Source organism: Lagopus muta, chromosome 4, assembly GCF_023343835.1.
Source record: "Lagopus muta isolate bLagMut1 chromosome 4, bLagMut1 primary, whole genome shotgun sequence".
NCBI classification, from domain to species: Eukaryota; Metazoa; Chordata; class Aves; order Galliformes; family Phasianidae; genus Lagopus; species Lagopus muta.
The window spans coordinates 37,941,829-38,086,007 of NC_064436.1; the positions used below are offsets into that span (position 1 = coordinate 37,941,829).

Below are 144,179 nucleotides of genomic sequence, written 5' to 3' on the forward strand. Positions count from 1 at the left end.
CAGGAGCCAGCAGCAGGGGCTGAGCCCACCCTCAGTAAGCCTGGTTGATTCAACACAACTCCTACATGGTCACAGCAGTCCCCATGCATGCTATTGCTGACAGAACCCCAATCCTACAGCACCAGCAACATGGCCAACAAACAAATCAGCGTGGGGCATGGCAGAAAATGCCACCTGAGCCAAAAAAACCATTTCAGGCCTCTAAAGGACTCACCCTTTTTAATGATTATGATTGAGAGTTTCTTATGTGGGGTAACAGCCATGAGGAGCAAGATGTAAACGCTGGTCTCTACTCTAAATTGACTCTGTCACCTTTCTGTGGTTTTTACTTGTTTTATAACTGGTCACTTGATCCTACCAAAAATAAACTAGCACGATCAATGGAATAGGTATTGCATGGGAGCAATGAATATCCACGATTAAGGGTTTTCAGGCTTAGGTCCTAAATAACCATAATTGCCACTCAATTATCCATAGAGTTAGAGAACAGAGAAAGGTGAAGAAAGAAGTTGTTACCGAGAAGTTATGATAAAAAAGCTGTCTTTACAGAGGAACAACTGTAAAGATATTCACTTTTTCGGATAGCAATCATTACATTCCAATAATTGAATTTAAACAACAAAACATTGTAGAACACTTTGAAAAAAAAAAAAGCAAACAAGGAATATTTTTCATCCAAAATTTGCATTGCAAAATCATTCATCAAAATGGGTGGTTTTTGCCCAGATTCTGGACCTGAATTGGCTCCTCCAAAGAGAGCTGAAACAAACAAACTTCGCTCAGGTTTGCTCTCCATTAGTAGCAGAAAGGCGTCAGGAACAACATATGACAGGAAGGCTAAGTTTTTGTGTTTTACTTGTGGTAGGATGCTGTTGGCTCCTGATTTGTAGTTGTGCAGGGACAAGATAATGTGGGATCATAAAATCACAGAATGGCTTAGTTTGGAAGGGACCTTAAAGACCATCTAGTTGCAACCTCAAAGGTAAAAGGAAGGGAAAAGGAAAGAAAAAACGCATCTTGAAGGAGTACTAATCCAACATTTTTTACAGAAGTTGAGTCAGTGTGCCAAGGATACACTCAGAATAATTCCTTTCTAGTAGCAGAAACAAAGACAAAAAAAGGGTAGATTTAGTAATATTTTCATTAATATTTGCACAATCCTTGCAGATAAAAACACGGCAGCAAAACCATCAGAAAATCACGTAGCTCTTGCAAGTGACTTTGGTGACATAAGCAAACTCTGTGACACATTAAGGGCTATAAACCATCACAAACAGGAAGTCCCTTAAAGTATCAGCTGGTGTTGAAATGGAGCAGTGTGTTTGTACGGAATATGGTCACTTTCATCCATCCAGCAGCTGTCTGCTGGTTTTCAACACTGACAGTGCATGTGCTGGATACAATGACAGCCTGCTCTGTGATACCTGTGCTCCAGAATATTTGGAGAAGGACCAGCTGCTCTCTACAGTACTCAAGTCATTTGGAGTCAGCTCACTTCTGTTACAAATCCCACTCTCTCTGGAAGTTATTTGATCTGATTAGCACACAGGTGCAAGGAGGCCATGACAGCAATACTTCAGCCATTACTGGGAACATTTAGGAAAATCTTTCAGAAGAAACCAGGTACATAAGGACACTAAGAGAAAGAGGAGAGTGCTTTTGTTACGGCAGAGAACCAGGTAGAGAAGACAAACTATCATTTAAATGAGGGTTTATGAACACTTTATAGATAAATATATTTAATGAAAAAATATTGAAATTCTGTGTAATATTGCCATAAATATTATAAACATACTATAATAATAAATAAAATAAATAAGTAAATAAATAATAATAATGAATAAGTAAATAAATAAATATAGAATTGTGTCTTTATTCCAGTTCTTATGGTTCTCCTAGAATCATGATTCCTAGGAGAATCACAGGAGACATAAACCATAGAATTATCCAAATATAAGGTAAAGGAATAAAGAGATGACCATCTCCATCATCCAAAAAGCCAATGTAAGAACAGTATCTATCTATTCACTAATAGATTTCTGCATACTAATGTGCAGACTTGGTCAAGGGATATGTGAGGCAGTGGATGTGCCATGATGATGACATGTTCTGTGCAAGAACTGTGGAGCCTCTGCTGGCGGAAAGGAGAGGGCCTGTAACACATTGCTTCACATTTCCTCCCCCTAATTTTTTCCCAGTAATTTATTTCCCCAGGCAGTGATTTCATTACTAACATGGAATATATTAATTAGCTCCTTATGGTCTGGAGTTCAATTAAGAAAATGAAGAAAATCAGAGGCAGCAGCTGCTAGAAGTCAAGATCCTTTTTCTTAATACAAAAAGAGCAGCCTGGACCCATAGCACCGTCTCCTACAGTTACAGCACACTTGGAGAGCACCAGAGTTCAAAAGCATTCTGGAAGGTCCTGATGTTAGGGTGAGGATATTTGAGTCCTTGACTCCAGTCCTTATCCTTTTACAGGACCAAGGATTTCAAATATAAGCTTCAAATAACAAGTAAAAATAGCAACTAAAAGCATTCTTTAGGTATTTCATGTTGTCCTTGTTCTTTGTCTGTTACACACCTGCCATGGAAAATGTAGGATATGAAAAGTGCAGCAAGTTTTGACAAATGATTTCTTGTTTAATTAGAGGTATGTATGGTTGACATACAATACAAGATGGAAACCAACAGATTGCTCATGGGACATCCTCAGTGCCTATAATGGGCTTGAGTTCATAGTCCTGTTTTCCAGGTTCTTGTCTGATAATTCTCAGCTAATGCTATCAGAAAAATACCTAAATTTCAAACGCAGATACATGCTCCTCTTTCACAAAGACACAACTATCCTCACTGAATTGCAACACAAATCTTTTTTGTTCCAAAGAGCCAACAGCTTCAGACAAAATTCATTTTTAAAGCTGCATAGCAGATGCTAGATGAATTTCCTTTCCACAGAAAAATGTCATTATATTTGACATGCATTTTATATCTGCATTTAAAGAACAGAATCCAGCCCCACTCTTTTTGTGTACATATACATTATACATATATATATATATATATATATACATATATATATTACAAATATATTTATATATATAAAATGATTTTCTGGTCCATACACTCCTCAAAAAGTAATATGGGGAGGGATGCTGGTCTCTTAGCGCTTCTGCATTATGATCTACTGACCCTGAAAATAGGGTCAGAAGGAGGTCTCACTGCTAACTGGAAAACTAATCAATATAATTCTACCAAAGGTCTGGTACACACCAAGTAATATAGTCCCCTCCCCCACAGTGAAAGTGTGCCTCATTGTAGGGAATATAAACATTGTGTTTTGATACTCAAAAAAAGAAAAAATATCAACCAAACAAAAATCTCTATGCATTATGTGGCTGGGGAAATCACCATGCCATATCATGGATTTCAGATTTTAATTCTGAGCAAGCAGTTTGACTGGTTATCTTTTACAGCTTGGGCTTTCATTCTTCAGTAGGAAATCGTGCCTTTTTTTTTTTTTTTCCTACAGTTAAAATCAACAACCAATGATGGAAAAATTATTTTCTTCCTCTTTTCCCCTCTCCCTCCCTTTCTCCCCTCTGCCTCCCCAATATTACAGTTACACAATGAGAAAAATAAGATGGTTGGATGCTATACTAAGCATCTTACTCACAGTGATTGCAAGTAGCCCGGTGCTGCCTGGAGGAATGCCATCATAAACCAGTGCTGCATTTGATTCTGATCAGGTACTTTTACTGAGAAAGAGAGCAAGACAAAGGGTAAAAGGTCACTGGTGACTAATTTTCTGAAAACCAGCAGCTTGTGTAAGTAATAGAACATTTATTGTATTTCTCTGTCATCCCAGCAATGAGCTAGAAAATCCATAAGAATTCCCAGCACTAGCCTTTATTAAAGTATAGCCCTGGATTAGTTTAATGTCCAATTTAAAGTCACTGCCTGCACCTACTTTGCTTACTTTTCTGAAAGAGAGCCATTTTCCCCTAGTTACTTCCCAATTTAAGTTGCCTAGTATATCTCCTCCCTTGATATAAAGTAGGGTTCATTTCAAACATATACATATGCATAATACATATACATAAATGCTGAGACAAGAGCACTTGAGTTCTGCATTCCTACATTAGAGAGCCGATGTATTCAAGCATAACGAGAGCTGGGCAAACACTCAAAATCCAACAGCTCTTTAGAAAGCAGTAGTGCAAAAGTCACAAACTCCCTTTGCAATGTTTGCTTCATTTCCTCTTGCTGTAAGCATTTATGTGCCCTCAAAATATTATTTCTTTGAATTCATAGCACTGGACTCAGTCATGGGCAAGGGAGAAAATATTAACCAAAGGAGTTCCTGAGGTCCAAACTGAAGCCACAGATATAAGGCTTTGGAAAGAAGGAAAAAATGCCACTTTCCTAACAGGAAGACACCAAGTGCTTGTGATTATTATGTGCATTGTCTTTAATGATTTGAGTGGAGACCCCAACAGGCTTGGTAACACTGGAGATAGCAATCAGCGCTTTCAGTCAATACACTTGACAGCTATAAACACTGTTATTGGACCTTCAATGAGATCCCTGATACATGTTAACCCCACCAAATGTAATTACCCTGTAGACTAGACTAGAACAACCGAATATAAACACTGTTTTGTGTCAAGTGAGCTCTCCCTTCGAGAGGATTTCATTAGAGAAATTGTGTTTTGTTGGCTCATATTTCACTACATCCACATGTAGATTAGGTTTCTGGGGCAGTGCAGCTTTGAATCACCTGAATCATATATACTCTCCAGCATATATTCACTCTTCTGAGCTGCTTGGCAAAAGACAGGGCAGTGAGTAAAGCTTCCACCATCCAAAATGCACTAAGAATTTGGAAATGTCTCTCTTTTCACTTGCCTGTAAAGCCATCTTTATGACCTTGCACGCTGTCATTCTCTTTTCTCTGTGAATACCTTGGGTACCTTTTCTTCTGGACAGATGCTCTCAGAAGTAGAAGGTTTTCCATACCACCTGGTCTTCCACATCAGACATTTCTAGGCTCAGCTCTCTTTCCCTTGTCACATCTTCAAGTTTTTCAACCTGATGGGAATCATGAGAATGGTCACTACTGAAGGAAACGTTGAGTATAGGCAATATCTCAGCGCCGATGATCCTATGCCCTAGAGTGGATTTCAAAGGAAAGAACAGTTGCAGAAAGAGTGGAGGTAAGGAGATAACATGAGGTAAAGTCATACATTTTCTGAAGTACATTTTCCAAAGTACTGAACATCACAGCTCTAATTCATGTAAAAAAATAGAATATCTGCTTAACACTTTTATAAATAAGAAGCTGCTTAGCAGTTTTTAGAAATTGACACCATTAATGCTAGATTATACAAGCTGCCTAAAAATAGGCCCCAATTAACTTAGTAAACTTGTGGCCAAGTGTTCTGTAGGTAGGATTTAGTAGTGCCTTTTGAATCTCTGCATGAAAACTTTACTGGTTTTCACCAGAGGAGATCCTGTCAGAGAACACACTGTAAAAAAGACAACTTGTTCTCCAAACATCAATAGAAATCTATCATTCATTTGTGACAAAACTCAAGAAAACTGAACTTGCCAACACAGTGACTTCAGAAAAGAGGAAATTCCTTTTTTAAAAAAAAAAAAATTATTCAGGTTTGTGCTTGATATTATATATGAATAACAAATGCAATTACTTTGCATTAAATTTTGAACCTGACTGTTCCCAAGCCAAAAGACAGCAAAGTACAGTAGTTACTTTCCCACCCTGCTCCTTCAAATCTCCCTTGTGCACAGCACTGCAATCCAAGGAGTGGGTAAGGCAGAGAATGTGTCCAGGTGCTAAATGGAAGTAAAATTTACTGAGACAGGAACCCCAAGAGAAATCACCATCAGTTGGTTACAATTATTGAGGTTCAAAACCCAAGTTAAAGGAAGTAAGATGGTAGATGGAACTGAGCAGGAGGCAACGATAAACCAATATGGATTTGAAAGGAGACAGAAACCTAAGTAGAAATGGGAGTTTTCAAGTACTGGATATAATCTGGGCCATATTAAGTGGAAGAAATAAATCAAGCAATAGCTTTGAGCACATGGTATAGAGCTGTGTTTTCCTTTGTAATTTGTGAAATGATAGCAATTTTTGACAGAGTTTTTAAGAATCAGTTGGACACAGACTGGAGACAAAGAGGTAAATCTGCAAAGCCACACCACTGACAATCTGGAAAATGTGACTCAAGTTACAACAACATAAGGCTTGAGTTCAAGCATCTTTAGGCTAGCACAGTGAGTCCAGAGATTACCAAAGCATTAAGTATGACAATTTCATTTAAATGTTAGCTACAAGAAAACAGTACATTTTCACAGAAAATTCATCAGGGAAAAATGACAAATAATGATAAAAATAATAAAAAGAGAGGAAAATACTGTAAACAAAAAGATGATGTTTTAAACATGACAGAATTTGAATGGTATATGGAGTAGCAGTTAAGTATATGTGAAATCAGATTGAAAAAAAGAAAAAATCAATTACAGCTAACATGAGAACATGTGTAATACACCAAGTAAGTGTCATACACTGAGGTGGAAGACCATTGCTCTAGCCTTGGAGCCTATTCTTCATGTTTAGGTCTCTGAAAGCAACTCACAAGAGATAGGTCTTGTACAATAAAACTAAAATCCTAAACCTATTAAACAAAATTTTCAGAGATGACTTCTGATGGAGGTGAAGAGAAAAAAGGCACATTTTTCAAATCAACAGCTTTTTTTTTTTTTAATTAGAAAAAGTAAAAACCTGTTTTATTATGTAAAAAACACCTTGAGATTAAATTTTTGGTCAAAACCTGTAGGAAGAACTGTCAATAATCCAAGAGCTGGAGTGTATATATTGATGGATTGGATGGTTTTAACCCTTATTTCTCTCTAGTGGAGATCAACTTCATATACGCATTATTTGACCAGAAGAAAATGAACTGATCATGTAATCAGAATTTTTTCTACTTATCTAGAGTGGGACAAAGGCAAAAAAAACTTGGTCCTAGATTCCATACAACCTATAGATCTGCAATGAGTGCTTTAGACATGAAATTACTGATTTTACTTAATTAACCTGCATACATTGAATTAACCTGCATATATTGAATTAACCTCCTGCACACATTCGTTTGCTCTCTTAAATTCCTGCCATCATATTCGCAGTCATTTCTTTTTTCAAGTTCTCAGTTTTTTTTTTTCTAAGAAAAATATAAAAGTAGTCAGTTTGCTTCTCCAAAACATAAAAAGTTGTACATAAAAGTATAAACAGTACAAGACTAGCCATGAGTTAATAAGCATGGATTTTTTTCCCAAGTATTTTAGAAGCAAGAGGTCACCAAGAAGATCATGAGGCCCCTTATGGCTGATGACAAGACTAATTTGTTGACAGAAGATTTAGCATTACTTAAGAATTATATGAATTCTTTTTATCAAAGGGAAGAATGGCTGATAGATACCAGAAACAGATTTATTTCCCTAAGGAGGAAGAAGAAATACTGAAGGAAATCAATATCAGGTCAGAACAGGTGATTGAGAAATCTGAATGTTCTATTTGCAGGGGGTGGGGGGAAGGGAAGAAGTTTCCTATGGCATTTTTTTTTTCTCAAAAAGACTACAGTTGTGGTCTTAGCATTCTTCAAATTTGAAAAATGTAAAATTAAGGCTAGAGAAATTCAGAAAGATGCAAAATAATTGGCTTACATCAGGATAATCTCCAGATAAATGATATTTCAAAGCAATTTGTTAAGATAAACTCAAAGGGAGATTATATTTTTCACTTCTTTATTCACTTCCTCTTCATCCAAAGAAAACTAATCAGGGTGTGAAGGTGGGAAAACTTCATAACAAGAGAGTTGTTAATGATCTACCAAGAAACAGACATGATTAACTCAGGAGGAAGCAGACACAGTCCTCTCTGGAGAGTAAGCTGGAGGTAGCAGAAGCCTTGTCCTCAGATCTGTTTTGTGTTTCTTGCTGTTTGTTTGTTTAGAAACCAAGATTCTACATCATTCTCTTATGTGTTTTCCTACTTGATTTATATCACCTCTCCTCCAACCTTCTCGCTCAAAATAATCGCAGGCTTTGAGTACACAGAAAAGAGAGGAGGGTGACATTACTGCAGGAAATAGAAAAGGAAAAAAAATAAGTTCCTTCTTAAATAAACTTCTGAAGCAACTAGTAAGAATAGGATTTGGTCCTATCAAAAACAGAACATGACTGATAGTGTCTGATTACAGCTTGACTGTTCTGCCCAAAACAGAATCAAACTCCAAACCACCATTTTACATGCTTCCATGTATTCCAAACACTTGATCACAGTTTTTGTGCCTTCCCTAAGATAACTAACTTTCAGAGCTCAAGACCACTGAGATGTAAGAGGTGGCTATCAGGAACTGAGACCTTCACAAATAAACACCCGTTTTTGTCATGGATGACATGGAAGCTTTCCTTACAACTAATTTAGGAAATATCCATAGACTTTAGTGAAGAGGCAGCAGAAAAGCCTCTTGTGTAGGTGTTGCTTTTGCTACCTACACTGAGAGATCAGCTGGAGCATGATGTGGCTCTCATTCCTGCCCATTTGCCTGGTTTTCTTCCCATAGAAACAGGGAAGGGAAAAGCCACACTTCGCTTCTGAGCCTTGTCCAAACAGGGAGCCGAAGACTGGTCAAGGGGCACATCTGGAACAGCATGGCCTTTGGAGGTCCCAGGGTACATCGAGACTGTGTCAGAGAGGAAATGTCAGTGCACATCGATCAGACAAAGTACAGTTTTATTTCCCCCCTACATGCTGCTTTGTAGATTTATAACTTCACAAACAATCCTAATAGAAACAGGAACTGCTTCCACACTATCTTTCTCCTCAGCATGAATAAGACAACTGGAATCAAGCTAAGTTATCCAATACCAGCTGATATTTCTTCCAGCATTTGAGGAAAACTGAAGAAGAAATACATGAGCTTCAAGTAGAACTATGACAATATACGGTCTCACTATAATGAGGTGTCTCAGAAAGACAGAGAGAATAAAATGAACTTCAAGCATTTCAGATAAATTTGGCTGTACTGAGCAATGAGCCCTACCGTGAAATCAACTAAATGAGCTAAGGAGTAATAATTGTAGAAAATTATAGAAATAGTATTTTGCTGAGAGAGTAATATATAGATAAAGATTTTGTCATTTGGAATTTTCTGCAGAGACAATAGAAGAGATGAAGTGACTGTCAGTAGATCTAAACTGAGGTTGCAAAATACTGTGGGCATTTTCACTTTGAGCTCAAAAGAGTTCAAAGGCAGTGAGATACATCAAGCAATGCACTGCATCAGGAACATCCCTGAGACAAAGGTTTGGGTGTTAAAAAGCATCTCTGCTTCTCTGGCTTCAGGGGAGATGTTCTCAGGACAGCCACTCTTCCTCTGCTACTCAATGGCCTTTCATAGAATCATAAAATCATAGAATCACAAGGTTGGAAACAATCTTCAAGATCATCTAGTCCAACTGTCCTCCCATTACCACTGCTACCACAAGCACTAACCCGTGTCTCGAAGCTCCTCATCCAGGCGCCTCTTGAACGCTGCCAGGGATGGTGACTCAACCACCTCCCTGGGCAGCCATTCCAGTGTCTGGCCACTCTCTGAAAGAAAAAGTTCTTCCTCATGTCTAACCTAAACCTCCTCTGCTACAACTTGCGACCATTTCCTTGAGTCCTGTTTGTTGCCTGTGAGAAGAGGCCAAACCCCTCCTCATCGCAACCTCCCTTCAGCAAGTTGTAGAGAGCAATGAGGATTCCTCTGAGCCTCCTCTTCTCCGGACTAAACAATCCCAGCTCCCTCAGCTGCTCCTCATAAGACTTGTGCTCCAGACCCCTCACCAGTTTCGTTGCCCTTCTCTGGACCGTCAGGCAGATCGACACTTCCAGCCAATTTGGTGTCATCTGCAAACTTACTGTGAGTACACTCAATCCCCTCATCTAGGTCATCAATAAAGATATTAAACAAGATGAGCCCCATTACCGACCCCTGGGGGACACCACTTGAAACGGGTCGCCAGCTGGTCTTAACTCCATTCACCACTACCCGATGGGCATGGCTCTCTAGCCAGTTCCTTACCCAAAGAAGGGTATGCCTGTCCAGGCCACAGGCAGCCAGTTTCCCCAGAAGAATGCTGTGAGAGACCATGTCAAAGGCTGTGCTGAAGTTCAGGTAGACTACATCAATAGCCTTTCACTCGTCTACCAGGCTGGTCACCCAGTTGTAGAAGGAGATGAGGTTGGTCAAGCACAACCTGCCTTTCATGAACCCATGCTGGCTGGGCCTGATCCCCTGGATGCCATGCACATGCCACGTGATTTCACCCAAGATGATTTGCTCCATAACTTTCCCTGGTACCAAGGTCAGGCTGACAGGCCTGTAGTTCCCAAACTGGGCAAATTGTTCAAGGCATCAGACAAAGCCTAGAAGATGTTTCACCAGGCCTACGTATATGTATTGAGCACCTGTATCTAGACTACTTTTTAAAAAGAAAACTCCCTGTGACTTCAACTAATTTGAAATGATACATTTCTCTGTACTTTTCACTCAATAACTAAACGACAATCACACACAGACATAAATCCCAGGTAAGAACAGTCTTTCACATCACACTTGATTTCTTAAACAACAATCACAGCTGTGAGATTTTCCTTAGCTCATGATTCATCTGTTCTCCAAGGCAAGATGACATCTTACTGAATTAGAATAAGAGTAATTTTAGCCTTCAGCTGTTTTAATCAGGGAATTTTTTGAAAGAGGTCACAAGAAAATGATCAGCACTTCACACTTATCTAGTTCTTACTCTCTTCAAGTTCAGTGGTAGTCAAAATGAAATTACTCTAGGTTTCTTTGCAAATAAATAAATAAATAGGGAAAATGAAACTTCTGGGAAAATCCTGCTAGTGGAATAAAATGTCAAGCATTTAAGAACACCTGAATGTTTGAGAGTAGCTTAAATGAGAGTATCAGAATAGGACAGATGCTGCAATTGTTGCTGGGTCTGCTACAATTCTCTATTTTGCATTAAGTTATGAAGAAAGCCTGTGAGCCTATGCAATGAAAAAGAAGGCCTCTCTTCTCATCTTTTGGAAGCTTCTAGTACACTGTAGTACTTTGTCAGGTTTCTCCCCATAAGGACTCATGCTGACTGAAAGTACATAATCATTGTAGATGAGAGTATGAGGATGTTTCTGCTTTTTTAATCCATGCAAGACACAAATGATCTTGCTCTTGAATTTTGTGATGAACACTATTGAACTTCCTGGTTTGTGTTGGAAGGAATCCTTATCATCTGTGCTAGTAAACACAAAAATGAGGCAAGAGTGCCAAGATACGAAAATTGTTTAAAGTCTACTTTGTTTCTTGCTTTATTTGTTTTAAGAGCAATACAGCTTATAACTTGCATTACTGTTGCTCCATTATAACCCCATCACAAGATTGTATTTTCCTCCAGTGTATTGCCATGAACAGCATTAAGAACTAAGAAGCATCTCAGATCATTTAGTTTCAGTTTTGATCCTAATCCAAAGGATTATACTGGCTGTAGCTGGAAATTCATGTATCACTGGCAATGTCAAATTTTCTAACTAAAAAGCCATTAGCTATACTATAATCTGTATTACTTCTTGTCAAAACTGCATGTAGATTATATCCTGTCAGAGCTCAGCTGTAAATATTGAATTTGTAAAAAGTCATCAGTAAATTGTTGCTAAGAATCTAGGATGTGGATGGGTCATGCCTTACTCTTGGTCTTTAGATCATTTTCCATACTTTCTGTTTTTAATAAAACATTTCAGTACTGTAGCCACTCTTTTCACATCATGATCTCAATGCTATAACCCCAGCATCTTGTTTCGTATGACACCTCCACACTTGGTTTTCACAGGCAGCTCCCTGAAGATCACTAGTAACCATTGCTAGCACATCAAAGTTGGGGAAATGGACACAGGACAAGAGCGCTGCCAGCAGCAGGAGGGGATCCACGTCCCGCCCTCTCTTTGTTGTGTGACTGCTGCTGTATTTGCTATGTCTCACTTCTAAAAGTGAGCTGATAGCTTTAACTATGGTTAATTCTTTTTTTTTAAATCAACCAAAAAAACACTTAAGCATGAGGATAGTTATCTATTCAATATGCTTAAGAGGACTATAACTCTCATCTGGTTTTGCTTCCAGACTTTTGTTTTAAACCTGAGTCTTAGCCTGAGTGAATAAAAAACTTTGTTCTCTCTACTGCTAGACAGAGCTGGCCCCCTACCTCCGTGTGAGTCCACAGTACAGGGTGCAGACACTCCTGACAACACTTTCCAGCAGGACACCTTTAGAGGCTCCAGATGCTGGGGAGTGTTTCCCAAAGACCTGTAAGGGGCCAGCTCGAGGTTTACAGAACTGCCAACCACCAAGCCTGTGGAAGGGTTCCTCTCAGCAGGATTGTATTTTCCCCCTGAAGTAAGGGAGGGCTGAAAGACAAGTTTCACACAAACACAGCAGTTCCTTGTAAGCAGCCCCAATCCAATAATGTCATCTTTCACCTTCAATATGTTGCCCGCTCAGTTGTCCAAAGTGATAAGTAGATGAGTGGGGCTGTGGATAAAATATTCACACCCAGTTTTCTCCACTTTCTGGCACCACCAGGAAACACATGGGATCGCTTTTGCTGGTTAATTCCTTTTGGCGACACTCACTTCTTCAAAGCGCCCCTCAGCCACTAACATCATATACAGTTACATCTTGTGCTAAGCAAGCTTTTTGGTTTTCAGTGTCCCACACATACCATAGGAGAAATCACTGCAAAGTAGGTACTTAACCAAGATTTCGTCTTGTAACAGCTTGCAGAAAATACAGTACTAAATTCACACCTCAGCACGTATTGCTATGCTTGCATGATCTCAGGCAAAAGAGGCTTCTCCATAGAACAGGAAGGCTGACATTCTCTTGGGGTGACCAAGGTTGATCTTCCTGCTCCTTTTCAGACTTTTTTATATAGCATGAAAAGTGGGGAGATATTTTCATGTAAGTGCAGTGCTGGAGATGCAGGGGAAGGAGAAAGGTTTGTTGTGCCTCCTTCCACCTCTCCCCATTGCCAACAGAAACAAAAAAAAAGCAGAAGGGCAGAAAGAGTTTGCACACACTTGGTTTTGGAAACTAGCCACTCCTTTCCCTTTCAGATTCTATCCTTCTGGCCAATCCCTCCTGGCTAAGCACAACAAAGTGTCCTGTGACACACAGGGTGTGATCCCCATATAGCTCTGCTACCTTGGCCCAGGAGATACCTCAGTCAGTGCATTGTAAGAGATTCTGTCATTCAGGCTGGCTCCCTGAAGTGAGAGCAAACACCTGCTCCTCACATGCCTGACATCAAACACTGACTCCTCAGCCCCTCTTTCATCTAACAAACGATGCATCCAAGCATTCTGTTTCTTATAAAGACATAAAGTGGTAGTGCAAAGTGGAAGATGCAATAAGCCACGGAAAGGTTGCAGGCCTGCCATGCCCCACTGCATTTGTTAGGATGTGGAGCTAAGATTTCTTGCTCATCTCCTGTTTTACTGGTGGTATTTTGCACAGCATAAAAAGCTGGGAAGCACTATGAAGGACTGTTTTAATTATCCTTTCCTAACGTTATCACTCTGTTTACTTTTTGTTGTAGTAGAGATGCTTTGTTTTATATACGTTTTTCTTGTGGGCAGGAAGGATATCTCTGCTGAACACATCCTTCTCCATGCACAGTTGCTAGAGATCAGTAGCAGCATTCTTGCTATCTGTTTCTGCAGTTTGGCTGAAGGATGCTATGAAGAGAGGACTTTATCCGATGCAAGACAGTGGTGCTGGAGAAACTTCCAGTCCCAAATCGACATGAGGGGAGGGTGCAAACAGCACTGCGCAGCTGACTCATTTTGCTGGTCTCAAGTGGGATCCAGAAGACTGGAATTTGTCTTCTGTTTGTGCTAGCCACAGCCACCAACTACCTCTGCTCCCAGCAGCTTGATCTGCAGAGTGTTTTGATTGGGAGCAACACATGGGCTTGGTACAGGAGGAAAATTAAAGCTCCTGTTACTTTCTGGAGGTAAAAAGGTCACAAGGAAATGTTTCATAATCTCATGTATCTTTCAGATTTGGTTCAGCTCCTGAGGTAGGGGAAGATTCGTGGGGTTCCCTTTTGAAGGAAATCTTTATCCCTGATTGTAATGCATGAATTACTTAATGGGTTCAAAACCCTCACGGGTGTGTGTCACAGTCATATAATGTTTCCATGGGCTTCTCAGATTCACAATAGCTGATAGATGTGTAAAATCCCAAGTAGGCAGAAATTCCCTTGTGAATCCAAACGTGTAGATGCCACAAAGCAAAAAATTATCTCTGCTAATGTTGCCATTAACTTATATACAAAATATTCCCCTGAATACTTTTTTTTTTTTTTTTCCTCACTGCCTCTCATATCATGGAGATTACACCTACCTCTAATTAAATCAGATCTGCTTTGATAACTTCTCACATGAACGTGGAGGATGAGAAGTGTCATGCCTTCTGTAAAACTGAACCAGATTGGTGCGTTCTTAATCCAAATCCTCTGAAAGAGAAAAAACAAAAATGTAAGTGATCTGTGGGCTTCGTTCAAGGAAATGGCCTACTGTACATTTGATTTATTTTTCAACAAAAATATTTGAAATTTAAATGGATATTTATGCAGAATTACTCTTTGAATAAACTACTCTGAAATAATGATAATGCTGTCAATCTATGTCAGCTGGCAAAGCAAAACTGGCATGGCTGAACTTCAGCCATTAGAATGGAAAGACCTACCACACTGGTCACATCCTGATTGACTATGCTCAGTGTGTGAGCCTCTGGAGACACAGATCTGTGAAACTCCTTTCTTTTAGAGAAGGAAATTCTTTACACTGAGGGTGGTGAGGCACTGGAAAGGTGTGGCCAGAGAAGCTGTGGATGCCCTATTTCTGGAAACGATGTAATGCTTCTGTGGATAAAGATGAGTCTTTCAAAATCAGATCTTTAAAACAGCTTTTTGGTAGCTGTCAGTCACATAGACCATCTTCCCTATTCCAAGTCCTTCTTGTGCCATTCCTTGGTGTTGCAGTCACACAGTGGCAGTGCTGTGAACTCCTGACCACAGGAACAAAACCAATTACTTGAGGACTCTTCATGGTCTGTTTGCACAGCATGGAACCTATTTCACACCACCTCTCTTATTCAGGTTTGCAGGGAGGTTTCCCTCCCCCTGGGCCTGAGTAGCACTACTGTGACACTGGCTTCAATAAGTAACTTTTTATTGTGTCTAATCATGTGCAAATGTGTTAAAATTGGTAGTTTTTAGCAAACAGTTATGGAACATATTACCGTGAGGCATTTGTTCATGGCGTGACAATGATTGGCTCCATGCCACTTAAATGTTTTATTTAATAATGTGGGAATTTCAGCGTGTTTTCCTTTCATTATTTTTAACTTGAAAACAGAAACAGAAAGCCCCCTCTTTAAAGTTAAAACTTTACCGCCTAGAGTCTGTCAAAAGCAATATAAGCATCTGGATTTTAAAAAGGGAGCTTTTGCAGGATGTTAATTTAATATTCTGGCATATTTCATGCATACTTTTTGTATTTTGTATGCTTGAAGCTATCTCTGCAGTGACCACCCAGGAACAACAGACTTTTCAAAATTCAGAACTTACAAGTAAAAGGTGATGTTTGTGTAACGTTGGGAATTTCAGGTAATGTATGTCAATCTTGGAAACCTCCATTGGAAAATGCGTAATGTTTCATCTGTTCTTCACAATTCATTTGTATAAGCTACCAGGTAAAATAAAAAGGTTTACTTTGCAAACTATTTCACTTTTAGCTCCTGGAGGATTACACATCCAAAACAATTCCACTTTTAATAAGGTATACTATGAATAGAAACACTATCAATCTTACCTTAGTAAAAACTTACTAAAGTAACACACCTCAGACTCACTCTTTCCTGGTCAATATGCAACATTAAAACACTGCAATATACATTATGTGAAAGTAATTAATGACCAAGCATGGATAACTATTTTAAACTTATTTACTAGAATAAGTTAAAAAAATCTTTCTTCAGCTTCATAAAAAACGTCTGTTGAGATCTTTTGCAATAACATTTCAATTGGATCTGGTCATGATTTGAAGGAAGATCTTGTCAATTAATACGAATGTTTATAAGAATTTCAGGAACAAACACATTTCCTTAGAAAGACAGTATGAAAATACAATTCATCCTACACAAAAACAGTTCTGTTTTGCAAGTAATTTGTTCATACATTTTCAAAAGTCATGTTTGGAAGCAGAAAAGAATTTAAAAAAATGAAAAGAAAAACAAACAAACAAATGAACACCACCAAAATATATTTCACTTTCAGTTGATCTATCTGATTTCAGAACTCAATTTATTTTTTATATTTTGCCTGTCTACAGGCTGTGGGCTTCCCTTGTGTTACTACATTGAAATTCTCATTTCATACAATCTGGACAGCAAACCCATCTCATCATTCCTCAGTTCACCTTCCCATAAGAAAGAGTTGGAAAGAAAAATTAGACAGTGTTGATAAACAAATGTTTCTAAGTGTGATTGACCCAGGTTTTAAAGTTATACATTACTGTATATTAAACAGTCCCAATAATCAAATTACAGAATAAAATAAAGAGAATAAAAAGGGGATATTTAGCAGGTACAGACTGATCTAGAATGAAATCACCATAGCTAAATACCTTACTTAATCTTTGACATAGATCTTTGGTAAATCTACTTTTTGTTGCTATTCTAATGGCCTAACTATTACCTGTTGTTGTCTGGACATTCAGATGCTCCTGTTACTAAATTGGATTCTATGGTGTTTGGCTTTTTTTGGCCTCTTGCTTTTGTTTTTCTTCTACCGTCATTCTAATCATTCTCCTCCAAAAACAAAAACAACCTGAAAAAACACCACCACCACCACTAGCACCAGCACCACAAACAGTTGTATTGGAAAAGCGCTAATCTTTGAAGAACAAAGGAACTTGCTGCCCATTCTAAAGGTTTTTCAACCCTTCTACCTGGCAGCTAGAATCTATGCCAGCTTGACCACATCACTTTCTGGGGTGAAATAAACTCGCTTTCAAGGAACTTTCAGTTTCAGCCACAGAAGCGTTAGCCAAAGATCTGGAGAACCTACAAACCTGTGGAAGCTGGAGAATCAGGGTATTGAGGGATCACTTGATTTTTATATTTTTATTTTATGTTCTAAACCCAACTTGACCTCATCCTGCTTGAAATAACACAGTTGAATTAATTGCACTTACTCAGAGTCACTGCTGATGCTGATGGCCACAATTTAAGCAATACAATGACTGCAATGGACAGATTACCAGAAGTTGGACCACTCACTGTTTGAGCCAGAATGACTCCTTGGCCCTTTGTGGAGTACCTGAAGGGCTCTGGATTTTTTCTGCTCAGTTACCCAGTAACAGAGGATAAACAAAAATATTTTAAGTTAATCGTAGTCACCATCAATACATTAAAAGATCTGATCAAATTAGAGGAAGAAAAAACACTGCACTTATTGAACTTTTTAAAAGACTTGACTGTAGGACACTGGAGAAAATTATTTAATATACATATTGTTTTCTAAAAAAACAATTATGTTATAAAATAAATATTGGCAACAAAACACTAAACCAGAGGCATCCAAACTCTCTCTAAGCAAAGGCTACATTAATAAGCTGCCAGGAGCCTGACAGCTGCATCTAATTTTCATAAAATAGAGCAGATTGCTTCAGCTGCTCCATATGAAGGTGAGACCTATGGTGCATCTTTACAGGCAGTACCACTGCTGCCCAGACCATCCCATGCAGGGCAAGGTATAGCAACATGCGCCATGTCCTGCTGTCTACTAAGCCCCTCTCGCATAGAATAATAACTAGGCATTTTCCTCTTTCTATTCCACTAGTGCTAACAGAAATCAGGGGACTGAAATGTTTTCATAATGTATCCATACTCAATGGATACATTCTGATGGAAAATAATTTTTGACCGCTGCCAGCACTTCTTATCCCCTCAGAATCAGAACACCTTCCGTAGATGTTAATGAGTCTGGTAGATATCAGCTTCAAAAGTTCTTGCAACCTCGTGTTAAGAGGGCAAAAGTTTAGGCAAGTGTAACCTCAGTGCATTTCTTTCAGAGGATTTATTTTTCATCCAAGTCTACAGAGTATTACTTATGATTCCATGACTGCTACCAGTTGCTAATGATGTCACATTTGGCTTTTTACATCTTTTCTGCCACCTCAGTTTCAACTTCAAGAAATCCTACACTGCAGTGAAAGGCAGGAAGATGTCAAAAAGCATGTGCTATGACTTATCATGCCCCAAACATGCTGAGTACACAGATGCTATGTAATGCCTGATAGAGTGCTTTCGCATCAGGATATCAGCAGCTTTTCTTTTGTCAGTAGTGCTAAATGAATTGGAAGATTGCTGCACCACAGCTTCTCAGTCAGAAGAGCTGTCAGCAGCTTTGTGATAGCCATCTGGGGAAAACAAACGCTTGGCCCAAAGCAAGATGACGTAACAGGCAAGGAGTACTGCCAGGGACATGGTGGGTTATATTAAAAACCTCTCTTATTTGTTAGCTAGTTGCAGATGACAGCATTGGAGTGCACAATAAAATGTTTTTATGATGCTCTCAAAATCCCTTGGGTTCACCACACTTATGTACATCTTGAGTTCATGTATTGGCCAGGAATGAAACAGAAGTCAGTTATTTTTCAGCCAAGATTAAAATTGTTGCTTACGGATAACTCAATAGCTTCTGTATAGTGCGGAAGTTTTTGAACTGTTTTGAACTGGCTTGCACATTTTCAAATCATTTTCTTGTACACTTGTTTGATAAGAATTCATAAAGACTTTTCTTACTGTGCTATGGAAAACAAATGCTGTGAGTTAATATGCAATGTATATTACTTTTATTCTATACAATACAGAGAAAACCCTCAGGAATAATTGACAAATGCCAAAGCTCAAGTTTACACTAACCCAGTTTTATGAAGAACAAGGTTCTTTCTACTTACAAGATTGATTCACATTAATAGCAAATAAATCTCATTCTAGGATTTGATGCTTAATAATTCCTACAAAATTATAATTCCTACAAAATAATAATGAGAATGCAGTAAATCAACAGGCCAAAGTGACGACATCTGTTCTAATACGACCTGTTCTAAATCTACCTGTTCTAATACTGAGAAGTTTGCATAGTTGTGGCTCAACCAGAGCTCAACTAAACTCAAAAACCACCCCACAGAGCTGCAATAGGCAAAAGAGACAATCTTCTCTGTTAAGAGAACTCTGGAGTAAACAAGCAATCCAGAGAGTATTTACCACACTCAATGACAGCTCACCCTCTGGGATGCAATAGTCTGTACTGAAGAACTTCAGCTAAGAGCATTTCATCCTAGCAGTTTGCAGTACGTGTGCCACCTTAGGAATAAAAGCTGAAAAGTAGCCAGAAATGAGAGGTGCAGAAATCCAGTGTGGGATTTATTTAGAAATAGATGTTTGCATTGAAGTCTGCATTAGCAATCAAGCTTACATTCACTCAGAAAAAGAGGAAAGAAGTAACCTGAATGGATTTCAGAGGATCACCTTTGTCAACCTGGACTTCAGCAGAGACCCACATTTAATTTATAGCTTTCTCAGTGGAAAGTGAACAGTATGGTATGTTCTGAAAATCAAATTTCAATCTTGTTTCTGTGCAACTAATAAACCTAAATTGTTTTCTAGGTAAATCTCAGCATGATTCACTGAAAAAATTATATTGAAAAAAAAAAAACCAAAAAAACATATAAACCATATTTGCATAGCTTTGTTTGTTTCTGCAATTGCCACAGTTTTCAAACACTGTCCTTTAAGGAATACAAAAATTCCTTAAAGGAACAAAAATTCTGTAAGGAACAAAAATGGTTAGGAGCTGTATAAAATAAAGTACAAAGCATAGCTAGTGGGAAAGAAAAAAATAAAAAAAGACAATTCTGTACTCTGATTTACAGTGGAAACCCTAATTCTGAGAGATTATGTATTAAGACCTGATCCTGAACTTTTGTACAAGTTCCTGAAATTAAAAGTGTGCGGAGGTTTTTTTGTTGTTTGGTTTGGTTTTCCATAAGGAGAAGAGAAAATAAAGATTAGTTGCAACATCACAGGACAAAGATAATATATGTAGCTAGAACAGCCAAGGTCACGGAGACAAAGATCAACTTTCCTCTACTTACAGAGCAGTTGAACAGCACAGGCAGAAATGTCCCTATCCAAATCTCAGATTAACTTCTATAAAATAAAAAGAACGAACCAAGCAAAATAAAGAATAAACTCAATGTGCTGATTCTCAAACAGTATTTAAAAGACCAAAGAGATTTGATTTCAAAAAATGATGTTATTCCTTAGATACTCAGTTATATAAAAGACCTCTGATGGTATACATACATAGAATTTCATGTGTGTTCTCTATTCAGAAATTCATAAAAGAAATACAGAAACTTTGCATTTCACGTGAAAATTTTAAGTCATATTTGACAAATGGACTTACAGGTTCCCATTTGAATGTTCAGATAATAAATTCACCTGGACATGATCCTTTGCTCTAGGGGACCTTGCTTGAGCAGGATGTTGGAGTAGGTGATCTCCAGAGATCCCTTTCAATCTAATTCTAACCCAATCTCAGTCACAACCACTTGGTGTGATTCTGTGTGAAAAGATAGTTGAAAATGCAGAAAGATTTTTTTTAACACAGTAATTTGCGATTACACAAGTGTCACTTAAAATGCAGGCATTTTACCTTGATTTTAGAGAAAGCAGAAAAGTTTAATGGTCTAGTCTGGAACCCTGGTGAGTGGAGATCTGCTAGTGATTGCGAACTCTGACCTTAAGACAGGCATTTCTTCCTCTCCCTTTATGTACCCGTTTGTTTTGCTTTGCTTGCAACATCTTGACCATTTATGGTTCTTTCTACATCCATTTAGCAGCTGTCAGTTTGCCCACATTCCTTCTCTCCCATCACTGGGATGGTTTGAGGTTTTCTTCCTAATCACACCTAATTGGCTATTTAAAATGCATAATCTTCTTTAGAAGATTACTGTAGCAGAGGTTTTCAGGAAACGCCTGCTCTTGTACTATCTAAGACCTTTGGTGTAAAAGGCTTGTGGCTTTCCAGCTGGTCCCCCTTGCCACATCATTACAGACATTTGTAGGAATGCACAAACGACTTGCAGAAGTCCTCTACAACGCTGTGTTTCTTTCCACAAACATAAAACTGCCAAAGGGGACATATACATTTGGGCTCGTGCTTTGGAGTAGGTGATGTAGCATAACAACAGCTTGGGTTAGTTAATAGGCATGTTTCTTAATGAACAATATTCTAAGAAGCTCGCAGCACACAGAGTTTAAATAATTTATCAAAAATAGAAATAAAATCTATATTTACAAGAAAACATCATCTACAATCAGCATCTTTTTCCTATGCAAAGGCTGAGAGAGATGATACTACAATCTGCTGAAGTCCTTAATCAATCATGAGGAACAAAAAAGGTGAGGAGAAAAGAAGGCAGGAGAATTACAGAAGAATTAAGATTCCTAACCTGCTAAAGATACAATAACCACTGTTGGAAAAGGCATATCTTCTATTATAACTACATTTATTATGCATTGCTAGAAAAACCCTGACAGGTTTATAAAGTCATTATACAGAAACCCTACTGCCAGTGCGTGCTCACATACTGAAAGCTCACAATCTAAAATTACATGTTTGGGCATTCATTGGATAAGGATATACTGGGTGGGGGGGAGGGGAGATGGGTGAAAAAAGAGAAGAGAGAAAATGAAAGAATCTCCTAATAACATGAGAGGAGTCAGACATATCTATAATTCTTACCAATTATGTTTTTTTAACAATTATCTCAATTTTATCCTGTAAGCCCCCTGAAAATATCTTGGAAGAAAGGATACCTCAGAATCCATTGATCATACAAAGCTATGAGCTTTTACTGTTTAAACCGTCATCCTCTGTGCTCTCTCTCTTAGATCATAACAGACTTGAAATCCACAAGGCAGATGCCAAACATAGTATGGAACACAGCATCTTTAGGCACTAATAGGTTAAAAAATACACAATAATACTGCAAGTTTTCAAACGCACTTCCAAGGAACTGGATTCTGCAGTATGCCAGAAATAAAATGATTTGAAAGTGAGGCTGGTTTTTTGGAGGAAAGGTTATGATGACACTTAAGAGTGAAATTGGGTTTACCTAGGAATAAGTGCCAATAAATACGTTAAGATGGAGAATATACCATAGGCCTCAGCAATCACAGTGGAGACATGTGAAATTTATCATAGGCCTTCCTGTTATTTACCTCACCAGAAGAAGCACAGTGCTAAACAGAAAGAACAAACAAACAAACAAACAGAACCCACCATTTCTGGAGTCTGTCAAACAAACCAAAGAGGAGTATGAAAGCACTGAGACCTTGTTTGGCATTACAGCAGAATCCCCACAGTAGGCAAGGCAGTCCTGACACACAGTCCCAATTTTACATTGCCAAGTCAGCAGGGACCTTGGAAGATTAGCATCTTCCAATGCTCATTTATTTGAGTTACACCAGAGAAATAGAGAACAAAGGCAAAGCAAATCAGGGCTCACTCAGTTTATTAATAAAGTGTAGATGAACGCCATTTCCAAATCTCAGAATTCAACCTAGAAAGTCCATAATTAATTTCCTTGATAAGCTCACCCAAAGCCTTTCGTAGTATTGTGCTCACTGTCAGCAACCTGCCCTGCAGCTACAAGTTAAAAACCACACTGGCATGTTCTAAATATGAAATCCTAACCAAGAACTGGAAAAAATTGAACTGCAGCAGAATCAACTGTACAAATCTAAGCAATGTCAGAAGCAGGGAGCTTTCTTTTTCATGCTGGCTCTACTTCAAGTGAAAAGAAAAGTTTGTAGTACAGTTCAAAGTTGGACATGGCATCATCTTTACTTTTTACATAAAAAGAAATAGAAATCCTAAAAAATGTCAAATACCAAGTTTGCTTAAAGATTTGAGAAGCAAAGCTTAGGATATCTGAAACTTAGAATTTACACAGAAGCATTTGGAAACACCAGAATTGGACGTGACTGGAGCAGACAAGACAAAACAGGACTGCACACACAGCACAATCTCAGAGCACTCACTGGATAAGATCTTTTGATCAAATTTCAGACTTTTCCAAAAAGGAGCAGCTGAAAATGGAGATATCCATCTTGTCATTCAACTTCCAACTGTTTTGTTTCAAAAATGTTGAACTTTTTAGTGAAGTGTGTCTGTTTTAATTTTCTAGTGTTAGGACTAACCAATAGCTTAAGAAGTTGCTGTTCACTTCCTTGGACTATCCCTTTTGAACTAGGAAGGCCAGAGAGATCTTCAAAGTGTCCATCCTTAAAGCATTACCCTAAAGAAATCTGTAAATGTGGAAATAGAAAAATAAAACATTCTGAAGTTAAAAAAAAAAAAAGAAAGAAAACGCTGTTTGTCAGGACAGACTTTTTCAACTGCATTGACCCGGGTCAAAACTAATCTACAAAGGGGGCTAAGACATTGAGCCCTGATAGATGGACAAAATACCTTTAATGAAGCAGCTGTTGTTGGCACTACCAAAGTTTACATATCAATTTATGACAGTGTGAGGTTTCAGTATAGTATTGCTTAGCATTAATTAGATATATTTGGAGTGATTACATATTCAGTTACTCACAGAGGCTCATGTATTAGAAGCCATTCAAAGTTCATTTGCAGATTCCTGCTTTGAAAAGTCTTTGAATATTACACATACTTCTTGAAACTCAAAATCCAGGGAAAAGAAATGATGCTAGTGATACTTACATTACAAAATAAAGACGATGTCAGACATCCTAGAATGAATGAGATAAGGCCAAGCTATTAAAAAACAAATGAGCTAAATATCAATGCTGCTAGCCACTTACTGAAGAGGAATCAGTTTCATTCACATCCATGACACTGGTGCAGCGCCATCTCAGAAGTGTTTCTGAGATATCTGCAGGGAGCAGACAAATGTGGTCATCTTTCTCTTCCCATGCTCTGGCTCCCACCATCCCAATATCTCCACAGTCTGTGGAAAGGAAAACCATATGCTCTTGTAGCTAAAGCTGTGTGTGCAGACAGAACAAAATTCTGTGCTTGCAGCAACTACATGGATGCAGTGGAGTGTACACTAGTGCAGTGGATCTTGGCCATCGCTCCCAATAGTATCCTAGTCAAAACCCTTTGACACAACAGTAACAGCATTACAGTAAAGTTGCACACCAAGGTTGTTGCTGTACACCAAAGTTGCACATTTTCCTGCTGAGAGCTCTAAATCCTAGGTATTACCTAGTTCTCCAAGACACAAAGTATTTTAAATGTTCTATTCATAATCCTTAAGTATCTATTTCTCAGATGAAAATGTTAAAGAGAAAAGTAAATATGAACTGTGTAAATCTTAACATTTCAGAGATCATAAGATACAGGATGTAGATGCGCATTTTTGTGAAGCTGTATCAGGTTCTTGATTGGAGTCCCTTCCCATAGTTAAATAAGGTATGAATTAATAAGATTAAAATGGTGCTCTGGTAGTAAACCCTTGCATACCACTCATGGATAGTTTACAGCATATGATGTATTTCAGTCCTCCACATGCTAATTCCAGGTCACAGCTTAATTAGCCCATGAATAATATATTTGAGGGATCTCTATCTGTGATGTGATCGCTTTTGTGTTGAGGGTTTAATACAAGAATTGCTTCCCATATCTCTATTTTTGGCTGAGGAAGACAGTTCTGATGCCAGGAAAGGCACTGTAGCCTGCAGAAATCCTGGGCCAGTGATGAGAGGCAGCAGTACCACAATCCTCTGTATTAAACAACCATTACCCCAAAGCACACTGTGAAGAGTTTCTGACAGTCTGTGTTGCCTATGAGTAGATAGTGGTTCTTGGTGATTTTATCTGCTTCTTTCCCAACATGCAAGCCCAAATTGTCCCCAACACAAATGGCTGTCTTTGTACCACAGCTGAAATGTGGCTGACTGTTCTCCCATGAAAATTAGATCTTGTCTTATATGGAGAGATGAAGCTTTAAAATACTTAAAATATTTTCAGGAAGCAGCCCATAAGGTCCTCTGAAAGAGTAACAAAAAGTTCATAGATGTCTTCCTCCTTTAATTTGTATCTTTTGCCTTGTGTAGAGTCATGTTCTTCTGATAATTAGTAATAAAACGTGAAAATATTCAGATCACTATTCCTTGGCTTTAAAAATTGCTTACAGTCACAAAATATGAATTAATCACTCTTAAATATATATGGAATACTGAAGTTTATGCCAAATATTTCTCATATTCAAGTTAATTGACTAATTTAAAGTCACCTCTAAACAGTAGCAAAAAGCTATGTTAAGTGGAGTCAAACACACAAATGACCATGGAAACAAGAATATAAGGAGTTTGAGGATATGCTGTCAAAAAGAGAAGTACATCCTGCTATCAAAAAGACAGGTATATCCATATAATTATCCAATACCAATGATCTAATGAATAAAAGCACTAAGGGTTTCAAGTAATTTGGCTAGCACATGCAAATCACTTTGCTACCTTAATTACGTGCTCAGCCTAATTGCTCACCTGATTCTAAAACAAACATTGCAGCTTAAAACGTTAAGCAGAGGGCTAAGACCCTAATGCTGAGGGTGATCATATACAATTATGTGTTCACTGTATTTTAGCTACGATTGTTTTAAACACTGCTCTCTCAGTTACAGCAATCCAAGTGTCAGACTTGGCTTGCTTATCATGGAGACACTGGCATTTTGTACAGTTTGCACTGGCAGCACACTGACAGAGTAGCTGGGACAGAAAGAAGCAGAACAGTTAATCAATGTGATTCATACATAACCCAGTTTCACTTCAGTTCTTTAATAGCAATTTTTAAGCTAGTCCCCATAACTTTTATGAATTTCCAGGGTCCCTAATGGGAAATTTTTCTCAGACAACATTGTCCTTTACGTAACCAGTGCCTCAAAAATGTCTGCAGGAAAAGACACAATCCACCTTGATTTCTGTGGGTGCTTTGTCTGTCCTCACAATAACAAGTTTAATCTGAGCTTACACTTTAATTCACATATCTGCAATAAGAAACCTTATCTATGCTTCACTGTTCTGAGATTCTTCTGTACCATATTTGTTACAAATGAGTGCCACCTGTTTCCAATAGTGAAATACATTATTAGTCAATTGCTATCAATTAACCTTCAGCAACCACACACTGCATTACAAAAGGATTATGAATGTAGATCAGATCACAGTCCATCACAGGGAGGGAATTAGATGTGTACTTAATCAAAGTCCATTACACAATATACTCTCTGTAAATTACCGCAGCAGGGCAGCATTGGTGTTTTCGCTGTATCTGAAAAACCCAAGGTGCATACTAATATTTGTTGGAGCATCTCACAAGAAGAAGGGATTTAGTAGTAGTCAGCAGTCTGATTAAGACCTACAGTTCTACAATTTAAGAGAACTTTATTCTCCTGTCTTTCATTCATGTCATGTCAGACACACTATTCATTTCTTATCCTAAATAGAAATACTCTTTCCCCAAGAAAAACAGAAACAAAAAAAAAACCACAAAAAGCAACCTACTGCTTTCTTATCCATATTGACAATTATTAATGTAAGGAATTATTAATTTGAGTTTACAAAAGGATTTATCTCACTATAGAAAATAATTTGATGTTTTATTACAAATTGTGTGGGAATAATTCCCAGGTATCTCATTAATTCCCTTGTTTTCTTTTTGATATTTAGATGTTCCATTTTCTTTCCTTCTGCTTGTGGGTCTGGTAGATCAATAAATATGACTAAATTTGTCATCCTAATTCCAGTTCCAGTAGCAACAGTGTCACAGCTACTAATTAAACATATAATAACTTACTGTTGAGAACTGTGTTGAGAACTTACTGTTGAGAACAAGTGATGCACTCAGCAATACGACACTCCTTCACTTCCAGAAGACTGCCTTGGCTCTTAAGCTGTGTGATCCCTGTTAACACCAGTACAGATTAGAAAGCTGAACTCAGATGCAGTGACTGCAAGCCCTTAGAGATCATAGCCCTGTTATGAGATACCAGCCTGAATGGAGTGTAGGAAAAAGTGAGAGCAAAAACATCATTAACTATTCCCAGAATTCGCTTTTTTTTTGTGATACAGCTTCACCCCAATATTCTGTCTCTCTTTTCCTCATTTACTGCTCAGGTAGGATTGGGAAAGCAGACATGCAGGAAGCAATCTACCTTTCATCTCTTCCCAAACATGTCCAGCGTGCACTCAGGAACATAAAAGTTGGGCACATTTCTTCCACAGTTAGCTCTACCATCTGATATAAAAAGACACTAGGCTGTATGGCAGTGGGATTTTTATAGTTTCTTTTTTCTTTCTGTTTTTTTTTTTTTTTTTTTTTTTTTTTTTTTTTGCTTGCTTTGATGTTAGTTTGCATTTTCATAAAACACCTAGCAACTGTTGTACTGATATTTTCATTTTGCGTAACAGCCAACAGCTTCCCTAGATTTCTAAAGAAGAAAAGAAAAATCAGTTTATTGTGCACTGTCACAGAAAAAAAAAGAAAACAGAAATCAAAAAGACATACTTTGTAACAGAAAGCACGCCAACACGTCCCCTGGTAGGAAACCTCTCTTCAGCATTCTCCATTACAATTTGGGTATCTTGAAGTGGAAGTCTGCTTACACTGTGACTTGTAGCCGAATCTCTTCACCTTCAAAAACAAAATCACACTGCACCATTGGACCTAACTCTATCAGATTTAGCGCTTATATCTTTTTCCATCCTACCACACACTTGTAGTTTTATTACTCATAACTTCTGTGTAAGCATCCAAGGATATGAAGACAATGAACCATATTATCATACTAATCACACTGACATAACCCCAAATGAGCACAGCACAAGGAAAAAGCCAGAAAAAGAACCCTCTACTTCTTCAGAAAATGCTGCTTCATTCATTTCATTCATTCATTCAACTGATTTCAAGATCAGTTTCGTTTTCTTCTGAAGACGGAAGAAAAACTCTAGTTGGAGGAAGAAGACTAACACATGAATGTGAATTTTATGGCTAAACAGAGATAGTGAAACATTCTGTGCTTAATCCTACTCCTGCCTGTCTTCCTGATATAAAGCAAATGAAAAACTGAAACTTTGTTAGAATACACACAAATTTCATTAAGTTGTAGCACTGGTTTATTAATAGCAGAGTTCTATGTTGCTTCATTCTCTGCTTTCTCTTCCAATGTGTCACCCTAACAGGAGCTGAAGAGACAACGCTGGAAAAACAATGAGAAGAAATGCATTGACAGCTCAAGACTGTGAAGTTTGGCTTGCAATTTCAAACAACAAAGAATAGAAAAAAATATATTTTCTACACTTCCTACTGATTTGCAGCATTGCTGCTGTCACTCCTGAACTCGAAGGAAAAATTCTCATCCATTTTGGGGGTGTGGGTTCAAGGCTGGCAATACAGTGTCCAATCTCATTTTCCAACTGCTCAAACTGATTTCCAGACCTGCATTCCTGATTTATGCAATTGTGAGCAAAATAATAGCTAGGTACTCACTTTGCCACTTGGTTGAAAATTGAAGAAAGTGACATCTGAGAAAAAAAACCAATTCAAATAATCAAGAAATGTTGTATATGCAAATCACTAGCGAGGCTTCAGCCTGCAAAGAAAATGGGCAGAAAACAATATTTCTTCCTAAATCTTGACATTACCTTCACATGAGTACCATACAAAAGCGCAGATGACAACAGAACATATACAGGATCTTGCACAGAAATCCTACTAAGAGCTCTGAAGAGAAATCTCACAGATGACGCAATGTTCTAGCTTATCACACAGCTGGATAGCAGTACATTATCACTTTATCCCAGCATTAAAGCTGCTAAGTTACTTTGGATGTAACCCTTTCTGTAACCTGTCCCCATTAAATTATCTAGCTACTACCTTGCTTAAAGCATTCATTTCTCTATTACTCATAATTATTTCAACATGCTCCCTTTTTGCCCTTTTATTTCCACTAAGACAGTTATAATTACAAAGCCGTTTCTTGTCTTAGACATTCTAGCATCTCTAAGAGCAGTAGACCTCCATCAGGCTGTGTCGTTAATCTTCCCCATAATGACAGAACTTGTAATATTCTGGAATAAAATCCATTTTACAGCTCATTTTACAGCTCCAGGGTTAGTTGTAACACTGACAGCTCCTGTGAGATGAGATTAATACATCTTTTACAAAACATGTACAGCATTTGCAATGATAAGGTTTCCTGGTAGTTTTAATATCCTCTACTATTATTTTTTTGATAGCTACAGTATTCTACATAGTGACATCAAAAATATAGATTTTCATGCCAATGCCTAAGAAGACTTCTTCCCATCACACTCTTTTTACTTATCTTTTTTTCCCCCCTCCCCCCCCCTCCCCCCCCCCCCAAAATATTCAAAGACTTAAAAAGTCATTATGAAGGTTTCAGTTTTAATTCTTCTTAAATCTGGTCTACAAGAAGAGATGCCTCATATAGATTTCCTGACAGATTAGTGACCTGGACTTTTAAAATCTTTTTTCTTTATTAGTCATGCTAGAATGGAAACCAACATCAGCGCTGTTTGTAAGGGAGAAATAAAAATAATAATAATAAAAAAAACAACAACACATGTAAATGGGCATCGAACATAAGGAATTTTCTAAGTCTGAATTTAATATGCTTATTTTCAGTGGCAGGCAGCTTTAGGAACCAATTATACATAACTTGAGTACACTGAAATTGCCACTGTGACTTACCTTTATTGTGTGTGAGATGAATAAAAGACCAGCCTGGATTTTGAGCTGATGGGTTCTAGGCAGTGGATCTGAGTCTCTCTTTGAACTTTGGGGAAATTAGATGTGGACTGACATCTGTGGATTTGGTTCATCTCCATAAGATTTCACTAAACCATAATATCAAACCTGGTTTCTGCAGAAATTGGAATTGCTCTGATCTACCTTTGAATTTCATGGAGGATGTAAGTGAATAAGGTTCAACAAGTGGTTTACTGAAGTCCATTGAAGGATCTGAAAATTAAAAACAACATTCCACATGTAAATAAATAAGAATTATGGTCACACAGGTGTGAAAGCCTGTGGTTTAAACAGTACAGAGTTAATGCATACATTACACACAGGTGTGAAAAAGCTGATTTTAGATATTAAGATATATATAGCAAGATATATTATTTATATATACTTTTTATCTAAATCTTTCTGTAAGATAGTTTGTGTACCCCAGTGATGTTTTTGAAAACATCAGTGTTCATGTACTGATGCAAAAAATCCTTTTGACTTTCTCTTAATCAGCATAATATCATAGGCCTGGCTATTATTCATCCAGGCATTATCCTATTGATTTTGCTGAGGTAGGATTAGAGTTTGAACATTTACAGATGCTGGATTATGCTCCTGGCAGCTTCTTATGAATCTTCCATACTCCCCTGGTTTCCACCCTCCACAGAGCTCTCCTCAATAGACCCACGTCCTTTGTAAGGGCTTCACCCAGAAGTCTTCCGCCTACCCATTAGAGCCCATAGGTCCTTTGGGATGTGAGTCAGGCCAAAAGGCAATCAAAGGTTGTTCTAACATCTATTACTGGAAACTGCACCTTGTTATGTTGAAGAGTCAATTATTGGACAGATACACAATTAAATCAACCTATGTTGTGTCTCATTAAATCAGATATGAAGCAAGGAATGTTAGTTGCCATTGTTTAAAAGATGAAGATTATCCTGAGTAGCTTCTATGCATAAAATTTGTCCTGGAGCTATTTAGGATAAGACTACCAAAATGTTACTGTCCTCTGACTCACTGACTTTAATGAAAACTGAATAGTTGAATCCTTAAAAATTGTTTAAAAATTTGGGATCATGTGAAATGAATATCTAAAATCTGTGAAACCATAGTATTGCATGCATTATAATTGTTCTATTGCAACTTACTTATCAAGGCAATGATGAAACAGAAACAAAAAACATAGTCTGTCAAAGGAGTCATGAACAATTCCTACTACAAGTACAGCAAAAGCAATTGAGAGAAGCAGTGAAAGCTGCTCAACCCTCAGCAAATTTGACAAATGATTACCAAGATGGAAACTTACACAGAGTTGGAACTTTTATGAAATTCAAAATTTTCATGAATTTTTCAAGATCAATTTTAGAGGATCCTCAAATTTCACTTTGACAAAAAAAAAACAAACAACCAACCAAACAAAAAAACCCAACAACTGAAATTTCACTGAACATAATTTGTATTTTAAACTTCCTGAATACCATTTATTTAAAATGTTTTTGGATTCCAGTGATTTCAGGTTCCAGCAGGTGTAAAACCTGATAAACAAGCACACACCAAGAAACTGGGAATACCTTCAGAGAAATGTAAAGAAAGAAAATAGTTTCAGTGCACAATAAGAGGGAAAAAAATAGGTTTTTTTTGCTATTTTTCCATCTTAATTTTAATTGAGAAAAAAAATTGAGAAGAAATTTCTCCAGCCTACCAGCCACTTCCAGTGGTTTCTGATTATACACTAAAAAAGCCCCAGGTGACTGATAAGGACTGGAAACAAATAACACAGCTATGGCAAGTGATTTAAAATGGAAAATGTGGCTTGTTTTGTCACTTACTTTTGTGGATATCTGTTTTTTAATCTTTTTCACTACTTCGGTTGTAAAAACACTTACTCTAAAACTGGAAAATCTGCCAGAGTGACTGGCAGGATCCAATTAGTCAGAGAAATCTCAGTGCATTCTTATGTTCCTCAAGGTTTTTTTGTTTGTTTGTTTGTTTGTTTTATTTGTGTCTATTACAGAGTGAAGTTATCTGCAGTGTACACCAATTAATGAAAATCTGCTATATAAGCAACTTCCAGGAAAGCAAGCATAAACCAAAGACAGAGATGTGGAAGCAAGTGAGAACTCAATGAGTATGGCAATGAAGGTTTAAGTACTACATATCCTCTAGCATGGGAGAGAGAACCAGACTCCCAAAGCTCAGAGCCTCCATCTCTCTTCCACACTGCTTCAGGGGCACTGTAATGCCCTAACCCCATGCTCAGTACATTTTAAGCTTGTTATCTAGCCTTCAAAGATTACCTCAGACTAATTTGGATCCTGCTGTCCTCAGCGGGGCACAAGGTTGTTCCTGACATACTGTTCAAATTCCATGAAATGATATTTGTCTCATCCATGCCTCCAAGTTCCTTTGTGGTTTGTGGGATGACTCAGCAATGGATTAGAATTCCCTGATATTGTGCCAAATTGCTGTCTTTCCATAAAAGAACATCAACTGGGCACTCAGCATCATCTCATCCAACAGAAGAGGCAAAAACAGCATGTTTGGAGGACCTCTCCTCTCCTCTCCTCTCCTCTCCTCTCCTCTCCTCTCCTCTCCTCTCCTCTCCTCTCCTCTCCTCTCTTTTTCTCCTGCAAGAATCCTATGAGTTAAACACCCTGTCTCTCTTGCCTGTAAACCGTGGGCAGTGCCTTTGCCGCTGCAGATCAAATAAGCAGCTGCCAATTTACACTGGGGTAAATTGACTGAGCCTCAGACAAGGGTTAAATCTGTACAAATTCCCTCAGCAATCCCCCTCAGCTCCATCCCAAAATGTCTTTCACTTCTGTATATTTCTAGACATCCTTAAATTGAGCAGTTATTTACCTCCCTTACAGAGACAAATTCAATGAGAATGCTCATTCAACTTTAAAATTGAGGATTTAGGCAGATTCACATCAGATATTCAAATGAGTTTAATTCAACTTAGAATGCATTAATTTGGCTAATATATTTCTTCCCCTTTTAATCTCTTTCATATATGATGCCAAGAAGAAATAGAGAAACTCTAGTAATGACCTCAGCCTGTGATATCTGCTAGTACAAAACCTTTCACAAGGAATGTGTGTACTTGTGTATCATTGATAAGTCACCATGTTATTTCCATTTCTTGTATGATTTGGGTATGTAAACCCAAAAATTTTAGTGTTTTTTTTCAGCTATCTCCATCTATATCCATCAGAGCAATCTGCAGATTAAGAGCGAAATGAAAAATCAGGAAACAAATTGTTCCTCATTAGCTAAAAAGTAAGCCTTCTACTGCTAAGACTGTAACTTCTAATTAGGCAAGAAATAAATATATGAGAGTTGGGCAGGCTATAAAACTGTAATTACCTTTTAAAATTACTGCTAACAAGCAAATTAGCCGCAGTGGAGAATGGCAGCAGATCAATAAGAGTAAAACTACAAAGATTTTGCTGATTGCATATTGTCTGTGAATGCAAACTGTAAAAGGAGTCCCCACAGGCTGCATAACAATAACTTACAGAAGAATGAGACACAAAGGGTATTGAGCAAAAAGATGCTTCATTTTCCCTAGGTGGTGAGTGCTTGTCCCATCAAACCACCTATTAATCACAAACTCACGCAACAAAGAACTCTTGGGCTTCTTGAGGTCTCTTGAAAGAGGTAATACCAATGAGAGGCACTAGTTCCTCTTGAAGCAGGTTCCGTTTATTGTTTCTTGATGGCTTCAGCAATTTATGATGGTGATGTTGCCAACACATAATAAATAAGCTTGCAAATTTGCTCTTCAGCAAAGGTCTGGAGGCCCACTGCAAGTCAACACAGAGAATCAAAACAAAAAAGTGGGCAGGAGCATTTAAAATTCACAGTGTTTCTATATGATATATTTCTATAGCATGATAATAGCTTTTTCCAATATATGCAAATAAATAAATAATCTCACTGAAAATACTTCTTAGTTATCCAATGTAGTACCTATGTTTTCAAGAGCTATATCTGTATGTGTATATTTTAGGCTTATACAAACCATAATAGTAAGTCTGCTTTAAAATAAGTAGATACAGTGCAAAGTACCCCCTGGCTTTACATTCACATTTATACTTATATTCATATATAAAATAGTAACTAGGCTTAGGAAATCTTTAAGATAGGAGATTAACAACATTTTACAGTGAATTAGTCATATGGTGCTGTCACGGATTTGACCAGATCAATCTATGTACGTGACAGGGGCGACAGGCCTCTGCCCTCCCCCCCACCCCAGTCCCACAAAAATGGGAAGGAAGGAAGGGAGGAAAAGAGCAGCGGCAACAATCTATGGAGGAAAACTTATTTTACTATAATATCGGAATACAAGATAACACAATAGATACAATTTAATTGAAATTGAGATTAATAAATCAGACAAGATGAGAGAGTTCCCGGGACCGAGTCAAACCTGAAAAGCTTGGAACAGCTAGGAAAGCACCCTCCAGCACCCACTGCCAGGCAGCAAGAGAGCGGCCCCCCCACCCGGAAGGGCCAGATCCCGTGACTGCTGTAATGTACAGGGATAGGTACCTGGGATTGGGGCAGTGACACTTTAATGCCCCGTACACTACATGAGGTTTTGATATGGAATACTGAAACCCCAAAATAAAAAACAAAAACAGAAAAACATAGAACCATGACAGGTGTACTGTCAGAATTGTCGCACATAACACTGTCACTTTAGAGGTAAATGTGTGGTGCAGGGCAATGCTTTACAGTCTTCCTGTACATGAAGCCACCACCTCTGTCAAGCTGAAAGGAAGGAGTAAGGTTGTTCACAGCAATAAGCAATGTTATTTCTAATATTCTAATTAGTCCTTTATAGTCATTCTGATTATTATTATGCTATTAATTCATCAGAGTATGTTTACAATGGCTGTTCTATTTGTTTTTTTTTTAATACAATTTACCATAACAGAAATCAATGTAACTTCAATACAAAGACCAATCAGTATTCAAAAAGCTCCTTTTAATTAGCTTAAGCAGTGCACATTCATGTGCTTGAAGATACTGTTTCTTGGGACACATTAGAAAACCTTAATTCTGGGGTTTGCTACATTTTGAGCACTTGCTTTTGCAAACAAAACATAGAATACACACATTTGCATGCTTTCTGTGCTTTTTAATCACCTAGGATGCTGCAGGACTACTTAACAGCAGTCAGACCTGCTGAAGTCATGAAGTCTGAGTCAGGTCACTGCACTATGGGGACTGGTAGGGATTTCCCAGGCATCAGCAGGCCTCATGGACTGCAGAACAGCCCATAAAGCCTGGTCAAGTATCCCAAAACTCACCTAAATTCACCATGAGGGGAGAGGTGAGTGACAAATGCAAATAATACTGACTTAAATAATATGGACTGCCCCCATCTCAGTGAGGGGGGCAAGTAATAATTGCAGATCAGAGGTTGATATAGACTCCACCACATTATTCAAGGTTTGCTTCATTTCATTTTTAATATAAATATCTGTGTTACGCTGTGTGCCTGTGGTTTCATATTCCCAAGAGAGAGCGGGGAAAAAAATACCTGTAAAGGTGACTGCAAGGCTTAAATTTTAAGTCGCTAAAGCCTGGGAGCTTTAGGTATGGGCTTGAGCCATATGTTTTATTTATTTTAGGAAGGGTCCCCTAGACATATTATTGAACCAGCCTTGGTTACTGTTATTGATATCTGACATAAGGTTATACTTAATCACTAACATTTAGTACCACCACTATGAGGAATCTGAAAAATCCAGTCTGACCAGCCAATCTACCATTATGGGAAATCCTTTCCAGACCCCAACAGACAACTGCATAAATAAAGCACACAGAAAAAAAATATCAATCCACTGAATAAGCTGTCAAACAAACAATCAAAACAAGCTACTAAAAACCACGCTAGCATGTAAAGGAGAGGAAGAGAGATCTCTGCCATCAGAATGAGACATAGAAGCCAGGACACTTTCCTGCAAGGAGTCTGGTGGCACATGAAAAGCTGAGCCAGAGGCTCTGCCTGAAAGCAAGACAACTCTCCTCTATCTGTAAAACTTAAATACTCTGTATTTCATACCGGCCTCATTTTTTTTTTTATTTCTAAGAAGACACAGAGTTAATTTTACAGTGCCGGAGAACAACAGATCCTCATGCTAGGTCAGAACTTGAAAGAGAATAATCTAACATATTTCAGTCACTAAAGAAGTCAAAAGAAGGCTTTGCATCAGTGAAAGACAGCCCACTAAGCTGAGTCTAGCCCTGTATGCACTCAGTCACACCACACTGGTTCCAGATTAGACATTTTCCAGTATCTGAATTGCTATTTCTTCTTCTTCCAGCTTCCAGGTTGCTGAATCTGCATTTCAGGCTGAATCTCCAAAGGCATCATATCCATTTTAGCCTGAGAATCTGAGAGAAGTAAAAATCATGCAGATCATGTACACTACAATTACATTTAAAAAAAAATTAACAGACGAGTAACAGATGCTTTAATCACCATGTTGCATAAAGTGACCATCCCCTTTTCCCACAAATGAAGTCTGTAATTACTATGTACATGTGTGGGGGACATGTATGTTGGATATATGTCTATAATGTCAGTCCCTTGTCATTTTTTTTTTTTGACTGTTAAGGTTGTTGTACTTTTATTTTAAATAGGCACAAGAAACCACACTGTGACTAAAAAAAACACACTGAAGTATTTTCATAGAAATTAGTGGGCAAATCTGTCAATAGAAATTTATTGTGCGCTGCTGGCTGCAGTTTTACAAAATAAGATCTTTAAGAGACTTTGACATTGCTCCTATGTTCTCCACTCTTATTCCTAAAAGCAGCTCACTAATTCTTTTTAAGAGTAAATTTTGCAGGAACAGTTTCTTCTCACACAGAAACATTTGATTTGCGAATTATGGTAGCTTGCTTGATCTGTTGTGATTGATTAGATGATTGAATCTCTACACTGTACTCATTTCAACTGAAATCAGGTATCTGGATAAAGGAGAGAAGAACATGCTATCCCATTTCATTTAATGGCTCCTAACTGATTACTACTTTACCTTATTTCCAGCAGGAGGCAGTGGCAAGAGCATCATGGTGTAGCAGGAAGCCAGAGAGTAGAAGCTGTATCTTTGTAGTGATGTCACCATGTTTTATATCCTTCTTTAATACCAGTATGTCCACCTGGTTACCAAAGGATTGTTAGAAGCCTAAATAAGCTCCAAAAGCACTTTCTGAACATTTCCTTTTCATTCTTGGTTCAAGATCAGGATGTGGAAAGTCAGGGCAAAAGCAGGCTGATGAAATGAGATGTTGATGAATGTTACAGAGACAAGTTTACCAAGGAATGGATAGACGATGTGCAGAAAGGAAATGAAAAGGAAAAAGTGTAGGGAGGATGCCAAATATTGTGAAAACAATAACCCCTTATGCCACTTAGCTGTTTTCCGTTGCTGTTATTTTTGCTATTCCAAAACAGAAATAAAATAGGGATAGCAGTATTTTTTCTACCCTTGTATGGGTCAGTTCCTGTACTTTATGGTAGATTATAGTTATCTCTCTCTATTTAACAATGCCAGTGGGTAGCCACTGGATATTACAAACCCACAAGTAAGCTGAAATCATCATAGAGATGCAGTTTCAGAACTACCATCCAAAATGAAATTTAATTTGATTATTCTGACATTGTTTCTAATATAACAAACTGTTATCTCAATATGGCTAACATAAAGAGATCCCATTTTCTACTTTTTCAGTCACCTCTGATCTTTCATCTTTAAGACAGGTCTTTTTTCTTTAATAACTCTTCTTTACATACAAGGCTCATGCCTGGCTTTCTATGACACCCACTACGAATGCATGCTTCCTCATCCGCTCATAAAATGAAACTCGGGTACCAAACATATCCTTGGTCAAGGCAAATCCAAATTTCACCAACAAATATCCAACCAGATATTCATTGCTGCTGCTGCTAATTTGCTTTGCCAATGGCTGCTTTCTCTGTGAATCTCCTTTTTCTGTGCCAGACATAAGCTATTTTTCTTCACTTCTATAGCACTTGATCATGATCCATGTCTATTAGTTATCAAATGATTGACTTCTACCTTATTTCTTCAGTCTGCTTTCAGTCCCAGTCTCTCTCACTTTCCTGTTAGACACAGAAATTCAAATCTTCATACTTTCTGCCATGCTGCCCATTATAGTTACCAATACATACCTGTGAAATTACTTCCTTAACCTTCTTCGAATCCATCTTTTAAAACCCTCCTTGGAGGTGTGTTCTACTGCTACACAGAGCGCAGGACCTTGCTCCCCAGTTAGCCTTCTTCTGTCTGCACCTATCAGTTTTTTTTTCTGGCATTTGGCTACTAGAAATGGATGTAGTTTTATCTTTTGTTCACCCTTAGTACAGCAAGCAGTTGAGCAGAGTCCAGGCCCTTATCTGGTCTCTGATTCATGATGTTAGTAAAAATAAACAGGGAAAATAAACAGGGAAAAATAAAAGGCTAACAACAACAAGAAACAAGAATAATAACAAGAATGTCAATAAGGGAACCTAAGAAGGCTTTAAATATTTAATACTAAATATGATTCATTGCAATTTTCTGCATTAAAAAAAAAAAAAAAAGTAATGGCAAAGTATGGATGGGGGGAGAAAAAAAAACAAACTGAAATAAAAACCATGTCTTAAGATGATATTTTTTATTTTTTGTTCTAAACTAATCCAGGTCAATAAAAGACACCAAATCCAAAAACCCACAAGCCAAACAAACAAGCAAGAGCTAAATGCAAGGAGGATAAGAAACAGTTGTAGGAAATGAGAGGGAGACATGCAGATGAGACAGAGCATGTCAGACAGAAATAATAATATAAAGTCAGGAAATTGTTGTCCGTTAGTGACTACTTTGGCCCACAGTCATGAATAGCACTGCTTACCCCAACTACCAATATAGTTAAATGTAATACATGCTATAGTAGCTTTTACATTTATATTTATTCCTCTTTATATAAATTCAATTCACAAATCTTAAGGAAAAGCATCTTTCTGCAATTCTTCTCTATGGTAGAGGATGTCTCAGTGCAGAACTAGCTTACTTTTATTGCTTTTCACCTCTTCATCTCTGACATCAATGGGAAATAAACATCTGTGTAACTACTCAAATACATCTGTGAGAAAAAAAATCTAGGCCAGAAAATAATAGCATGCTTCTGACTAACATCCCCTTAAGCAAGGAAGTTGAGTGACGCAGATGCGTCTCTGTCCCTCTTGTCTGTGCCCACACAAGATGGTTGTGTGGCTCATCTGGAGACAGATGAGCTCTTGGTTTTGAATGCCTGCTTCAGCTTTATTGGCACATTTATCTCTGGTTCTTACCTTGGAGCTTGCTGCGTTGGCAACATCTGCTTCTTGGAGGAGATGCTAAAAGATTTCTTGTGACAAAGTCCTGTGAAATTCCATTCTGAATGTGTAAATTTTGACTCTTTCAGGTTTGTTCTTCAGTGTACATGGCTATTACAAAAAAATCAATAAAAAGATGAAAACTAGAAGAAAATCAGGATCAGTAACAGATTTCTGGAAGAATGTATTGCCTTAAAGTTTTAAAGTGAAGGGTCTCACAGTCGCATTAATATGATTAAAAAAAAAGAAATAGAAGCAAACCCAAACAATTCAAGAAGGACATTAATAGTTAATGTACAGACACACACTTAAGAAACAGCAGGAATTTTGAATTAAATAAAAGCCAAAGTAAGGAGAGACAGCTGGGAGAGAAGAAAAAGAAGGCTTGGAAGTTTGTGCCAACAAATGATAAAGTACAGTTTTTACGAGCCTATTTTCTTTATTCTCTATTCAAAAAAAAAAAAAAGGAAAAAAAAAAAGAAAAGCATTTTGCTACTGTTGGTAACATTTGTGCACTGAATAAAGCTAAAAAAAACACACTGTCTCTACGCAGTTTAGCTTTTTATTCAGCCCTGCCTGTGTGAAATGTGTTAAAAAAAATCCAGTGCATTGTGCTTAAACTAAAGAATTTTTTTGTAAAAGACTGATCTGTATCCTTTCCACATGAGTAGCCGCTTCAGGCCAACCATAAGCATCTACAAATTTCAAAGAACTGTACACACGTTCATTTATCAGTGAGAAAATTTGACACATAAAGTTGTGTCCAGCAAATAAGCGTTCACAGGATAGGATCTTATGTTTTTTCTGTCATATTTCACAGAATCACCCGGGTTGGAAGGGACCCCAAGGATCATGTAGTTCCAACCCCCCTGCCTAGCAGGGCCACCAAACATACACATTCAGATCAGGTTGCCCAGGACCCCGTCCAACCTGGCCTTAAACACGTCCAAGGACGGGGCATCCACAACCTCCCTGGGCAGCCCGTTCCAGGGCCTAACCACTCTCCTAGTAAAGAACTTCCCCCTAACATCCAACCTAAATCTTCCCTCCTTCAACTTAAAACCATTTCCCCTAGTCCTGCTGTCGTCAGCCCTTTTGAAGAGTTTACTCCCCTCCTGGGTGTAGGTTCCCTTCAGGTATTGATAGGCTGCAATGAGGTCACCCCGCAGCCTTCTCTTCTCCAGGCTGAACAAGCCCAACTCCCTCAGCCTGTCCTCATAGGGGAGGTGCTCCAGCCCCCTGATCATCTTAGTCGCCCTCCTCTGGACCCTTTCCAAAATCTCAATGTCTTTCTTGTACTGGGGGCTCCACACCTGGACACAGTACTCCAGGTGGGGCAATATTTAAACTGATTTAGAACTAAATACCTCTAGAAGCCTGGAGGAAAGTGTAGTACATGTTCATATGAGTTCAACAGGCTCTAGAAAGACTAGATTAGAAATACAAGAAAGTTGGAAAAATAATTTTGGTGCCTATTTATAAGATTTGTGCTCAATATCTATGTGTTTTACAACTGCCAAATGTTTTTCAACTTCACAATAGACTTTAAAATAAAAGAAATGTTTGTATTGTATGTAAATAGTGGAACATTTCTTCAGAAATTGGTATTATTTCATTATAATCATTAACCAATAGATCAGAACTTAATTACATCACTGTTAGGTAAAGCTAAGTAGGATTAACAAAACTCACACATTTTAAATAGACATTTTTTTTCTGGCCACTGATAATGATAACAATTTTATGTAGAGCATCTCTGTACTCAGGAGTGTATTTCTTTCTTTAGGTCTTCTCATGCCTACAGTTTTTGAGCAGAAATTGAAATCTGTGTGCTGCCCTGACTAAAACTTGATGGCTTTTGGATTACGTACTAGAGAGGGGTCCAAGGGACACACATGGAGCTTTGTCTAAAAGAGCCATCACAGCAGTTCAGAACAATCTCATGCATTCATTTCCATGAGTTATAGCCCTCTTTTGTTGCATTTCCCAATAGTTCAGATCTGTAGAAAACCACTTCTCTTTTGACATACAGAGATACATTTCTTCCTGGCCCAAATATGTACATTTGTAAGTTTTTAGTGCAAGCACTGGGAATCTTGGGAGCTTTTACTGGAAAATTAGAAAAGGTAACTTTGACCAGTGAAAAAAATCACCTTTTCATGAGCCAAAGGAAGAAGCAGTATGCTTTATGATGCTCAGTTGGCAAAAGAACAAGTGGAGATGGATTTTAATGCTAGGCTGTCAACGCAGTAATGAGGAGAACATTCCAATGGTAAATTAAATTATATTGAAGCTGTATTACAAGTGGTATTTTAAAAGCATGGAAGGAAGGAAAAAAATAGTCACTATTGCTGCAAGACAGTAAGGAGCACCAATAATGATATGCATTTCACAAATGGGTCGATGGGTCAATTACTAGCACAGGACGATCTAAATGAACACTAGCAGCTGAACTCAAGTGATACCAGCCAAAGTTTTGGCCCAGCTACTACACAAAAGCAGTAGAGATCAAAAGAACTTTCTCACATTGGGAATGAGAGCTGCTTATCAAACAGCACAGTGATGAGCAGCTACAGGGAGACAGTCCTACAATAATCGATCATCAATCAGTCATAGAAAGTGCTTATTCTGCTATTATACAAAATCTTCATTACTCCATGTGAACAGTTCTCAAGAGAGAAGAGATAAAGCTTTTTTTCCAATGAATAAAGCAATAGTTTATATGCAGTAAAACACATTTGCTTCTAGAAAAACAGCAACAGGAGAAAAATACCAAACAATTTATATTGAGGCATTGGTATTAGCAAAGGATCTCTATACTTCTCTTTCTTACGTCTTCTAAAAAATGCAGAATTATAGCTTCACTGGATTAGGAAAGGTGAAAAGATATTTTATTTGGCAGCAAAACAGTCTTGAGCAGTTTAGAAATCAATATCATTTCAAAGTGACATGGAATACTGCAGTTTACCAAATTTTGACAGTGGAAACTGAGACAGTGAAGCCTGTGCCCTTTCAGAGTACGCAGAGGGCTATTGTAAGCTCCATGACCAAAATATGCTACAAAACTGGAAATAATATTAGTGTAAGATAAAGGTCAAATACCTAAACAAAAGGTGTTCAGTTCTTTAGCATAAATGTAATGTTGAAATTTTAAAAATAGTTTGAATATATTATAATTTATAATTTATAATTGTTCAGATTTATAATTTATAATTGTTGAGATTCACAGATAATAATATTAAGTGCCCTGGGAAAGACAGGAGGAGAGAAAAAAAACTATTTCTGCTATTTATTTTTGAAACATAGGCATTTTCTTTCCTTTAAGTGAGCCTGCAACCACCCTGGCACATATTCTACACCACTAAATAACAACTAGATGCTCACGCTTGGAAAGCTGGGTGAAGGAAGTAATTTAAACTTTATTTTCATAGTGGAAAATAGGTTTTGCCAAAATAGTTTCAGTTTATGAAAGAGGAGAACAGCTGTATTTGGTTTATAATAAATCTTTCACAAATCAGTAAAAGCAAATAGACAGCACAACTGTAACCCATAAAAGTGGAAAATATTAAACAACAGACAGAGAAGTTGTTAAACTTTCCCACAGATGCTGTTGGTAAAAAGCCTCCGCAGAATATGTATATGAAATGTGCATGAAAAGCGAACCTGAAGGCAGGGGGCATTGGAATGAGGCATATCCTATTAAGGTGGCTATTCTGGCTATGGAGGAAGGTGTCTCCAGCAGTTTCCTACTGCCATTACTGAATGTTAGTGCAGAATAATTACTTGCTTGCCAAAAATGACAGGACGTTGACCCTGCAGACTTATTGAATTCATACTACTTGCCTCCAGGCCATGTCGGGGGTTATTCAATTTTGCCTGAGGAGGACAATCTATTATGAGAGATGAGTCAAGGAGGCATCTTCCCTGATTGCTCACCAAAACCATTATCGCAGCGTAGAGGGGCCACGAGCAGCGAGTGGACAGACGAGGCAGCACTGATCCCGATTGCCGAGGGACCAGACGCAATTTGCATTGTGAGCAGCAGCGCAGCTCTGGGCAATCAGCCGGGGATGGGGCCGCCAGCCGTGCGCCCCAGCATTCGCGGCATGAGCACCGTGCTGCTAATTGCTTGTGCTCGGCCTGGCACAGAGGAGGCTGATTGGCTTGATCTGCTGCTGGATGCATATTTTTACATTGAGAAAACCCCACAAGTGATCCCCAAAGGGAAAACCAAATGTTTAAGGTGCAACACACACTTAAACCTCTGACACTGACTCTTGTTACAGCATAATTGTTTGATGTCGACTTTGTTCAGCCAGTTAATGAGACAAGCAAACCACAGCTCCATCCAAAAACAAAACCAGCCCAAATATTTCCATAGAGGAAAAGAAACCAAAAACAGACAAACAAACAAACAAAAAGACGACAACAACAAAAATCCCACAGGCCTGATTTCTGCTAAAAGATAAATGTCTGCAACAAACTTGCCCCAAAGCCTGCCAGTGTCAATGGGTGCCTTTCCAGTGGCTTTCAGTCACTTTAATACAGGCCCTCTAGACTTAACGTCATGTTCTCACCAGTTTTACACAGGTTCTTCACCTCTGAAAAGAGCAATATTGTATTACGTACCTGAATACAGTTACTTAATTTACGGAACTAATTGGACATATAACATAAATCAATGTTTTCCAGCTCTCAGAGGATACGCTATTCCCAACCTTGCTTGGTGCTAGTGGAATTGATTTAAAACCTGACTGAAAGAAAATGAAGCCATTGGAAATGCTATGTGGCTCATTTAAATGTGTTGGGCAATTTTATTTCAACTCTGCTTGTGAGAAACCAAGAACATAGCACAGAAATTCACATTAAAACATGGTTATGAGCACGGAAAAATAAATGTGTTTGCTCAATTGCTGTAACTTGGAAAGTATAGAATCCTCCTCTGCTTGCAACATTTTTTTTCAATATTTTGGCTAGTAAATTTGAAATTGCGACTGGATGCTCTTATCTCAATTAAACCATTTTACAATCCAAATTCTAACATCCAAGAAATATTTTTATGTAGATTTTAAATTTAGCTAAAACTCGAGAATAAAATATTAATTCAAACACATCCTAATAAACATTTAAAAAAAAGCACTTTTTGTTCTTTTCTTGTCCATGTTAAGATAAATTTTCAGTTATAAAGAGAATTTGAGAAAATAGAAAATTCTAATATTATCACCAAAACCAAGAGAGAGGCAAGTTGTATGTAAACTTACAAAAACTCAGTCCAATATATTCTGCCATAGTGACTGTCACTACTTGCTGGGGATTATTTGATGGGCAGAGCAGATTTCTCTTGAAGCCGCAGCCTGGATTACCGTGAGGGCAAACAAAGGAAGATGAAAACATTGTGCCAATCTTGTTTGCAATGTGCAATAGGAGCTCATATATAAAGGCTTGACTTAAAACCTGTAGGTGCACTCAAACTGATAAAGTCAGCCCTTTCCTCATCAAAACTTGATCACATAATTTACTGCTTTCCTTAAAACAAAAATTAAACTGTTCATAGTAACTTTTTCCATTCACTTACTTCTTCTCTGAAGTAGTAGAACAGCAAACATCAGATTAACAATGAAGTCCACAATCACAGATCTTGAAGACATTTTGGTTTTTATCAGGTTGTTGCAGAAAGGCTCTGATCTTCTACTCATTCTGGGTCATCTGCATTAGTCTCACTTTGGTATCTCCAGTAGAATATGTATGATAGATAGAATGATACAAGGTGGTTCTGTTCGGGTGCTTGATGAAATCATACAAAACTATTTTATGGAACTATTACAAAACTATTATAAAATACTAAATCACTGAAAAGCATTCAAACCTTGCACTGAAGGAAACACCCTTAGTTTTCACCCTGGCTTTTCTGGAGTGAGTATTCCTGTAACATCAGATAGCTTCAAATCACTGGGACAACTTCTGCCTGAAGAGAACCATCGTGTCTCTGGCCAAGATCCTCCACATTACACTTTCCCTGCATAACCCAGACCTCAGCATATCCTGTGCACTGAATGGGATAATGTTATTGAACAAAATATTATGAGATAATGAGAATAATAAAATTTTGCATTCTCAATTGGTGTTTATTCATTTGAAAGTTAAATCCCAATTACATGCATGCAAGAGTTATATTAAGGAAGACTACATTTTAATATTTAGTAACTTGTTAGGGACAGCCATCACAGGAAGGTGTGCACATACAGATAAGGTCAAGGATGGGCTGTTTCCTTTTCATACCCTAACATGAGGAGAAAGAGAAGAAGCAGTCATGTGGACAGTGCATTTTGCACATGAATCTTCCTGGTAAGCAGAGTTGAGCAGCAAAAACAAACAAACAAAAAAAAACCTAACCCCCCACCCCCCCCTCACACACACAAAAACAAAACAACACTTTACTGTCTCCCTAATCTTCTTTGTTTGGCTTGTTTTGGTCTTCTGGGAGGGCAGGGTGTGTTATTTGAATAGAGGGATGTTGCTCAAGTGGTTCTACGTTTAGCCAACATAAAGATTACTTTCACAGCATATTTAGTACAATCAGCTGGTATTAAATATTAAATCTCAACTTTTTTGAGTACTGTCTACACAAATGACACCTACCCATCCTTCCTCCAGAGACCACATTAACTCAGATGTCGAGATCATGTCAGGATCCCTCCAATCTCTACAGATACGTGAGGAGTATTCTCCAGGTGAAGTAAATTTTTAATGATTCATTTTCCTTTGCAAGCTTGTCTCTAGAGAGAGGTCAAGATGTGTTAGCAAAATTTGGTTTTAGCACCACTGGAAAATATGACTACTGGTCTTCCAAAGTTCTTCTAAAGAAACACATTTAAATGCAGCTTTTCTTGAAAAAGCTTTACTGTAATGGAACCACAACATTTCTGCTACCACTGTAGCTTCACTGCAGATGTAAATATTTCTGGGGTGAATCCACAATCCATGGTCCCTGAGGAATATACTCTAGCATGACATAGATCTGCACAAAATGTAGAAAAGAAAAAACACAGGATAATCACATATCTTCCAAAGTGCTGTTTATCAGCAATATATAACTGAAATACAAAGTTTTAATGAGTCAGGAACAAGTGCATCTGCTTGCTCAGTTGTTCACATGGGTTTCTTAGGATGCACAAGATACATCTCTTTTCCAGTTTTTTTTTCTTCTGTTTCTCTCCTACAGGTAAATAGCTTTATTAATAGCCACAGCATTGATCTTCCAAGAATTAGTAAAATTTATATTAATTCCAAAGTCAAATTGATCAGAAATGATGTTACAGGGTGCAGAGACATATTGCTTAATGATGCCCTTTACTCACAATTCTCTCACAAAGTCATTGCCAATTTCAGCTGACTTAAGGCAGGAAGAATTGACTGAGGGGGTTATGTTGCTGAGCTCCCATCCACACTCCAGATACCTAGGTATCTACAACCTGCCATGACAGAAAATTGCTCTTTTAGCATTTTATGTAAGAGACAGTTACTCCTCTGAAGAAGCTGGCCCTTCATTTTCAGAAGCAACCTTCCACCTACCTGTGGGAGTGCCTGGAACTCAATCAGTACCTCATCTGGGAAGACTGACTTGAGACATTGATTCTTGAGGTGCTGGATTAAGGCAGCAGGAGTGAGGCAGATTGATTCCATTTGTAGATTTCTTTCTCAGCTTTTATGCTATACAAACCATTTTTACATTTTTCAACCCGTTTTCTGGCTAGCTTTTAAGAGTAAAATCATTTTTCCCTGAGGTCACTTTAATCTCACAGATAGAAAAGTATATTTGTGGCTATTTTAAGGAGCTCCTAAAAGTGCAGGAGAATTTAATAATTCAATTAATTCACTAATACTGTTTAACATTTTGGTTTTATTTTGGTTTTAGTAGTAAGTAAGGATTTTGTTTAAACATATTTTGGAAATGACTTAAAGGTTTCTTAGATGTAAATTGCTGTTTAGACACTTTCGTGCAAGTTGCACATCTATGCAGTGCCACAGAGGCCAAAAGGACTGTTCATCTATGTGATATAAAAAATTAGCAGTACTTACTCTTAAAAGAATGATAATTCTCTAAAAGGAAAAATTATCTCCTAGACTCTAAGTCCCTTACGAACCAATCCACAAGTTATCATGTAACTCAATGAGGCTCAGTAAGTAAAAAATGCCTGTGGGAAATGATGAGCAGCACAGGACCAAGAAAACATCCTTCTTCAATATTTTTCTGCTATGGAGAATTTGGCTAAAATAGAAGAGAGGCTTGCTTCCCAGGATTCCCTGAATGCCAGTGCAATCCTTGGGAGCTGTTGTCAGACATACATTCAATCAAAGCATAAATATTTTAAACCCGCCTCTCTGAAGAGAAGGGTCCTCCGGTGTCATGAATGTTACTTCTGGTCATGGACCATAATTCTGAGCCCAGCAGTGCTCACATATATATCTCCATCTGGGACAGCAGCAGTAAAAACATAAAAGTCTCTGGTTTCCATATGACATTTTCTGGCATAGATGAATTTTGCTCTACATTGGAGGATTAGGATTAGAGTGCAGATGTAATAAAATTTCATGGCTTCTTTCCCAACCTGGGTTCTTCTTATTAGAATCACATGGGGACATAAACTGATCGTAAAAATGGTAAATCTATTATTATTTAAGTTATATATATTATTCGTACATGAGATGTATTGTGAGAATGATAAATTCTATGCATGCACCAGTGAAGTGACATTAGTAAATCAATCATCCACACTAGTTTTCACAAACATAAGAACTACTTAACCAAACAACAGACTTAAAAAAAAAATTAACTTTTGATTGGCTTATACTATTCATACAGTACATCAAAACCTGATGTATAAGGTGAAGGTATTTCTACAGTAGTGCTGTCGAGGTTTGTATGCATAAAAGGTAGGAGCACACAAAGCTAGATGAGGCCATGTAACTGGCAGATGATGAAAATCCCCAAAAGATTTTAATCTGGGGAGGTGAACGAATGAAGGAAAGATCACAACTTGAAACATGGGAAAGAATGCTATCTCCTGGGTTGTGAAATAGTTTGAGTGAGAGGATATAGAGAGAAGCTGGTCAAAGACGAGTGGAATAAGGTTTAAGCAAAGGGTAGATGTGGTACCAAGGGTCATGTCTTAGTGGGCAATATTGATGGTAGGTAGACGCTTGGAATAGATGATCTTAGAAGTCTATTCCAACATTAACAATTCCATGACTCTATGACTGACTGACAGGCTGGAGGATGTCTTGCCTGTAGCAGTTGAAACAGGAGGTAGCGGCAAAAGAAAATAGAAATGGCAAAGAAACTGGCCAAGATCTCAGCATGCATAGAAGAAAGCAGATCTAAGGCAATAATGCAGAGTTGGCAGCTTGCTTAAATACAGCTGTCACTCAGAAGATAGAAATAAAAACTGGAATAAGGTCCTCTACATTCTGCAGTGATAGAATACATGTGAATATGCACTTAAGACTTATTTGCAACCACAAATATTGTAATTGAAAATTAACTCACCAGCTCTAACTTGAAACATATCTGACTTCAATAAACAAGGAGCAAGCCTTTGGAGCTCATTTCTTCAACTCAAATATCTTTTGTGAAGATGATTTCCCTGTGCCCTTCTGCAATTATGTTTTCTCCCAGAACTTTTCTCTGGCTTCTTGCAGCACCACTGAAACACATGAAATAAAAATGTCTAGCCAAATCATAGCATCCTTCCCAGCCTCAGTTCCCTCAGGAAGTATTCATTTCCAGCACAAGTTAGCATTGTGCACTCAGATAACCTCAACTCAGTGGATCTGTGTAGGAGATTATTGACTTCTCTTGCTCAGAGGTGCTGGAGAAAACAAAAAATGCCCTTTTGCATTATTTACTGCCCATAGGAACCTGCAGGACTTCTCTGGACTCCCATGTGATGCAACAGAAGACATGAAATAACCCAGGGATGCAGTCCTGCGTTGCCCCCAGCCAAGACTTACAAGCCTGTAGTGGAGCAAGGCTCCTCCTGGCACTGTATTTGATAGAACAGCTGAAACAGCCAGGCCTAAAAAAAAAATTGTTTTCATCTTTTTTTTTTGCTACAAGCTTTCAATCTCTTACTGCATGGACACTGCCATATATTTTTCAGGTCTTACTAGTTTTTATTTGACTAGACTCAAATAACTGTAGAGCATCCATTGCTGTGCTGTTTCTCTCACCTTTTTCAAGATGCACAAATCTTCACCACACCTCTGGAAACATCCTTCCATTCAATATGGTCATTCCTCAAAGGACCTTTTCAAGGAAAAAATAAAATTAATTTCATTATGTGATTTAGCAGCAATTTTCCTTTTAAATATGGAAGCACCAGTACCACTTCCTCCAAAGCTTTTTCATAATGTTCATTTAAACGTATGGGTGAGAAAGATGGAGTATAAAACATTAGGTTAACATTTGGCATCTGAAACAGTGTTTCAGAAATTAATAGCTCCAGCTTGCAGACAACATTCATATTGACCACTGACCTATTGAACTATTATATTTAGAAAGATCATTTAAAGGAAAATCTCATAGGCTATTGAATTTGAAGCTCCTCCAGATACTCTGCAAGGCTCTTTTTTTTCTCCCTTTCTCTCTCCTGCAGTAGAATTCTCCAAGGCAAATGCAGTAAAATATTTTGCTGCAGGGGATGCTTTACTTTCAAGATTTATTCCTTTGCACCACAAATATATCAAGGAAAAAAATCAAAGACAATACAAAAAATGTTGAAAGAATTGGAAAGTTTATTTTCAGTCTTAGCATGAGTTTGACAGTCATGCAGGAATTGTTTGTTTTATAGTGTAAAGGGGGTTAATTTTCATGTTAGGCATCTATGATCAAACTGAAAAAACTCACATTTTAACATTAGTTGTTTTCCCTTTGATGCCATGTCAAGGGAAGAGATTGCCTTTCCTACTTATTGAAGACATCTCCTACAGAGGAATTGTGTTAATTATCTTGACAGATATAACCTGCAAGCTTGTTTTGATGAGCTGTGATCTATACGATGTAAAATATATCAAAGCATTATGTACACAAGCCTATTTAGCATGCTAGCAGCATGTTTTTAGAGATGCTTGGTCTCTACTTTTCTCCTCCCAATAGTTTGTACACTGAGCTAACTCTTCCTTTCATATTTGGTATGTGAAAGACAGACCATCATGTGCACAGCCTATTATCATCCGCCTTTCTCCTAGGGTAGAAATACGTATAAGATGATTTAATAGTCTATAATATCCAAACCTGAGGGAATATTTTACTGGTCATTTCACCTCATGCATTCTCTGCCATTTATTCCTTTCCTAAAGTACTGTGTGCGACATTTTGCTCTTAACAAACATTGATATTGAAAACAAGTAAATACATGTTATTATTAAAGAGTTTCTCAACAGGAGGTAAAATAAAGATTTGGTCTTACAAGATTCCCTTACATATTCTGCAGACTGTAGATAGTATAGCTTTACATTTATTGAAATTGTCTTTTCCCCCGAGTTCTAAGAAAATGTGCCTAAAGCTATTATTGCATCTATCGACTCTGTGGGGTTTAACGGACGTGGCTCCTGCTCCCATGTGGTTGGAAAATGACCTCTGTGAAGCAAAGTTCAAGCAGAGTGAAAGCTCTGAGACTGAGATTAGAGACCTGTCAGTTGCCGTGTAGGATAAAAGTGTAAAATTATATGTGACGCTTGGTTCAGTCACATCAAACAGCTCAGAAATGTTTACTGAATGAACTACACAGTCGCTAATTACACTTTCCCCTTAAGTATTCACATTATCTTGGGCAACAAATACCCAGAGAATATGGAAAAGGAAAGCTTCTAATAAGTATGCAACTATTACAGCAGGCATGTTTTTGCACCTTAATTTTCTTCCTGCGATTATTTATAGTGAAGAAACAAATTTGGCCTGTCATCACATACTGCATCTCCTTGTTTTTCTTCTGGGTCTTCTGAGAAAAAGAGATTATAAATTTAAAAACAAAACAGCAACAGGAGCATATCTGCTAACACAAAAAGAAATACAGCCTTCCTCATAACATGGTACAAACCATCTCCTTAACCTAGTGACTTTCAGTGACCAATCTTGTCAGTCTGGCCAGATATATGATATCTAATGACTAAAGCAGTAATTAAAAATCTGATGAATCAAAGTGTGTTGGAATTGCTCTTTCTAGAGGAAGAAATTAAACCTTGCATACCTGGGATTATTTTATGCTTGCAATTTACCTACGTTAAAAATCTGCTTTCTCTTGATAAACACTATTTTCCAAATTTTGTAACATAATACAGAAGACTAATAATGAAAGTTCCAAAATCTCTGGCCATGGACATGATTTAGAGAGCAAAAGCAAGATGCAGAGGACTGGGGACTTCTGAACTTCTGAGCTGACTTTGTGGAGCAAATGGGTGAAAAAACTTCAGGCAAGAAGGGAAGGGAAGACCAGGGGAGGTGCTCATGCCGTAGAAGTTCTCCACCCATCTGCTTCCAAGCTCATTTGCCCCAGGCTGAGAGAACAAGATCATTGACAAATGCGCAGAAAAGGAAACCAGAGATGATCCATTTCTGGGAATATATATGTTGCTCAAGCATGCAAAGATAGAAAGAGAGTCAGAACTGCTCAGCCTGGTATCATTTGCCTGCTGTAGGTGAAAAACTTAGGGCTTTTATTTTCTTCCTTTCTCTGAAAATTCCTTCTATATGATTGAAGTCTTATTTTTCCTCAATGATTTCTTGGATTCATACCATATTCTGATTAGAAAAAGAAGAATCAATTTGTTTAATGGTATATGAGATAAAAGCTGATACATTATAAACTCAGTTACACTAAGCTGCCAAGCCACTCTGGAAGAAACTATTGTTTTGCTATCTGAATATTTCTATTGTCTGCTCAAGTAGAGATTAGATAAACTATTTAACATCACCGAGCATAAACAACAAATTATTTCAGTTATGATCAAACAAATATAGGTTTATCTGTCTCTGTGAATTGTATGTATACCTTTAACTTTTTATGCATGCAATTTTTCTTAGATAAGATCGTCTTTTTCTTGATCTTCCTTAATTTCAAATCCTGTAACATCATAAAAATCCTACACAACAAAGGCAGAATCTTAATCTTCTGTAACGTATTAAATAAATTGCTAGTTAAAAATAATACATGTTGGTTTTTTTTTTTGTCTCCACTTTTATATGATCTCTAAAACACATGCTTAATTAAAATTGATCTCTCTTACTTGAAATCTTTACAGAGAGACCTAGAGAAACATGGCCTCAAACACAGTTGTTTGAATTTACATTAGCAAAAGATCTAACCAATAATATCTAATTACTGTTGCATAATGTCATTTACACTCAATGTTACTCTGTCAAGAATTTTAATAACAACAAAGCATGCAGTGTTTCCAGTTGATACTAATTGATTGAAACCACAGGAATATAAAAACAATTGTATCTGACACTGTGGTCATCAAGCAGAACAGATTAGTTAAAATTTTAACTGCTTTTTTTTTTCTTCATTACAAATATTCTGCAGTGGTGGGGGTCTGGTACTGAGGTCTGGGGTTTGGTTCCCCATTATAGGTCATAAAGGGCAAATCTCACAGTATTTTTCCTGCTAGCTGAAGCAGCCATATCATGGAATCTGAAAAACTAACCCAAGATGGTAGCAGTGGGGGGATATGTATAAATGTCACATATGTGTTGTATTCTTTTTAAGGCTGCACATTTTAAGTCTACCTAACCATCCAAAACAAAACAAAACAAAAAAAGAATTGATCCTTTTGATTTCTACCTGCGTCTGACTAAATAGTCTCATGGATTTGCTGCCTTTCCTAATCTCTTTTGAAAGGCCTATTTTATGTTTGGCCAATTACAAAGCTTTATGCACAGGTCTGTTTTCTTACACGTGTTTATTCTACCAGGAAAACCCAAAAATGTGTGCCTGAGAAACTAATGCTGTATCACAGCCATAAGGATTGCAAGGGCATGTTGCTCATGTGGAAACATAATTGTAAAGACATGGAAATTAAAGGAATACCTATTCCATGGTCTTTACCAGAAGGGAACATCCAACAGCACAGCACTATCTTTCTCTAAAGTATTGCCTCAGCTGTCTCCAGGTATTTTGAAGGCAGATGCCTCAAAGGCAGACTGAAATGAGTAGTGTAGCTCAGGTGACTTAGTAAACATCCCAGGGAGCAGAGACAAATCCACCCACTGGAGTGACTGATGGATCAAAAATACCTCAAGTTTCTCTCATGTGTAATCTGTCAATATATTTTAATACTAAACCTGATCAAATTTTTGATGAGGAGTGAGATCTGGATAGGAAAGAAAAACAGTTCTTTTAAATCACGATTTAAAAAAAAGCACACTCATTTAAAATGATGCACAAATTCCATGGCCAGAATTCAAAGACAGTATGGAAACTTTTTGGAGGAGATTTTCTTCAAACTTTGCCATTTGTGGACAATTTACAGACCTATCACTGCTCAGAGTTCATGCAGTCCCAGATCTCCTGAAATTCTCCTATTTTCAAATTGGAAAAGAAAGAAAGAAAGAAAGAAAGAAAGGAAGAAGGGAAGAAAGGAAGAAAGGAAGAGGGGAAGAGGGGAAGAGGGGAAGAGGGGAAGAGGGGAAGAGGGGAATAGAGAAACTTAAAAAAAGACAACATATTCTATAATTTGGAATTTAGAGTACAAATCTTCCTCTCTGCACTCGTCATTTCTCCTTTCCTAGTATTCTGAGGGCATTAGCAGTAGTACGGAAGGACAGAGATTTCAGTGCAAGCCTAGAGTGATGGCAAGTGCTGGAGATAATGAGGGAGCTCAGCAGAGGAGGATGCTTGAATAGGTGTTGACAGAAATACTTGTTAAGTGTAAATTTTCTTTAGTGGGGGTGTTAATCTATCAGATAACATGACTTGAGGCAGATAGTCATGAACTGACTCCCGAAAAATGGAGTTTTTCCTTCTGGAAACGTATCAGACTTTGGTAATTTGTCTTTTTTGCAAATGTCACTGAAAAGGGCACATTTTCTTTCTTTCATCCTTTCTTCCTCTCTCCCTTTCTCTCTTTTTCTCTTTTGTCTCTTTTTCTTTCTCTCTTTCCCTCTTCCTTTCTTCCTTCCTTTTTTTTTTTTTTTTTTTTTTTTTTTAAGATCTATTCAAAAGGTAGAAAGTTCTTTCAGAAGATTTAAGCTTTTGTTTCAATTATTTTCTGTAGAAATGATTTTCAAAAAATAAAGACATGAAGGATATGCCCTAGGCTTGACTTCCTATGGGCTACGAATGGGATAAATCAAATCTTTGCATTGCAAAAAAGTAATCTTTCCTCCCTTGCAATGGTATCAGCATCTGCAGGTCTATATCCACTGGGAACAATTAATTTTTTCCCAAACAAGTTTGCTCGTTAGAGTATCTGACTATGACTATTTATTTCCAGTTGATGGTGCCCTCTTTTTGTAGCAGATGTGGAAACTGAACATAAGTTTCTTGAACATGTGCTATTATGGTTTGAGAATGTCAGGCAGGAACCAGTAAGAAGTCCAAACTCTAACAAGGCTAATAAGGAGCAAGTTTAAACTAGTTAACTGGTGACTAGGAGAGGGATGGAGTGCATCTTCAAAAAATATTTCCCTTATATAAAATGTGAATTATACACTGGATTACGTCACTTGATGACAAGAAGAACAAGTAAAACCCCATCTCCTCCTAAAGCTCAGTCTTAACTCCCTTTCTGACAGCACCACATCCTCTTATCTGTAATGGTCTTCAGGCCCAAGCAGGGACTCACTGTCCAAAGAAAACAGCAGTTTGCAATGCTCTCTCCTACCTACCACATCTCATTTTTCTTTTTCAACAAATCTTTTATGATCTTTTCTCTCCCATTATAAAAAAAAACGTGCAGAAAATTATTTTCCTGTGTAAGTCTCCCTTAATAATTCCCACTGTTACTCCTCCCACACCAGATATTTCTGGAAAGCCAGTGGATTGTTCGTACCATTAGCACTGAGGGCACAGCAACCTCACGGATTCCCTTATCATGATGAAGTTGAGCCAGTCCTCCAGGCAATTTTACAACAGCTTTCCCCCTACAATAGACCACTTTATAGCACTCTTGCCCGATTCAAATTGACCTGCAGGGCATATTTCAATAGCAGCTTAATTCACTTTCTCCCTTCCCTTGAGCTGAAAACAGGAGGGCATTAGCTGCCGTATAATGTGACGTCTATGTCTTTTCTCTGCTATTATCTTGACTAAGTAAATCATAAAAATAGCAGTATAGTTGTGTGCTGATTTAAATGAAGAAATATGGCTCGATGTTAAAATAATTCCTTTAATTTATATATAGCAAAGCCTCCTGCAATGTATTATGTCAGTGACATCCTGAATCAAGATGTGCAATCTTGAGAAGTTATTTGATTAACTTCTGTATTGTAAAATATCTTCTCATGGCAAGTTCTTAAGCCTGTAAGAGCTGCCAAGTTCAAGCCACTGTGACTCATGCTATAAGTCTTTCTGCAGTCCTTTGGGCCACTCTGTAAAAAGAGCTACCACTTCACTGTCGCTGTCACTTCTCACAGTCAGTCTCTAAAGCTCTGTTTGTTGTTTCATTCTGTTCTATGTCTCCCTTAGGAACTTCTTCATTTTAATATAAATAGAGCGCTTCATCATACAGTGCCAAAGACTCGCGAAAGGTACAACTCTCAATATTACTGAAGATGATGCATACAGATGAATTTAGGAGCAGGTTTCAAACAAAGGGCCTTAATGAAAAGGGACAAACTTCCTAATCCAGAAGTATGGGAGTCTGAACATATTACAGGAAAGGGAAAAAAACACTTTTCCATGCTAACCATTGGTTTGGTATTTATTCACAAACATTTCAGATAGATAATTATGGCCATTTGATGTACGTCACAAACACATGACTCAGTAGGAGTTACTTTTAATTTTAATGAGATTTTTCTTTCAACATTTTTAAATTGCCTTTCTGATTACTTTTTTTCAACCTCAAAACATTTCTTAGCAAAAAAAGAAAAACATTTCAGCAAAAATATTCCTTTCATATATATATATATTTATATTTAATATTATTTCTCAGTTTTAGCTCTTTTAGCTCTTTTATATCTGCCCATTTATATGATATGATCACGGATGTGACATAAAAATATTATAACAGGAAGATATACTAGGCTAGATTATGTTATGTTAGGTTATATTAGGATAGGATAGGACAACGATCAAAGATGCCCAGCCAAAGACATGAACTTTAATGTATTAATGATTGTGGAAGCACAAAAGAGAAAGACACTTTCCTACATCTTCACAGTAACAGCAAAGAAAGTGTGCCACAACCACAGGAAGTCACTATACAACGCAGTAACAGTGATGTTTTACATTCTGGTAACCTATTAGGGAGAAAGTGAATTAAGCTGCTATTGAAATATGCCCTGCAGGTCAATTTGAATCGGGCAAGAGTGCTATAAAGTGGTCTAGGATAACTTTTCATACTTTTAGAAGAATATTTCCTGTTTATATGGTAATAAATGTGACACTTGATGTGTTTCATAAAGGATTAACAAAACCAGAGTTTTTTTGAATTCTGCAGTTTTACCTCTCACATATTGGTGTCTAAGTGCAGTACCACTCACAGACTAGATCTCATTCCATTTAGCATCTAGTAACACATAAGGATCAAATAAGATTCTAGTTCTGTACTACCAGCAGTTTCTAATGTCTTATTTACATTTAAACTATTTTGTCCACACTATTTTTCTTTGGTCTCTTATCTGGATAACATAGGTGTTTCTATCATATGTGTATAGAAATGTTTTGAGGATCACACCAGCTCACTCTTGCATATTTAATGTGATCATGCCAGTTTGATAGCTTACTGCATAAGAGTTCTCAGTATTTCAGTTTTCCTTTGTGCCCTCTGCAGCGAATAATCAGGTTGTCTCATATATTTACTATATTTTTTAAGTACTGTGTGTGTATGAATGTCCCAAACTATTTGAAAATCACTAATATCCAGTTACAAATTCACAAGTGGCAAATATGCAACCATGAAATTCAGTAGTTACAAAGCAGAACATTTGTACATTGTAAATTCCTGTACATTTCTTAAGTTGCATGATGGGGAGCAGCAGGTGACTATCCAGTTTCATGTGCACTTTACCTTGCTCAAACACCCCTTTCACTTCCTTCCCTCCTACTGATGCTGCTGAAGTACACTGCTTCGCTCATTCACTTGAATGCTAAAACACATCACGCTGAAAAAATCACTTAAGGAAACTCAATAGGACCAAAGCTGATGCAGACTTTCATCTGAGTATGTATATCTGTACAATTATGTATGTGCTCACATAAACAGATGTGAGGGAGTACAGAGAGAAGATGGGAGTCATATTACACAACTTAATGGGCAAATGGCTCTTACCATTCCTACATGCACAAGGAAGTTGCAGACAAAGCTCAGGCCCTCTGAACCACAAAGCTGTTGGACACAGAGCCCTCTTATTTGGTCAGCTTCCACCCAATGGATGTATCTCTAATGTGGGAGTTTCTGCTGATGCAAAATGTGGCCGGTGATGAACATCATGTGGAAATCTGTGCAGTAGAACAAGTAAAAATTAAATGTATTTTAAAAGTCAATGGAGATTGTGTAAATCTAAATGTGTACAAGGGCTTTTACTATAGAAATAACTTATTTAGTATATTAGCCATAAGTCTTTTTACTTTAGCTGCCAATTCCTACATTTTCAAAACAACAACAAAAAAAGTAAATTTAATCTAAAAAATCTTAGATAGCAGGTTTTACAGGAAAGTAACAGGAAAATATAGTCTTGAAAGATAGACAAGCTCAAAAGGGGAGAATGAGGTTATTAACTATTGCATTTATAGATGTTTCTAATATAGAAATCTGCTCCCAAATTACATTTAAAACACTGTGTTCGTTATATGCTCATTACCTCTCAAATGCTTTTTTGATATCTGTCACACCCTTTCCCAGAGCCAATAAAAGATACAGCAATTTGATTATTCCTCTCAAACATACAGTACTTGACTTGATAAGCAGCTCTGAGTCTCTTCAGCCAATCTGCTCCTAGAGCAAGGCACTATTTAGTGAATAAAGGTGAATAGAGACTGCCTCATTTTTATAAAAGATAGTTTTACACCAAGACATAATCTAGGGTTGGTATTTGGTTGTCTTATCACATGATTGATATCTCCTGATGAAGCAAGCAATGGACACAAGCATGTTTACTCAAAAGGCAAAGACTAGTGGAAAACCTTTGATAATGGTACTCAAATTCTGTTGTGAAACAAACCTCTGCAAATTAATTGGTAGCAGAACTTAATTCCTGAGAACAGCCTTTCTATCTTCACTCTATGCTTGGAAGTTTTGCTTCACCTGTGTTAAAACATCATAATCTTACAGCTGCTAATTGCAGCAGAGTGGCTCCTTGAGTTATTTTTGTGGTCAGCAAGAGACTGTGTGTGACATTATATGCTACAGTGACTCTCAATGAGGTCTTTCTGTCTTGAAGATTTTAATGCAGAAAGAAGAGGCAGTGGAATCTCCAAGCATCACTTTAATTTCTAAGAAATTAAATCATCTAAATTAAGATGATTTGATAATTTATCAGATTTACTACTTTAATACGCATGCACAGTGGTGTAAAGCATTAACCAGATAATCTTTGTATGGCCATTTGTCTTAATGAAGAGCATATTAGTTCAGTTCCAACTATACTAGGATTTTGCCTGAGCAGAAACTGACTGAATGATTGCACAAATTTAACATGATGAGTCATAACCTTCTTATTGAAACCAATCTTTTGTTTACATATTACCCAATATCCTGAAACCCATATTTAGTAACTCACATTGCCATTGGCAAGAATTTTGCTGAGGAAGAAACACGTAGGGCCTCCAGATTTTGGCTTGATTCATCTTTAAATCTTCCTCAAGTACAGAGTGTACAAGCAACCAATTCTTTTCTTAGAAAGAGCATTTTCTAATCTCTCTCAATTTTTTTTTTATCAGCCTATGAACAAGCACATATTCTTTCAGACAAGAATGTGTATCAGATTTCCTGGAAACCATCCCACTAGGGCACGACTATTGCTCTAACATAAGCAGTGAAGCACTTAAAAATGGGCTAATTAGCTATTTGCTGTACTTGACAGATAAAAGATGTATGTAAGCACAGAGAAAAGACTGCAAATATAGATATCCCTGATTATGTTATTGTCCAACATTTTAATTAATTTCTTAGGCCATCTTTGTGTAATATAAAAAGGTTTTAAAAGATGTGATAGTAACAAAACTGTGATGTCTCTTTAACTAATCACCATCACTGCAGGGTGCTGGAAATTTTAAAGCACGTCTTATATGCTCAGTTCATTGAAGAATTACTTTTAGTTCCACTGGTCTTAATTTTCATTTCTTTGCAGAATAGCAGTGAGAAAGGTGTGATTTGATTCCAACAGAGTACTGCCCAGAAGTCATGGCAGATGCCATTCTGACATGTAACTCATCCCCAGAGGAGACATACTGGCTGGTATCTACCAATAGGGCAGATGATAAAACCCTTCAGCTCTGTCTGCAGCTCTGCAACTCATTCACTGTGTGAGGAAATAATACAGCTTCTCACTGACTCAATTTACCTACTTATAAAACTGGGGAATCATATTTATCCATGGTGTGTGAGTGCTGCATGACTTTACACTCTGCTCCCTCCCAGTTTTCTGAGAGTCTATGATGAAATATGCTAACATATTTTTGCCCCTAATTTTAGTCATAACAAACTTGTGTACAGTGTGAGTTTGACCAAGTAAATACATTCAGTGTACCTTCTGAAACAAAACCATACTAGAGCAGGATTTGGGTTCCAGCAGAAATTAACCATTCTTCCTGACTTACCAATACATGTTCGCAGGTTCACAGTGACACACATTCACCTTGGTCATAAATCATTTTGGCAAGCTTCCATCAATGATGCAAGAAGGAAGGATTTGGTCCAAAATAATGAGGCATATGGATAAGTAGGCAGATACCAACAAAGGAAAAAAAAAAAACAGCAGCATTTTAAGCTTTGTTAATAGTGAAGGTACATTAAAGTAGCCGACAATTTGTTTGATAAGCAATTGGTACTTGACAGGCCAGTGACAGCCTTGCTGTCAGGAGATCACTGTTGCAGTCTCAGTATGTGACTTTAAAAACTTCACTAGGGGAAAAATTACAGTCAGGCAAGCGGCTGCAAGGCATAGCCTAAGGCGCTATCTGCCAATAACTAAGTCCTAGGGAAAACTGATTTGTGGCTTCTGATCACATGAACCTATAGCCTTCACTATTGACTAATTGTGGTTCATCTGGATGTAGATCTATCTTGGCTAACAAGAAAGCACTAGAGGTCTTCATTTAGCCATTGAGCTGAGTCTCTGGAGACATGTGTGCAGCTGTCTTTACCTTCTTACCAATCAACACATCAAAAGCGGCAGAATATATTTCCACTTTCAGAAATGCAAACTGCAAGTCAGATAAAGTTGCCAAACTAGACTTGAAAAAGAAAGTGAATGATTATGATTCCAAATACAAAAGATAAATCACATATGATTGTACAGAACTTTGCTATATATATAAATTTAGAATAGATACAATGGAGTAAATTTATCTGCTGGACATCATTTTAATGTAACTAAAAGATTAAAGCAATTTTAGTGTGTTGGGTTTTTTTGTTTGTTTATTTTTTGGCCTGTAAAGCAACAAACAGGAGAGAGGTCAAGCAGAAAGGAGAAGGCATATTCCCTTGCACAAAGTGCTTATTGAGTGATGCTGTTTTCCTTTGTTTTATTTCTATGAAGTTAGAAAAGTAAAAAATAATGTACTTGATGCCTTGGAAATACATTCTTAAGTACTATGCAAAGCATCCTGTCTACTTCAAACACTATGCTAAAATTGAAAATAAATAAATAAATGAACCACTGCTATGGAATTATTTGAAGATAAAGCTGCAGGAGAGACAAGGCCAGCAGAATTGACTTAAACATGTTCTGCTCTTCTGGTCAGGTTAGAGATTCATTCAAATAGAGGTATTATTGGCAAGATACAGAATGCTGCTAATGAAAGAGCAGAGCTCCCTCATACTCCATCAGTGCTATCAGAGTTTAAAAGTCCACAGCAATTTTAGGGCTCAATTATACTTTGACTGGAAGTTCAGATTTAGGCACACTGGAATTAACAAACAAATAATTTGTTTATCTCCCAAATGAGAAAGAATTTAGCGATGTCCATTAATCAGCCAAAGATGGATCTGACTGTCAGCCTCATAATATGAGACATATCCAGGCCATTACAATCTTTTCTTTATTGTACTGGTTCAGTAAGTTGGGACAGAAGTCTTTTTTGTGAGACTTCTCTTTCTTCCTAGTCCAGATGAAAGAGAGCACATAAAAACACACAGTCCTTGCAGCATTTCAACATCTCTGCATGTCAGCTTGGCTGCAGCAGGAAAATAGCAAATATTTTTGCCATTTAGCATTCTGCTCAGTTAAAATACATTTGTAGCCTGACAGAGAAGAGCAAATTGAGCATATAAAATTAAAAGAAATATAAAATTTCCCATGGAATATTGATCTTGAAACTAATTCTGTGTTTTTTGATTTATATTAATGGACACCTGTTTCTGAATTGCCTATCGTGACCAAGATCAAAGAAGAAATTAAAACTACCTGAGAAGTCTGGAAGTAGAAAATATTAGTAACTTAGAGGAAGAGATCATTTAGATTTAAAATCCATTTGTCAGGGAAGACCGTTCCATGTGAGCAAAACAGAACAAGCTTGCAAGAGTATTTTCAAAGTTGTGAAGGGTTTAACAGAATAAATTTCTGCATCTGTCAAGGAATACTTATTGCTACTTATTATTACTACTATGATCTATCTTTGATCTATCACATAGATGCCTCTTTTTTTTTTCTTCCTTTTTTTTTTTAATGCCTGAAGAGGTGTACATATATATATATCTCATATTTACATCTGTTAGACTTCTATTGTAAAGCTTTTGCCCAGTGGATTGATGATAAAAGACAAAAGATTCTCAAAGGGGAGGCAAGTAGTTCAATCTGTTCCCAAAGCTGCCACATCCTTCTTATTACAAAAACTTATTTTCACACTGCTTATAACATTGCAAAATTAACTCCTACAGACAACATTTTCCACATTGACTTACTTACTCTGGAAGCTATCTTGAGATCCTACCTCTTGCCTGTGAAATACAGGAATGCTTCTATTGTCACAGAAGGGATTGTTTGCTACCACTTTCTCAAAACATGCATTCAGTTGGTCCAAATCTCAGGGAAGGGAAAAAAAATAACAAAAATCACACTTCAGTACAGGCTCTGTAGATATAATTCCCTCTATTAGAAGATTTATAAAGTGAAAAATTCACCCTATTGAACTGACTCTGACTCACACAACAGATGGGATTGATGCAATCTTAGGCAAGGGCAACTTGGAAGAGTTTGTCATATTTTCTTTCCTGGTTCTGCCAAGGTTGCTGCCAGATGCTGTGCAAAGAGTAGGGTACAGCCAGTATTTCCTGGGATCCTTGCTGCTCTGCCCTGTGCAGGTGCAGAGAAGGCACTTGAGCTGAAAGTGGGTGAAACGTGGGTGAAAATTGAGCAGGGAAATATGGGGGTGGCAGAAATAAGTCCAAAGGTCATGCAAGTGGAGAGAAGAGAGGGGAAATGTGATGAAAATCTCATTGAGAACTGAGCAGATGAAGGGATGGATGAACGTTAGTAAGAATTTTGGAGCAAAATGTTTCTTGTTAGGAAACACTAATTTGTCAAGCTTGCTATTTTTCTGCAGAAATGACTATTTTCCTATTACAGTTTATTCAGGAAAGGGTTCTCACCTCCTGAGTGGAAATATTGGAAGAAGAAAAAGGCCAGGGGAAAAGGAGGGAAGGGGAAGAGAAAACTATGCTCTGTGCTTCAAATGTTTTCCTAAGCTTCATGAACTCCCCTCAAGGGCCTAATTCAGACTCAGACCTCAGCCTCCCGCTTTCCACAGAAATATCCTTACAGCCAGTGCACTGGCTTCTCCAAGGAGAGTCTTATTTCAAAAGCTTCTATGCAGCAAACTTATAGGCAAACTACTATAACTCTAAAATTTATCATTCTTTAATTAGAAAATGGCAAAATTCAAAATCTCTTTTTTAGTCCATTTCCTCTCCACAATGCCTTATTGTTCAGGTTTTAATGACAGAGACATGCCTTGTTTTCTCAGATTTCCCTCTCCTTATTCAAAGTGCAGGGTAGAGCTGCTCTGGAAATGGATCCAAGCTCTGAAGGCAATTACTGTAGTACCCCTACTTCACCGAATATAGGAATTATCAGAGTAGTAAGATGACAATCACGGAAGATGACAAGAGGTGTTCTCTTGTTGTCAGAGCAATCAAGTTTCACACTCAAGAATGAAGACTTTGCTCAAGATCATTACCTGGGTGTTAGTTCCCTCCTAGGTAGCTGACCACAGGCTGAAGTTCCTGGTCTGTAAAGTACACTGCAAACAGGTATGATTTGTATATAATAAGTATGTATCATATCTTTAAAAGAAATAGAAAACAGTAAAACAAGTTCTGGATGAGGAAGTAAAAGGCTTCTTTGACCTCAAGCTGTCAAACCTTCATAAAAATTTGTTTCTATAAGCAACAGCAGTGCCTGATGATAAAACTTTGCTTACATAGAAGTAAACATACAACAAGGAGAAGTTAGTGTTTTCTCTGATCTTTTGCCTTCTCAAGTTTCTTGGTACATGTACTGCAGATTGCATAGCTGCTTTGTGAAGAAATTGTCCTTCTTCACATTTGGAATTTGAACTCGCATCTGAAACTATCTAAGTACAGAAACTTAGCTCTTTAGACAGTCTGTAAAAAAGGCTTTATCTTCCTATCTCTGCAGGAATTTAGGAATTGGTGGGGTAACATGATGTTTTCTATTCCTGAAAGTGTACATTTTTAAGTTCTTAAGACATTAATTTTCATAATGATGTAAATACATACACAAAATATGAAATATATATATTTAAAAATCTATTTACTTCTGAAATTTCTGAAATTCCAGAACATATACCCATATAAGGAATACTAGTACACAAAAGTGTAAAGCCTAGGTCATTTCATATTTCTAGAGAGGAAATTCCACAGTCTTAATGAAACTTTAGGTTTCATTGAGGCAGCCTTAAGACATAGAAAATGGGTCAGCAGACTGGCATATACTGATTCCAGCCCTCAAGAGAGTATGTGTGTCAAGGATTGGATAGCATCTGAAAATGAGATGTAGGTCTCTAGCTTTAGTGTGTCATATCTCCTCCTCCATATTTTCCCAAAGAGTCTTCAGGAGGCTGAATTGATCCAAAAATTGCCCCAACAGGGATATGGCAGCCACACATCTTGTCAGCAGACACAGCACATGAACAGTTAAAAGGTAGAGGTGTTGCTGGAAATGAAAGCTCAACATTCAACTCCACTCCTCCTGATTTTGTGTAATATTTTTGTGGGAGCCCACATCACCAAGACAGTCAGTGCTTTCCCCTTTTCTTCTGCTGACCCAAGAGTACATCTGAACACAGGTACTACCATGACTTCTTCTTTTTCTTTTTTTTTTTTTTTTTTTTTTTGCATTAATAAGGTAACTTTCAACACAGCAGATTAACCATAACCCAAGAACAATTACTCTACTATCTGCCATGACTGGTAAAACCTGAAGTTGTTATCTCAAGTATTGTTCTAGAAAATCAGCCCTACTAACTCCAAATCCATGCCTATTAACCAGGACTTCCTTAAGTTTTGTCATAAGATACTTCCTTCACATCTGTGTGGTCAGAGGGACCAGAGGCCACTAGTTTACCCTTCTCCATCTGCATCCCATACTGTCACAGCATCTCAGTTAGCCACAAGGAATCCAGAGCCTTGAGGAGAAAAAAATTGGTCCAAAGTAGAAAAAGTGCTTATTCAACCACTACCAATAATGCTGTGCAGAATACATTAGCCAATTTAATGAGGCCACTTCTAAGCACTGCATCCAAAGAGATTAATTTGCAGACCGGTACAAGTGTCCTCAAAATACCACTCAACCACTGCTACCTACCTCATTCTCATGTGCTTCATTCCTTTTTCCTTAACTGTTTACTGAGAAACATTTCAGTCCCCCATAGGTACAGCTTTCCAACTGTTTTCTGCCTTACAGATTAAATACTATATAGCAGCAAGAAAAGACACCACCTTGGTTGGTGAAGGAGACCTGTCTTACACTTTGCTAACCTTACAGCCAGATTTCATGGTCATGGGAAAACAAAACACCCCAAATGGAGCAGTTATTAATTCAATAAATCCAGCTGCTCTCAGCGCTCTGGGCAAAAGGCAAAGTTAAAAGCAGCTGCTCATTGACGACATGTGCGACCTGATCAGGGGAAGGTAGCTGTTTTAGCACATCATACACCACTTTGAAGGCTGACTGCACTCAATTTCTTAGACAATCTACACACCATTTTCAGTTCTGTACCTCTATAATTTATCACAACAATACCTCAAGCATAGAGATGGGGGGGAGGGAAATGAAAGCAATTTACAGTATCAAGATGAAAGAAACTGGATGGCTTGAGAGGACCTACTATGTAAATCATATCCACAGCTTCAAGGAATGTCGCCATAATATTCTGGAATTAATTTTTCCAGCATTCCTGTATAGGTCACACAAAGGTAAATGTAGTTTCCTCCTCCCCCAACCACTATATCTGGAGTTGTTTATCAATACGTTAAAGAGGAAATTGATTCTACCTCCCCTTTTCTACAAGGACAATAAGAACCTTATGTATAAAAACTTCTGATAAAATAGCAGCAATCAGTAAAAAATTAGCATGCAACCTGTCTATCTGTCTTCTCTTCAGATTTTGTAGGCACATCCTTCAAAAATTACTCTTCGTAATTCTCAAGATTAATAAAAGAAAATAATCTTTTCCCACTGGTGGGTCAGATCCCACAAAGTGCATTCCATTCAGATGCATCTCAACAGTTCTGGCTAACTTTAAAAACAACAAATGCATGCAAAAGTGATGTGCTGTCTTCATAAACACTGCTAATAAATTTAATACGAGATTTAAAAATTATTTTCTTAACTTCATTTCAAACACAGAACTATATTTTCAGGTAACTTTGTAACTCACAATCACTAGACACATCTGGTAAGTCAGCAGTGTTCTTCAGGAGGGAAATGGTAATTTACAATTGTGACTATTTGTAGATGCAAATTTTTTTTTTTTTTTTTGGTAGTGATGGTTACCTGATTTCTTTTGCACACAGATGTATTATTCATGTATTCATGTATTCAGCAAGTGCACCATATATCCCAAGGAGAGCCAAAAGCCCACGTGCAAGTCTCTGTACACAGTTTTCCCTCTTCTCTCAATTATCAGTGATATATTTATCTAAGAAGCCTCTGGATTTAACCACATTTATTGTGCACTTCTCAGAACGTCAACTGCAATCTGCCTCTCAGTCTCTCTCCCCCAGGACTTACTTTTAAAGGTATGGGCATGTTAACAGATTCAAACAGCTGCTATGGAAAGAAACCATCATGAATACGTTCCCTTCTTCCCTCTCAATTGTGGATTTCAATCTCAAAACACAATAGGCTGTGCTGCAAGGAGCAGTTGCAGTGCCAGGATTAACTCCAGACACCTCCTGCTCTAACATGCTTGGAGTTGGGGCTTATACCAGTGGAAAGGTGATACAAGAGATATTTATCTCTTGCACTGCACGCTGGTGGGTCCTGACATTTTGGGTCAAGCAAACTTCTAATGAATTGGAAAACTATTTGAAGTTATATTTAGATATTTGCAAATATATTCCACATTTTTCTCCCCTTCCAAGGAATATATTTTTAGATTCAATAAATCACCTTAAAAGACAGTCTCTTCCTAAAACAACACAAACTAAGAATGCTTCATCAGAATATGCAGCAAATTCATAATAAGTGGTTTCATGCAGGAAAAGTAACCTATCTGCATAGAAAGGCAATAGGGGTTTACGTATTAGTTCTTGACTGCATGATCCCCATAATTCCAAGCCTGCCTCAGCTCAAATCCTTGGATAGCTATATGCACAACAGTCCTATACCCACAGAATACCTGAGCATTGTGTTTCTAGTACCATTCCTCACGGATGCACTTGCGTAGACTCCATTGCTGCCTACAAAACACATTTTAGATGCAAGCTATTCAATGTAACATTATTACTACCTCACAGTTTGACTCCTTGCTGAAATCACCCATTCCCTGTTTGACTCCATCCAAGTACAAAAGCTGAAAAATAGTTACAATTTCATTTTTCTCTTCCAGTTCTAATATGTCATTTGGAGTTTTCAGCTCATTTTCCCAGGGCAGAATAATACTGTGAGACCCTGAGAATCTTGCCAACATTTAACTTATAGCCATTGGGCTACAAAAGTATTAGAACTGCTGCATTAGAGAACTGATCATCAGATTCTACTTCAATGAGGCTCTCCTGAAAAGTGAGTGAACTGCAGGATTTAAGGCACACAAAATCACCATCAGGCATTTGCCACTTTACCTTGCTAATGGATATTGATCAATATGCATGCTGGACAGAGAGCACCTTACATTTCTTGTCTAAATGTGTAATTCTGTTCAGAGAACATTTCTGGCCTTCTAAAAATGCCAGCCATTACAACATGCCTCTTTGGTAATTTAAAGCACACAAGTTTAAAGGAATTTGAAAGATTTTTTGTTAAAAAGTAATTGGTAAGAAATTAAGAAATACAATATGGTACCTACCAGATCACCATGCTAAATAATAAAGGTCCTTCCACTGAGTAAGTAGTCCTGTAACAGCACATGACTGAAGGCAGTAACATTATTCATACTAAATTCATTAATTAATTCATTAATTTTACAGAATCACAGAGTTGTAGGAGCTGGAAGGGAACTTTGGAGATCATCCACTCTTCCCCATTCAATCAAAACAGGTTCCTTATGGTAGGTTGCACAGAAAATGTCCAGATAGATTTTGAGTATCTCCAGAGAAGGACATTCCAGAACTTGTCTGGGCAACCTGTTCCAGTGCTCAGTCACCCCCAAAGAAGTTTTCCCTCATGTTCGTATGGAATTTCCTGTGTTCTTGTCTGAGCCTGTCACCCCTTGTCCTGTCACTGGGCAACATTGAAAAAAGCCCCATTTTAAAAACAACAATTAAATTTTGCCTCTGTATTAGCTTACAAAAGCGTATGTGTTTGCACCTCTCTACAGCTAGCTGAAAGGAGGTTATGGTGAGGTGTGGGATGGTCTCTTCTCCCATGTAACTTGAGATAGAACAAGAGAGAATGGCTTCATTTATATCAGAGGAGGTTCAGGTTGGATATTAGGAAAAATTTCTTCCTTGAAAAAGTGGTCAGGAGTTGGAACAGGCTGCCCAGGGAGGAGGTTGATTCCCTAGAGATGCTCAAGAGATAGATAGATGTGGTAGTAAGGGACATGTTTTAGTGGGGAAATATTAGTGGTGGGCAGACAGTTGGACTGAATGATCTTGGAGTCTTTTCCAACCTTGGTGATTCTACGATTCTATCTTGCTCATAACACCATTATGATTTATACAAAATTTTGAAAGGGGACACATTCTTTTGCTAGATATAATAAATAATTTAAAATTATTGATACATTCTTCCTTGCTTTTAGATAGAGAAATACAGAAAATAATTTATCATCCAATTATTCCCTGTAGGTCTATATTATAAGTGACATTTTGAGCCCCCAGTGGATTTAGCCACTTCTTTACAAGAGTAGGTTCTGCTTCAGACTGTGCTAGGCATGGGTGGATTAAATGGGTGAATCAGAGTATCCAGAACACAGGGAACTGGCAGGGCAGGAGCAGGCAGAGCTGCCATCACTGAGAATACAAGGAACTGCACGGGCAGCCTGATTCACCTGTTGGGTTTACAGCACCTGCACTAAATTTGCACCGTCTGTTCTGGTGTGAATGATACCCAGCGACACTTGGATGCTTAGCTCTGAAGAAGGTGGAAGTTTGCTGTGCATATACAAGTATGATTGACACCAAGCCCAGCAGAGCTCAGAAGGGTAGAGAGAGTATCAAAAGTAGAGAGAGAAGAAGCAGCGCTCATGGTAGTCGCTGGGGTAGGATATTTATGGCACTGAATCCAGAACTTCTGTCAAAGAGCTGCAGCCAAGAGAAAAAAAACAGGGTATCACACCCTCCCTAACATAACAGAAACCACTGAAGTGGGCTGAATGTGTCCCTCCAAATGACAAAAGTTGGAAAGGAGGAAAGAAAGGAGACTGGGCTTGTGAGTCAGTTCCTCTGGCCTTTGGGCACCAGGAACTTCACCCTGCAGGGCTCTCGGACTATGGCCACTTGTCCCTATTGCTGGGGCTCACCCAGGGCTGCCAAGTCTGGATGAGCAGGAGCAACAGGGATGAGTGGTATCCAGCAGGCTCTCCTGGGAGGCTATCTCACTGCCCTGCCAGCCTTTCAACTTTCAAGCTGCAAAGCAGAAAGCCAAAAAACAAGCAGATAGCTTTCTGCTGTAATTCTTGTTCCACACTCCTGTAAGTGCTCTTCCACTGACTGGTATTCAGGAGGGAGGGAGATGCATTCCTTTCTTTTTAGTTTATTTTCCCATGTGGTGATTGTAACCGCTCATTTTCCATGTTCTTGGGCTTGGGCCTTTTCCACCTTTCACTATCCTGTATATTTTGGATGTTCCCCATCTTGATCTGGAAAGAATAAAAGTTTTTGTTGCTAGGAAACTTCTCCAGCTCACAATGAGATTCACAGAAGAGATACGTGCATAGTTTGTATTACAATTACAGTCAAATAATCACACTATGAATGTTGTACATGCTGTATTGGGTAGCAGACCTTAAAGGTGGGAAAGCAGCAGTAAATCATTTGTGTGCCCTATGTAGGTCTGAGAGGAAGAATTCCAGCTGCAGTACATTTTGTAATGAGAAAAGTTTTCCTTGTAAGATCAGAACAGAGATTCTGCTTAATCAATTTTATAAAATCGCTAATCAGTGCTCCACACCTCTAATTCAGAATCCAGTTACAGGACAAATTCACATAATTATCACAGGAACATGTTTGTGGGGTGCTCTTCCATAACAACAGCATTTCTAACAAGTACAGTGAGTGGGCTGAAAGGCAATCTTGCTTTTGTTCCTTCGATGTGCCAGCACAGCAGTACAAGGGGAAGGAAGCTCTCATACTCATGCAATCTTTCACTTTTGGTGGATAGATCCTTCTAGGGAAGAGCAAATTAAAACACAGCCACATTCAGTAGCATACATGATACTATCATGAAAAACAATCTGCTTTTTGTATAGATGACAGAATGTTGTAGAAGATCCTGAGAAAATATGTATTAGTGTATATATTTGTATTACATAATTACTGACAAATAGATCCTACTAGCTCAAAACAGCTAATGTGAGCAGCATCATAGCAAATGACAGGGCTTGACTCCTCTAATGCCATTGGTTTAAAGTTGGTGTCTTGTCTGTGTGAGTGTTAAAAAAAATTCTGAAGTGCTTATGTTACGTTTAATGTGATATATTGAATGTCCCTGAAGACATATTCTATAATAGTTTTCTTTAGACTGTTACACTAACTCCTTCCCCCACACACCATTTTTTTCTTTTCTTTTAAATAGCAAATTTCTTTTAAAAAAATAAAATAGAGTGTGTGTGAGACAGAAAGCTTATATTTCAGGGAAGAGCCGAGTGAGAGGCCAGGGAGGCCACATAATTGGGTGTGATGTGTCAGCTTCTCCTGCGACTGTAGGGACTATTCTGTCATCACTTCCGTAGCGAGAAAGCGAGAGGACTGCACAAATCCCTGCATCTCCCGTGACTTAACCAAACACTGTGGTCGCCTCTCAGAGAAAAGTCGGTCAAAAGGTGTGCAGGTGGTTTATGCATTAGCAAAGGAAGCAAGAGGGGTGCATTTTAGAGAGAGGCAGAGAATGAGATAGTGTGACATGAAAAGCAGGGGAGCTTGCCAAAACCAGCACATTCATATTGTTTTCGCCACACAAATTGCAATAAAAATAAAGCAAACTAAAAAATCAACCTAAACTTCACAATCTAAAGATATGCTATCCAAAGGTAGCTATAGCTTACTTTTCAGCTTTAGGTTACTCTGTAAACACAATTCTTCCATTATTTCTCTACTTGTTTTCTCTCCCCTAAAGGGAAAACAGAAAAACCTAACAATGCATCACACTTCACCTACATTCTGAGCAATTTCTGAGTGGGCAGATAAACACAGCTAGTAGAGACACTGCAGCTGCATTCCTCTCTCCCTAAACCTTCCTAACAGTCATCCTGTAGTCCCAGTGGGCAGGATTTATCCCCCCTACCGTAGGTGTTAGAAATATGCTTGTTTGAAGCTGGCCATCTCTTTATTTTCAGAGGAATGAAATAGGCAGATTTACTGAGTGGTTCATCTAAGAAATCTTCGATATCTGTCTTAAAAGGAAAAGTGTACCTTAAAATTTCTATTTTCCCCTGTTTACAAAAGAGTATAGACTTACAGTTCAGATGCAGACATCTTCATATAGGGTGAATACAGACTCACTGTATGAACATGTCGTCTTGCATGACAGAATAAAGCATCAGCATTCAAGGAAGCAAAGGAAAAAAAAGTGAGTTCCTTTATTTCTGTTTGAACAAATTCACATTTCAACCATGACCAGTTTTATAGAAGAAAAGGATTGGATACTGACTGTACTTTGGTTTTACTGTATTCCTCCTTTGCACTTATGCTGCACTCAGTTGAACTGGAGTCTTCCTTGCATGCCATGGTCACAATCCTTTCTGATTCTGGAGCCCTAAATATCAGAGAAAAGAACAAGCACAAAATTGAATTAAATTTCCCAAAATGTCTACTGGAGCACCTTTGTATAAATTTTCTGATTATATCCCGTATAAATTTTATTTGTTCATCTTGGGAAATTGTCCAGCATCAGAAGAAATAGTGTTAATTCATACAATCCCAACTTAATCTGTATTTCAGGCACACAAAGTGCATTCGAATTTGTATCAGACCATGGAATGGAAATGCTGTTTTGCCAGCTTCCCACATACCTAGTAAGTTTGGTCCTGCAGAAGTTCACCCATGCAGTACAAGTTGATTCAGAGCAAGAATTCTACTTGCTAGAGCCTAATACTGATATGATGTATATACACACACTGAAAATCTCCACAGTTTCCAGAAAAACCGTCTTTGTGGTGCCTAACTTAGGATACAAATTTTTAGTCTGTGGACCACTACTATTTTTCACTGGGAGTAACAAGAGGATTTCATGGCATCATTTACTTCTCTGAGTCCTGTCCCTTGTAGACAGAGGAAACTGCACAATAAAAGAGCCCAGAAGGATTTATGAATTCGGAAGTCTGTGCAGGACTAACCAGTAATGAAACAAGACCTACAGGCTTTCTTTTCTTTTCTTTTTTTTTTTTTCTTTTTTTTTTTTTTTTAAAGAAGAAGATATAACAAGTCATAAAAAGGCATTAACATTTTAGGTCTTTGAAATAATAGAAAATAAAGTAAAGGAAGTGATAGAGCACATATATGGACCGGGTCGCATCTCAGACCTGTTTCAAGGCAAAGTAGTCTTCATTGCCTGAAAACCTTTCATGTTAGAGTTGGAAAAAAAGTGTACGCAATAGGTTATCTGAAAATCAGATTAATAATAAATGTATCACATGTAAATTAATTCAGATACTATTAGAAATGACATGAAATGGCACTTACAGCTCAGGATTAAAGCTAGCCTGAATACCCCAAGTGGAATCAAGCAGATTAATTTGGTTTACAATCCTTAATGTTTGTGTATATGTTTTTATTATTAGGATGGGAATCGGGGATGCAAAAACACTGTGTTTGCAGTAATAATCCTTTTATCAGAACCAGAAAGTATGAGAAAACTGTCAATAAAGTTTGCTCTCATGAGAGGAACTCCATCTCCTTTGGTGCAAACAGCATCAAATTACTAAAGCTAAATAGCAGGTACATTAGAAAATGCCATAATGAGCAGAGCCTTTTTATCTTTGCCGTATTTAATAGGGCTGCATTTGAAGAGCATGCAAAAACAGAAACAGATTTTCTTTCTACTCTCTGTGTATTATATATTAGATTATCACTGCCATACGTGAGATCTGTGGAATTTGGGAAAGAGCTTTCTTTATGGGCATGACAATGAATAGGATGAGCTCCAGAAATACTATGCTGCAGGGTACATATTGTGAGACAGGTGTCCCAACCAAAGAAAATTTCTTATTTGACTTTGCTAGTCTGAAACGTACATTAATCTCCTGACAGGGTCACTGCTAAGATCATAGGATTTATTAGTTCAAACATCAAACATTCATAAGTTCAAATATTTTGCATAGAATAAGGCAGAAAATTATTAGCTTCTTATTATATACATAACTGTAAGTGTCCCATTTGTTTTGCTAGTCTGCAGCCACATTGGGACTAAGGAGTTAAAAAACATTACAGCAATAACTTCTTAAAAACTTTACAGATGAGAGACTTCTGATTTTGTGGGAAACAATCCCACTTATAACGAACTGAATCAAATCCTTTGTTTTAAAAGGAATAATGACTGATTTCGTTTGCAAATTGCCGCTAAGTGAATTTCTCTAAGGACCAGAAACATCTTTTCACTTAGCAATTTTCTACTCACACATTCTACAAAATAATGACTTCTTCTCATTTGTATGTTTATTATGACTGGAGTCTGCTCGACTCTTCTTTGTTCATTGTCATCTTGTGCTTAGAAGCCAAACCCACTGTGCAAAGGGACCTGAAGAGGCTATACTTCAACAGTAGTAAATTCAAGCCAACCCAAAAGAAGAAAACTAGGCAAAGACCTTGAATCAAAATTACCAAACATGGCTGGTTGTATTTTCTTTGATTAATTTTCTGTTTTCTATTTTTCATATACAAACACATATACAATACAGTTTCCATGCCACTATCATTTGGAACAGACATTTTTTTCTTAAGTATCAGTACTTTTAAAAGCTTATACCCAATTTTAAAATTATATTTATGTACTTATCTACTAATGTTTATATTGTCCCTCCTCTTGTTTAGACTAGGGATTTACAGATTCTACAGAGTTAATACAGGAAATATTTTTTTAGAAAACATATTCTGGAATAACTCTATTTTTGACAGACTTTAATCCAAAAAACGTATCTGACTGATGAGAATTTGAGGTTGAGTCCAGGTAATACATGAGCAGCAAAATAGCATTCAAAGAACAGAGTTCAATGAATATGTTGAAATTACGACTAGTTTTTTAACTGAAGCTATTAAGCAGCAAATAAAAAAGATACTGATGATTAAGAGGTTCAGGGAGAACTCAAATCTATTAAACAACACCCTTGAAGAAATAAGGATTTTCAGTTTTGACAAATCAAACTCCAAAGTAAGTTACTATTTTTATTGATGCAACAGCCAAATAAAATCATAACCAAGCTGATGTACTGCCCCAACTCAACCCAATAGTTAAGTGTGATCCTGCAGCTTAGAAGATATCCCATCCCAAAGATCTGGGGTAGAAGTATAACTCTGAGCAAAATGAGTAGAGAATACAAAGCAAGCAGAATGCAGGTTGACTAGCCTTTTTAATTAAATGTGTCTATGTGCTCTGAGCAGAAGTACAAATGGATCTCATAGTGGGGTAAATTAGATGGAAATGCCTTTATTATAAAATAAAAAATACGTGGTGCTCACCAACACTTCTAGGATAATCTGTTGCAGAAAAAGACAGAGGGCCATGTCATTGAGAAAAGACCAGTTTGAAATAGGAAAACAGATTTTAAAAGAAATCCAGCTTTCATAATGGAAAGCATTTTTCAGTGAATTCCCACAGGAATCTACAGTTCAAATGTCTCATAAATGATACTGAAAAGGAATAAATTTTGAGATGATAAGGGGGGTTTACACCATAAAAATTTATCACAAAAGTCATAGATAAAGCTGGTTTGATTTCAGAAAGATCTCATGATGATGTGGTTGGGGAGTGGGGGAGGGAGAGGCAGAAAAAGAAAAAGTGCAGTATCAATATGAAGAAAAATACAGGGAATTTGACTCAAGTAATGACAAACACTAAAATGCATTCAGGAAAGGACACGTGGACACACTGTAGACAGTAATGTCTTTGTATGGAAAAAAAGAAAAAGAACAAATTCAAAATTGTCATGTGCATAAGAGAGGATAAAAGACAAACAAATAAACAAACAAAGGCTATTATGTCAGTGTAAATCATTAGTGTAGTAGCCCCTTCTTGAACACTGGATAATGCTTTGACCTCAAGAATACAACAGACTTCAACAGATAGAAAGATGGCTCAGAATGGCCAACAATGAGCAGAGGTGCACAAGCTTTCTGTAGGTAAAGTAATTAATTAGGCTGGGACCTCTGATGCAGAAAAGAGAGCCAGGTGAGAGAGAATTTGTTCCCTGCTTCAAGTTCTCAAGTTAAAATTTCCACTGTGTTTCACAGTTGAACTAGGGAATATAAAATCAAATAGTTATGCAGCCAGTTTAAAATGAGCACTTTGACACAAGTTCCTTTTTTAATTATTATTCCAGAGAATTCATAATTAAACTAATTTATTAAAGTAACCATTTGATACATTTTTCAAGAAATATAAGTAAGAATTAAAATGCAACTAGGCAAGTGTAAGGAAAAGAAGGTTATGGGCAGTAAAATGTAACAGTATGGTAAAACCCATAAAAAGAAATCCCTGAAACTCAGGTCACTGGAAGATGGTAAGTATTCACTGTTGAACTTGCTCTTCTTTATGGTGAACTTATTCACCATAAACAAGCTAACGGACAAATGAGCTCTCCTTTAGTAAGATTCAACATGGCTACTCAAGTTCCTACCAGAAAACACCAAGGAAACAAGATTATTCTTGGAAGAACAAGGTAAGAGAAAACATTGACAGAAACATTTATCTTTGCTAGAAATAAATACATTTCATGCACTTCCACCTCAGTCAAGTGGAAAAACAGAGAGAACAGGACAGGAAAATCCACTTCAAGTTGTACCATACTTGTACTTGCTCCCTGTAACTGAACACCTTTGTGAGAATTCACAGGCAAGAATAGTAGCTCTTATTTTATGAAAGTAATTTGAAAATCCTTTGAGAGTATCATTTTGTTCAGAGTACTTGAGTTTTTTAATCCAAGTTAGACAACTTGTAAGTTTCATGAATGTTCAGTACACAGTCTTAAACACAAGTAAAATTCCTTCTTCCCTGAAACTGAAAATCTCTGCTGGGTTACAAGAATAGATTAGCTGTGACAAATCCATATTGGTTTCATGGTTGTCCTTAGGTACCTACATCTTTCTTAATTGTCCATGGTCAGTAAATTACTATGCTGTCTGAGAAGAGAAATTCTAGCATTTATTTATGTACTATTTTAAAAAACTAATAAAAATATCAAATATTAATACAGTTGTTTGATGCATGCTGAGCAAGAAAGAATTATTTTATTCTTGAGCCACCTTTTCTAATATGCTAATGGAAGTTACAGAAGATCATAATTTTACTTTAAAAACCCAATAATCCTGGAAAATTACAGAAATCAACCAAGGCTTTTTCCATTGACGTATGGCTTCCAGACCTCAGAGGCTGAACATGGAAGCAATCTGTTCGCCCTGTAGCAATACTCAGCCTGATTCATCAGAAACCCTTTTCCTATTCCCCGTGCTTCCTAGGATCATCACCACTCAAAAAGACTGACAGTGTTTGGTCATCATTCAGCATTGAAGCTGCTTTAAAGTGATAAATGTCACATTTTTACCAGTTACTTCAGTTCCTCTTTGAGTAAAATCCCCTATCTCTTGTGACTATTTGTGATTTGATGTTTAAATTATTTCTTTATTTATATTTTCAGATTTTTAGTTACAGTATTTCTTTTTTTAGACAACAAACAAACAAACTGCTTATTTAAAAACAATCCCAAGCTAGTCAAAGAACAGAAAACTACTGACATCGGTATTGTGGTATTTGACATCACAAAATGTCTCATAAGACTCTCTCTTTTTTTCCCCAACACTTAATATGCTATTTCTTTTTTATTTCATGGAGCTTTTGATTTTCTAAGTTTTTTACAATTTTTACTTTTCTATTTTCTTTTTCTACAGAAGGCACCATTATTGTTTACTTTCCTCATATATTAATAGAGATGTTTTATATATTCTAGGGCTGAGAGAATCAACTGTCTATCAGTCTACCCTCCATAAAGTAGAAGGGGCCAAGAATATCTCATTCCGAGATCTTTCACTTAATTTTCGTCCTAACTTGTCCTCATTAAGGAAAACTATGCCTCTGCTTCTCTCCAAGGGATGCTTCTTCTGCAGCAACAAGAGGCTTTATTGATTTATTTTGTTTTATTTTGCATGCATTCTGTTGCATATTGATATTTTCAGAGTCAGGATGTGCACAAGCAATACAACTGTTACATTCTTATTGTCTCCTTGAGCCAAAGGAATATATTTTGTCTTCCCTGTTTTTTATAATGGAATACAACAGACATTGTGTCATGTCATATCAGAGATATCTGCCCTTGTAGAGATCTACCAAATAAGGAACTTTCTTCCTCAAATACATTAGTTACAGGCTGATACATTCAAAAGCTTGAAGATTTAAATCCCTGTCCTGAAATCTCCTTTTACATAAGTCTGGGAACAGTTTAGTGCCATGCATTTCCATGAAACATTATTTTAGAAACTCTAGGATGCAGGAGGAGATAACATAGCATCTACAATATATAATGTGCTATTGGAAACAATGAAACACTTTTGTGTGATTCTCTAAATGATTACTTCTTGCATTAGGAACAAGATTTTTTAATGTTATTCCTTCTTCTAACACATCATCAAATGTAAACACTGCCTGAAGCCCCTTTCAAGGAAAAATAATGTAATTCTGATAGTAGTTAAAAAAGAAGGTGTTGAGTTAAGAGTAAAGAGGTTTAAAAACAGGAATGAGTTTTACTGAGATATACTTTATTAAAAATACAGAAATGAACTTTAAAGAATTTTAATTATTCACAGAGAAGATTCTAGCTCAAGTGTGTATTAACGTACTTCCCCCATTATTAGCTTTTGCATTCCATTAATTACTTTCTTAACTATTTCCTCACCTGCATGAAGGAAGGCTGTTTCCAATTTTCTAGTGAGGGCAAAAGAGTTCTGCACAAATATATCTCTGCAGAATAAGTATATACAATTTATTATATATAGATAGATAGATGTAAAAAATCGGAGGGAAGAAATGTCTTTACCTTATTTTCCATTTGGCCTGAAACAACAATACAGACTAGACCATGCAATTAAATTATCTGTTGAGACCAAACATTTCCTGTACCATTTTTCAAGAAATGACCTGTCTTTCACCCTCTTCTCTTCCTCTTTCAGCAGTGTTACTTCCAGTAAGCAGCAATTTGCTTTCAAGTATCTATATTTACAAAGTTACCTCGTGTATTGTCATCTGAGCTGACACTATAATGTCTATACCCATAAACAGGGAGAAATCTGAAGTGTCAAGTACCTCCTGTGAGTATTTGCTTGTAGTATTTGCAAATACATCCATATCCCTTTCTTAGTGCTGCTTTTTCTGCATTCTAAAAACATTTGTTTAGATTTGCTTGCTTACAATGGTTTTCCTGAAAACTGTGCAACCTCACTGACAAACTATAGCTAGAAGCATTGTGCTAACATGAATAAATATTTTTATATACTTTATAATGTCACGTATGAGATACATTTAAATGTACATGAAAATAAGTACAAATAAATATATGAAGTATTATAATACATTATGTACATTATATGGTTTACAACTATCTAAAATAGTGCCATAAACTACTACAATGATAATACAATAAATATTATATAACAATACAATAAATATTCTCTTTTACATTTTGGATTGGGTGATTTTTTAATTGTGTACCAATACAACTGCACTGTACAACAGCCTGTAGACACCAAACCTTTCTAAGGGGCAACACAATGAAATATGTTTAGCAGTGCTGGGAAGCAATCATCGAGCAAATCACTATGTATAGCAGTCACCATCTATTTTCCATGAAGCACACGGCAAAGCATGTTAATGTAAAGCACAGATATTGCACAACAGTGTAGTGTTACAGTGTGCAGCGAGAGACCAACAGCCTGTCCCTGAGCCACGGCAGCCTGAAACCGTGCACAAGTGCTTACAGCTGCAGTGACATGGTGCTAAGCATGTTTAAAGACTAGTCCCAGTCGAGCGGCATCTTATCCAACCAGAAACAATCCCACAATCCAGCTCTTTTTAAGTGATCATCCTTGTATCATAACAGATTAAGGTTGCAGCTACTTTGGATTATGGTTAATCTAACCTTTATCCATTCACATCTTCACCTGAAACTTGCAAGGACCAAGAGTCAATTGCCAGGGCATAATTCACAATGACACTGATCTTTCCTTCCTCACTCTAATTATCTGGATTAAGAATAACACTTTTGAGTAATTATTTTCACATTGGATAAACATTAAGCTTTCCTGGATTTATCTGAGCTTTTTCTTAACATGAAATAGATCCAAGCAGGCTTATAAGAACATAACTGACAGCAGTGACAGCTTAATCAAGGAAACCCTAAACAACTAAAACAATAGGAGATGTTTGTTTCACACTGTTTTGAATAATAGAGAACCAGAAACTTGATAACCCACTGACAAACTATTTACTCAAAGACTGTAGAAAAGCCACAGCCGGGCAGATCAATTACACTGACTTGTATCGTCTTAATAAAGATGCAAAATTTTCTCTGGCACGACACCAGCTCAGAAGTGAACAGGATGACTTTACCAGTTATAGAAAATGGAAACATGCATGAAGTTGCTGATTCATAGAACTGGTATCACAGAGAAAAGAAAAACAAATCATACTACCAGCTTGCTAAAATTATAATTTAAATGAATCAGACACCAGCTGCATCACTCCTGATGACTGTTTCTGAAGAAACTGCACTGTCCATCACAGGCTACACAGGCTCCCCAAAATTGCTATCACAAGCAGGCTAGAAAAATCTTCCAACCTTGTCTTTGAAACTAAGATCATATACAATTACACACTAAAATCACATCACAGAACCCAATTACACTTTGGCTTTGCAGATCCACAGATAACCTCTTAAAGAGCAAACTCCCTTACTGTGTCGACCCCTGACCTCAAGCTCTTTTTCCAATCTTCAGCAGCACCACATGTTTGTTTCCCAGAGTGAACCAAGACTTGGAGCTGCAAGGTTTTGGAGGGGTAGCAAGTGCTCCAGTTATCATAACTTTAAGGTTAAAGGAGCACGCTGCTAACATCTCATTCGTAAACTTTAATGCATTCCTTATACTGGTATTTAATTTAGTTTGAACATTATTTATGAAGGAGTTTTCAGTAAGTATTTTTCCATTTGTTGAAGGCTTTTAATAATTTATAAGTAATAATTTTATTTGGCTCTTAAAGGGCTTTAAAATATTATGTGACAATTGAATACTTTAACAGGCACTGGAAGCTGAATTACAAACAAAGAAATGTATTTACATCTTAATTTTAGGAATTATTTTAGAAATTGATCAAATAAGGAGCACAGAAAATTTTGTTTAATAACTTGTCTTCCCCGAGGCTTCACAACAGTAATCACATCATTGGGACTTTTTCTTCTTAGAAGTAGCAATAACAAATAGTAAAAGCAAGATTTCTTAATGGTTTACGGTTTCTATGATTTCTACACCATGCCAAGACAGCAGGAGCTACACCAAAACATTATTAGTTGGCTTCCCCCTCTCCCCCTCCCCCCCCCCCCCCAAAAAAAAGCAGACAACAGAACATCACAATTTTTTGTGCATATAAATAGTTATCTTAATGAGATATGAGCAGCATCCACCCATACACTGCTGAGTACTGACATGCAATTACCTGCAAGTTACTGACAAGTTACCTTGTTGACAGGCAAGGAATTGTACACTTCAGATAACTTACTGTTCCCAGCTACACATATATACTGAGACCATCCATGTTTCTCTGATATTTTAAGCCCTTGTAATCAAAAACATTGACATTTGTCTCAGTTGTTCAATATGCTTTCTGCTTGCTGAGCATAACTCACCTGACAAACTGTTCTTCTAGCTACTGCAACTTCCCCTGCAATGACTTCTCCAGGCAACATTTCCACTATGCTAACTTAAATAAATGACAGAGGAATTGTGTAGGTTGGCCAGCTCCTTTTCTTTCCAAAAAGACACAGCCTATTTCTTATTGACTGACAGATTACCATGACAAGCCATTTGGCACTGAAATCATATCTCCTTATTTCTCCTCCTTTTTTTTGGCTTAAATTCAGTATCTCTAAATTGTTCATTCAACTACTTTGACTGGATAGCAAAAATTATGTCTAAAGAATAGAACTTAATGAAGCAGGATGGATTCAACGAAGTTAAAACTATCCAAGAACAGAGGAGAATGCAGCTATCTCCTGGTGTACTGCTTATTAAACTTCATAGTACTACTGTATTAACCTACAGTAAAAAGTAAAAAATCTTTGCAACAAAGAATACCAATTCTAAACCAGAAAACTGACACAGAATGAATGAGATTGAAAGGAATCTTGTGGAAGTCCTCTTAACCAAACAAATAGATAATTTATTGGAGGACTGTCAAACTGTATCTTTTTATTTAAGGCCTATTTCAAACCAGATTGCCTTTTAGGAATCTATTGTCTCCAGGAACTGGCATTTATTTCTACCCTGCCTAAATCTTTTCTTTAAACTACATCTAAACTGTCTTATATGAAAGCTGATTTTGGAATGTTTTGCTTTCATACCATTTTATCTTCTAACCAGCCTTGCTAAATTATTACAAATGTGTGTTCCTCACCCTTTTCTTGTTAGTATCATAAGATAATCCAAAAGCATGCACTGACTAAAAAGAAAATTAGGGAGATACTCTAAAATTAGGATAATGTAAACGCAGATACAAAGGGATGACTGCATATAGAGGATAATTGTTCAAGTGATGATTTTGTGTAATGAACCAATTGCAGATAATCTGACAGGAAAAAAAGAACTCTGCCAACATTAAAACAAAAACAAACAAAAAAACAAACAAATCAGTAATAACAACAACAACAACAAAAACCAACAGAAAAGCTGAAAGAAAGGTGATGGAGGATTTCAGATGAAAAAATTTCAGATGAGAGTGTTTTATTCTAAGTCTTTGGTGGATATGTAAAGAGCTAGGTTCTATAATAGATTAGATACTAGAATACATAAGTATAGATGAAGAACACATTGAGAAGTCTCTCCCACCAGGGATACTGGAAAATAGATTAAATAAATGTCTGCCAAGTATAGTGTTGTTACAGTTGATTCTAGTCTGGATCAGAAAAGAAAGTACATGTCCTCTTTTAGTCCTTTTTTTTTTTTTTTTTTTAAGATTGCAGTCTGATTCTATTGAGAATGGAACACTGAATGCCCCTACATGTGCAGTGAAAAATGTTTTTGACCAAAACAATTCTTCCTATTGTTTTTTTTTTGTTTGTTTGTTTTGTTTGTTTGTTTTAATTATTATTATTATTTTTTTGTATTTGGGTATTTTCCCAAATACTGTCTGTCTTTTCCATAGCCCATTACAGGCTATATTTTTCAGTGGATTGGTTACATTTTGATGAAGACAGATGCAATTTCTAATTAAAATATTTATCCTGCTTTTTTTTTCCATGTCATATTCTCCAAATCCGATTTCTACTTCTTTTTTTTTTTTTTTTTTCCATTGTAGACTAATCTGTTTCACTTCATACAAAGGAAAGAACTTCTAATGAAGATAAGATGCATGCAAACTTTTTAAGAAACAATTACATGCAAGCTTGGCCAATGAATACTGTACGTTCAATTCAAATCTTTCATTCAATTATCCTATAGGGAAAACTGAATCAAAATTGCACTTTTGCTACACAAAAACAATTATGGAATTGCTAGGTTTCCTTGAAGATGCCTACATTTTGCCCAAAAGTCAACAAGCCGTTCTATGGCCAAATGTTTTTTATAATCAACAGTACATTCATTGAGGGAATACTGTTATCTTTTCTTGCATTTATAGAAAATCTCTCAATACTATGTAGGAAAAAATTTATTTTCTCTTGCTCCTTCTTCCATACAGATATTCAATTGGAATAATAAAGAATTGTCTGATCCATTAATACTAAATCAAATGTTATAAAACAAAAACCTAGCTAGAAGGAGTGATCTCTGCCAATACCTTCAAGATCTCCTAGACAAAGAAATTCCTTAAGTGTAATGCGTACAAAAGACATTCTTCTATTGTCGATGGAGAAAGTACACTTTGGTTTTTAAAAATATCTTAGTGTAAATTACAGATAAATTTACTTTTAGGTGCATAAATTTGCTATGTTGAATTCTAATAGAAATCTCCACTAAATAAGGGAGAAAGGGTGTATTTTTTACTCCTAGGATTGGCTTAATACTTTTCCATAAGACTTCTCTCTCCAGTTTTATTGTTATAAAAGTTTCTAGGAAGGAAGTACAGCATGAAGATTGAGCCTCACAGCACTCCAGAATGTATTATGTTCCTCATTCGTCAGAATAAAAGAAAATACTTTTCTGTACTTACGAGGAAGCTGGGCAAAGTGAAGCTTTAAGTAAAAATCTACTCAAGTTAAACACTCCTTGATGAACAGAACTGCCTTCAGGGAAACACTGAAAATGTTGTTAACTGATTTCCAGTGGAGAAAATTGATGAGAACTCAGAGAGGATGAAGGTATGGGCCATCCTCAGTTCAATCACCACAGTTCCCACTCATCCAAGAGCTTCAGAAAAAGATTTTTTTGTGGGGACCAGCTAAGACATTCATAAGATTTTCTGGCTTTTTGGGTTGCTTTTTTTTATTTTATTTTATTTTTTATTCCTTGGTGTTTTTTGGTTTTCTGGCTGATTGGCTTTGAGCTTTTTAATTTGTCTGGTTGCTTGCTTGCTTTGTGTGCATTACAGTTGTTGGTTGTTTTTTGTTTGTTTTTTTTTTTCCCTAACGTAGAAGACAAATGCTCAAAAATTCTTGCTCTTAGAATGAATTAATTTCTACAAGAGCACATTTCTTTTTTCAAATTCAATGGCAGAAGATATGCTGGCATGCACCAACTTCTTTCTTTCATGTAAGCAGAAGACAATGCATTACTCTTTCTAAAAACACCACATAACCTTGGATGATAAGAAATAAAGACAAGACTCATATTTCTTAAGGACAGACACAATCTTTCATTTTAGAGTAGCAGCAAAGATGATAAAGAGATTCAAACACAAACCTGTACTGACTGTACTTACATTTGAGTCATTTATACTGGCACTTTCCTAGTTCCAAGAGGCATTGAACTTTCTTATCCCTGATCCTAACTGACAAAAGAAAAGTTTTTCCATCAAGGCTACTGCCTTTATTATATGAACTTATTTGGGCAAGCTGGGCAAGCTTTTTCAATGAAAATACCACATACAGCACCTATAGGAGGAATAATTTCAGCTTGTATTTAGAAATGACAGTTGCTTATACCTTCACATCATCACCAAGTCACCCACAGGTGCAGAGAGCTCTGACTTTACAGCCAAGAGGATTTCAGATGCTAGATTTAGATTTAAAATAACATATGATAATCCAGAAACGAAAATTAAGTGTCATTTATTCCTTTGTATAAAAAGAAACACCTATCACTAAGGGGAAGACATCATTGCTGGAGGGATTTTTTTGTTTCACTTATTCTAACCTGCTATTCAATTGCTATTTCAGATAGCAATGTGAGTGACACGCAGTGACATCTATCAATGGAAGTTTCTCCATTCAAATCTAGCCCAATATCTTTAAGGTTTAACATACGGTTTAAAACAGGCTGACTTAAGAAATTTCTTGTCTCTTAAGCGTTTTACCTTCAAAAAGCTTTTTGGAAAACATTTTGTACTTATCTACCTAATCTTTCAGCTTCAGCTGCCATTGGTATATTATACCAACATGACTCAATCTCTCTCAGATTTTACCTCAGGAAGTTGTAAAACCATGATCTTGTTTCAGTTATTAGGAATTCCAAATTGAAAATTAATCATCTCAGACTTTTAAGAAGTTGAAGCTATCATGAAAATAAATTTGAAATCAACCTTTTTTCATGTCCACCTGCCATCTTTATAAAAGTCAAAACCATATGTGCTTCCTCTTTGAAGTCCAGCCTTGCCCCCTAATGATAGCCCTCACATTCCACAATATTGTTCTCTGAGCTCGAACCTTCTTTCAGCGAACAGGGGGAAAAAAAAGAAAAAAAAAATTCAACAGCAGCATGACAAATGCTTGTGCAGATGTTTAATGCTGATGTAACAAATGGCTATAGTCTATGAAGTTACAAGTACAAAATAATGTCAACAAGTTGCAATGATAAAATAGCCCATGAAATATTCCAATATATGTTCAACATTCAGAGCAATTTCTGGTTTGAATTACCAATCACTTTTTTCCAGGTCAAAATGATTCTCCTTACAGAGGAGCCATTGTTTATGCCCTCGTTTTTTTTTTAAACTTATGTCACAGCCTTCACATTGGTAATTCTGATTAATGGACTCTGATTCCCTTATTTTCTGCAAGGCTTCAGACTTTGTTACGAAAATGAAAGCACTTGTACTGCCTTAAGGACTAAAGGTCTGAGTTGTGCAGAATGAAGTTGTCACTGCTATAACACTTCAGGTAAGTCAGGTCTTTGAAAAGCATCAAAAGTGTGCAGTTGCTTCTCTGCTATTCTGCCTTTGAGAAATGCATAACATGCAGAGCTAGGTCAGATAAAACAAGGCAATTCTGGTTTCAACAAAGACTTTAAAACAGTTCAGTTTTCCTTTTTTCCCTACAATAAAAATTGAAATTCCTTGGTTTTTCTTTTTAACATATAAAACAGATGGTCAGGAAAATCAAATGACTAGTTGCTTTCATTTGTCATTTACAACATGCCAAGCTGAGCACAGAATCCTAGAATTCCCATATCCTTCATTACAATCCAGTCATTCAAACCTGAAAAGGAGGGGAGGGGAGAAAAAAAGAAAAAAAGAAAAACAAGTGAATGAAATTGAAGCACAATGGTTTGACCCTGCAGGTGGCTAGAAAATCAGTCCTGAATGAAAAATGTGTACATCCCCCTACGGTTGGGTTGGAAAAATCTAATTTGTCTCACACAAATTTTAATCTAGTTTATTCAAACATATGCAACATCTATCTGTGCAACACCACAGCTGATCCAAACCACACAGAAATTACTTTGTTTTTCATTGAGAAGCTTGCACAGAGTCTACTAAAGTGACTTTGTTATATTCAACAAAATAAGAGCATGCTGGTTTGCAGTTAAGTCATACGAAGAGAATATATGACATTAAATTAAAGCTTTTGCATGATGCATTATTTTGTGGAGCCCATACCATCTATATACAAAATTAAAGCAGAATGGCAAAACAAGAAAACTGTGGAAGGTTTCATTTCAAGCAAAATAAAAACTAGTGTTCAGATGCTCTACTGTCATGTCGGTTTCTTGCTTGTGATTTTGTTTTCTTTCTATTCTCTTATTTTTTTTCTTCTAACACAATCCAATCCACAGCTTTTCCATTTAATCAAAATAAAAAGAATCTTTAAATGCATTAGACAATGCATTAGCTAAGTGCCTAATAGTTTTCCAATTTTAATTCAGATTTTTTGGGAATCCTAGAGAATCAGTTTATAATTGAAAGAAGGCTCAATGTTCTTCTAAGGAAAGTTTAGAAAATACATTCTCGCTTTTGTGGATCTCACTGGTTGAACACTACAACAGCCTTACAGACAGGACTTCCTATAGTTGGTGGGGAAATCAACAGATGCAGCTTTGACAGCATTCTCCTTCAAAACAGTCTGCTTATTTGCATGTGTAAATCTCTATGGCCACCATATTCATATGAAGGTCCATTTGTTCTTTCAACTGATACCTATCTAAAAAAGGGGAAAAAACTACTTTTGTACCTCTCTGATTCTGCACTATGTTTGCCGAAAAGGAGCAAGCATGTGGCTGGTGTCAGAAAATGGCGTTTCGATAAGACCAACTGCATATTCAAGGCTGGTAGATCAACCTCCAAATTAAGTAATGGGCTCACGGTGGCAAGCCCACCGTGTATGTATTATAGAATCCTAGAATCACTAGGGCTGGAATAGACCACTAAGATTATCTAGTCCAAACCATCACCAGCATGCTCACTGAACCTTGTCCCTTAGTGCCACATATCCACATCTCTTGAAAAACTCCAAGGATGGTAATTCTACCACCTCTTTGGGCAGCCTGTGCTAATACCTCACCACTCTTTCTGAGAAGAAATTTTTTGTAATATCCAAAGTGATTAACAGACAAAGAGCTCAAACTTCTTCAGAACAGGGGTGAGTTGAATTTTAGCTTGGGAAAATGAAATCTGTATGCTCAGGGAAGAGAACAAGCTACAGATTGAACTGGATCTTCAAAAATACTAAGCCACCAGCACAGCATTTAACCTGGGGCCTTGTTTTCTGTGGTGTCCAAAATTCTCTAGTCCTATTTCTGAGACACTGATGGTCAGCTTTGAAAGGAGAATAGCACACGATATAAAAAGCAAACAAGCTCTGACAAACATCTAATTTCCCAAATTACTGAGCTCAAATTGGCCACGGCTGGAGTCATCAACTCCAGAAACCATATGCAAAGCAGATCTCCATCAGTGGAGATTTATCAGCAACACTACTGTAAATAATCTTCTCTGAGAATCTTTACTCTCCAGATTTGGCTTGCAGACCAGTCTTGCAAGTCATCCATGGCAATTTCATTTTCTTCCAGATTAAACTTCAGCCAGTAAGATCTTACTGATAAAATGATCTCATCCAGCACTGGGATAAAGGTGCAAAAGCTAAAGAAAAAAGGAATATCTACAGAGTGGATAGTTTCACAGCCTGCAATATGTCTACCAAATGAGAAAGTAACAATATAAGAGATGTTTGCCTCTTATGGATAAAAGTATTAAGACCCATAAGATAAAGCAAGCATTCTGCAGTCACAGGGGTACATTAGCTTTACATATAGGCCCATAACATGACAAGAAAATGTTCACTTGCATAACATCAGTTGCTGCCAACTCCCCTTACTAGTCACACTTAAGGCTGCCTTGGTGTGCATCACACTGCAGAGGTTTAAAAAACTTAAGAGGAGTGATTAAGAAAAAACAGCCTGGGTACAGTCAATGAGTATGCACAGGGATGATATATATTAAAAACAAACAAAAAAACCCTCCATGTTTAAAAAGAAGACACTTTCTGCATTTTTAAGATTTACGCACATCTGTGACACTTAATAGAAATAGAATAGGAAAGCAGACTGAGAAAATCCAGTTCCAAGGGTAAAAAGAAAGGAAATATCTGTTTTGCCCAAGTATAAGATGAAAATAGCTGCTGACCATCTGTACATACCTTAGAGAGTGATTGTCACAATTCTCCAAGTGAGGACTTCTCAGTGAGGCTACAGACCTGTTTCCAAGTGTCACAACTGATGATTAGTCTTTGTAGTTTAATTCACCTTTAAATCACCTTCTTATTTAGTCACCTTTTATTTGTCCAAACACCTCAAACTATAATTTGAGTTAGATTGAAGCATAAGGCATTAGCCACTAGCAAAATCTTAACTAGAAATAAGTTAATACATAATTACTGTCCAATACTTGTAACATTTACAAAACCTCCTTAATTATCCTGCTTTGTGTATACCCTGAAAAACATGAAAGAAACATACAAAAAATAAGAAAAATATTGAGCAAATACACACGCTCAAAAACAAAACCAATAACAACAAAACAAAAAGAGGCTAAATATTCCCTTGTTAGGCCAACTTTCTTGCAAAAAACAGACACACTCTGCCTGGAGGAAGGTTTGTGCAGATGTAAGACAGATGTGACCTACCACTGTAGCGTAAGACAACAATCTCATGATGGTATCAGTAATGTGACCCACAAGGGCTTCCAGCCCTTCTCTTCCATTCAAGGCTTCCATTAAGTTTCACAGTTTTATGTATGGGGAGAAATGGATCACAAGATTTCTCTGAGACATGCACAGAAAAGAGACATAGAGCCACCATGGATATTTGTGCAAGCAAAGACAGAGGGGAATGCATGTTGTTTTCTGATCTTCTTCACTACCATGGAAGCAGCAGACACTGACTGACTTCTGAGACAGTGAACAAGTGGGATGGCATATGCAAGATGCCATGGGTTTTAGGAGGCTGGAAAGCAAGCTGTAGAATTTGGCACCACTGAAATGATCTGTGTTTCAGCTGGAGAGCAAACCTGAATATTTCTCAAACAAGGAGAGATGCAGCCAGGGCTTGCTCTCAATTCTATCAGAACAGTAAAAACTTCCAGACTAATGACAAATTGCTCAAAGGAGCCCCAGAAATAACTAATGAATAAGGGCTTCCCAACTGTAGTCTGAGCATCACGCAGTCTTATCCAAGTCCTCTCAGCAGTAAATCACAATGAGTTGCTGTGGCCAAGTGAACTAATACAATCTTTGAATACATAAGCAGAAGAATAGCACACAGCATGTAGGAGTAATGAACTAGTATTACTCTCTGCATATAGCATCAGTGAGACTGTAAGTAGTACACTGGGAGCTCCCAGAAGGAATCTGGAAGACTGGTGAGAGCTCATATGAGAGCTACAAAGTGATTCAACATCTTGAAAATATTGTCTCTAATGAGAGACTGAAGAAACTCAACTCATTAGTTCATCACAGGCAAATCCAAGTGGTGACTGACCACAGACTACAGGTTACAAAATAAGGAAGACATTTGAGATAGCAGGAGGATCTGCAATCTAGCTGGTGGGTGAGGGAAAACATGAAATGACATCTTATGAAGGGATGCAGGTATGAGAAACACCGATTTATACATGGGCTATCACTCGCTGCAGTATTCCACCAGAGATGCAGAGGATTCATTACCATATATCTTTAGACCAATCTAAGCCCTTTTTCTACAACAGATACAGAGGAAGGAAACAAACAAAAAACGAAGCCAGCAGATTGAGTAATATTCAGTGCTGTTGTCTGGCTTGTGTAAAGATAGATGATGATAACACTGTTCTCTGACATTGAAAATAAGTGAGCCTATATGCAAGCTCTAGGCTCAGTGATGGCAGAACACTAAAACCACTATGTTAGTATCTCCCCATTTGTCACCATCCATTAAGAGTCTGTGATTAAATCATTTCTGAACATTACTGTGCTGCAGCGTTGCAAATAGGATACGTAGAGATGCAGCCATAACTTTTCTTTCTCCTACTTATATCAATTCCCCTCATGCTGACTTAGAAACTCCTGCCCTTTCTTTCCTTCCTCAGATCTGAAACACTCAAGCCACTTTACTATGACTCCAAGGGGGCAATTCAGAGAAACTACTCAGGGAAAGAAAAAAAAACCACCATTCTCCACAGATTTTGTTTCTTGAGAACTCTCTTCTTGCATAGGAGCTAGAAGTCTGAATTTTTGGGGAATGAAGCAAGAGGTAAATGCAAGCTAAAAGAGCAGAATCTCATAGTGAGAAGCAGGCTTTCAGAAGCAAAGAACCATTTTGAAACCAAAACACAAAGTGAATAATTTACCTTTCCGGGGAAGCTTGCTAATTTCAATTACACATTCATTAATATTAATAAATACCTGTAGTCTATGATAATTAAATGCAGTGTTTTACAGACAGTACTATAAAATATTCTACATCCTCAAAAGCCTATTATTCCAGTAACAAAATCTGTATCAAGATTTAAGGTATGGAGTACTTAGATAACCATATATTAGACAAAACAATAAAACCCCAATTGAAAGAAAAAGATGAGAAATAGGATGATGCTGTGAAAAGGAGACATAAAGGTTTACTAAAAAAGGTGTGCTGAAAGCTCTGTTTCCTAGAAATTATTCAAAATAGCATTCAACATGACATTCTTCCCAATGAGAAGTCAACAATCCAACATGTTGTACTCTTTACATCGGGTGAAAACAGTGCATTAGAGAAGTTTGCATGTGTTCATAGGAAAAAAAGTAAGAAAAGTAAAAACAAAAACAAAAACAACTAGTAGTAACTTCAGAAACTGTGAAAAACAGTTCTGGAAGAAACAGACGAGCAGTTAAAGATGCTGAAGAAATACACACTAATTACATGGCTCTCATCACCACATGTGATATCACTCACCCAGACTAGCATAAGTTTTCAGGAAAAAAAAAAGAAAATCAGCGCATTTTCCAAGGGGCTTCAGAAAAAGTTTGCAAATTCAGCTTCTGTCTTTTTGGGTGATTTATGCTAATGCACTGCAGTCATTTTTTCTGGATACTGTCTTTGGAACAATTGAAATCCAAATGAACATTTCCCTTAGAATATCCACCATATCAGAACAGCAACAAATTAATTTCACGAGATGTTTCAGATTTAATGGAAAACTTTGTTTTTATTAAAAAGCTCAATTTTAATATCCTGAACTTGAACCCTTACTCACAATCATATTTAGAACACAGTGACAATGGCGCAATGTAGTATGATGACATGGGTACACTCCTTAGGAATGACTTTCTGATTTCCAAAGTTTTGCACAGGAGCTCAGGTTTTTGTTTGTCTCAGTATCACCTTCTTCGTGTTACAGGTGAGAACCAACTTTAAATTTTAAACTGTTTTGCTTCAAATTCCTGATGAATTAAATGAGTATTCTATATACATTACATATGTTTATCACATAACTATTGTAAAATCATTTTCCCTTATAACCAGATACAATTATAGGCTGGAAATCTGCCACATTTGGCTAGTTCTGCATTTCTCAAATCTAGTCCCAGACAGCATTTTCCCCAAAGGTGTACAAATGATATGTGGACCTCTGCAATGACAATTCTGGAAAAGTGTGCAAGAACCCTTTCCAGAAGAGGAAGAGCAATGTATTTCAGAGGCACACATTGCACATGTTATAGAAGAAACAACGATGCTTCTGCACCTTTCTCCAGTGAGAAACATAAAGTAAATTAATTGCAGTTGGATCTACTCACCACTGTCAATTGACTTGGTTCCTTGCCCAGCTCCCTTAATGTGTTGCCAATGCAAGAGTTTGTTTGGGAGCTGCAACCATAAATCACATTATGAGGCTGCTTCCTCTTCTCACATGCACCTGTGTAGGAAATGTGCCAAGGGGCAGAATTAGGCATACTATAAAGACTGTAGGCAACACAGCAACTTCAGTAGCAGCCTGGGATGGGCTGCTGTAATTCAAAGCAGCCAGGGTGCTTTTTTGACCTGTGCAGCAGCTGAGAATCTAGAGGATTGCAAAGATGGCACAAGTTTTCTAGAGGCAGGCCCAGGAGATCTCAACACAGGCAGCTGTTAGAGGCTCCAGCTGGGCATGGCAGGAGATGTCAGACAGCAGCAGCACAGCAGGGACTGAGGAACAGACATGCCAGTGCATGGCACAGAATGGATTGAGCTGCCCTTCCAAAAGTTATCAGGAGCTTCATGGAGTTACCACAGCTGCCTTCAGGGTCCAGTCTGGATGTGTCATTCCCTTACAAGCATATGATGCTTGTTTCTAACCCAATGACAGATGATTCCAGTCGTGCTGGTTCCCCACTGAGGATTAAACACGACTAACACTTGTGTTTTTTTTCTATCTTAGCTTTGATGGCTCTGCCTAAGTCTCCCCAGGGATTCCCATTTTAAGAAACATTGTTCCAGATAACAATTGGGCTGGTTTAAATAATGTCATTCATAATGCAGGTGGATAGCCTGTTCATCATATGCAGTAATGTTTTATATCCATTACACTAAATCCACCGTGATTTTAGCCTCAGAATGGATGTGCTATGTTCATTTGTCTCTGACCTCATTGGCTGCATAATAGTTGTAGAATATCTGTCTCACTATCTCAAAATGTCTGTTTTATCTGTGAAGTGTTTGATAAAGCACATGTTACCAATGAGTATTCATAATGAGTTATATACACATCTATTGTATATACTGTTATAGAAATACAGCGTAGACGGAAATTGGCAGATTATTCAGCCATCACAGTATTACAAGAGAGAAAGAGCAATGGAGTCAAAATCCTTCTTATTCCTTCTCCTCCTCCTCAACAGCTACCATCATCCTTACTACTTACTGACTGTGAAAAATAGGTTTGGACACTTTATGTAAAGGAAAAAAAAAAAAGCAAACCTGTATCAGTAGAGGCTCTGTGATCCACAGGATTTAGGAGAGAACTGGAAACAAGAAATAATCCAATTCTACTCACAAGAAAGTAAATCATGGACTCGTATTATCAGGCACCTTCTGCCTCCATATCTCCAACTACGAAAGGGAGATGCTACTGAAATGGCATGATGTGGGTTCATTAATAACCACCTGATACCTCCTACCTTCAGGATGCTTTCCTAGCATGGAGCTAATCATTAAAACCATTAGTCTAGTCATCCCTGGTTGTCCATATATCTCAATAAATTCTGCTTCCATTTAGTTACACGTGATTTTGAGCACAATTTCTTGGGGGGAAAAAAAATCTGTTACTAAGAGGAGAATGATATAATTTAAACTTTACCTTCTTAGTCCTACTCTGCCTAAGATCAGAGTTCAGTTAAAGCAACTATGAAATGTGAATTTAAGAACAGACAAAAATCAAACAGATGATTATATGTGTTTTAAGATTCACAGCTTGCAGACCAGCATAACGAAATGAACAGGGAAAGCTCCCTGAATTAGCACACATACTCAGAAATATAAACAAACTCCTATTCACTATACAGATTCCCCTCTCCTAAAGATTTCCAAGAGGTGCTTATAAAACAAAATTAAATTCTTCAGATTGGATCTGTGGACAAAGCTCTCCTTGGAGAGCTTGGAGTTGCAATACCTGAATCTATTGTGTAAATAAATGTTGAATTATAAAATAATTTCCAAATCAGATTTCAACTGAATCATCATTAATAGTTCTGCCCAAATGATAAGATAGCATGTATTTCTATTGTTTCTTCTAAAACAACTAGCAACATGCAAAAAAACCCAGAAGGTATTCCAGTACATTTTAATCTCCTATGGACTTACCAGCAGTGCTAGATTTTTCATCTTAAATTTGCTTTTCCTCTCTGGCTGCTTAACACCAGTTTACAACTAGTTTTGGAGACTCATATTACTGCTGTCCTAGTGAATATCAGACTAACCCTGCATTTTATCTAAGGTTAGTTCATCGTAGGACTTGACCTTTCTTTGCTTCAAAGGTCTGACAAAAATCACTGCTCAAGGTGATGTACCTGTACAAACATTTTAGCTGGGATTTAAGCTGTCACTGAAATGGCATAAAGCCTCATCCTTTATAACATACAGAACTTATGTCATAAATGTGGCCTTGGGGATTTCTTTCATGATTCAATAAGTTGCTTTTTGGTGTAGCAAAAAAACATAAACAGATATGATAGCTCTGGAGGTGATGTCTTGGCATTTCCTTCTGCTTCTTTCCTTGTGGCCTGAATCCAACAAAGTCAACTTGTAAACGTGCTGGAGAAACTATAAACAATACTGTTGTTTTTAGAAAGCCTCCAGGGAAAAGCAGAAAAAGCAGTTGACACTCGACACATGGAATAAGCTCAATTATGTGTTTTGGAGATTCCTCTTTCCTGATTTTACAGTCTATTAACCTTGGTTTTAGATTTTAATCCAGTATCATGCTTTGGCTGTTTCTTCAATACCTCTAACAGGTCTTAGGGAAAAGTAAAATTCTTATCTTCACACGTGTACACCTTTCAGCAAATTTCTAAACCAAATGGTATTAAAATAGCACATTATTTTCTGTTTGGAGTTTCAACTTTTTTGTTTTGGATATGTAACTACACCTACAGAAAGTAAAAAAGAAATGCAGAACATACAGCGTTAATTTATAAGACTAGTGAAACTGTTACCTTCAAAACATACAAGAATCAAGAACATCAAACTACTCCTTGAAAGAATTTAGCATGGATACATACTAAATATTACTTTCATAGTATTGGATGCTGTCATGATATGCATTAAAGCCTATGAAATGATAACAGAGAAGGACTAAGGAATATAAATGAGTCTACGATTGGGAGTCAAATTCTGATTGGGTAGAAGTGTTAATGTGTGAAAAATGAAAACAAAACAAAACATATAAACAACAACAACCCCAAGTATTCAGCTTCTAGAAATTGATGTGTTTTATCAAGCAAATATACTTTAGAAATAAAATAAAATAAAATGCATTAAGTCAAAATAGTTAGAGAGCATTTCCTTGTCCGCTTGCTTCATTACCACAGTAAATCTGTTCTGCTGTGCCTCAGCCAAGGAAATCATTTTAACATGTGTGTCTGCCTGTCTCCAGTCAGGGCAGCACTTAGGTGCTGAAATTAAGCATTTCACAAAGTATCAAGACAGTGAAGTTCAATAGTGCGATTACATTTTGACAAACATTTCAGTGCCCCCCTGAACTAGGACTTCACTGTCAGTAATATATAAAATAAAAATTGATTATTGATACTTGTATTAAAAGAACTGTGGCATCGATGCTTCAAAAGAGAGAATTTTTAAAAAGAAGGTGAGGAAGAGAAGAAAGTAATAAGTAGTGTTTGCTAGCAAAATGGAGTGCATAGCTCTACTGTGACACTCTCCACTACTTTCTCTATTGAGAATGCTAGCAACATGACTTGATTGGAAACTGTAAGAACACACCTACAAAAAACACCCGAAAGCCATAGGTCTCTCTAACTGTCAATAATCAAGAGAAAATCAAATGTCTGAAAACAGCTGTTGGTCATAGCCTAAAAATAATAAGCCACATCGTTTAAACAAGAGAATTTGCCCAAAGGAAGAAAGGAAGAACTCTGATAACTTTCCAACTACCTAAATCTTTGGAAAATGTGCAACAAGAGGACTAGCTGATTGTGTCCCCTTTCGATCTAAAAATGTAAAGATGATTAAAAAAAAAGAAGTCTCAGTTTGCTAAGAACTTCATGAATAAGTTTAAAATTTTGCTGCAGGTGCTGCATACTTACGTGAAAAAAAAGTTATAATTACTTGGATACCAATTAGCATAATTCCAGCAACTGAGCTAACTTGAAATAATTTACACAATAAAGCTGCTCAAAAATCAGCACAGTTATCCTTTTGAAAAGAAGAATCAAGCTCTTCTTTCTATATCAGATAAATGGAAATAAAAGTATTTGTCTGGTTATATTTCTGGAGATATGTTGGAGCTGAAAAAACACAATTATGTTATTCTGTTATTCTTTGTATTTTTGTAGCAGTACAGCACTGCACAAATGAATTCTTGTTTCTAGTTTGGGATGGAGATATCTGAGAAGTGCAGTTTTATTCAATGCAGGGATGTCAAAATCAGGCACAATATAAATTAAATATGATTTCTAAAATACTTTATGAAGAAACAGGCTTTCATATGAAGTATAAAAATATTTTCCTTTTTGCTGTCACTCTTATGTTTGTTTTTTTTTTTTTCTCCATTTGTTTTTCAATGTATTTGTACTGCACAAATAGGTCCAGTAAGAGAACCCTCCCAAGTCTAACACAAACCCTGCAAATTCCTTTGGCAGTAGCCAAACATGGCATAGCTTAATGGACAAAACACCCTCTCTATATTTCAAGTCAGGGCTAAACTGTGTACATCTGACACAAGTCAGCCTGTACACCCAACATCTGGGATGGAATTGAGTACAACTTGCACTAAAGTGAATATATGTACACAATATGTACACAAGAAACTCCCAGCAGCTTCTTGTACCAGCAAACCAAATCAGCAGCAGAGGTTCTTTTCCATGATTTGCATTTTTCTGGTTTCTACGAATACTGCATCTTTCAACAGAGACCCATGCAGACCTGTTTTCAGCCTACCTGGCAAAGCAATTTAGAATATGAAAGTGTATGCTAAAGTTACAGTCATGTAAATACATTCAGATTTTCTGTCATGTTGCCGTTTTGTAGGAAAGGCATTGGGTTTTGCTCAGCTACAACTAAGCTGTTATTTTGCTCAGTTATTACAGACGTGTGGGTTGTGTGATGTTGTGGTTTTTTTTTTTTTTTTTTTGGTTATTTTCTTTTGACTCCCCAGCAACAGAAAGACTGGTTGGCAACTATTCAGCCTATTAGCTGAAGCCAAAATATTCACAGCAGTTCAACAGTTTTTATTCCATAGTTTTTCCTAACCAGTTGACATGGGAAAGAAGCAGCAGCAGATGAAAACCAATGGACAACGGCTGTATGACATCACTGTTGGATCAATCTCAAGAGCAAAGTTTTAAAGCATGATAAAGCAAACACATCACTGGATAAACATCTGACCACTAGCACTTCTTTAATAGTCATTGTTAAACCAGCAGGGAAGGATCAGACATTTAAAAAAAAAAAAAAAAAAAAAAAAAAAGTCAAGAAATGGTTAGAAATTAAGCAAAGCAAACAAGAAAACTAAACAGAAAAAAAAATTACCAACATAGATGGACATCAGTGTTCACATATACTGGAAAGCCTAATGAAATGTAAATCTTATAGAATGGAATAGTGACTAATGCTAGTTCTCACACAGATCTAGAGACTTGCAGCTGATAATTCAAGGGAGTGCTTCTTTTCTGGAAGTAAAGCACATTACTGAGAGGCACTCATATCCGTATTTGAGTACAGATGGGGACATATGAAAAACTCCAATTGACAGTATCATCCCATTTTTCATTAAGCTGAAAACAAAGATCTAAATTCAAAGACATTTATTTCTGGAAGATAGAAGCAAGTCAAAATCAGTGTTTTTTGGTGAAGAAAAGGGGGTTTAAAAAAAAAAACCTACAGTCTAAGCATTTAAAGAGTAAAGTAATAACAAGTTCATAACACATTATAGAAAAATCTGACAGAATATTTTATAATTTGCAGGAAAAAAAACTATCCAACGGTAGAATTTCAAGGAATTACAAGCTTCTGGTAATGTTTCAGGCCAGGATAAACACCCATCTGTTACAGAGTGCTTAGGGATAATGAAGTTAATTCTGCTATAATCTCAGGAAATAGAGTACAAAATCTGTCCAGCACCTTTCACAATGAATTCTTACATGGGATACTCCACACATTATTTACATGACACACACAAAAAAGAAAAAAATGTATCTTGGAAACCCTCAGTATTCCAAATGGGAAATAACACAAGTGTAGACCATAAATAATGTCGGTTCTTGCTGATCAAGACTGAGTAGTTTGTTTTATTGTCCCCACATGATGTTTCTTTGGGTGAAAAATAGGACGATTATGAGTGGGATAGGAATGAAAACAAACTGAATGAAGTTCTAAAAGTAGCATTCAGAAGGCAGGCCAATAATTTTAACATCAACATAGAGCATGTAACATTAAACAGCAAATAATTAAGCATTCTCTGCAGTCACACTTTGATATTGGGAGATGGGTGGGCCCCCAAGTCATCTCATATTGCCTCATTGCATTTCCTTTTGAGCATTCTCCATCCTCAGCACATCCTATTCCCCAAACAGAGGGCTACTTCCATAGCAGCTTTCCCTGGGCTCTGCTTAGAGAGCTTTTTACATCCTCTCTCTTAATTTAGCTCTCCCTTACCAAAATATTTTTGCCTCTTTTATTTTATTTGAAGGATGGGCCCATCCTGCCAGGTGGATATTCCCCAAGTCTCACCCCTCTACTCAAATGGTCTCTTATCTGGGTGCCTCTGAGCAGCCAGAGCTCATAATTCATTTGAATGGGAAACAGTTGGGGGCTCGCCACACTTCATCCTATGAGACTGTTGACACTGTTAGCAGCTGTTAATGTCGCTCTTGTTTTTACCAACTGGAAGCATATCAAAATGTTACACGCACATTCAGCGGTACAGTCTCTCCTCTTTCAGTTTAATGGGAATTAAGCACATCAAGGGGAAAATGCACACCACAGTTGCTAAGTATTTCATACATTCATTTTCTAAACTTACTTTCTATGGGAAAAAAATAATTCAAGTTTAAGGCATTCCAGAAAAAAATAACGTGCCCTCAAAGCTGGTTAATACCAATAACAGCATTATTAAATGATGCAAAACTTTATTCCACAGAGGGGCAATTAAAATCACTGCACCACACTTTTAATTTAGAGGAAACACAAAACCTCCAAGCAATTTTGTGGTGATCTAGACAAAATGAGATTGGCAAGCTCCATCCAATTCCCAATAGACCATTGTCCACATCACAAAACTATGAAAACTTTCTTGGCAGATTCATTTGGGAAGCAAGAGTGAAATTGCCATAGACTCCAGACATATTATCATACAAAAATGGAGGAAGATGGAGATGCCAGATGATTATTTCCTGTAAGACATAGCTTCATTTCTAGAAAAGAGCTTTCATGTTAGCTTAAGCAAGTATTCTCATGATGCACTCACAAGAACTCATAACTTGAAAATAGAAATACATGGGACATCACCTATTAAAGACGTACTTAATTTTATATCAGATGTTTGCACCCATGATTTTTGCCTCTGGAATGCAAATTTTGTTTCAGATATTGAAAATAAGAATACAACTTTTCACTTCTGAAATCTCAAGTACTGACTAGAAGTCAGCACATGTAAGTTACACCAATTGTTTCACTATTCCAGTGTTTACATTTAAACTACATGCTAGTGTCAGCAAAATGCTTTTCATCAGTGGATCACACGAGCATTTAGATACTGAGATTTCAGATGTCACCACTGGCAGCTGTCACCCACCTCTAAACTTAGCAGCAGCAGGAATAATCTTGTGCCAGAGAGCTCCAGACCCAGTGCAATTCACAGCCTGACATATTTCTGAAAACCACCTTTGTTGCTCAGTGGATGCACCTGTGCCTCAGGCTCTCCCACCTGCCTGTGTGTCTCAGCAGCTAAAGAGCTGGAGCTGCTCACTCTTGCTGTGTCTGCAGAGGAGGCAGTAGTCCTCAGCTGAGGACCGGGCAGGCTGCTGCTGACAGCAACCCAGTGCATCGTATTGTAGCTACCTTTGTTACACTATCCTTACAACGCAGTCAGCATACACCTATGTGTACTATAGCCAGTCTGCCAGCATCCCAAAAGCAACTCTTCCCCAACAACTAGCACAACTAACAAATTCACTTTCGGTAAAGAACCAACAGCAAATATTTTTTGAAAGCATGACTACTCTCTAGAATTTAGATCTAAATAAAATAACTTACTATGCAGCAGCAGGTGACGTATAAGATAAGCAGAAAGATTATATTGGCTATAAAATACATGCTCTGACAAGCTTCAAGAATTATACTCATGCAGGCATGCACACTTAGCCAAATATTATATTTCATATCCCAAAGAAATAAAATCAAGGAAACTTGCTGTTTTCTTTCATCTATAAAATTTTTCTCTTCCTTCATTCCCTGAACTCTAAGACACTCTTGCCTGCTTTTCCTCACCCACCTTAACAGACTATGAGAATTCTCAGCAATTCTAAAAAAAATGGCATTCATCAAGAAAGTACGAGTCAATGTGAAATATGAGATTTGTAATATCTCAGCCTCAGCACATTTAAAGCATGGTCTTCCCATTAGCTGCTAAGAAGGAAACATAGTGTCCTACCCAGCAGCAACTTCTGAGGTGAGATGAACAAACTAGAGGGAATGCTTTACTTTAAAGGAGTGAGATTTATCAGCTGCAGTCCTAGTAAAGACAACATAATCCAACTTAAGGTATGCATAAAACTGTACAATTCTTTCTCAAAGCCACACATAACAGGAAACACAGCTTCTCATGACTTTTGATAGACACACAACTTATTACTGCTGTTTGACTCCGATACTAGAGGACAGCAGTTGAAGGAGGAAGATGAAGCCATGAGCTCTTCTCTCTAATCATGACCTCATGTTTGTTTCCCTCCTGCATGCCATTACCTCTCACTGGGGGTGCTGCAGCTTCCCATCAGGTTAAGCTAAGTGAAGTGCTTCCCAGGAAGAAGACACGAAACTAAGAAAGCAATTAGTGACGAGCTAAATTAATTAAAGCTGTTTACTTACAGGAGAAAGGCAAACCTTAAATAATTAGCAGCAAGTTTATTTTTAATAATAAAAAACCCTTTTGAAAATACCTTCTGAGTGACAGTGTTTGTTTACTGACAGCCATACAGGTATTACATTTTTCCACCCTCTCCTAACTCATCTCAGATGTTGGTTAAAGCAACCAGTCACTCAGAACAGGAGGCCCTCAGCTCAAACCAAGGACCACTTCTCCCAGTAGCAATGGTTTAGTGCAGTGTTCTTCTGCACTAATTGTGAACTTCAGGGAATTGTGAATTTTAGGTAGCAGTTATTAACTGTGGACCTTCTGCGCTGAGTTGTGAATTCTCAGCATCCAAGCAACAGCAGACTACTAACCCTTCCATTCTGCTCTTTGCCTAGAACATGAAAAAAACGTTTTCTGTAAGCATCAAGAATTTGCCCACAGTTGATAAATGACATCGGAACTAAGGACTCCTATTTCTTCTTTATGAATCTGAATTGCTTTGACTCCATTATATTCAAATTATTTTACAGAAATAGAATACTGAGGATAAATGCTTATGATGACTATTGATCTGATTTCAACTTATAAGTGTATAAAATCTATCAGGTGACCACATTAATGGGGAAAAAAGAAAAAGACCAAAAGTTGTTTAGACTTCAGTTTTAAAGCACATTCTCAAAATCAGGGAACTAATAAGGATATTTCTCAATCCAGAAATAAGGAAATAAATATCTTATTGCTAGCACTATTTTATGGGAAAGAGATCTCATAAAGGATTCTCCCATGTCTAATATAATGGTTCTGGCTAGTTTTATTGAGATTGCATTTTTTTCAACATGACTTTTCAACATGAGAAATATTTTGTAGCATATTTATTTTTGCTTTCAAAATAAATTAATGACTATAGTGTTGGATAAATAAGATATTTCATTGTTGTTGTTGTTGTTTTTTTAATAAATGTTACTTTTAAATATACAGCTTTGAAATGACAAATTAGGTATTTCACAAAGAAGGATTCACAGCCACTTGTTTTATACAATTCATGGAAATTTAAATATATTAATTCACTAAAAGAGCTTCCCCTAATTTGCTTCAAGAACATATAGATATAATCAAAATTAACAGTTTGAAACATCAAATATATTGTATTTGCAGAACAAAATTTCATACTCAGCCTGTTTTTTCATAAATCTTCCTAGAAGATCCACGTGCTAAATGAGCATGCAAAACAGGCCAGGATAATTAGATTTAAGATAATTTAAATGGGGAAGTATTTTATACAAAATGATAATAAGGTATTTGACTATGGGTCTTGGTGTATATTAGCTTTTGTACTGTAAGGAATGATATGAAAATGACTTGATTTTTCCTCTTGAGATGAATGAACTCTTGACTGAAGGTTTTAAACCTCCGTGAACACCAACAGAGAAGACACTTCTGTTCTTTTTGAAACAGAGCTGGAAAAAAAGAAGGGTATAATCCAAAATTTGGGTATGTGTACAGGTACTGCCAGACCTCCAGCAAGCATTCCCAACCTGAAGTTCCTAATTGGAACAAAGCTTTCAAACCCTCTTCTAACAAATCAAATCATCTTTGTAGGAGGAATAAAGCACTATCACTGTCAACATCAACTGACTTGAAGCATGGAAATGTGCCAAAATGGCATTTAAATAGATTCCTGTGAGTTAAGACTCAACTCTGATTCAATACTCATTTACAGGCCCTATCCATCATCCTTGAAATACTACTGCTTTAGTTTCCTCAAGCTACCCAGTGGAAATAATTCTTCCCTTTACAAGTGGATGTTGTAGTGATAAATACACTAAGAATGTTCAGCTGTAATAGAAATAGTACCAAATTGGATTGAAAAATCTGTGCATTTTGGCATCCTTAAGCTTGAACATGGATGGGGATTTTTCGTGGTCTGCTCTTATAGCTGACACTGGAGCCTCCTCTACCCTATTGGATTCTGTTTTCAGGGAAAATATATTCTTCTGCACTTTGGGGAACAAAGCATTACAATTTGGGGTGGTAGGATCAAGCTCTGATAGAGACAGGGCAGGCTCTGCTGCTCTATTCCTACCAGGGAAATCCAGTCTTTGTAACACAGGTCATAACAAAGGCCAACCAGTGGATAGGAAGTCAGAAGTACCTAGTATATATCTGATATATGTTCTCTGTTAATTGTTTGGTTGTCCTCCATTAGTCTGGTTGCAAGAAGTTTTTTACTTGATCAACAAGCTTGATGAAGAAGAGCCAAAAATAATGGTTTCTTCCAACCCATTTTGTTCAACCTATGATTGCTTAAACTAGAAGTATTTTTTGTCAAACAGTATGAATAGGGCTCCAGTTCTTATCTGTTGCTCTCATTCAGTCTTTCATTGTGATAAGTGTATCAGTGATCATCAGCATTTCCTGTAGATTTTTATCTCTAACATTTATTTCAGTAATGCTCTTGGTCTAATATTCTGATTTTCTTTGGTAAAAGGGAACAAGAGACAAGAAGATCTTAGAAGAAGGCTATGTATATCCCGGGATTATAATTAATTTATTTGCAATATTAAACAGATTCTGGCGCTGAAAGATCTCTTACATCTGTGTGGACACATCAGAACTAGCATTACAACAATCCCAGTCTGTAGCCACACAAAAGAGCTCAGCATGGGTTAACTGCTTGGATTCTCAAGTAGTTTTGTAGGTATACTAGCAAATTTATCTTTGTTACACACAGGAATCCAGAGTCATCACCTCAGAATGGAAATACAAGATGAACAGGAGTGTTTTATATCGGTAAACATTTAAAACCGTTAAAAGGGATCACCACTGTACATAGCAGCAAGTTAGTTCTTGAAATGTAAAGGATTTTAAAAGAATGGATATTATCATTATGTTATTTATTTTCATTTGTAAGTTTGGAACTGGCTATAGTGAAATTTGCAGGCCAAACACTTTTTGAATAAGCTGTTCTAAAAGAGGGAGAAAACTGCAATATCAGGTTTGAAATGCCATTTCTGAAGTCCACGTAAGTTTTACCATTAAATAACAAGCAGAATCTTTTCTAAAACATCATCTGCAAAGGAGTACCTTGTGCACATGAACTGTGGACATACAAGTTTCAGAATTAATATTTTAATAACACTAATAATGCTATTTTTCTTTAGTGGCTTTTTTCCTGCATCATAATTACATCTCTACAAGTATTTCACCAGAAAGTATGGAAACTATTTTTTTTTTTCAATGTGGCATTTGAGTAAGCCTTAGAAAGCCCCAAAAAGAGCATAATACCAGCACTTAGTATTGCCAGAGCACTGCAGTAAAAACCTTAATCAGGGCTCTTAGTTGGATTGAAATATATCCTGATTAAGTGACCATCCCATTAAAGCAAAGTTTTCCTGAACCGTCACTTAACGTAAACCAAATGTCCTGTGCAACTCCTTCTTTCTACTGAAGCATTTTGACCCTTAGCCACCATATTAACACCTCTAATTGTAACTGACAGGGCAATTTCCTGGTTGCCATTGTGTGAGACAAGGAGTGAACACTAGCCACAAGCAATTTATGACCTTTGACTGTCATATTAATGCTTTTAATTGTAACTGACAGGGCAGTTAGGCCAAAAAGTGTCCCAACAAAACAGTTCAGGCAGTTCTACATGTCCTGCTAAAGTAAAGGAAGGCGCATCCAGTCATTACGGGTGAGGACAGATACGGAGAAAGAAAGAGCTGTACCTGAGGTGGACAGTTATCAAATTCCTCAAAAACATCACAATAATTTGCATTAATTTGCCATCACATTCCCTGGCTAAAATCAAAAACATTTTTACTGAATGTGTAGAATTTTGTTTTAATTTCTGAAAGAAATTTCCTAAAATACTTGACAGGAAAATATTTTTAGAATCCCTCCCCCACCTATTATATAATTTTTCACTTTGACAAATTTTGTATTCTTTGTTGAAAAAAAAAAAATTCCTCAATATTTCACATTGAGAAACATAAATATTTTCCTATTTCTTAAGTAAAGAAAATTATCTACAGTCTTGGAACATATGTAAACTTAAACAGATCCAGACAACTGCAGCTGCAGCATTCTATAACATGAGACTAAATAAGCAAAAGGTTATCTCTAATGGAAGAGAGGGAAGTGCTGTGGATGACTCACGCAGTTGCTTTTGCTAAGCTGGTCTCTAGAAGGTGAAGCGTACTCACAAACTTTTGAGCAGATCTAATATTAAAAATGATATAAAGGCACAAATTAGTTGGTGGAATGATTCTTCCTTAGTTGTATTTTACTCCTATATGGCACAAACACTCATTAAATTCGAGAACTTGCTTACATTTGTTTAATTTAACCCATGGATTAGTCAGACTCAACTACGACAAAGTTTTTAGATCCTTCCTTATTAAGAGCTAGGAGTAATTCTTTCTCCTAAGAAGAAATTAAAGCACTACTGTTAGCTGAAATCCAAACAAAACCCGCACAAATATTCTAGAAGATATGGTCAATTTCTGTACATTTCAGTTTATTTCATCAAATCAACCAATTTTGTTAACTTCCAAGTACATTTTTCTTATTTAACTTTTCCCAGCTGCCCAAGATTCCTCTGCCCACTGTTTCTCTCAAGAGAGAAAAAGGAGAAATTCACATGAAATCTAGCAAAACTGAGTAGTCCAAGTGTTATCAAATGGAGGAAGTCACCAAAACAATCAGCTGAAATAGGTTACAGTCCAAGGGATAAATTTCCATGAATAATCTCTGCAGCAAGGCTAGTTTACCTTCTGTATGCATCTTCTTGTTCACAAAGCAGTTCTACAAAGCTGCCTGTCACTTCAGCTGAGAATAATATTACACATTATAAATAGGAATATTATAAAGCCAGAATAGGAAGATTCTCCCCTTTCTACTTTCAACTGTGGTTATTTCTGCAGACTTGGCCTGTCCCTTCTCATGTGCTAGCAGGAGAATATCTTTGCTGGGCCAAGAGAGCTCAATATTCCCCACATTAAAAAACATTGTGCAGCTACTTTTCAGCTGGTTTAGTGAATTGAATCATCTCAAATTCCTTTAGGGAATGGCCATGAAATGGCAGGCAAGGGAAGGAAGGATACAAGCTTTTGGTAAGGCTACATCAGATTTAGTGTTAGCCCAGCTCAAAGAATAGCATACAACTTCACTCTGAAAGGCAGTTGCAGGGGGAGCATCATCAAGAAAAACATCCCTAGAACTATATTAAGGATATTTATCATTATTTCTAAAGCAGCAAAGGAACTCATGTCTTACTTTTAGAAATGCCTTATGATGGTCTTCACTGTAGCTTACAGTCCTTCAGTAACTTTCTAGTGGGCCTTCAGGGTTCTTGAACATTTTTACATGCCCAGGACTGATATATATGAAAAATGGATTTGGGCTCTTCTTTCAAAATCTCTTATCATAAAAAGAGACACAGGCTGTCTCCTGCAGACCACCAACTTGTTGTTTGGTAAATATCACTTCATAGTTTAAGATACACGTTACATTTCATAAACAATTTATCACAGAGGGGTTTAGATTGAAAGGGACTTTTAACATCATCTATATACAACCCCCGTGGTATAGACAGGGACACCTCCCACTAGATGAGGTTGTTCAAAGCCCCGTCCAGCCTGACCTTGAATGCTTCCAGGGAGGAGACATTCACAACTCACTGGGTAACCTGTTCCAGTGTCTCGCCAGCCCTGATCATCTTCATGGCCCTCCTCTGGACCTGCTTCAACAGCTTCATGTCCTTCTTGTGTTGGGAGCTCCAGAACTAGGCACAATACTTCGGGTGGAGACTCAAAAGAGAAGAGTAGAAGTGCAGAATCTCCTCCCTCAACATGTTGGTCACATGTTTCTTGATGCAATCCAGGATACAGCTGGCCTCCTGGGCTGCAGGTGCAACCTTCTGAGATGCAAGTGCAATTTAGACTACATAATTTCATGTATACAATTGAATGAGGCAGAATTTGAAGTAAGACAGCATTTCAATAGAGAAAAATACTTTGCTAGGTTTCTTCTTGGCTTTGTAAAGTGCTTTCACTATGCAATGAACTCTCTGATTTAAGGATAAATGGGATGTTGGCCCAGGAGTCTTAAACTCAGTCCAGTTATAAGCAGCAACGATTTGCATTGGTGCAGCTTCTCAACAGAGGCTGGAATTGGAACATTACATTAATGCCACACTTATTTATGATGCTAGAGCTATTGGCCATGTAGCATGAAAATGAGTCACCCACTACCTAGGCAAGACCATAACTATTGTTGTTTTTTTTTATTAAAATTACAAGCAGATACGAATTTGAGGAGAGTAAATGCAAATATCCACCTGCTACTGAAATTTCCATCATTAATAATTTTTTCTCAAAAAGTCTGGTTTGCCTCTAAATACCATGTTTTCAGCTGTCTTCCTTTTGATCTAGGTACAAGTTTCTAAAAAAGCTATTTAAGAAAAAAAATATCACTACCACCAAGAAGCAACCCAGAATCTCCTATTTTGTTTCCATCAATAGCACAATCTGCTACTGAATAAGAAAGGTCAGAGAGAATCATAAAACAAATTAAGATAAAAATACTTTAAGAAAATTAAAATGGAAAGCATTATTCCTCACCTTTCCCTGTCCTTTCTTACTAGACAAAACCTTCTGCTTTGCTGCTTGTATTTAGACATTTTATCTGTAATCTGACTCCTAATTTTCTGATTGTATAACCATAATTTAATTAAGAATAGTGTCTTTCAAAAAGATGGCCACCTTAGGAACCTAAATCTGATTTAAGTCCCTAATGTCAGACAAATCTTCTATCTTTTGCATTATTAGTTGAGAGAACATAAACAAACTACTACAAACAACTGTTTGACAAGGACATACTCTAAATTGCTACCTACCTAATAAGCCTCTATGGAGATCCTAAGCTGTTTCAGATGAGGGTGGATGTTTGATCAGATTCATGAAAGTTATTTTAAGCAAGCATGCGACTATCTTGTCTGGTCTTTCAACAGCTAGATACTTCTACAAAGATCCATGGGAATATGGGGAATTCTACTTCAGTAGACTTTGCATGGGTCCTGGAGGACTTGCTAAGAATGCTAAATAAACACAGTCTGTCATTCCACCCAGCCACAAAGACCTAACAAACCTAACCCCCATTCCCTGTCCTTCGGCAAGCATACCTCCCACCAGCAGCCCACACTCATCAATACACAGGAGTCCCTGATATCACACACCAGACCCCGCTGTGATGAGCAAACACCAATCAACAGCTCCATTAGCCTTCAGAGGATGGTACAGTTTGTTTACAGTAAATACTAGAGCTCTGCCAGAGGACGGCTGAACAGGAAATGCTGGGAAGTTTTTTCACCCTTCTACTGCAGGCCCATTTGGAAGTTGGGAGGTAACATAGAGAGGAGCCTTGGTTGCAGTTTTCTTCCCCTTAAAACAAGAAAATAAGGTTGAAAAAAATGCTGTTTTTTAAAAAAAAAAAAAAAAAAAAAAAAACTACTAGCTATGTGGGATTTTATGTCAGAGAGTCTTCAATCAAAGCTCCTAATATCAAGAGGAAATAGAATCAGCATGTGCTGGAATCACCACCTTTGTCTTCCAGAACTGGCAAACAAGGGGAGGAATTTGAGAGAACACTACAGATTACAGAAAAAAAGGTGAGATGTTGGGATACATTTAGGGAGAAGATCCAGTAAGGTTTGAAATCCACTCTGCATGTTGTTATCAGCTTACTCATGAATCAGAGCGACTGCTCTTCACTAAGACACCAATGGGAAAAGACTCTTTCCTCCTCCCCATACACTTTGCATATAGCCTAGTGACTCTGCTCTATTTGGAGACTGGATTCGCTTCTGACCCTTTGTTAACAAAGACAATATAATTTATTATTCATACATATCTGTAGACGAAAGACGTGAACCGCAAGTAGCTAATCTCATTCTTTGCTTAAGCAGCACATGACTGAGACAGCACTCTGAATGTTACTCTTTTCCTTGGAAAGCAAGGATGGAATCAACAGGAAAGTCTTGGAAGCCTGTCAGAAATTAACTTGAGCGTGAACTTGCTGGGAGAATCTTATCTTGCAGGGCTGAGGTGAGCTGTAAAATGTAGTTGAAGGCTGACCACTAGAGCAGTGTCTGGAGCAATAAAATACATAGGAAAAGACAAGAGGAAAAATTTAGGGCCATGGAACCAAAGCTGTATGTTTTGATTGTTATTTCTCAGAAAACAAAACAAAACAAATGAATAAACAAAAAACCCAGTGGATAATCTGTGCAAGATACTGATCATATGTCTTATTTGTCTCACTAGTATGTTGACAAAATTCTTCATGCCTTAATTGAGGAATGTTATGTCATTTTCTTCTGAAATGCTTAAAAGGTTTGAATCAGTGTCCAGGCATGCTTGTAACATTCTGGATGAGCACCTCTCATCATCCCAAAAGAATTCCTGATCTCCAAAAATGAGGGAGAAAAGTCTGTTATTACAGACAACCAAACAACAAATTGTATGTCAGGAGCTATGTGACCACAGCATTCAGATGCCAGAAAATAACCAAGAAAAAGACACAGATTTCATAACTAATTTTTGAGATGATGTTTCTACATCATGACACATATTTATCTCAGCTGCCAACTGCCAAACTCTTTCCAAGTAACATTTATAGTGCATTCAAAACCCTCTGTGTGTGAGTACACCAGCAGAAGCAGTTTTTAAGAGACTGTGATAAAGTGATAAATGGATAAATGTTACATTGTAAAATATTTATAGAAATTGGATTGAAAGAGCTTCTCAATGGTTACACCTCTTCATTCATCCTTCCATTAACTTAATTAAGCTAACCCATAGGCTTACAAGTCTGGAAGACTTAGAGAACTTGATCTGAAAAGAAGAAGAAAGGATTTAATTACCAGGCCAGGTTTTCCAAGTTGTCATGGCTCTAGTGTTTAAATGCTGCACACTTACATAAACCCAAACTTCCATTACTTGCCTGAGAGTCTCAGATCAATATTATAGATAAAGGTAAAGATTAACGTAAACGATTACCCTATAAGATGATGGGAATAGTAATTTTAGTGAACATCAAACACATTAGGATACAGTAAGCTTGCATGGACATAATAAATTCATCAGCTATTTCTGCTGATTGATTTGTATTCCAGTTTAATTAGCCATGAAAGAGTCAATTTTTTTCTGAAACTTCCCTCCCCCCCTTTTTTGTTACAGATCGCTACCACAAAGGATAATCTCCAGCTGTCAAGTTAAGGAAATTTAAATGGTAGGTTCTAAAAAAATCGTTACAAGTCATGAATTAATTTTCATATAGACCATTTATACTTATTTCCCAATGTCTTTGGTTGGAAAATCATATCAGAAAGAAAAGTGATTTTCTTAAATAAGTCTTTTAAAATTGGCCTTAAAATACTTTGCAGAGTAGCTCAAGACAGTGGAGAAATTGACCTGTACATAGGCAGAGATGCTGCAGAGTGGCACAACACCTACAATCTTGCTGTTGTTTAACTTTCAGCAAATAACTTTAAGTAACACAAAATGAGTGCTGTAGATCCATACTGAAGAAGAAAGAACAAAAGCATCTATCAAAAAGTGGGCATTTCAAAACTGTTTACTTTTGTAAACAAATTAACCAGCACCACAAAAGCATTTGGAAAATTAACAGAAAGTATCCAGGTTTGTTTTAACTTGCTAATACAAAAGAAGCAGGGAACAATACTGAGGTCCAGCTGTTGTTTTTCTTGAAGACGTCCCAGCTCTCCATGCAAAGAAACTACACTTGAGATGAGCTGGCTGAGACAAATGTTCTGTCTACACTTTAAATGGCAGCTGGTTATTAAATGACTCCCAATAGGATGAACACTTGCTATTGACAATAAGGTAATATAAGGACCATGCAGAACAATCAGGATGGGAATGTGAATGAAAAATCTTTAATCTGAAATTACAGCTGTCAGGGTTGCATTATAAAACATGAAAGTTGCAACTGCACTTAGAATTAATGTGTCCCAAAAGCCAAGTTTCTCATAAAGTGCATCTTGCAGATACATCTTTTATAAATAGACTACTGGTCTTCTATAAATCAGACCAAACTGTAGCCTATACTAAGGAATTAAAAGGGTCATCTTTTCTGGGGTTGGCATTTGTTGAACAGTATTTGGGAAAAATGAACATTGATTTACAAAGTCCAACAGAAGCGGGTGTTAGTATTACTTTCTAACGATATTTACTGACTTCAATGTCTCAGACAAATGACACTTATTTTATTACAAACCTCAACGTGTAAAAGCATCTTTTTCAAGATAAGAAACCTTTTTTTTTTAAAAAAAAAAAAAAGACCACGCTAATTAAAAATCTCAGTTAACTGATTTTTGAACCAACAGATATGATACTATTTACTTGCACATAGTTCAGATGTAAAGGGGCAAGACTAGCTAGGCCCAGCTCAATGGAACCATTTGAATACTAAACAGACAGTAAAATTAGTGACCTACTCTATTGCACAGCTCTATAGCCCACGAGGGTCATTTCAGTTCATTTCCTATGAACAGAGCTGCTTCTGTAGACTGAATTTTTACATAAATTTTGTGATAGCTCATCTTGTGTTAAGGAGTCATATGTATGTATTTGGTGACACTTCTGTATTGATAACTTAAATAAGACAATATTAAAATGTCCCTAAACTCAAACTGCCACGTAGAAATTCTTGAATGCTTTGTGCGCACACCTAAAAGTCAAGTTGTCACCATTCAAATTCCTCCTGCCTTCTTCCCTAACCAAAGTTCTGTCAGGATGCAATGAATCTGTGCTCTCCCCTGGGATTTCCAGCAAGTATGTCAGAACATCAATGTTAACAGATGTATGGCTAGGTTAAAAAAAAAAATTAGAAGAATATTTACTGATGTTAAACTACAGATCTAAGATAAAGATCAGCTTTATAAAGCTGTATAATCAGCAACATGAACAATTCTGTGAGGGGATTAAATGAAAGAAATGAACGAACTGTACCACTGTACCAAATATATTCTAAAGTACAGAATATTGTAGTACATAGTACCTCAGTACTTACACTAAAGCTTCTGTTTTTTTCTCCACAGCAAGAATACAATGGATATTTTTCAGATTCACAGAAGTTTATTTGTGTATTTTCTGGTATTATCAGAAGCTTGAAAACTTTAGGACAGGATTAACAACATTTTGAAACAGAGCCTTGAAGAAACAGGCAACAAAAGTTTCCAGAACTACAGCTTTTGGAAGTTGATTTTGTTCTTACATTTTTGACAGCTGCAGTATTTTTCTCTTTATGTTTTCTAGTGTCCCTCAACTTTGTTAAAGTTTCAGCCTTGAAGTGTCTCAGACCAGGATGTTGAGTTCCCTCTAGGTATCATCTGGAAAATTATATTAGCATCTGTGCTGAAGGAGCATATAATCATTTTCATTTGTCAAATAAGTTATCAAATAAAAGAGTAACTCAGGCTAGAACATATGGAACAACATCAATGAATGCAACTACGAAGAAAGAAATTGTATTTGACAAAGAAATTCAGCTGCCTTAAAAACACACACACAAAAAAAACTTGTTAAGGCCTATGATAGAGATCAGGAAAGAGCAATAAAAATACTTTTCGAGAATTCCAACCAATCAAGTAAAGAGAGTAAGTTATCCAAATCAATAAATTAACACACTCCTCCTATAAACAAGTAAAAACAATTCCATATAATTTCATTTTCCAGTCAGTCCTCTGTTAAAAGTGGCTGAAGAAACCAACAAAGATACTAATTCATTTTCAGATCTCTGTGTATGAATTTACTCAAAGACAGGCAGTCCTGAGTATCTTTCCTGTTTACAGAGTAGAAAAAAAAGAAGAAAAAAATCCCACAACATTGAAGATAAAAAGCAGAGAAAGCACATTTGAGTTTTGCTACCTAGCCCATTTATTTGTCTTATCTATCTGGGAGGTCTTGTCTTTTAAAGATTTTAAGCTCTTCAGAGTGGAGGCCATCATTGGCTTATATGTTTGCTCAGTGTCTAGCATAGGAGAGTAACACTGGCTGACAGCTCTAGGCCACAAATACAATTAAGATTTAAATAAAGAGTCGGTTTGGATTTAAACAAGCCTCATGTGAAAGGGCAGTTGTGTTGCCTCTATAACACAGGAAAGCAATGACAAAGCCTTTCATAGTCCTGGAAAATATTCAAGAATATTTTGTGATATATATATATCACAATATATATATTGTGATAGCAAAAAAAAAAAAAACAACAACAAAAAAAAAACTGCAACAGACAGAGCTGTAAGACAGGTAAACAAGCAAACAAGCAAAAGAACAAACTTGAAGCTCTGTGAATGAATACAGCCTTTTTCACCTAGCTAGCTTGTTTCCTTGGTTCACTAATATTGCTGTATTCAGCATGGTCAAAAATTCATAGATAACTACTTTAAAAAAAATAGCACTACTGTCTTGTAAGTAACATCAGCTCTGCCCCCAAAATAAAAATTCCGTATATATAAAAAATATATATATGTTATATATATTTATATATATATATAAATAATAAATAATCAAAACTCTAGGATGTAGTCTTATGCATCTCCATAAAGCAGAATGAATATCTCAGATTATGGCAACCAGTCTCGCATCACATAAAGTCTGAGACACTCTGCATGCCTCTTTGGGCTGTTAGGTCATCTATCCAAGGCTTCATATTGTCACTCCTTTTAGATGATGATACATTTAAGTATTGGATTTGTCTTCCAGGAACTGTGAAGCACAAAAGTAAGGCATGGAACTGTAATTTGTAGATCTCTCAACAGTAAGATATGTAACAGCACTTCCCATCAGGAGAAGTGAACCCACGTGCATTTAAGCTGTCAGGCAAACCTTACTAATTACCAGCGATACTTGAATAGTCCCTATTCCACTTGAAGCAAAACTGCTGAAAATTTGTTTGCTTTCTGTAAAAAATGCTACCACACAGTTGAAATATCAAAGTACTCTTTGTATCCAAGGCATAGCTTCTTTGGACACCGTGTTTTCCACTCAAACAAATGGCCACATTTTTTTCTTATTAGAAAAATGTGGGCCACAAATACCACAGTGGGAAATGTGCCAGGCAAATAAATTACACAGCAAGTGCAAACAAGCTCTTCCCTGTCTACACCTAAAGGCTGGGTGATAACTATTAGCAGTTGTTTCAGCCATTCTTGGACTTCCAGAAGAGAAAACGAAATGAGAAAAGCAGGAGGGAGTGCTGACGTCCTGGAGAGGAGCATGGCATCAAACCACTCATTGAATGAAAAGTTCAGATGGTTTCTTAAGTGAATTAGTTTAATAAAATAAAATTCCTCATTAACCAGGAGGCACATTCTCAAAATGAGATCAGGCTCTAAAACGGAATAGAACAATATACTTGGTATGGTAAGTTTGGACCACAAAGATGAACCTCCAGCCAGAAAAAACATACTTCCTGCTGTATTCCTGACTTGTCCAGAAAAATAAGTCTGCTTTTAAGTAATATTGCACAATTTTGGCAAGAAGAACTTCCTAAAAGTATAGATTTTCATCTTTAAAGAGCATCTATTATTCTTCAAGGCAAACTTTTTTTAAAAACCTTTCGCAATATTTCCTTAGTCTGAGACTAAATAAGTCAAAAGATAAATTTTTAAGCACACCTGGGAAATCTGCAACTCCTGAATCCAACCACCTGCCCCTAAACATCTTCCATTTCTTCACTGATCATAGTGCAACCAGAAACAAAAGTTGAGCTGGCTCCATCACCGAAGTTGGGGAAAGGCATTGCCCAACATCTGCGGGTTCTGAAGCTCGTCAGATTTCCACTATTCAAAAGGCACATCCACAGAAGCACAGTCAGGGCAGGATAGGGAAGATGCTGCCATGGTTTTACTTCAAATATTTCAAAAATCCCTCTGAGATAGATATTTTTAAATAGAATGGCGCAGCTCTGGCACATCAACCGTATTTTCCACGCTGGCATGTATTTCATCTGGAAAGAAATTGTTCTGGATATCTTTTTCCAAGTAAAGTATGCCAAAAATCTTAAATACATTCAATGTCATCTCACTGTGAACCAAGTTAATCCTGTGAAGTTATTGTTATTGTTTCAATTATATGAAACAAACTACTGTATGAGACTGAATTAACAAAAAAATCAATTACAATCTAATCAATAAAATCAAATTTGTATTACAATTCATACTTTAAATCATAAAACATTCTTGCATAAGCTTCAGGTTAATTTCTAAAAAGGGTTGACATGGCATTTTGTCTTGCATTCGCAAGCTATCTTTTCCTATTAATTTGCTTTGAACAAACAAGTAAAAATGAAGAAAATAAAAAGGAACTTCTTGCTCATGCTTCTCCCACATATCTCCGGCTGTGTGCACAAGCAGTTAAAACATGCAAATGCAGTTTGGAGGAAATTCGACATCTCTATTATAGATGAAAGGTAAACAAAAGCAGATGAAGGATTAGTGCAATTCCAAATTTAAGATATTGCTCTCAGTGACTTATAATAAAGTGGTGTTGCATACGGTGGCATGTTTTAGATGACATTTCAATTGTACAAGCAATTTGCATTCTATCTGACATTAAATAACGTTCTCGTTATTATGAATTCTGGCAGCATCCCTGTCTCCACAGCATAAAGATATGAACTACGAGGCACATCTTAATGAAGGGAGTAAGTTTTCCTGTCAATCTGAAATGCGAGACAAGGCTGTACCTGGGCTAAACCTCCAGTAACATTATTGTGAGTTGCCCACTTCTGACATAGTACAAATCTTCAGCTAAAGCATTCTTCTTATTAAATAAAGATCTATAACTGAACACATGTATCTGTAATATCACTACAATCCAAAGAAAATTAAAAGACAGATTATGTCCAGGATATTACATGCACCACCACAGAGCACTGTGAGAATCTGGTATGATCCTGTTGCTAAGATACCTGGCTAATGCCACGGAAACAAGCCCTCCGTACTAATCTAGCACAATCCATGCATGCTTCCACATATTTTGGCAGGGGAAAGTAGGAGTCCACTGACAATGGCTTGGGATATTGCTAGCCAGCACTCCTGAATTCATACATTTTTTATCGCTGGCCGGTAAGCTTCAGCAATCTTAGCGAAATAAGAAATGTAACACTCTGTTAATGGCATTTGGGTGCTTTATGCCATTTAAAACAAGTAAGATTACTTTTTATCCTTCTGCATAGTCAATAAAAGTTGCTTAAAAAGGTAATTATTTAAGTGCTTTTGGTTGCAAAATTGTGGTGCTCCCAAAAATGACTGCCCTTAATCTTTGTGATTTGTACTGTAATATGCACATAAATGATGAACTGCATTTGCTGTCTCCATTGCCATCTTCAAGGAGAATGCAATGTAACAGTTTCGTGGATGCATACTGAATAAGCAAGCGGAAGAATAAGGTGGAATAATTTTAACACAAATAACTCAAAAGTCTGCGCTATTTAAAACTGCTTCTCAGCTCTAAGCCCACCAGTAGCTCTTTGTCCAATAGATTAGAAAAGGGCAGGGTAACAAAAAAAAAAAAAAAAAAAGAACAGAGAAACTAGAGAAGTGGAAACAGAGAAATGAAACACACATTCTATGATGCATGTAAAAATCCTACATAGGAACAGAAGGAAACTGCTTCCTCAAACAGCCAGACTGGACTTCAGGCTCACAGCCAAGCAACAGAAATGTAATAGCTATCATTTTTAAATATGAAAGACTTGTCTTTGCTGATAAAGAAGTGCACTAATAAAATACTCCTACTGTGAATTCACCAAGAATAAAAAAAAAAGAATGTAAATTCACTGCCCATCTTTTCTGCAACATGATCTCAATGAGCATCAGTGACAGTAGCTCTGTTGAGCTCAAGTTATGATAACAGTAACTTTTGCAGATGTTCATAGCTGTCAAATATTATTCGCTAAAATGTCAGAAGATGTGATAAAAAGTAAAAACATAAGAATTCCTCTGCAGTAATCAGTTGAAGTCAGAAAGGCAGAGGTCATGCACTAATCTCTAACTATAAAACAGTGAATTGTAGAGGAATAATGGAAATTTTATACTAAAGCAAGCAAGCAACTGTGCATGCATATGCATGCCTACATGTACACAAGTGAAAGACATGTATTTCCACATTACATTTTCTTCCAACTCATTCACAGTGCAGATTCGATGCTTTTTAAATCTTTTTAGAGCAATGTATGCATCACAGATAAGTGGCCCTAGAAACCGTTATTTTTATTCACTTATTCACTTTTTTTTTTTTTTTTTAATTGCTTTCCACTTCATGGACTCTCAAGGTCATTTTCTGAGACTTCTCTGGCAGGGGGCCCCATGGACACCCAACATCATTTACAGGGTTACAACAGTTGCTTTCCATATTGTACTCCTTATTGTTGTTGGAAACATACCTTACTCTCATTGATATAGGCCATATAAGACACAAAAACCAACATATGGAGAAGAGTCTGTACCTTTATTCAGAATGCTTTATATCTTTTGAAGTCCCCTGGGACTTTTGTGTAGTAAAACTATTTCTGAATAACTACCCTAGGGCAGCATACAAGGGTAACTGTATTATAAAACAGGAGATTGTTCATGACAATGAAGAAATAAATCAATAACAGGTGCAAGTATCTCAGAAACTGTTACTTCAACATAAATTGTCCCTGTAAGAAGGACAGAAAAATGTTTTTACGAACCTTTTACTTTTTTCAATTCTCACTGGAATCCAAGTCAGAAGAGAAAATGGCTGTTTGCTTAGAATAAAGTGTCTGAGCTATCTATGTGAACCTGACTGTAATGGCAAAGGATGGTGCAGATCAATATCCATCTTCTTCATTCCTGAAGTAATAACTTTCAATAGGAAAATCTATTTACTTTTACTTACCTTTATTTTATTTCATTTTGCTTTAAAGAAGTCCATTCCAGAGGGAGGGTTTAGATTGCAAACACCAGTTAACAAACTGATGATTTAACTAAGGACTACAGGCCAGTAAGCATGTTACCATTCCCTGTAGCCATTGGTTAGGGTTAAGGAGAAACGCATCTACTTGGAAAATTTATTTATTATATAAACAATGAGTACTACAAGACATTTAGCACATACAACTACCAACGTATAGCACACACTGGAAAGGTCAATCAGAACCAAAGGGTAATTTGTCTAATCCTCACTTAGCATGTACCTAGAGCTGGTCCAGGTTTTTCCCTACAGTATCCAGTGCTCCCAGAGCCACAGACACCCACACAACCTCGTACAAGGGCTGCCAACTGCCAAAGGTAGTCACAGCACCATGCAACAGTTTGCCACAGGCAACTGACAGGCATGAAACTGATTTTTGCCCTTAAATCATAATGGTCAGTCCCACCGTATTTTAAGATCCATGCATTTTCAAGAAAAGCAAATGGAATAAGAGAAGAAGGAGAGTAAAACATACATATTATTCACTTGCATGTACCCTCTTTCAAGAAATTTGCATTCACAAGATAAATCATGTGGTTGATATGACCACTAATGTTATATAGTTCACATCTGTCAAAAGAGTATATTTATTTTGTCTTCTCCGTGCCCTCCAACTGGATTTCAGAAGTAATACAAAATGGAAGTGATACAAAATGGAAGCACTTACAGTATCATCTAATATTTTCTATTAGAGGGTTTTATTTTAATTATGCACTAAAACTGTGCATCAGACAGCATAACACCTTTGCAATAATCACTGTTTTCAAGTTGTATTAGCTAGACTGCAGTGAAAGGCTTACTCATTTGAAATTCAATAGAAAAGCTGAAGCTCATTAGAAATTAAATATATTAAAGTACAATCATGTTTTCTGCAGTCACCAATTTTTCCTCCCTGCTGCTACAATCACCTACAATAAAATTAAAACTAGACTGCAATCTACCCTTTCTTAATATTTACGAGTAACCATCTGCTTTTCTGTAATACACATTTTCATGACTTTGGAAGCAACAGCATCCCTCACTATTCACAGACATGTCAATATTGAAGCCCAAATAAAAGAGACTACAAGAGAGAATAGAAAGACAACACTTTATTCGCACTGCGAATTTTATTAATAATAATTGCTAATTAATCTTAACTGAAGCAGCAGTGTAAAACCCCATGTCTGAATTCCAGGTTCTTACATAAATCTCAGAGCACTCAGAGTGTGTATTTGTAACTAAGAAAGAGATCACCAGCATTAAAACCCTGCTTATATCAACTGCAAGGTGGGAAATAAATTAGAGACTCTACCCTCTTTAGAATCTGAGGGGAAACATATACTAATATGAATGTAACCTGATAAGACAATTAATTTCAAAGTAAAATTTGGAGAATACTAAGGATAAGTAAGATTTCACTGTCATTAATGTCTGCATATTTATTGGAAAGCAGGTTGCGTGATTGTGTGTGTGATGAATAAATGAACACTTAATTCTACAATTTTCTGTGTAGGTTATACACACAGGGTCTTCATTTCTATGTTTTTATTCTCTCTGTTATCGGGGTAACAGAAAAAAAAAATCACAACCACATGGTGAAGTATCACTGCATGTATCAGTAGAACACAAAAGACAACTACTGAAGCTAAACAGAAGCCCAATAAATCTAAAGAAAAGCCATTGACAATTTTATAAAAAATAAAAAATAGTTTCAGTTGTTAAAAGGCACCCAGGGATTAGAAAAAATGTTCAGGGTCTTAAAGGTTTTAGAAGGTTGCTGGTTTTGGGTCTTGACAGTAATTTTTATTCATTGGTTTTTACCTGCTACAAATTTTGTTGTGAAATTTCATCCACCATTTTATTTCTCTTAATATTGAGCTGAAACTCAGAATAATTGAAACAAGGTAGAAGCATCAGGAATTAATTAGGTGATTGCAGGAAAATCACAATATGTGATCAATATTTCTATGGTTAAGTAGCCCAGGCAAAGGATGAGAGCTGCTATACAGAGGAAGCTGTTACAGTAAAACACAGATGAAATACCTACTAGGGTAAGCAGTAAGTTAGGAGCTTTAGACATAATTATGCCATATATAATTTAAAGCTCAACTTCAAAGAAAGTAAGTGCTATTAATTATCCTCTATCCAACACAGCTCTTAAGATGTCAAATTAAAAAAGACTATTGGTAATTGTATAAGTTATGGCAAACTGGCCCCCTTCAGCAGTGACAGGAGACAGCAGGAAAAAAAAGCAAGCAAGATCTACCTTTCCTCTCTGATATTTACAGCTACTCGCTCTTCATGCAGATCAAGAAAGCAATCACGTATGATCTGAATTTCCTCAGTCCTCCTTCAGGGACTGATCCTGCAAGTAATCCCTCTCATGAGCAACAGCTGCTGTATCAGGCTGGTATTTGGGAGATCACCCAGCCCTGCTGACCCGGCCCCTTGCCACTGCGGCACATGCATGTGTGGCAGAGCACTCACAAAGAAGGGCGCCCACTTCTGCAACTAGCACCCAGGGCAGGGAATGAACTCATTCTTCTGCCTCAGTGCCTTAACCTTTTAACTCGGGAGGTGTTCACTGTATCTCCCTTGGTCCTGCTGCTGGAAAGCACTGCTGCTCCCAGTGGCCCCATGTAAAGGGCTAAGTATTACAGGCAAATATACAGTTTAGGTTAATGTGCACGTGAAGATTTATTTCCATAGCTATTTGTCTAATTTGGAAATACTTGCACATAATTAAGTTTCAAAGGGCAGAGGAAAGAAAATAAAAAGCTTGAAACTGTGTGTTTAACTTCTGCAGTGCCTTCTCAGAGTCCCATGTTCACATTTGAATTGTTTAAAAAGTGAAAAGGGCTCTCAATCCTTGACTGTGTGTGTGTTTATATGTATAAAACCAGCACAGCGCTTGTAACCTCAAGCTGTGGGGAAGACATTGCCATGACAGAGGAAATTATGTGCTGAGTGTGGAAGATAGTGTGTATTTCAAGCAGGTATTGCAATCTTCCTCCTGGCTCTTAGCCATTGCTCACTCATAACCTCTATAATTCACCAAAATTATATATTAAAAGCACATAATGAATGCTGATTTTTTTTAGTTGAGTTGCAGTTAATAGATGGTTGTCATCATGCCAGATTACTGGTATGGAGTAATTACATTAAAGAGCAAGCAGATCCTTATCTGAGAATCAATCTTTTCAGATGAGTTTTCTGAGAAAAGCCAAGATGTACAGTTACTTACGGATATCCTCCCAATTCAGATCAATTGGGTCTTTCAGGCATTAGTATTCCAGGAGGTACTACTTCTTCAAAAATACTATCCTGGGAAATAAGATCATTTGATGTAACTTTTGTTTGATTTCAAGGGGAACCCCTTACCTAAATATCTTCAAGAAGCTGGCCCTTAGGCATTTTTGAAATTGAGAATTAGACGTTCCAATGTTGGATTAGTGCCTAAATACCTTTAAAAGTGTGGGCTTTGGAAAATCCCTTTGGGTGCCTATAAGCACCTGTAGGCATCTGGATCCCTTTAAAGATGGTCCCAAACACTGCTTTAAGAGCTCATCTACTGCAAGAAGGGCTGACACCCTTTTCCTTCCTTCCACTTTCCCACAAATGACTTCTTTCCACCTCAGTGGCTGGTGTAGATGTTTGGCTGAGCACAAGGATAAGTCCTCGCGTGCACACAGCCAGATGGGAAGCTGCCTCCATAGCATGTGCGAGAAGTGAAGCAGTCATTTTCAGACTTCACAAGCTACATGGACAAATGGGCACAGAGCAGTGCAGAGGTTATTGGTCCCTGGCTTTTAATAACAGCAGGTAAAGTAGAAATAAAGAATCTTTGAAAAATCACAGATAGTCCCAAGGGTTCTCTTAGCAATGACACTGCTCTGGTTGTTGACCTTACAAGAGAAAGTTCCTGTATCTCAGAACTCCACCAAAGGACGTTCACTTCAGTGACCCTACTAAAGGAAAATTAGGTGTACAAAGTTGCAAGCTCTTCTCAGTGAAGTCAGTTCGGTGCTGGAAACAGCACGGAAGCAATTCTCTTAGTAACGTCATAATTTAACTAACCTACCTACAAGAGTAAAGATCTCATAGAACACATGTGAATTCAGAAAGCAAGATCTGGCCTTGTGTACAGGGCAGTCCACAGCCTTTCTTGGATAATCTCTATTCACGATGTGTTTCCTAGTAATAGAGAGAGGCATACACAGTTCAGCCTGAGAGGACTGAGGCTTCATCTATCCCTAAAAGTGAATAGGTGTTATCAGTTTCTTCACACTGTTTCAGCTTTGATAAATGTTTCTGATGCAGATGTTGACAGCTAGCAAAGAAAACGTGAGGATTTTAGTGCCCCGGTCACAGGACTCACTAAGTGACCACAACCATCTCCTGCTATCAGATCTGACACACCTGAAAATAGAGGCTGGATGTATCTACATATTAGCCTGCATTAGGTGTATTTTCAAAATCCCCTGCAGTTCCAGTATGAACCCTTTAGACTTCCTAATGTTGCTTTCAAAATTTGTTATATGCTTTTAGGTGACATCTGCTGAAAATTTTGGAAGAATGAGCTCAGCAAGTGATGAAGAGAAAGTGAACAGTACAAGAGATGTTACATTACCCTTCCCTTCTTACATAAAGGAGCTCTAAACATGTTGTCAGATACAGCACTTCATTCAAAGGAGTTTCACACATGCATTTTTAATCAGGATTATATTTCACACATATCTATCATCGCTCACAAGTGCGGCAGGCTATTCCCCCTTGAAAATGTATCAGCTCTCTGTTTGCTGTCAACTGTTTTGGTTTTTTTTCCTTTGTACAAATCTTCTGTTTGGTGACACACAGGACTGTTTTTGATGTATTTAAAACAAAACAAAACAACTGCTTGGGATCAACACTGAAAAGGGCTGTGCAATTCCCTAAGTACAGCACTTTTTTTACTGAGATTATATTTACTACCATGCAGCTAGTATTAATAACTGAACTTAAATTATGCACTCTAAATAAAAATGTGATGGGTTATCCCAACTGCAAGCCAGAACTCTTCTGCAAGCTACATGGTTTTATTGAGCCTACCAATCTTGTACCATACATTCTTACTCACTCCTATAACTATTTCCCCCATGGATTAGACAAGATGCAAAAGGTTTGCTCTCCTGTACTAGAAAACACACAAGGAATCCCCAGGTCCCTAACACCCGTGAACCCTAATCCTGTGGGGAGCAAAAACATAAACACATGCAAACGCATAAATCCTTTCTTCTCTGTTTAAGATGGTGAGAGTTTATCCGAATCCTTTATGCAAAGATACTTGTCCATGACGGAAATCCCTAAATTTCCAATAATTCAATCAGGACCTGAAGAACAGCAAATTACTGTAGCATTTACATTTGAGGTTGGTTCCGTGTACAAAAATTCTGTCACTGGTAACAGTCCAAAATAATAAGCATCTGCTACTGAGAACTGCTTCATATTCAGACTTGTGCAGACTAGTGTACCTATTAGTACTTCAAAATGTTCATGGCTAATCCCTGCTACAGAAAATGTTAAAAAAAATACGGGCAGAGCCGACAATACAAAATCAAAATAAAAGCTACTGCACTCGCTGTTGCTCACTGCTCATTCAGGAGGGGGGAAAGGTTAGAACAATAATCTCAAATTCCTTATGAAAAAGGAATACAGTAAGCATAAAATTGATGGAGTTCTACAGAAATTAAGTGGGATTTTGCAGAAATTACTCTTAAAAAAAAAATAGTAGCATTTACTGTGTAATTATATACTTTCAAAATGCTTCCCACCTCACAACTATCACGTGGCAAGCAGCAAGGGTTTTTTGTTTTTGTTTTTTCCCACAAAATACAATAACTTCTCAAAGAAATCTCACCCAGGAAGAATGCAGTTCAACATATAAAATGAAACTATCAAGATTTTTCTTTTTTCCTTCCTTATAATATTTTCTCCCTTCACCAAGAAGGGGGAAACCTTTTATGTGAAAGAGCTTGTTTAATGTCTTAAATAGTTTCCTTTGTTTACTTGCTTTCCTCCTTACCGAAGAACCACAATGACATCCTGTAAAAGATGCTTCATGCATTAAAATGCTGCACTACCAGAGCCCAGCATACTTCAGATTAATAAAACTTGTATCTTAAAATAGATGTAACCTAGAGAGGATGTTATGGAAGCATTTCAACAAAAACATCTCTTCACCACATAAAAATGTGCTACAGCAAAGCCCTTTTAAGAAACTCCCTCAGCTGGGAACTACTGTATATCAACATATGCCCTGAAAAATACATACCAACACCAATTGCACAGGGGCATTTTTCACATGAAGTAACTATATCTATATGTTGTCAAGCAACTGGTCATAAAAGCACTGAATAAAAAGGCATTTGAAATATGAGATGACTGAAAATACCACAGCTGATTTTTTTATATTCTCTGACAGTTAAGAACAAAAAGACTTTCAGACAAAGAATTCAGACTCTACACCACGGGGTGTTTGACTTCCAAAATGTAATGTAAAATATTGCCAAATATCTGACAGAACAAGCAAATGCACTGTAAAATGAATGCTTTTTAATGGTGTAAGACAGAGAGAACTTCTTGTTTCAGCAGAATCACAGGATTTTTAATTACACTCTACCTTATCATCAAATGAATCTCAACATCCTTAAGAAACTCTCTGGTGCTATATACTGCTGGCAGAAGAAAGCAGTAATAATATTTTTCCAGCGTTATCTCTCCAATTCTAATAGTGAAAGAAGTAACTTCAAAATGACAGTATTTTGTGTGTATTGAATGTTATGGAAAGATAGGTCTTTGTGTACTAGCACTTTTAACACCTAATTAAAATCTCTTTATGGCTTCCTTAAATTCTATCATATTTAACATCAGTACTTGTAAGTGTCTCTCCAAATTTTCCTCTTCAGTGGAGGAAAATTCTCTTTATTTAAATCTCCATTTAGACAATTCCAGTCTGGAGTTCAGAAGTTCTAAATCCAGACAGGTTTTTCATTCTCTGTAGTCACCAAACAGGAGTAACAAAGTTTTTAAGGCAGACACCCAAGTCCTCAGCCACAAACAATGGGCAGGAGGAACCCCTGTGGCTCCAGGGCCACAGGAAGCCCCCAGAAGAGGGCTGTTGTGCTGTGTCTCAGGCCAGGTTGGCCCACACAAATTTCATGATTATAAGCAACAGCCGAAACAGAGACAGAATGAGATGTGAAGATTTGGAAAGAGGTGGGAGAAAAGAACCTTAAGTTCTTTACAGAGAAAGTGGTGAAGTGCTGGAACAGGCTGCCAGAGAGGTTGTGGGTGCCCCATCGCTGGAGGTGTTCAAGGCCAGGTTGGATGGGGCCCTGGGCAGCCTGGTCTAGTATTAAATGTGGAGGTTGGTGGCCCTGCACGTGGCAGGGGGGTTGGAGATTCATGATCCTTGAGGTCCCTTCCAACCCTGGCCATTCTGCCATTCTGTGATCCTGGGCTACTCTTTCAGAAATGGTGATGAGAAGAAGGCTGAAAACTGACAATGCTTACTTAGGCTTTTTAGCCCTGGGAGGAAATTGCCTACCTAAATCTTTAACATTCAGCAGCAGAATTCACAACTGATCTCATATTTAAGGTAAAGTTATGCCTAGGAAAGTTACAGCTGGAAGGAAGTGCAGAGAACAATATTCTTTCATCAGAAATAGAACTTCTTTCCAACTCTAGTGGTGCTTTCCACTGGCCTTCTCAAACAAGAACTCAAAATATTTTAAATACAGGGAACGCAGGGAGGGAGGGAGGGAGAAGAAATAATTTTCACTGTTTTCACTGGTACAGGCTGTACGTTGGTCTACATCCTGTCACAGGTCAATTGGGGGATGCAAAGTCAGAAGAAATAGAAAAGAAATTGACAAGATAAATAGCAATATGACCTTATGTTATCAGAAGTCACAGATGTTCAAAATGCAATAGGAGATTATAATAAAATATTATTTATAAATGGATGCTGTTATGGAATAGTAAAAAAAAAAAAAAAGTTTTGTATTTCACGTTTATATTTCACTTGTTGTGCCCTGAACAGTAAGGAAAATTAAACAGCACAAAACCTTTGTGCTGTTCAAGGAGGACAGAGTAGAGAGGCACTCAGCAGGGACAGGAAGAGCCACTGAGGATCAAGGAGAGCAGTAAGCAAGATAACAGCTTGGAGCTGTTGCAACTGCTTGGAGCTGTCCAACTCATTTGGATTTCTTCTGTCTTCAACTAGGAGTGAATATGACTTAGAAAAGGCTTTTTTAAAGTTGGCCTGATTTGATTTGAGGTATTGATCTTGATCAGAAATACCAAGTAAACTTGAGCACTACATTAGGTTGTCTGACAACAACTGAGCAATGGACAAGAGATGGGGATGTAAGGGTTAGCATTTTGCTTTCTCCCTCTAACAGATTCCTTTTGACCCTATTTCTCACAGCTCTGAGTTTATAGTAATGATGGAGTGCTTTGTCAGTATAGAAAATAACAAATCCAAATGCCTGTTGAGACTGTAAGAAAGATTTATCCTGCTGAAGAAAATGAAAATTCTGTTATGGATAAAATGCGGAGCCAGGTTTTCCCTGTTTTCTTAGAAAGCATGGGAATTTCTCTAAGACTGTACTTTTTGTTCCTCTAAGCTACAGCTCAAGCCCTCTCTCTATACATAAAGCTGTCTCATGAGTTTTCCTCAAGTTTCCCTTGAGAAAGGATGTTCTCTAAGAAGAAGGGATGAAAATATCCAGCAGTCCTGGATGAACTGAACTGATAAAAAGGAAAGGAGTGACTGTCAGAATTTCTGTAGCATTTTTATGATTGTTGCACTATCAGTCCAGAGCCATATCTCCTGAACACAGAAATGAACAAGTAAACAAAAAACAAACAAAAAAACAGCCTATATGCCAACCACTTTAACTTCTCAATCAGACTAGTTTCTTGAGAAGAACTGTAAAGCTTGCTAAATATACTGCATTATTTTTCATTTTTCAGTTGTATTCAAGCTCTTGAGAGAGACCATGAGACCTGTATCTGAAGTTCTCCATGACTGAACTGCTGATCTCCACTAGAAATAATACATGAGAACTGAGAAGAAAGGAAAAGGAAAAAAGAGGAGATGTTATTGCAACTATATTTTTAAGCCATTAATTTAAAGATGGCTAAAACCATATTTAGATTCCTGAACAGAAGACACAGAGATTTCTAAAACTCATCATTTCTTAGCTAGAAAATGGAACTTTAAGCTGTGCAACATTTTGGAAAATAAAGACTGTGACATGATAAAAATTATTACACATATGAAGGAGGAAGTGAAGGTTCCTAAGCTTAGTCATTGGCTCAACTACAAGCAATTCAGTCTTTATCCTACTAGACATTAAAGAAGAATTTCTTACAGCATTTTTTGAGAGGGGAAAGAAAGAGATAAATAGCACGCCTCTATATTCAATGAGTTTTCATAGACAACTTTAATATTGTATGCAGTCTGCTGCCACCAAGATATTACCTTGCTTTACTCATATCCGTGTTATATGAATTTTATCTCTTCTACTGAGTGTAGAACTACCATCGGGCTTTTCTCTGTTTCACAGATGAACAAATACAGAACCCTTGTACAATGCCCTCAGCACATTCCCAATTAGCCTAAATCTACTACTCCAATGTTACTTTAAAAAAGTACCAACAAAAACAAACAAACAAAAAAACAACTCAGACTATTCATTCTCTTTCCTAATGGTAAAACCTTCTTATAAAATCATTCTTATTGAGGAAGTAATATCTCCAGATATCAAACAGAAATCTTAGGGAAGAGAAAAATGCAGTGTATATATTGTTGAATCAAATGAGAACCCATCTGTAAAGATTAATTCAGCAGGAATTCATTCTGTGTATTGCTTTGTTCTGTACTGAACATAAGAATGAAATACAATCATGTAATACAAATGATTAATTACAGTCAAGAGAATAATGTGGTGCTCAAACATAATCATATTACCCATGGACACATCTCAACAGGCTTGGATGTTGAGTTTTGAGAAGAAGCGTCATGACAGCAAATGATTAACAGAACACTTCTTAACTTTCACTGTAAAAACAGGGCTGGTTTCTTTCATTACAGCAGATTATAAGATTTCATGATACCAGTTTGATCAGGAATACCATAAGAACATTTGTAAACTTGCTTGTCACAATCATACCTTGCTGTTTTCACAGATAATTTAAAAAAAATAATAAATACAGTATTATCACTATACTACACCTGAAAGTAGGTCTCATTCATGATTAAGTTTACTACTATATGTTCAAATATTTATTTGTTTCAACTTTGAGTTGCCCATTAGCTCAGAGTAAATAGTTGTCAGTGAGAGACCAGGGAAGATGGATCAAATATTTGAAAGAAATCCACTGGGGGAGTGTTACGTAGGCAATCTAGAAAAAGCTCTCAATATATCCTAAAATGATCAGAGGCCAAGAGAATGTTAGAGCAAAGTGTTGTTATACATACTAATTCTGTTTTCACTCTTTTGCTCTCTGCTTGATAAACATAGAGGGTCATCATTAGAGACAGACTGTGGGTACATATTCTTGCTCTTCAGGCATTATGGTCACTCTTGTAACCCACTGCTACTGGACCACTCTATTTTTCTGCTTGTTTTTCATCTGGCTCTTAACTTTCAACTGAGGAAAAGAGAAATGAAAAAGATCAAGGCTCTGAAGAGACTGTGAGACATCCCGTTGCACGTAGCATGCTTCTATTCATAAAAACTATGAAATTTAGGAAAATTTTATTAACTAGATGACCTTCATTATTCTGCAACTTTATCTCTCACAGTTGTAATGTAAAAAAGATAGAATCAATCCAATATATTTAAAGATACATTGAGATGCATATTGATTTAATAGCTGTAATTTTTTAAAAATCCTTCCAGAAGAGTAAAGGAGAACTTAAAACAACCTAATAGACATGGTAGGAAGCAACTTCCAATGGTAACAGAAGCAGATCTGAATTCACAAGACAGACTCCCCTTTTACTTCAGTATGCTTCTATTTATTATGCATCTTCCGAGGTTCAGAAAACTCCTCTCAACATACCTCTCATACCTCATACCTCTCAACTCCTCTTGCACCTACTGGTAAGTGCACTGAAACACAATATACCATTTCTAGCGCCAGTACAACTGTGATTAAATTAATCTTATCAAAAAATATAACACTAAATCAACTTTTGCTGCAAAAATAAAAGCAAATCATGTTGTGTGTCAAGTTACTAAGTCACACGTAACAATTTTTACTGCCATAGACCTCTCCTTATCTTCTTATTCCTGAAAAATGTAGTTTTTTCTAGAAAATACTTCATACTTCTAATAAAGGAAAAAAAATATTATACAGCTGACCCCTGGGATTCTTGATTAGTTTTCCCTCAATTCCTCTGCTTCCTTATATCTACACTACAAATTCCTAACCACATACTTTTGGCATGCTTTTTGTTTAAAAGAAATAACATACTTCTAATCCAGATGCTAAGATTTGCATTGTTTACTCAGGTATTTAAGAAACAAATTTCAAAGTCTGAGCCAAAGAAGATGAGTAAGATCAACCTTCTACAATAATGGAAATGTGCAGCTTGTCAACACTATTAGGTACTATCACTCAGAATATACACCCTACTGAGTCCCAGTTTTCAGAGTCTGTAGCAGTAATGATTGACCTCAAAGAAACCACTTGATTTACATCAGGGATTTGGGGTTTTAAGATTATCTTTGTACAGCTTCAAAAAGCATCTACAAACTGACATTCAATTCATTTTGCCAGGTGTTAATATTTGTTCATTTTCAAACAAAATCCTTTAATAAATTCACTGCTGTTAAGTTTTCTGGTTGAGAAAAACAAAAACAAAAAAATTTCCCTGGTTCCCAGGATATTTGTCTTGTACAAATACTGTACCCGTATTTCTTCTCTATTACTGTCACTTAATATAGAGGGGGAAAAAAACAATGGATGTGGTAAGCTATAATTTTGTTTTTCTGAAAGTATTCCCAATTCACTAAAAAAAAAAAAAAAAAAAAAAAAAAAATCTGAATGCCCCACAATCCTTCTGTGCATCGAATGACAAGGAATCAACAAGCTGCGATTTGCATCTTTGATATATTTTGATCATCACTGTACTTGAAAATCCTTTTCTTTCAATTTCTGATACACATGCAAGGTCACCAATGCAAGCCATGAAGAAGAATTTCTTCCACATGTAGAATCTGAGAAAACTATCCTGCGTTGTCTCTGACACTGACCACCACAAGAGGAAGAATGGGAGGAAGGGAAACATAAGTAGTACTAAGTCATCCTTTCCCTGCTTCACTCTTCCAAATTGAGGAAGGTAATCCACAGTCTGTTTCTCTTCAAGTCTTAGAATAAATAGCTGCTCTTTCACTTCATCAGTCTCCCTCCCATCTAAATTCATAACATAGATAACAATAGCCACCTAACATTAATGCAAACCTAGTTTGTAGGAAACACCTCCGTCTAGCTGCATTTTTGCCACTCAATATGCCAGTGGATAAGTTGCCGGTAAGAAATACGTGTTTCTATACATGTTGCACTGTCGTACCCTCTGCATTAACAACCAACTTCTCTCTGCTTGCTCGCAGTCAGCTGCATTTCTGTTGTCATCCTGAGTTAGGCTTATCTGTTAGCCACTTCAAAAAAATGCACAAGGCATGGGGTTTTCTTGTTTGTTTGTTTTTTTTCTTTCATTTTCATTTTCTTTTATATCATTATTGAACTAAGACTCAAAAAGTTTTCACTTTGTTGCTAACAAATGCCTATTTTAATCAAGCCCCAGACAAAGCGGCCCACAAATGCATTTATTATTAAAACAAACTTGTTTAAAAATTCAAATCTTAGCTTATTAAAAAATATAATAAAGACTTTTATGTAGTTTAGTATGCAAGAGTTAGATTGCTTGACCTCTCTTTTAATGACTTAATTAGCTGTACTAAAGCCCAGCTGGGCCTCTGCTGACAACATAGCTAGATATTTCAATCAGGCAGTGTTATGGAGAATAAGTAATAAATGCTACCTTGTCGCCATACAGTCCCAAACCAGAGTGCATGCTGGTAATGCTAAATTTGATCAGTATGCCTCATATTTCAATTAGTCGTGGTCTGAATCACTAAAACTGTGTAATGTGTATGAATTCCTGACATCAGATACAGAGCTACAGGCTCCCACAGTTAGAACCCATTGAGTTTGCTTTTATTAGCAGCCAATTAATGGCCAAAATCTGCATTGCTTTTAAAATTTATAACCTCTATTCCAGCTGCATCCATGGCTCCTAGTATACTGTATACAATCAGATCCATATCACTGTCGCAAGTCAAACAGCTGCAAACTGTATTCTGTCTGCAGAACTGAAAAATCCTTCCATACAGAAGCTTTTTTTTAACCTCTTAGAAGTTCTTTTCAAAGCCCAGCAGCACTAGTCACTTTGTGACAATGAGCGATTTAATACAGAAAGAAAGAAATCTACACCAAGGTAACCTCTTGGGATGTGCTAGGTTTTCAAACGAATGAAACCCTATCACTTTGGCATAGCACAAGGGCAAGCAAAGCCATTTCTCCTGACCAAGGCTAAGAAAATATAAACATATAAAACCCGACCCTCATTGAAAATTAACCCGTTGAAGGCTAGAGATTCATTGAAAGATCTCACCAATACAGAGATTAATATTTTAAGCCATCTCTCACAAATTTGTAACACTGGAAATTGTAATACAGAGTACAGCAATCCTTACAAGATTATTGCTCATGCCTTTCCCCTCCCAAATGATTTTATGAATACTTGAAGATTTCTAGACTTTATTCTTCGGAATGAGTCTCTATTACTGTTATATGATATTGCAGGAAATTTTGATGTGATCAGATTCAGACATAAAGCATAGTAGCTTTACATACTGGCAATATCAGGTCATAAAGCCATATGATAAAGGCATATTTGACATCTGAAAATATGCTATTATTTTTTAAAAGTCATTTACCATATGTAAAAATGTACAGGCCTGCAACATTTTTGGGCATCTAATATTCTAGTGTTATCTGAGACAAACAGTGAATGTTTCTATTCTTTCCCCTCTGTCTAAGCCACTGACCAAGTGAAGAAAGAGGAAAGGAGAACAGAAAAATAACAAAAAAAAAAAAAAAAAAAAAAAAAAACCCAAACCAAAACAAACAAACAAAAAAAAAATAAAGGAAGGAAAGGCCTGCATTTAAAATTCAGTGATATGGTAGTGAACAACAAAAAAAATATTCACCTGGTTAAGTGTCTCAGTTTTATACATGGGAGTGTGAAAAAGCACTTCTGCAACAGTAATACACGGTAATAAAAATGTTGTGCTTGGATAATACAAACTGCTGTCATGGCTATTTAAAAGACAATAAAATCCTATTTTATAAAATTCAACCACTAATAGCCAGCATTCTTTCTAACTGGTTAAATACTGCAGTAAGACTCCTAATGCCACTGTGAAATCATAAGCTAGTACTTCAAAGGTGTTCTATCTGTTACAAATTTAATCTTCCCTGGTATGTCACAACTCATTTCATCCCAGAAGCTTTGAGATGCAGCATAGCAGCATTTTTGTTGTCCTAGGCAACATGAACCAAACTGTTAAATACCTGTCTGATGCCCCCAGAATGATCGCAATAGTATTACTTACAGGATTTACAATAATGGCTGTCATGAAAAATTGAAATTCGTCTGTTCCGCTTAATTAAGGAAAAAAAATTCAGCGTGTTTGATTCTTCTCAGTGCTTATGAAATATGTTGGAAACGTTTTATGCTTCTAATTAGATAAAAAAAACAACCAACCTAAAAACATTTCAATGAACTAAAATAATTACACAATAGGATATTTATTCTAAAGCTCACTCGTCTCCTGCCGAAGCCAGTAGAGATGGACAGAATGCAGGTGATAATTGACACAGGTGTAAAACTGGTGTGAAAGAGGGGTGATAGTCACACCGGGGCATAACATGGGGTTTTTCTCCTTGTGTTATATCTATTTTTACAGATAAGTGGGTCTATGCAGGATATTCCTAGACTGGCACCTCTTTTTCCCCTGAGAGTGAGTAACCCATATTTTAGGGTTATTCATTCGAAATTAAGAAACAAAGCAGAGTAGTAAAAACACGAAAATAAATTGAATTAGGATTGTACGTGATTGGCTTAATTGTCTCCCATGTATGCTCATGTTACGGCTTTCTGAACGTCTGGGCAAAATAGGCTTTCAAAAGACATGAAAGAAATCATTTCTTTTAACACACAATGTAGACAGACATCTCACAAATACCTGGGATCCTCTCAGAATGCCGTCCGTTCACACTGTGAAAGATCTCCCTAGGAGAGATGGGGCTTACTTCGAAATGAACTGTTTGCTTCAAGTCTCCCAGATAGGTGCTGCCAGCTGAAATGGAAATAGATCATTTTCAAAGAAAAATAGAGAGGAAAAAAAAGCACAAAAGCACAGGGCTCTACCAAGTTTAGGCAGGATAAATACATGTGTTTTAGACTACTTAGCTGTAACCAAGAGGGATCCCTTTGATTTTTGAATTTTTACACACATTTCAGATAAAATCAGGAAGGAAAAAAATCCAGCACTCCAGAACATCAAGTGGATTTGTGACTCTCTCTGGAGGACTCTGGGTCCTTACAAACATATGAATGGATTATGCTGATTTTATACATATTTAATCATTGTAATCCACATGTTTTGATATATAATCTGCAACCCATATTACAAATCGAAGAAATTTATCCACTTCATAACACCTCTATGTCATAAACAAAATATTTCATTTAGTAAATAAAAACTTGGCTGAAAAAAAAAAAAAAAAAAAAAAGGCTTCTACAAGTACTTTTCGGCTTTGGAATTTCAAGGACCAATTGAACAAAATAATAGACTGAAAATGGATTTTTTGGATATAAGTTTGTAAGTGTAAAATGACAATGTTGATTTGCTTATGCTTTTACTTTCTTATTCTTAGTATTTTAAAGCATTTTTTTTTTTTTAATAAAAACATACATGGATCTTTCCTCTGTATCTAAAGCTCTGAAATATGTTTCATTACGCAGTTGATCAGGCTTAGATTATGAGGAGGTTTTAGCTCTGCTAATTCTGCTATTGTATAAGGAATAATCAATTGCTGTTTTCCTACTCATCTGATTTCCTAAAAGCCCATTACAGGTTGTTTAATCTAAACAATACATACAGGGACACAAAAAAGAAAAGAGAAAAAAAAAGGGGGGAAAAAAACAGCCCAATAAGTCTGAAATAAAAGATCATGCATAAGAATAAATACACACTAAAGGGAGCAGTAAGAGCTCAAAGACAGTTATGAAATAAAAACGCAGAAGCTCTAGAAGATATTTTGGAAAGCCCAACAGCAGTGTCAGCCATGCTCTGATGCCTACCAGTATAAAGTGATCTGAGTGGAAGAAAGGAATCCCTTTTTTCTGGACAACAAAAAAACTTTTATAAACATATCATTGGAAAATAGCCTCAACAATCAGGAATGAAAAAGACAACAATGCCAACATTAAAAAAAAACCACCAACGTATTTTTTAAAAAATATAGCCAGAAGGGCAGTATGCGATGTACACAGTCAATAGTGATGTCCATGTGCAACTCAATCCTGGCTTGACTTTACTCTGCCATTCATGAATTATGCAGTCCTCACTAACTCAGAGAAATGAGAGTGAATTACGCTGCCCACTATCACATATTATCTCTCTGGATACACACACTTTAACACTCAGGTTTAAGTACATTTGTATTTTGTTGTGACCACTCTGAAACGTAAATCTACTCTGAGATTTTTGCTCTTACACATGTTCTATGAGTATATATACAAGTGAGCTCACCCATGTGAGTAAATCACAGGCACAGATGCTTGTAATTAAAACACCTGAGACAAATATATAATAAACGGGGAATTTCACTGAATTTCGTAAGAATAGTTCAGTTCAACTGCTATCCACAAAAAGGTAAAAGAAACTTCATTAGTACTGCACAGTTCTTGGTCAGCTCTCTGTCCATTAAATCCTTTTTCCCTGCACCAGCAAAGATTAAATCCTTACTGGTATTTTTCCATATTTTTCTATATTTTTAGCAGGACCCAGTCTTTCCCAGCTCAGCCCTAGCAGTGGCATCGAGCATTTCATTATGCATTTTGTTATATCTGCTCTTACAAGGCTGATTCCATTACCATTTTACAAGTGACTTTTTAATTACTGCTACATCTAAGACGAGATTTGGAATTTAAAAACATGCGCACATGGAGTTAGGCTGTTCTTTGATTATTAAAACCTTAAGTTCATACTACACGAGTCAGATGGGACTGTAGTGATCCTCCAAGGATGGCGGGTCTGTGAGCCATGGTTGGGGCTCCACTGAGATCCCATGCAGTCAGGGTACAGCTCCTCAGGCTGTCGGGCGAGGCCCCCGATTCAGGGAAGAAACTTAAAAGAGGAAATGTACCATCTGCAGACTTTCTGAAGTGCCTTGTCCATTAAAATGCAATTCCAGTATGCGTTGTGGATAATTACTCTTTATTTGCTGCACAATAGGGATTGCTGGTGTTTAAATTATCCCTAGAATGTACAGAATTGTGCTTTTTGAAGTAATCCTCTGCAATAAAACAGAATGCATTTTGTCAGATAGCTGGGTTTTTAGCTGTGCTGTAATAAAGGTGCTTAAAAACATAGCCTCGGGCAACTAAAGCAGGGTTTTGCTTCTTCAGGAAAACCAAAGTAAAATAAAAATTTTCCCACACTGCACAATCTAGTCATTAATTTTACTGTAGGCAGCCAGACATGCATGCCAATGTTTGAGTAAACTCATGTTTTACCCATTATATTCTCTGCAACTGAAGATAACTCTTAGTGAATATTCGACTTTTAATTTCAGGTTTTATGTCCAGATGAAACACAGAATCATTTCAAATCTCTTCAACCTATTATGTTAAAGCCAGCAGACGGTGGTAAATATTTTCCTTAATTTTGACAGACGTGCAAATAGGTATATATATATATATAAATTCACATTACACTTTTTACTATTTATACATATAAGAAAACAGAAAAAAAATCTCCCTACTGTTGCGTTACATAGAGGATTTTTTAAAAATTAAAAGCTGTGTTCTACATTCTCGATAGTAAAACAGAAACCATGTTCTAAATCCTGCCCTTTTCCTCTAAGGAGTTATTATCATAATATATGTGTGTATTTTGAACGACCAGCTGAGGAATAATGAAGCACTTACCAACAAAAAGTGCAGTTCATGCAAACACGTGCTTAAATATCTACATAAACACATAGATCTAAAAGTCTCTGTTATATTTAGACTGTCGTCATTAAACAAAAATTTCTCTGCAGATGTCTTGCTTGGTTTATACTCTGACAAACAAAGCCTTCCAGCGGGAAAAAAAACACAGAAACAAGCAGAAAAATCTGAGTCTGCAGAAATATCTAAAGTAAGAATCAATTTAACAACCAAGTGGAAAGATGTGATAACTCTTCTACATGCTACACATGAAAAATTATCTCAGCTGTGACCGAGAAAGTATCAGTTTAACAGCTGTAAACGTACAACATAGGTGCCATGTGTTTGTCCCTAACATATACAAGTTTGATAGAGGTACACTATTTCCATACAAATATTTCCTAAGCACCAACTGTCTCATATTTGAGAACAATTTCAGACAAACAGAACATCCCATTATTATACAGCATTTTCACTTACATCATAAATGAGGTGTGACCAGCAGAAGGCAGTGTTACAATAAATATATAAGCTACTGCTCATCTACAAGCCTGTTTGATACTGAGATTTTGAGTTTTCCTAACTTTTCACAATACAACCACTGTTTTCCCTAGGCACTTAGTATGAAAACCATCCTCTCAATGTAAATAAACATACAGAAGTACTTAAAATACTTCAGAAACCATTTCTTTTGCACCACGCTGCTCTTAATTTAAAAGTTAACCTCTGACTTTCAGTACCTTGCATTTTCAGCTTTTTAAGTTCATCAGACGACTGTGTTCCCACTTACCATTTCAACACAGCATTTTGCTGAGCTGTGTCCTCATGAACCAGGGCTCACACACTGTAGAGGAGACGGGCATTGCCTCCACAGCAGTTTAGCTTACATAATTCAGTCAAAAAAAAAAAAAAAGACTTCTAACATCATTTCTTATTAACCTTTAGTGGTTTGCACATCATTTGGAGAACAGTATCTGACACGTTCTTAGTGAAACCACGGTAGGCATAATAGAACATACCGTTCATTAAGTGTCAGTCCAATGTTTAAGTAATAATGTCATTTAGATGTGTTAGTATACAAAATCTGTTGGATACCTCTTCAAGTTTACAAAATCCATGTTAAAGGAGCCAGGACTGCCAAAAAAAATGTTACAGCATATGTTTGGATTTTTGTATTTCAAAGTCCTGACTACTTTATCTGAATTACAGATTTAGAGCTTTGTTATGTGTGATAGTTATGATAATATGATCACTAAAGGCACAGAGACAGGGAGACTCAAATCCCTTTGAAAATCCCTTTCTCTATTTCCTACAGCTGCTGCTGGAGTTTAATATCTGATAGAATGATGAAAAAGAACAGGCCAAACTCCAGTTTTAATAAAAATTTTAACAGGTCTACATATAGTTATGAAAAATGTTATTTGCAATGCCAATCTTTAATAAAATTTTCTTAAACCAAAGAAAATTCCCTGTGGGGAATCTGTTATGAATGTGTTTTTCATATGTACTATTTAAGGCTGTTTAAAGGTTATGAAAGTGGCTGGTAAAATAAGTTCTATCACAGCACAACAAAATCCTACGTGCGGTCTCACTTTTGCATTTAATCAAGTAAGTAAGCAAGTCCTTCAGTTTTTTTCTGTTTGTTCCAAAACAAACGGTTTCAGCTTCCATGAAACCTTTCCTCCAAATTAACGGTAATAATTCTTAGCATATGCATGAACTACACAAATTTGCCAAGAAAGCGTTGGTTTTGAGAACTGTTTGCAACCAGAATTGTCAAAACTCACATGCTTCATCAAGCAATATTTTCTGCCACAATCAGCTGGGGGTATGCTTTAATAATACTTACATATTTGAATAGGTACATGAAGAGAAAGCCAATGTTAAAAGCAGAGCAGAACATCGCATCCAAACTCTGCAACCTTGGTAAACACTGTGCAGCTTACATAAGTGCTTAATGAGTGTTCTTACTGTGTTAAACCCTTGTTTCTCACAATAATACTACCGAAGTTTTTACTTTTTATTTATGCCTCTCCTTCTAAGCAGAATTTTTGTAGAAAACATGTACTGGAAATCAAGTTGTTCTTTCATAAAGCAGAAAAAACATTAAAAAAAAAAAAAAAAGACACACTGACACTTAAAAATATATATATTATATATATATGAAATATATTTAAAAACTAGTAATTCCTTTTAATCCTGAGACCCGCCATCATCATTAATGTGTGTCTTCAAGGCCAGAATAAGAGTGCCTGTATTTACTACACCACCCTTCTGTTCCTAACCCTTTTATCTTCCTGCCCAACCCTTGACTCTCATTTGCATCTGCACGATCATCTTAGAATATAACATGCAAGTGTATGACTTGCATACAACACTGACTTTAAACAGATGGTGGTATTTGCCAAATTATTTCTTTTACAGATGCAAGTCAGTAATGACTACAGAAGTCAGAATGACCACCCTCCATAAAGAAACTCTCTTTTGTTTCTAACTCTAGATTAACAGAGCTAAGCAAGAGAGCGAGGTGGTGGAAACTACCAAAACATGCTAATGAACTACAGTCTCCTACACCTTATAAACCTCTGACTATAGAAAAACTTTTGCAGAAGCTGCTCTGTGCCCATCTGTCTGTGAGAGCATATGTTTTCTTATAGATTGATGTGAAATGACTGGAGCCAACTTTGAACTTTCTGTAATATTTTAAAGCTTTATCTAATCAACAAAAACTGAGAATATCCAATTTATGGGGATAGTAAAAAAATCCACTCATAAATATGACAAGTAAATTCAAAGAAAAAATGTTCCATTACCATAATCAAATTTTTAAAATGTTATTTAAAATAATCTACCTTTTTTCTTTTATATATTATCAATCTCTTTATTTTAAGGTTCTGGCAAGGTTCATATTTCCTGTGACCTTAAGCAAGGGATTTGAAAAATTTTGGAGGAATCAAGGTAACAAGAATGTATAAAAGAATAATTTATTGCTGTGACTATTTTGTCCTCTGATTTCTGTTTTGGGATTATAGTGGATTATCTTTGTCTAAAACCTATTTTTCATATCCCTCTGGAAATTAATTGACAAGTTCACAAACAGGAAAGCAAAATTAAGAGATCTAATCAATATTTATACTCAAATCTCTATGCTGCGATATCCTTGAACATAATTCTGTGACATATTGGTTTTCTCCTTGAATTGAAAGCCTTCAGATGAAATTTAAACTGGCATTGGGAAAGACTTCAAAAGAACATCTGAAAGAACCAATTTGAAAGAAAAATTTTGTGAAAATCAAGCACAGAAAATGCTGAGTACCTACACAAGTTACACTTGTCAATGCTTTTTCTCTGATGTCAATTAAAAAAAAAAAAAAGAATCATCATTCTTAAGAAAGATGTTCTTTGAAAAAGGAACAGCAGCAGTGTGATAAAAATTTTCTGGTTTACACTATTTATGCCCAAAGTACTCTGTCAGAAAGAAGTCTGACAAATTTGCATCAAATTAGGTAAACACTAAAACTCCAACTTTATTAATAAAACAATTCTTATTAAAGACAATTTTTTAATTAAAGTAAAAAGAATACCTGATCAACTCTCTCATACAAATCCTGTTTATTCATATTTCATCAGAAATTCAGATTAAAGATATTCATATATAACAATCAATTAAACACTGTTGGAAAAAAAGTGTTTTGTTTCAGAAAAAATACAGAATCTTCACTCAAAATTAGTTCTGTATATGTTCGAATCTTGTTCATTACTGCATTTAAATCCATTGGCAAACAGAAGAGGAATCCTGTGATCAAGTTTCTATGTATGCACACAACTCCTATATTAGAATCAGTTTCCTGGATCTTATATCAAGATTATTTCAAAAGAATAAAGAAGATACATTAAATGTATGTTAAAGAATGTGTTAGACATAATTATTTCAGCATTTTTGTTGTTCATGTTTGAAATGACTTAGGATTCATTCTGGGTTTGTATAAGACCTACTTTTTGATCAACCTTTCTCCCCCCCATCCCTCTTCACCCTCAAGGACAACTGAAATACTGTTTTTTGGTTTGTTTGTTTTTTAATTGATTAGTCTGTGCATGACAAAAAACATGCCATTTAGTCCTGTTTCTCCGTAGAAAGTTATAAGCATACTTTTACCTCCTCCTTCTGGAGATTAATAACTTCAGGATTTTCCGGAAAGCTTTGGTAGCAATTTGGTAATCTACAACCCATCCCTCTTATTACTAGGAAACTGGAGTTAGGAATGCAAAATTACTTCCCTTTTCTTATTCCCTAACTGCATGTATTAAAAAAGTTTCCATAGCAACTACAAAGCATAATATCAGTGCCCAAGTAGCTCTCCAACGACAACCCTAAACAAGCATCTGTGGCGCTGAAGCGCTTAATTTTGTAGTTTTATTTATTTACTTTAATAAGAGTTTTTCTTTAGGAATTATTATTTACTTCTCAGACACTGATATTTTATGTTGAGAAGTGAAGCAAAGCTTACCTTGCATCCAAACAGACACCACATCGCCCACCTTGGGGACTTCAAATAAATAACACAAGCTAACTTTTAAAAAGTTGATGAAAAAAAAAAATAAGGATGCTCCTATGGAATTGTCCTTTTGCTTTTAAAGAGAATTAACATCCTGGTAGTTACCTTTTCCCAGCTACAAACATGGCTTTTCCAGACTTCAGGCTACCTATAACTGTGATCTACTACATTGCTCAATTTTAAGAAATGATTTTCTCCCACTGTCAGGACAAAAAAGACCACTTGTTTTTATTGCCACATTTATAATCTGCCCTGTATACTAGAGAAAATATAAGAAATGTTTTTTCTTGATTTTGCTTATCTTCAAGATCTCAAAAAACACAAGATGTTAACTGTACCTAATGAAGAGATCAACACCATCCAGCATATAACCAATTAGAAACAAAGTCTGAGGGGATTTTACCCAAAGATAACAAAAGTGAGCAATCAAAGTGAGACAAGGAAAAATTATGTCACCTTGGATGTAGGGACATGATTTTAATACTTGCAGATTTCAAATATGTACAGTATTGAAAATCTGTAACAAAACCAAGACAACCAGTTTTTTCTAGATGGGGCCTGATTTTCCTTTCATAGCAGTCAGTGAAAAGCTTTTCAGCAACTTCAGAGACTTTTAGTCCAGCCTCTGTTCCACATTCAGTATGCAAACTCAATAGCTTATTTATCACATGGTGCAAGAACCCAGGTACCACATTTATGATTCAGTACGTTGAATAGAACTGCAAATTTCAACAGTTAAATCCATTGCAACAGCCTGGCAAACATTTAAACAAATTATTAACTTTACACCCATAAGAAATCTCTTATCGCTTAATTCATTTGCTTAGAATTGTCCGAGTGATGCGACTTGATCATTTAAACAGCGGTAGAACTTGGTATTAGAAATGTGCAGTTCACTTCACATAGCCATAGATGCATGTGGCAATTTCACAGGTCATTGCAGCATATATAATTTTGCAATGGACTATAGAATTTACAGTCCCTTTGAAAACTGATGCCATGAACTTGCAAGCACTTAATTGTGCCCATAATTGCACTCATGTGAGTACTACTGGACTGTTCTCAAGAATAGTGTTACTGAAACATAAGAGTTTACAGGTTCAGGACCTGAAATTGTTAATACCACCCAAGCCCTGTACAAGTGCTGCTAAGACACAGTCCTGAAAACACTTACTCCTGAGTGTACAACAGCTGTGCTTATTTCTGGGGCTAGTCCCTTTGAAATCAAGAGCCGTAAGTGCTAAACTCACTACTAAACATTTAAGCAACTGTAGCAAAAGGGTTTCCCTTCATCCATTCAGACAGGGGAACAGAGGAAGCCTAGCACAAGAAGAACTCAGACTCTTAAGTTTCCTCAGGTAATGGAAACCAGTTTGGACGCATTGCTCATCCTGAAGCAGTGACCTAGCTGTGCCCAAGTTCTAGCTCTACTGAATGAAACCAGTGACACGCTGTTACAAAAGCAGCCTTGCCCAGACCCTGATCTTTCTGAATAATCCTTCACCAACCCAGTCCTCCTCAGTGCACTGACTTTCAAGCCTCTCATAAAACAGCTAAGAACGACCAATACATTGGGAATTATTGATTAACAGAACCATTTTTACAAAAAACTTTAACAGAAGTCTCACATAAAATCCCAAGAGTCAGATAGGCAAGGCACACTCAAATCACATTCAAGAAAGGATAACAAACCCCATGCCTTTCATGCTCTTGCTCAGCCACCACTAATTACTAAGCCAGTGCAAAGACGGTATGTGCAGCACTACAGCAGCACTCGGGCAGCCGTGCCCCTCCCTGCCACTGCTGCTTCCAGCCTCCAATGGAGCCAAGCAGCTCCATCCCCTCCGTACCACAGCTGACAAACCCTGTCTGAGGTTGCTGCCTTAGAATAGCAGCATCTGGTCGCACGTACCACTGGACTGAGTGGAATACTTCTTCTGTTTTACACCCTTTACCCAGACATTTTTGTTTATTTGCACTGTTTGGTTCTCATTGTGGGTTTTATCTTGGCTCAGAGATCAAATGGAAGCCTGCAGATCTAGTAAGTGAAGAGCAGAATTGAAACAAGATGCCCTCACGGCACACACCCATGTCACAGTTCACAATAAATATTTTATCAAGATACATATTAATAAACTGAAACTGTGTTTCCATGTTGTTTTATAACACCTAATTTTGCAACTTTGCTCCTTTACAATTCTGAACATATAAAAAGTTTATCTGTGTGCACAATAGCAGCACCAGTGCCAGAGACTGTATGCTTCAGATACTTGCTACGCTAAAATTCTAAAATCAATGTTACCGCTCAAAGTGCTTGAACACAGACTTAGGAGGTCTTTCAGTTTTCAAAACACAGCTTCAAAAATTTTTTTTTAAAGAACCAAGAAAACACCACCTACCTATCTATACACATACTTCTAAATGCATCCTGACTATTTTGGAATTGAAAAATAGTTTTCTATCTTTAAAGAAATATATAGTAAAAATGATACTGGCATGGCACAACTAAGGAAATCAACACTGCCCC

General features: G+C 36.9%; 3 long non-coding RNA genes across 5 annotated transcripts; all 3 read right to left on the reverse strand.

The window, feature by feature from the left end:
* Positions 1-4,941: 4,941 nt before the first annotated feature.
* Positions 4,942-17,502, reverse strand: LOC125692485 (uncharacterized). Of its 2 annotated transcripts, none has more exons than XR_007376700.1 (3): positions 17,390-17,502; positions 14,535-14,646; positions 4,942-5,091 (listed from the first exon to the last, which is right to left on the reverse strand). It is a non-coding gene; the product is annotated as an uncharacterized LOC125692485 (long non-coding RNA). The 2 variants fall into 2 exon arrangements; XR_007376701.1 differs by lacking the exon at positions 17,390-17,502 and adding an exon at positions 15,763-15,871.
* A 21,934-nt stretch (positions 17,503-39,436) lies between these two features.
* Positions 39,437-62,952, reverse strand: LOC125692034 (uncharacterized). Its single transcript, XR_007376420.1, has 8 exons — positions 62,770-62,952; positions 60,436-60,498; positions 57,947-58,116; positions 49,685-49,760; positions 49,002-49,158; positions 46,094-46,230; positions 45,030-45,503; positions 39,437-39,565 (listed from the first exon to the last, which is right to left on the reverse strand). It is a non-coding gene; the product is annotated as an uncharacterized LOC125692034 (long non-coding RNA).
* Positions 62,953-70,217: 7,265 nt separating this feature from the next.
* On the reverse strand, positions 70,218-100,528 carry LOC125692183 (uncharacterized). 2 transcript variants are annotated; one of them, XR_007376508.1, is made up of 5 exons: positions 100,476-100,528; positions 92,767-92,885; positions 72,333-72,437; positions 72,141-72,200; positions 70,218-70,323 (listed from the first exon to the last, which is right to left on the reverse strand). It is a non-coding gene; the product is annotated as an uncharacterized LOC125692183 (long non-coding RNA). The 2 variants fall into 2 exon arrangements; XR_007376507.1 differs by lacking the exons at positions 70,218-70,323; positions 72,141-72,200; positions 72,333-72,437 and adding exons at positions 86,062-86,721; positions 89,158-89,214.
* Positions 100,529-144,179: the final 43,651 nt, after the last annotated feature.